At 50.7% G+C, this 120,342-nt stretch overlaps 4 protein-coding genes across 6 annotated transcripts; 3 read left to right on the top strand and 1 right to left on the bottom strand.

Annotated features, from left to right (window-relative positions):
• The first annotated feature begins 3,689 nt into the window (after positions 1 to 3,689).
• Positions 3,690 to 12,128, top strand: TOR4A (torsin family 4 member A). Its single transcript, XM_059486656.1, has 2 exons — positions 3,690 to 3,773; positions 8,696 to 12,128. Exon 2 carries the CDS (start codon positions 8,735 to 8,737, stop codon positions 10,949 to 10,951), a length of 2,217 nt encoding a protein of 738 aa, XP_059342639.1. The 5' UTR covers positions 3,690 to 3,773; positions 8,696 to 8,734; the 3' UTR covers positions 10,952 to 12,128.
• Positions 12,129 to 27,289: 15,161 nt separating this feature from the next.
• On the top strand, positions 27,290 to 91,602 carry LOC132082312 (discoidin domain-containing receptor 2-like). 3 transcript variants are annotated; one of them, XM_059486537.1, is made up of 18 exons: positions 27,290 to 27,339; positions 54,550 to 54,681; positions 59,685 to 59,787; positions 62,201 to 62,429; positions 67,276 to 67,423; positions 68,016 to 68,121; positions 69,657 to 69,843; positions 73,520 to 73,766; positions 75,013 to 75,105; positions 75,562 to 75,719; positions 75,958 to 76,153; positions 78,139 to 78,383; positions 81,137 to 81,258; positions 81,601 to 81,798; positions 84,819 to 85,053; positions 88,102 to 88,251; positions 89,167 to 89,204; positions 89,535 to 91,602. In XM_059486537.1, the coding sequence occupies exons 2-18, from the start codon at positions 54,618 to 54,620 to the stop codon at positions 89,581 to 89,583; spliced, it is 2,568 nt and encodes an 855-aa protein (XP_059342520.1). In that variant the 5' UTR covers positions 27,290 to 27,339; positions 54,550 to 54,617; the 3' UTR covers positions 89,584 to 91,602. The 3 variants fall into 3 exon arrangements, with proteins under 3 accessions (XP_059342520.1, XP_059342518.1, XP_059342519.1); XM_059486535.1 differs by lacking the exon at positions 89,167 to 89,204; XM_059486536.1 differs by lacking the exons at positions 27,290 to 27,339; positions 89,167 to 89,204 and adding an exon at positions 42,693 to 42,833.
• Positions 91,603 to 94,920: 3,318 nt separating this feature from the next.
• CIMIP2A (ciliary microtubule inner protein 2A) lies at positions 94,921 to 110,900 on the top strand. The gene is made up of 8 exons (XM_059486666.1): positions 94,921 to 94,976; positions 98,593 to 98,762; positions 102,957 to 103,055; positions 103,209 to 103,306; positions 105,042 to 105,144; positions 106,535 to 106,629; positions 109,055 to 109,172; positions 110,812 to 110,900. The coding sequence occupies exons 1-8, from the start codon at positions 94,921 to 94,923 to the stop codon at positions 110,898 to 110,900; spliced, it is 828 nt and encodes a 275-aa protein (XP_059342649.1).
• On the bottom strand, positions 110,890 to 113,012 carry TUBB4B (tubulin beta 4B class IVb). The gene is made up of 4 exons (XM_059486145.1): positions 112,888 to 113,012; positions 112,693 to 112,801; positions 112,506 to 112,616; positions 110,890 to 112,098 (listed from the first exon to the last, which is right to left on the bottom strand). Exons 1-4 carry the CDS (start codon positions 112,942 to 112,944, stop codon positions 111,038 to 111,040), a joined length of 1,338 nt encoding a protein of 445 aa, XP_059342128.1. The 5' UTR covers positions 112,945 to 113,012; the 3' UTR covers positions 110,890 to 111,037.
• Between the last annotated feature and the right edge of the window lie 7,330 nt (positions 113,013 to 120,342).

The raw sequence follows: 120,342 nt of genomic DNA on the forward strand, positions 1-120,342 counted from the left end.
CTGCTCGCAGAGGCTGGAAAGTTTTGCTAAGAATGAGATTTAAAAGAGTGAGGGGTCTGGTTTGATGGCCCCAAGAATGTATGCAAGGAATTTACACTGGATTTAGGAGGGGTGATGTTTCAGGGGGAGCCCAGGGATCAGCAGCAGCAACTCAGGGCAGATCAGCACAAGGTGGGCGATGTAAAAGGGAAAAAATCCACCCACCAGCCCAATGCAGAGCTGATGTGGCCATGGAGCTGGGGGATCACACTGCAAAAGGGCAAATCTATGCTTGGAAAAAAGATCTTTGGGTCTGGGAATGACCCTCCAGGGCTGAATTCTGCACCCCTGCCAGGGGCTGCTGAACCGCCCTGTGGGGATCCTGCCCACCATGGAGCAGATTACTTTATGATATTCTGTTATTCTTCCCTGTCTGGGGCTGCAGGAGGGGCTGGCTCCAAGGTCAGGGTCAATGGGGGTCCTGCTGTGTCCCAACCCCAGCCCCATTTCCCCTTCTCCACTTGCAGCCTCTCAATTTCAGTTCCAGGGCTCCCTGCCCACAACAAGTTTTATATCCTTGAGCCATATTTCTGATCTCTACATCCATTTTCCTGCTGCCTCCAAGCCCGTGACCTCTTCTGCTGCTTTCATTTTCTTTTTTACTGGTTTTCCTCTTTTTGCAGAGTTTCTGTGGGCAAGGCCAATGCTGCAAGTGTGGTGCACTCCATCCTGGAGCTGCTGAGTCTCACTCTGGTCCCATTCTGAGCTTTGAAAACCTCACGGCTTCCTCAAAGGGACCCTGGGTGCTTCATTCACCTAATTCTGGTTTCCCAGGGCACACAGGGGGGATTTGGGATGCAGCTGCTGCTCCTCAGCCCTAGAAATATTCTGGCTAAACAGGCAATGCGCAAAACCTTGAAGGAAAACCCTAAAACTGTCACATAAGCTGGTGCCACCCGAGCTCCGGCAATGCCTCCTGATGGGTGCCAAACCCAGGGGTGCCCAAAAAAAGCACTTTTGGTACCAGTGAGAGTCTGGCACCAAAATCTCAGCTCAGGGCACGTCCCCCTCTCCGTGGGCCATTGTGTGGCCTCTCTCCGTGAGGGAGAGGCTGCGTTTGTGCAGGATTTGCATCCGCGGCCGCAGGAGGGGCTGTGGCACCTCTCGGCCCCATCCTGGCCCCGCCGCCGTTTCCTCCCCGCGGGGCCCGGCCAGGGGGGCCCCAAGGCCTCGGAAACCCGCAGGGACACCGGGGACAGGGCAGGGGGGCCCAGGGCCTGAGGGACAGGGCTGGTGGCTCCAAATCCCTGAGGGACAGGGCTGGGGGCCCCAGGGCCTGAGGGACAGGGCTGGTGGCTCCAAATCCTTGAGGGACAGGGCTGGGGGCCCCAGGGCCTGAGGGACAGGGCTGGTGGCTCCAAGGCCCCGGGGGACAGGGCAGGTGGTCCCAAGGTCCTGAGGGATAGGGCTGGGGGCCCCAATTTTCTCCCACATGGCCTCCCTGTGCACCGCCCCCCACTGCACTGCCCTGGTGCCCCCTGTGGCCCCCAAGGCACAGCTTCCCCAAGTACACAGCCCACACACCCCTCACCTGCAGCCCCCACCCCATGGCAGTGCCCTCCATGAAAAACCCCATTAAAAACACCCCCCCCAACCCCTCCGCCCCCATTACCTCTGTGCCTGCATGTCCCCCCAGTGTGTCCCTTCCCCACAGGACACAGCAGCTTGTCTCCTCCAATTTGGGGTGCTGGAGGTCCCCAAAGCCCCGTGGGGAGGGGGGACACAGCCCCCACCCACACCAGGGCCAGGAGCAGCTCAAGGGGATGTTTGGGCTGGGAACATAAGCAGGTTTTCCATTGTCCTGTCCTCCCTGTCCCCACATGGGACAGACACCTCCTGGTGCCATCGATGCCCCTGCCCTCCCCAGGTGCTCCCCAGCATTTTTTGGTGGCCACTCCAGACCCAACCTGTGATTTTGGTGCTGGCAGCAACACCAGGACAGTGTCCCTAGCCCTGCATCACCTTGTCCCCTGTGTGGTCACTGCATGGCTGGCAGTGGCCCCTCCAGATCCTCGTCCCCACGTGCCATCCAGCCCCACCAGCACCATTGGGTGCCACGCAGGTCAGTGTCATGTCCCCACTGTCACCAGGATCTTGTCACCCTCTGTCACCAGCTCAGGAGGGGTTTAGAATCCCCCTTTCCAGGGCAGGCTGTACCATCTTCCACCCTCCCTGGGTTTCCTGCTCTGTTCCAAGGGTTTTCTGTCCCCCCATTATCCCCAGCAGCCCATGGAGTGCTGAAATGGCTCAAACTCCTTCCCAGTTAGAGCAGAAGAGTTTTTGTTGGGCTGTTGATGTTCACTGGCAGCCGTTGAGGGGAGTGGCAGCTCCTTGCTTCTCTAATGTTGCATCTTTCAGAACTTTGGGGAGCACTGTGTTTGGGGGGGGGTTTAATGGTCACCAACCACTCTGCCTAGGGGAAGCTCTTCCTTCTCAAAAACCTGAATTAGCCAGAATATCTTCCTTCATGACTGCTCCCAAACCACCTGCCAAGCCCCTCTTAATGGGATTTCTGCTTGAGGTCAGCCCTGCACAACTTCCTGACCCCGAGGGCAGCTCCCAGGTGCCGAGTGTCAGCTCCAGCTGGGCCCCTGTGCCTTCCTGCCACAGAAATCCCCACATTTGCAAGGATTTGTTAGGCAAATCCTGCTGGCCACAGCAGAGGCACATGCAGCTGCCTGGCATGGAGCTGGGGAGACTTGCTCAGAGAGTCTCCTTCCCTGAAGTGAGGGAAATCGAGAGCATCACAGCCAGGGTGGGATCTGCACTGTGATGCACCAAAATCCCTCAGGTTTGGGGGATTTTCCCCCTTATTTTTGGTCCTGTGCAGCTGGGCTTGCAGGGTACAGGTTCCATCAAAAAACAGGAGCTTGAAATACCAGCAAAAGCTCACTATGGGCTTCTCTGGCTTTACCAAACAGGCTTGATTTGAGGGAAAAAGCCTTGGCCAGGTTGTGCGAGTGCAGGTGAGAGCTGGGACGTGCCAGGGCGTTCATTCACCAGGATTGAAGAAAGGGGAATGAGGTGAGGAGGAGCCCAGTGATGAACTTTTGCACTGCTGGGTGAGGAAAGAGGAAAACCCTGCTGCTTCCTGCTCTGGAGGCACGAAGTGGTTTTCCCCGGGGATTTTTTGTGCCCACAGCAAACCCTGGTCCCACGGCTGTCCCCATGTCCCCAAGCTGCTTGGGGCCAAGAGCTGCAGCAGGGCCGGGGCAGCAGAGCCAGGACCTGCCCAGGGTCCAACCAGCCACTCTGGACTTGCTGCTTTTCCAGACTCGTTATTTTTTATGCCCTCACTCCTTCCCCGCAGTCTGACTCCCTGTTTGTGCTGTCGGCCAGGGTGAGCACCCAGGCACCGCGTCAGCCCCAATTAACCGGGCTGGCAGCGTCACCGCAGTGACCTTTGGGGTGAGGGTTCCTGATGGTGACTCAGTGCAGACAGAGCCGGGGGTGGCGATGCTGTGCCGGGCTCGGGGCTGTCCGGGCGGTGAGCTCAGCCCGCTGCCCGTGCTCGCTCGCACGGTGCCGCCGTGACGGGGAGGGCCTGCCCGGGAGGGGGACACGGAACCGGCCGGCAGCGGCCATCCCATGGCAGGCGAGAAGGAAGTGCCGCCCAGGGCCACTCCTCCTCACCATTTCCTCTCCGGGCTGCTTTCTGTACGGATGAGAGCGGCCACACAGGAGCTGCCGGCCCGTCCGAGGCCGGAGGGGAGAGCCCGTGACCGACACCGCGGGTAACTGCGCTGCCATCGCTCCCTGTCCTGCCCCCAGCCCTCAGGGGCCACCGAGGCACCCCAGGGCTCCTTCCAGCTCCATCCCTGCCACCGCTTTCTGCTCGTCCCCAGTCGCTGCTTTCCACCAAAAGCCGCCTCGGTTTTCCAGGGATGGTTTGGGATGCTCCAGGCACTTCCCCTGCGCTTGCTGTCCTTCCCTTCGCACTTGGCTTCGGGGTCTGGCAACACCTGGGGCTGGGCTGGTGGGTTTGGTGGCGGACAGGCTGTCTGAGGGGAGCTGCTGGCTGTCACCGCTGTCACCCTGTGCCGTGCTCGGCAGGGTGGCCGTGACTCGAACCGCCCTGCTTGGCTTGTTCGCAGCCGGGGCCGCTGCGGTTCGGGATGCCGGGGCCGTGCTGGCCTCTGCCGACATTCCGGGATCCTCCTCCCAGCCTTTGACCTCTTTATCTACAGCTCCCACAGCCAGGGGATGCTTTGTGCCACCTTCCCCACGGAGATGCTCCCTTTGGGATGGAGGGTTTGGCTCCAGCTGGGGATGGGAGATACCAATCTTTAGAATTTCCCGGCCGTTCCCTTTCCCCAGCACCTTTGCTGGGATATCAATCTGTAGAATTTCCCAGCTGTTCCCTTTCCCCAGCACCTTTGCTCGTCCCCAGAGGCTGGGTTTGGTGCAGCCTGCCCAGCCGGGGATGCTTTAACCCGGACCGCGGTTCCCGCTGGCCTCTCCTGCCCCCAGGGCCGTGCCGGGGCTGTCCCCATCCTGCTCCCCTCTCCCAGGCTGCCTCCAGCTGCCCACACAGGCTCCTCTGTTGTGGAAACGCTGTTGTGGTGCTTGCTGCAGTGCAAACACTGCAAGAGCTACAGCAGGAAAGCTGGAGGCTTCCCAGGAGAGCTTCCAAGTGCAAGTTTTCCTGCGGTGTCCAGGCTCAGGACAGAGATCCGCAGTGTTTACACGAGCACTGGGATGCTGCACTCTGAATTCCTGCCTTCTCTTTCCTGTTGTTTTCACCAGATATTAAATTAAGCTGTCAAATTGCACCATTGCTGGCTGGCACAGCCTCCTGCCCAGCCCTGACCCGACCCTGAATGTGCTCTTAGAAACTTCCAGTGCTGTGAAAATACCAGCAGGTATTAGGGACTGAGTCATGGCATTAACAGGGTTATTATATTCATGACTGGACAGATTCCTTGCTCAGGATGGGGTTTTGTCCTTCCACCCTGCCTTGCTCAGCTTGTCTGGAGGGTTGGGCATCCCACACTGGTGGGATGGATGTGCTGGTGGGCTTGTGGGAAGAGGATCTTGAACACTTCCCAGCTGATGAGCATCCCTCACCATTCCCCACAGGGCTTGGGGCTTTCTCCATGGGCATGGCAGTGGGAGAGCAGCTCTGGGCTGTGAGCAGCCACATCACTCTGTGTTTCAGCTGCAGCAGCACCTGGCAGTGTCCATGGGGAGTGCTTGGGGTGTCCTGTGTTTCCCTGCCAGGCCTTGAAGGGAGCCAAAGAAAAAGAGAAAATGTTAAGCAGGTCCTGTTATGACAGGACAAGAGGTTTTAAACTAGAAGAGAGTGGCTTTAGATTAGAGATAAGGAAGTTTCTGAGAATGAGGGTGGCGAGGCCCTGGCAGGGGTGCCCAGGGTGGCTGCCCATGGGCCTTGGAGCAGCCTGGGCTGGTGGGAGGTGTCCCTGCCCGTGGCAGGGCTTTGGAATGAGACGGGCTTTGAAGGTTCCATCCAGCCATAACTATTCCATGATTCTGTGATCCTTCTGTTCTCTAAAACTTCTCCTGTACATTTCCATAGCCTCTGCCCTGGCATTTAACCAACCCTCTCTTCACCTGCAAGGGCTCGGGGCTGAGAAATGTCACCCTGTGCTTGTGGAGATGTTTGTGAGTGCCTGGAGGGTTTTCTGATCCCTGGCTGAGCTCTCGGTGTCCCTGATCCCTTGAGCCCAGGCTGGTCTGAGCTGCAGGGACTGCTTTGGGGACAGCTGTCCCTTTGGGGACAGGCACTGTGTGAGCAAGGTGATGCAGGATGGAGAGGAGCAAGGCTGTGACTGCAGGGGGGTGTGGGGACAGCCCAGAGCTCCCGGTGCCATCCTTTGGGTGGCATGGCAGTGATGGTGGCATCCAGCCCTTCTTCCTTGGTGCTGCCTCCTTGCCAGATCCTGTCTGGCTGGTTTGGCTTTGCACACCAAGCCCTGCACAGGGTCAGGAACTGGGTCAGCAATTAGCACTCGGGGTTAATTGCTGCCAGCACTGGCAGCTCCAGGATGATGGCTGAGCTCACTGGCTGCCCTCACTCGGTCCTGGAATCAGCTTGTGCAGGGATGGGAGTGAAGCTTTGCATTTCAGAGCAGCCAGGACGGGTGTGGGGCTTAGCAAGGGGGCAGAGGGGGCATTTCCAGGGCCCGTGGCTCCCCCACAGCCCCCGGGTGCCCTTGGGCTCGGGGTGACGGAGCCGCTTTGCGCAGGGGAAGTAAAACCTGGTCTAGAGCGTGACTTTGTGCAGGTTGGTGCTTCCTGCTGAGCTGCAGGGAGTTAATAACAAACTTCCCGACCTCCCTGCTCCCTCCAGAGTCGCGGTGCCTTTGGCAAGACCCGGTGTTGATGTTTTAAGGATGGCTGATGAAAGTGGCATTTCCTCACGCTGCCTGTGCTGGGTGTGCTTGGGGCTGGCAGTGCCACAGTGTTGGGGAGAATGAAACAGGAAAGCCTTAAAATGTGATTGTCTGGCAAAAGATTTTGAGAATATGGAAACTGTAAGTGAGATTGAAATGAAAGCAGTTTTAAGATACCTCAGTTACTGAACAACTGGAAAACAATGGTGTGGCCAGCTGAAGGTCATCCCCTTTTGATGGAACAACACCCTCTGCTTGCAGACAGGCCCAAGGGTCAGAGCAGACCCTACAGCTTGGCAGAAGGGGCCCAAAGAGGAGTTTTTAGGGTTTAAAATGTAACACAGTGTGGTAATGTAATGATTCTTATAGGCTGTATGTAAATGCCATAGGATTTGTATCTTGTACTAGATTGGTTAGTGAGAATCAGAATATTCAACACAGAAGAAGATTTATTGTATTGTAATGGGAACCTTGCTCTCTTACCCTTTTATGCTCTTATCCTCTCATCCTCTCTCTCTTTCATCCTCTGTACCACTCTCTTTACTAATCTTTGGGGCCTGCTCCCAGCAGGGCTCTGCACCCAGGCCCTTTGCAATGAACCCCAAGTTCCAAGCCCTGGCTGCAGAGAACTCTTGTCTCTGTCTGTCCTGGCTGTCCTACCCCCCGACACTCCCACACCACAGCAGCAAAGTGTCCCTTGTGTCAGCGCTGTGCAGCCCAGAGGTGTCAGAAAAGTGCCCTCCCACCATGGCACAGCTTCTGCCACCTCCAGCCTGGTGCCAGGCAGGGCCAGGGCAGCACATGGGGCTGCATCCAGCCCTGCAGAGCTGTGCTCTCCCAGGGGTTCCCTGCTGGCTCTGTGCCTCTTGTCACGTCCCTCTGGCCTCTCCTTGTTTGCCAGCTGAGGTTTGTCCATTCAGGTGGTTATCCCAGGATAACCATCCCTGAGCTCTCCTGGGCAGCGCCAGGGTCTCATGTGGCAGCCCCTGGGTCCCTCCTTCATGTCCAGGGGTGTGTGTGGGCACAGAGGGCATGGAGGGACCATGGGGGTGGCAGGGTTGGGGTTCTCTGGGGCTTCTCCTCATCCTTCTCCTTCTCCTTCTCCTTCTCCTTCTCCTTCTCCTTCTCCTTCTCCTTCTCCTTCTCCTTCTCCTTCTCCTTCTCCTTCTCCTTCTCCTTCTCCTTCTCCTTCTCCTTCTCCTTCTCCTTCTCCTTCTCTTCCTCCTCCTCCCTGTCCCTGTCCCTCTCCCACAGCCAGGTGCTGCTGGCAGCTCAGGCACAGCCACACTGGCTCTGTGCAGCCCCTCTGAGCCCTCCCAGCAGGGCAGCTCTCATCTCAGCTCCCTGCCAGGCACATCCATCAGCACAGCCAGGAAAATCCTCCCTGGGAGGTGCCCCCACAGCCACGATGGCAACCACAGCAAGTGACTCCCCCAGCCCCAGAGGTGTCTGTGGGTGGACAGTGACCTCCCACGGGGTGTGTACGTGCCTGGGTGCATGTGCTGGCACAGAGCTGGGGCTCTGTGTCTTCCTTGAGTTTAGCAGTGTAGGGAAAGCTGTGGGCAGCTGTGGTTCAGAGCATGGGTCAGTCTGTCCCGCTGTCCTGTGTCCTTCTTACAGCCGAGCCTTTGGCTTTGGCCCCAGCCAGCTCTGACCTTCCCTTCTGCATCTGAGGCAGGGTTGGGTTTGTGTTTTAATATCAATTTGCATTAATTGACACTGAGGAACCCCTGAGGGAGCTGGGGGTGCTCAGCCTGGAGAAAAGGAGACTCAGGGCTGCCCCCATCACTGCACAGCTCCTGAAAGGTGCCTGTGCTCAGCTGGGGCTGGGCTCTGTCTGCAGCAGCACTGACACAGCCAGAGCACACAGCCTCCAGCTGTGCCAAGGGAAATTCAGGTTGGATAGCAGGGAGAAGTTTTTTACAGAAAGAGTGATAAAGTTGTGGAATGGCTGCCCAGGGAGGTGGTGGAGTCCCCATCCCTGGGTGTGTTTAACAAAGCCTGGATGTGGCACTGGGGGCCCGGGTTGAGTTGAGGGGTTGGGGCTGGGTTGGACTCCATGATCCTGAAGGTCTCTCCCAACCCAGTGATTCTGTGAATTCTGTGAATTCCATCTGTAGTTTTGCACAACTGTCCCATCTTCCAGAAAGTCAGCTTAGATCTGAAAGTCTCTGCCACCTTGCCATTGCTGATTGCTGCAGGTTTCTACCCATTAGAAAGGGGGATATCTGTCTAATTCCACTGTTTTTGGTCCCTTCCTGATATTAGGACAGTTGATTTTACAGAATTCCTTTTCTTTTTAGAAAGAAGATAATGTGATTGGGCTGTAAGAACCAGAAGAGATGGAGGAAGAGCTGCCCTGCTCTGAGGTGGATGAAAAAAGTGTCCTGAGGGATCTGGGGGTGGAGATGCCCTGCATGGAGAGCAATCCCACAGGAGACACATCTGGAGCAGAGGAGGATGCAGGAGAGGTGCCCTGTGCTGAGAGCAGCACAAAAGAGGAGGCTGCAACTGAAGGAATTGTCTTCACTGAGGGCAGCGTGGAAGGAGAGACACAGGGCAGTGCCAGTGATGGGGTAGGGGACATTCCTGGCAGTGCCAGTGATGGGGTAGGGGACATTCCTGGCAGTGCCAGTGACAGGGAAGAGGAGATTCTTGGCAGTGCCAGTGGCAGTGACAGGGAAGGGAACATTCCTGGCAGTGCCAGTGACAGGGAAGGGGACATTCCTGGCAGTGCCAGTGCCAGTGACAGGGAAGAGGACATTCCTGGCAGTGGCAGTGACAGGGAAGGGGACATTCCTGGCAGTGCCAGTGACAGGGAAGAGGAGATTCCTGGCAGTGGCAATGATGGGGTAGGGGACATTCCTGGCAGTGGCTGTGATGGGGTAGGGGACATTCCTGGCAGTGCCAGTGACAGGGAAGGGGACATTTCTGGCAGTGGCAGTGACAGGGAAGAGGAGATTCTTGGCAGTGCCAGTGGCAGTGACAGGGAAGGGAACATTCCTGCCAGTGCCAGTGACAGGGAAGGGGACATTCCTGCCAGTGCCAGTGCCAGTGACAGGGAAGGGGACATTCCTGGAAGCGGCAGTGACAGGGAAGGGGACATTCCTGGCAGTGGCAGTGATGGGGTAGGGGACATTCCTGGCAGTGGCAGTGACAGGGAAGGGGACATTGCCGTCACGGACAGCGATGGGGAAGGGGACATTGCCATCACAGATAGTGACAGGGAAGGGGAAATGCCCTGTGATGCAAAAGAAGAGGCCTCTTGCTGTGAGAGTGACGCAGAGGAAGTGCCAGACGCTGTGATCCCTGCTGCTCCCAAGAAAATCACTTCCATTTCCTCTCCCCTGCGCGCCTTCGTCCGCCTGCGCCGGCGCTACCAGGGCCTGAAGAAAAGCCGGCTGCACTTGGAGCTGCCTCGGGAAAAGTCTGCAGAGTTTGTCCACACCAGGCTGCTCCAGAAGCAGCTGTCCCTGAGCAGAACTTCCCTGTACAGCCCTTCCATGGCCTTCTTTAATCAGTCTGGCTTTGAGAGCTCCCAGTACTTCACCTTTGACACGTCTGTGGAACATTACTCGGTGAAAAAGTGCAGGCGGAAAAAGAGCCGGAGGAAATCCAGGATGGTTCTGTACCCAGATAAAACAAAAAAATACCTCCCAGCAGAGGAGAAGAGCAAGGCAAAGCGCTGCCTCCTCTTGCTCATTGCCATTATGTTCTTCCAGATTCTCAATGCAATAGAGAACCTGGATGATAACCTCCAAAAATACGACCTGGACGGTTTGGAGAAAACCATGCACCGGGAAGTGTTTGGGCAGAAGGTTGCTGTGGAAAGTATTGTGGAATTACTGAAGGACTACCTGGCCACCCATGTCCACAACAAGCCTCTGGTGATCTCTCTGAACGGCCCCACGGGGGTTGGGAAGAGCCACATTGGCTGGGTGCTGGCCAAGCACTTCCGCTCGGTCATGGACAATGACTTTGTGCTGCAGTACTTTGTGATGCACCACTGCCCCAGCGGGGTGGCTCCCCTCACCTGTGCAATAGACCTGTCCAAGAAGATTGCTGACATGGTTACCAGAGCTGAAATAGAGGAGAAGACTCCGCTGTTTATTCTGGATGAGGTGGAGCTCATGTCCCCCGTCCTGCTGGACACTCTCAGCCGATTCTTTGAACCCAATCAAACCAACGAGTTCCTCAATGCCATCTACATTTTAATCAGCAATCTGGGAGGTGATGAAATCACAAAGTTCATTACCCAGAATGCATCCACTGAGCTCCTGCACCAGCAAAGGGGAGCTGAAGAGCTGCTGAGCATCATCCAGCCAGTGCTGGCCAGGGTGCACCCTCTGTGGAAGGCTGCAGACATCATCCCCTTCGTCCTCCTGGAGAAGGCTCACGTCATAAACTGCTTCCTGGAGCAGATGAGGAGAGAGGGGCTCTATCCCGACCAGAAACACATTGAAAATTTGGCAAATCAGCTCAGTTACTACACTACAGGGGACAAGCAGTACTCCAGCATGGGCTGCAAGCAGGTTGTGGCCAAAGTCAACCTCCTGTAGGGATTTACTGCGGAGACCAAGCCCTGCTCTGGGGGTTTGCAGAGTTCTGTGCTCATGAGGAGTTTGTCTCACCAGGCTGGGCTCAAGGTGTCCTTCCTCAGCCCTGGTCCAGGCAAAGGGGTGGCAGCCTGGACAAGCTGGTCCCTGTTCTCCTCCAGAGCTTCAATTTTTTCTGATGTTCTGTGGAAAAGGAAGGGCAAAGAAGCCGGAGCCACCTCCCAGTCAGTGCAAGACTCTTCATTCCTCATTCTCATTTGGGATTCTTGTCATTAAGGAGTTTTGAGGTGGCATCAAAAACTGCAGGACATAAATAGGGTGGAACAGTCCCTGGGCCACTGCCCCTGCAGAATTTGTCACCTCCTGTGTCTCACTCTCTCCAGGCTCACAGCTCTTTGCTTCCCTTGGTCCTGGCTGGGGTGTGCAGGGCAGGGGCAGGGCTGGAGCCCTGGCCTGGGACAGTTTGTGGCTCCTGCCCCCAGATGTGCAGGCTGCCCTCCCCAGCTCCTGCATGACCACATCCTCAGAACACTTCTTGGACCTGTTCCTGAGCTGTTGCTCTTCTGAGCTCATCCCTGAGCTCACCTTTGGCACCTGCAGTGAGATTTCTGCCCTGCAGGTGTGTTTGGGCTCGCCTCAAAGGCCGCTCAGCTGTGCCAGATGGTGCAGAAATAACTCTGGATTGTTTCAGGTCTGCTGGTGACACCTCATCCTCAGAGCTCTTCTGCTTTTTGCCTCTGGGGACACTGTGGGCAGGCATTGTCTGGAAAGCCCAAAGCAGCAATGGATGGATACTGAGCAACACACACTGGAAAAGACAGTTTGGGCTGATGGAGTGGGGATCAGGGCTTGTTCCCAGTCCTGAGAGGCCAAGGAGAGGCTTTGCCATTGAACCCCAGGTGAGCTGTGGCCTGGGAGCAGCTTGGGAAGAGCACACAGCCATGTTTTGAGCAAAACTGAGCAGATATTTATGGCATTGTTTTCTCAGGTTGTGGTTTTGTACAAGATTTCTACAGCTTGCTGTGAATTCCCAGACAAGAAACCCTGTGGATGTTTGCACTGGGGTTTTGATTCACCTCTCTGTAATTGTTGGTCTCCAAAGACTCTGTCACATATTCCAGCTTCCAGAGCTATTGTCAGGAATAAACCCAAACTATCCTGAATAAAAGAATTGAAAATACATTTCTTTCATTTGACTGAAATTTGGATTTCCTCCAGAATTTCCTTTCTGGAGCCATGTACCCCTGGTAAACCCAATCCCAACCTTACACAGTGCAGCAGTGCCACAAGCTGGGAGCTGCACAGCTCCTCCATCCAAGCCACCTCCTAAATCCATGTGTCCTCAAAAACCAACGTGTGGGAGCTGGGTTCCACAGCTCAGAGAGCTTAACTTAAGCAGTAAGCTGAGCTTGCTGCTAAGGCATTTGGGATGCTTTTATCCTGGATGAGAAACAGCTCAGGGACCAGGATTCCCCTCCTCCTCCAGCTGGGAGAGGGGCAGATGTTGGTTCTGATTGTCTCAACAATGTTTTGTTTATAAAAGGGAGTTTGGTTGTGCCAGAAGTCCCTGGGTTTTCCTCCACCCCAGCCATCACCTTGTGCAAAAGGGGAGGGTGGCTTTAAGTGGAGCTGAGCACCTCAGAGTTTGTTTCCACCCCTCTGAATCAGGGCTCCTGGCCATTCCCTGAGCCTGAGTTTTCCTGGGTGCTCTGAGCACCTTGAAGCCCTGCTGGAGCCTTTGTGTCTCGCAAATTCCTCTCAGTGCACAGAGCTGGGGCTCAGGTTCCTCATCCCTCATCCCTCAGCTCTGCAGGCTCTGGTCAGACAGCACAGGAGTCCCCAGGCTGTGGAGAGGACTTTTCCTGCCAGAAGATAAAATGCAGGACTCAAATCCCAGCTCAAATGGCTCTCTAGGTTGTCCCAAAGGCTTCCTCAGGTGGCAAAAGCTCTCCCTGAGTCAGGACACATCTGTGTGGTGCTGGAGCAGTGGTTTGGGGCAGGCTGCTCCCTCCCTGCTGCACACCCTGGGTCTGATCCCAGTTCAGCAGCACTGGGGTGGCTGTCACTGCTGCCTGGGACACTGCAGGTGCTCTGCGCCCCAGAGCCACACTGGGCTTTGGCCAAGTTGCCTTTTGCGTTTGCCCTGGGGAAGGTGCAGGGTGATTCCAACAGCTCTGTAGTGGGGAGGGAGCTGTCACTGCCCAGGAGAGCAGGGATGAGGGAGAGGGGTAGGAGGGGATAGGAAATAATTCATGTTTTGAGAGCTCAGACTGTGACCCACTGGCCACTCTGGGCTGCAGCTTTCCCAGGGCAGGTTCAGGACAGGGGTTCTGTGGGCAGGAGCTCCAAGTGCCCTGGTGTGTGAGTTTGGGAGGGTTTGTTTTGTCTCATACAGTGGTTATGGACTGCTCTCACCGGGCAGGAGCTGGGCTGGGGTTCCCAGGACTCCCCTGGGAATGGATGTGCCCTGTGCCTCTCCATGGATGTGGCCCAGCTCCAGCCACAGGAAGGTGGGTGGGTGCATGTTCTGCAGGAGCTCTGGAGAACTTCAGCTGCCTCAGAGAAAAGAGCTTTGGATTGAAATATTCCTTAAAAGGACCTAATCTCCAGTAGCCTCCCTTCATCAAAGCCTGTCTGAGGCTGCCTCCAGAGGTGGGTGCACCTGGTGGGGCCAGCCTGGCTGCCAGGCTGAGTCCTGCAGGATTTCCCTCCCCTTGGGAAGGTGTGATGGCCCAGGAGCAGAGATCTGTCACACAGCATCACTCCAGCCCTGCTGGGCCTGCCTGTCCCTGAGCTCCCTGGGTGCTGCCAGGGCTGTGTGCCCACCCTGCAGGACCTTGTCCTCTCTCCTGAGGCCTCTGCCCATCCCTGAGCATCTCTGATGTTGGCCCAGGGCACCTGAACCGTGTTTGCACACAGAGGGGTGCAGAGGGATCCCATCTCCACGTGCAGCAGTGATTTGTCCCTGTGTTAGGGCAAGGAAAAGCTGCTGCCAGTCCCTGCAAGGGATTTGTTGCTTTTCCAGCTCCCGTGGTTGTCACTGAACAGGTGAGGTGCCACCAGGAAAGCAGATTTTGGTCCCAGGGATGGCGGGCTGCAGCAGAGGAGACAAGAGCAAGCACAGCCCAGGCAGGTCAGGCTGCAGCTCCTGCCAGCGTGCAGAGGGAATTTCTGCAGTGGCTTCTGAGACCTTGCAGGCCTGGAGTGAGCCCTAGAAAGGTGCAAGGAGGACAAGCACCCCCTCTTCTTGGGAAGGAGGAGGAGGGACAGGGAAATGCAGGAGTGAATGCATTACCTGTGAGCATCCTGGAGAGATGGGAGGAATTACATCCAAGGTTTTTCAAAAACAGATGTAACCATAGAATGTGGTTTCTTCTTCTCACGGGATATTCAGAGAGTAGCTGTTAATAGTTACTGGGATGAACTGGAAAGAGTTTTCCAGAGCTGGGGAAATGGAATATTCCATAAATGGTGGGAGAGCAGAGTCAGACAGAGACAGACATGGTTTGTCTGCCCATGGAATTTGGAGGGGAAGGGGAGCTGAGAGGCACCCAAACACTGCAGGAGACAAGCCTGGGATGGAAATCATAAACTGGGGGAAAGGTCTGAAAGAAGGTGCTGCAGAGGAGGGTGTGAGTGAGCAAATGCACGTTCCAGGGTGGGGAGGGTGAAGGGCTGGAAGGAAAACAAGCCTGGGGGCATCGCAGCACTCACCCTCCACAGGAGGGATAACACCCCGGGGCCAGAACGGCAAACATCCCATTCAAATGTATAAATAGGTGTGCTGCATATGCAAGGGGTGAAGTAATGCCGGGCCACGCTGCAGCAGTGTGGCACCATATTTGGGCACCTCTGGGCAGGAGGGAGGGAGGGAGAGCTGGGTGCTGTGCCCCCCCAGCATCCTACCGGGAACCAGAGAGCAGGTTGGGGAGAAGTTCCAGGTTGTCCTGGTCTAGGGCAAACTAGGGAGAAAACCTCCAAAGGGGCCCCTCCAGAAAGCAAACCCACATGGCTTCTCCCCCCAAACGGTTTGGGAAGGATTCCTTGGAGACAAGTGGAAAGAACCTGTTTGTTTAACAGGCACAGCACCCCCAGCACACAGAATGAACAATACCAGCTGACACCACTCTGTCACTGCTCTAAAAAAGATGACAAATTCAGAAAGTCTCTCTTGGGGGTGGTCGCTCTGTTCTCAGTCCCTCCTGTGCTGGGGCAGCTGCTGCAGCCACAAGGTGCAAACTCTCGGTGTTCCCAGGGCCCAGTCCAAAGCAGGTCTGAGTGATTTCAAAAGAGGGAAAGGAGAAACAGTCCAGGGAAAATTCAGATTGCTTAGCTAAACTAACTAATGAGCAGAAGCAAAAAGCAAGAGCAAAGCAAAAAGCAAAAGCAGCACCATGCACTGCCCTGTCTGTGTGTCCCGCCAGCCATGGGGGAGTGGCTGATAAGAAACCAGAACAAAACATTCACTCTTCAGAGCCAGTCTTGAAGGCACAGAACAGATATCCAGCATACACAGAACACATGGATGGGGATACAAGCATCATAATGCCACCCTAGGACACAGGTGAAGCGCGATAAAAGCTTTCAAACATGCAAAACACGGACAGAAAAGAGACAGTGGTGCTCGGTTCTCCCAGCCCTCCCTGGGCAGGGTGTGGAGCTGGCCCTGGAGAGAGAGGTTTATGTAAAACTTTGGGGAAATTGCTGCAGCTGTGGAAGTGCAGCTAATTTTCCTAACACTTACAACTACCCTTTTAACCCCTTTTACAATATAATAACCAAACTAACACTACAGGTTTAATGATCTATCAACTATTTTACAACAGTTTTTAACTTATTTTTAACAGTGGCACTGAGGGTGGTTTGGGCAGAGACAGAGCTCTGCTCAGGGCTCTCAGGAGCTCCCACTCTGCCTGTTCTGTGTCTCCCCTCCAGCTGGAGCTCCCCCCTGCCCAGCCCTGAGCTGCACCAGTGTAACATCATTCCTCTGTAAGAGATGTGCTCAGCTCCTAAAACATCTGCATTGGGTGCAAAGTTTCGGGCAGCTGCATCTGAGAGCTGCCAGGGTGGTGAGATCAGTGCTCAGATGGGTTGGTTCCAGGTGGGATGGGTGGGAGGGAAAGCAGCCAGCACTGAAACCTGAGTGTGCAGATTCATGATGTCATGAACTAATCTGGAAAGTCCTTTGCTTCCCCTTGACACTTTCTCCTCATCAATTCAGTTTATTGGTGTATATTAGGTGTTATTTCAGGGTCTTTATGCAGAGCTGCCTCAGGGGGCTTGGAGCCACCCCCAGATGTGCCTGCAGGAGGAGCAGCCCTGCCCAGCTCAGTTTGTGCTCTCCAGTTGCAGATGTGGAGCTGGTGGTCCCTCCCTGGGCAGGGTGGGATGTGACATCAGCTCTGGAGGTCACAGCAGAGCCCTCACAGCTCCCTGCAGGACACAAACAGTCCAGGATCTCCCGTGGATGCTAATTTGAGTTTTGTGCTTCCTGTGATGTCTTATCAGTTGATCCCTCAGGCTGGAATTCAGCTGCTCTAATTTTGGTAACCTGAGGAAGCCTGAGTAAGTCTGCCTGGGATTTCCCCATCCCTGCCTGCTGCAAAAAGCCTGTCCAGGAACCCAGGCCTGGGAAAAGATCACCTGGAAAACCTCCCCTGAGGTGAGTGGACATTTTTGTGGCCAGCAAGAGATATGTGAAAGAATGTAAAGCATTAATTGCAGCCAAACTTTTTGTTTTCACCTCTACCTTGCTCCTATCGAATGTTCCTCACTGTCCAAAAGCTCTCCCTCAAACCAGACCCATGTGGTATCTTCCCTGTTCTGAGTGAAAAAAAAAAAAAAGTTAAAAAAAATTCCAAATCCTGCAAAAAGACATTCCCAGAACTCATGGTTTCCAGGCTGAAACCAGGGGCTCCTGTGTTGCACTCCCACCCAGCCATGTCCAGCTGCCAGGCTCTCCAAGGCTGGGGCTGCAGGGGTTTGTGCCCTCTCAGCTGGCACCACCTGGTGTTTTTATCTGTGCTTTTCCTCACACATCAAACCAACTGCCCAGCTCTTCCTGAGGTGATTTCATGTGGAATCAAAGTCCCTGAGCCTTGCTCTGCCTTCTCTGAGGGCCTGCACCTCCCTGGGTGCCTTGGAAAGTCACCTCTGCGCTTCTCTTTCCAGGCTAAGCTGCTCCTTGTCTTCAAGGTTGTTGCTGCTCTGCCCAAGTGAAGAAGTGCCTTGGGTGACCTCCAGCTGTTGTGGATGATGGAATGAGCATTTCTGCCCCTTCCTGCAGATCCTGCAGCTCAGACAGCACAAACAGCTCTGCATTCCTGGGAGCCTCGAGGTCAGAACACGATGCTGAGCGCTGCAGAACTCCCTGGCCTGACGTGACCTGGTGTCCTCAGCTCCATCTGTGCGTGGCCTCTGTCACTTCCAGCACTCCTTGGTGCTTCCTTCTGCCAAACACCCAGCACTCCCAGCTCTGAGTGCTGCTCCCAATGCAGCCACAGCTCTGTTTTTGTCTTTGGTGAAAAGCACTGAGGTCTCTGGGTGAGAAAGGGTGGATGAAATTCAAAGCTTTCCATCCAGCTCAACGGGTGTTTCTGTTTCTCCTTGCTCCTGGTGGGCAGATCTGCTGCCTGCAGGGCTGATTCATCTCCTCACCTGAGGAGGATGCAGTGACCTGCATGGACAAGCTCAGCTGGGAGTTATAAATACATCCCTGAGTTACACTGGCATGGCAGGAGTGGGTAACGGGGTGGAAATAGGAACAGGATTTGTCCCTGCAGGTCACCCCCCTCTTCCTGGGGCTGCCTCTGAGGCTGGGTCTGTACTTGCCTCCCTCCAGCTGGGAGTTGGGCAATGCTGGGAGATGGATTAGGGAGAGAGGGGTGGAACTTCACTGGAAACCTCTACGTGATGATCAGCAGTGATGCCACTGGTGCCAGAGCTGGAGGCACCCCCTGGTGCCAAACCAAACCAAACCAAACCTGGGTGCTGCAGGAGCTGTCTGGTGACTGCACCAGGGTGACACAGCCCAGGGGATGGGACAGCTGGAACAAGCTGATTTGATCTGTCTTCCTCCTTGGATATGATCCTGATTGAAATAAAGAGAGATGAGTGTAAGAGCAAATCTTAGGGTTTCATCTTTAACATCCACCCAACGCCCAGGTGATATTTGGGGCAGTGCCTGTGGCACTTTCTCCTGGCCTGAAGCCCCATGGTGGGAGGATGTGACCAATCCCCAGCCTGAGTCACTCAGTGCAGGGCCCAGGCTGGGTCTGCGGGCTCAGACACCACAGGCACAGAAGCAGCAATGCACATGAGTTATTCCTTCATTGTGAGCTTCTTTTAAACCACTTTTAATGTGCCCTGGTGCTGCCTGACAATGCTTCACCTGTCCAGACAGGGGTGGGCAGTGCCATGGTCACTGAGAGCAGTGCTTGTCACCAGGGCTGAGGGATGGGATGAGCCACTGCACCCCACTCCAAGCAGACTGTGACCTCTGAGGCTGCCTGGGCCGATTCTTTACATCTTAGGAGCTGCCTTACCATGAGTGGGGGATTTTGGAAGCAGCAGTTGTTTTCTCCCAGCCCTCTGGACTTTGCCTTGTAGAGGAAAGGGAGAAAAAGATTACAAAAAACCACTAAAGTGTTGTCTGTGAGCCCTGGCTGTGCCTCAGGTTTGAGCACTCACCTGGGCAGCACCAGGCAGAGCCCTGAGGAAGGATTTTTCAGCAATTGCCTTGAGGGGAGCCCCAGGCTCCAGCTCCAGGACTGGATGGGGATTGGGGGTGATGGCAAAAGCCACCAGCAGTACTGCCATGTGGAATTAATGTCCTGGGTGGCACATTCCTACAAAAGGGGTCCCATGTACTGCAGTCACAGTGTCAGTTATTTTATTTTGGCCTGAGTTTCCATGAAATAAGCCTGAAGAGTGAGAGTTCTGCTGCAGGTGACACAGGGGTGATTTACAGGGAGCGCAGGGTTTGTGCCTTGTGACCCAAAGCCAGCATCATTTTGGTCTTCCCAGAAGCAGAAAGCAAGAAATGTTAGGGAGCCCAAAGGGCAAGAGGAGATGTCAAAGAATAGTTGTTAAATTGTCAAAAGATAGTTTTAAAATTGGAATTTTTGCCCTTTGCTGCTTTGTGATGGCTTAAGGCTGCCTAAAAAGACCTGGGAATGATCAAGCTCTATTTATCTGATCTGGTGGAAGGTGTCTCTGCCCACAGCAGTGAGGTTGGAACCAGATCTTTAGGGCCCATTCCAACCCATACCATTCCAGGATTTTATGATTCTGTTGTTTGATTTTGCAGTAGCCATCCAGAGATGATTGCCCAGGGTCTTTTTACAGAAATCCATCATTCCCTCCTCTCAAGGTGGCCCACAATGACCAGGACACAGGAAGTTTGCAGCTGAGTCTTCCAAACTCATGACAAAGACCTGAGAGATCTTTTGCCCTTTCCAGCAGGTTTGTGGGCACTCAGCCCTTTCAGGCTCTGTTTAGTCATTACAAGGCACAAAGAATCTGAATGTGAGTGCTGGTTTTTTCCTTTTCTGGGCATATCTGAGCTGGAGCTTGCCAGAGCAAGTGCTGAGGTTGCTCATTTTTCTGGGGCAGAGTGCTGAGATCGCACAGGGTCAGGACAGAAGCTGCAGTCTCCCCTCTCCATCCCTCCAGCTCAAGGCTGGGGTTGCTGCTGGATGGGGTGGGAAGGCAGGGACAGCACAGCCACCCTCAGATTCTGTTCTTTACAGCAAATACATGCATTTCAATGAAGGACACACTCCCAAAAGCACTGAAACGTCTCGAGGCAAAGCCTTGTGGTAGACAGCGGTAATAGAGGAGGAGAAAACTTGGATGTGCCCTCAGAGTGCTGTGAGCAGAGTGCCCCTGGGCAGATGCTGGGCTGATAGGGGCTGCTGGGGTACGCACATTCCTGAGCGATTTCCGAGCCCGCTGAGCTCCTCCCATCACACTTCACTCATCAAAGTGAGTATTTATAGCACAGGTAGAGCAGGGGAGAGTCAAACAGGAGCTCCCTAGAAAGATGCATAAATCACTCCAAGAGTTCAGCTCTGGGGCTCTGCATTTTTTGCTTTAATGAGAGTGAATAAAAACTCTGATGGTATTATTAATATTTCTTAATATTATTTCAGCAATCTGGTTTTTGCATTTAGAAACTCTTTGAGTTATTTCCACAGAGTTCTCCCAGCTCTCAGATCTACACCTGCAGACTGCTAAGGACATGCTGCCTTACACCAGAGAAAACATTTTCTCCAGCACAGATCTGCTGAAAAACAATTCAGAAAATCTGTCTGGGCCAGTCTTTGCTGCCCAGGCTGTCAGGAGACCTTCAGGCATCTCCACAAAGCGCAGGAAAGCCAGGAAGGTGCTGTACCCAGCCCACGTGAGGAAATACTTGCCACGTGAAAAGAAAGATCCAGTCAAGCGGTGGCTGCTCCTCTGTGCTGGCATCATCCTCATCCAGGTGTTAATTGAGGCTCCTGAGCAGGAGAGGCCGCCTGGGGGGCAGAGCCCTGCTGAGAAACTGCCCTGGGCAGCAGCAGCATCACCTCAGAGAGCTGCTGGGCTGGCACAGAACTGCTCCAGAGAGCATCCAGGTACTGCAGGAACCATCTCAGAGAGCATCAAGCTACTGCAGAACACCCAGCTCCTGCAGAACCAACTCAGAGAGGACTGAGCTACTGCAGAACCATCTCAGAGAGCATTGAGCTACTGCAGAACACCCAGCTCCTGCAGGAACCATCTCAGAGAGCACCCAGCTGCTGCAGGAACCATCTCAGAGAGCACTGAGCTCCTGCAGGAACCATCTCAGAGAGCACCCAGATACTGCAGAACACCCAGCTCCTGCAGGAACTATCTCAGCACTCAGCTGTTGCAGGAACCATCTCAGAGAGCACCCAAATTCTGCAGGAACCATCTCAGAGAGCACTGAGCTCCTGCAGAACCATCTCAGAGAGCACTGAGCTCCTGCAGGAACCATCTCAGCACTGAGCTCCTGCAGGAACCATCTCAGAGAGCACCCAAATTCTGCAGGAACCATCTCAGAGAGCACCCAGCTACTGCAGAAACCCATCTCCCCTGCAGCTCCAGGGCACCAGGCACAGCTGCTGTGCCACAGTGAGCCTGGAGCCATCCCAATGCTGCCTGCAGGGCCAGCTCCTCCTGGGCACAGCTGCCCTGGCCCTGTACACTGGCTGTGAGCTCCTGAACATCATCTCTGGGCTCCTGCACATGGGCTGGTGGCTCCTGCAGCCCTCCCAGGGACACTGTGACTCTGCTCGGTGCCACAGGCCAGCAGTGGCCACCAGAGGTGTTGATGAAAGCCCAGCAGCAAGAGCTGGGCAGTTTTTCCTGCTGATTTGGTGGTGACTGTGATTAGAGACTGTGGTTTCCACCAGCTGCAGGAATTAGAGTTACCCTCCTAGCTGTGTTTGGGCTGTGCTGACCTGCCTGTCACTGCTGCATGACCTGTATTTTCATGTTGTAATTTGGTGTCAGCTGTCAGGAGTTAAAACAGAGTAGCTGAGCTCTCAAACAGAGAGCAAAGCTCCCCTGCACTGTTCTGCCTCGGTAACACTAAGAATAAACTGCTAAATTCTGATTTTAAGAGTGTTTTTTACAATGTAGATTTTAAAATTAAGATTTTCTGGCCATCCTAGGGAAATAAATCTGTCCAAGCAGGAAGGACAGTGGGGTGGGAGCCATGGCATGGCCTGGACTGAGGCACTGGGAGAGATCCATCAGCCTGGGGTGGATGTTATGGCTCTAGTTGGGGAGATGGGGCAGCACATGAGCCCAACACTGGGAGAAACCTGGGAGATCCCTAAAACCCTGGACATGCTGAGAAAAAGGGTTGATGGAGGGGTGGTTGAACTAGAAATGACCAGTGGTTCCCTTCTCACCCAGTTCCACCATTTATTCCTGTGTTGGGCAGGGGGTTCTGGGTGGTTCTATGCACAAAACACGGGATTGTCCCAGTTCCAGGGCAGTGCAGGTGTGGGGTTTTGGGGAGACAGGGATGATCTGTGGGAGCTGCACAGCAAGGGCAGCTCAGGCTGGGGCAGCTGCCTCAGGAGTGAAGAAATCTGGGAAAAGAGAGGGAGCCAGGAGTGAAGCAATCTGGCTCAGGAGCTGCTCCTCGGGGCTCCTTGCAGGAAATGCAGAGGGCAGGATTTCCAGGGGATGGTAATTTCAGCTGGGCTGTGTTATCAGACAGCCCCTGGGGCTGGGATTCAGCTGCCTTAATTTGGGCATCCTGAGCAAAGGCTGAGTGAGGCCTCCTGGGATTTCCCCAGCCCAGGCTCTGGGAAGAGGCTGCCTGGGGAAAGGCCCATGAAACCCCTTCTCCCAGCCATGCCAGACTCATGTCTGCCATGTATCAGGGCTTCCCCATGAAATTCATCCCCAAACACACCAGGTTATGTCTGTGCAGCCCAAGCTTTGCCCTCCAGCTCTCCAGCCCAACCATCCACTCTGCAGAACAGCTCCAAACCTCTGCCAGGTTGCTCAGAGCTGTGTCCAGCCCAGCTCTTAAAATCCCCAAGCATGGAATCTCACCACCTCCCTGGCCAATCTCTTACACTTGCCTGGGATTCAATTCCAATTGATTCCACACCACATGGTGACAGAGCTGGTGGGCCTCACCCAGCTGTTCACTGAGCAGTGTCCCAGAGAGCAGGTGTTTTCTTGGGAACAAGCAGTTATTTCCTCAGGTCTGGATAAAACCTCAGGACTCAGAGGTTTTGTGGTGCCCCACAGCAGGCAGGTGTGAGCCAGGGATGGAGGAAAATGGTGGCACAGGCAGTGATTGCACAGGAGGGGTGGCAAAGCTGAATGCAGCACTGCAAGGAGAGCAGGGGGCTGCAGCAGCCCATGGTGAACAAAGAGACCTGTTTGCCTAAAAAAACCCCCAAACAAACAAAAACAAACAAACAGAAACACTCACCAAACCCCCCAAAAATAACCCCCCAAAACCCCCCCAAAAAACCAAACCAAACCAAAAAAAAAAAAAACCAAAACCCCACCCCAAAAAACCAACCAAACAAAAAAAGAACACAACAACAAAAAACAAAAAACAAAAAACAAAAAAAAAAAAAAAAAAAAACAAAAAACAAAAAAAAAAAAAAAACCAAAAAAACCCGAAAACCTCCCAAAAAATTCTACTGGGGAAAAAAAATAAAAGCCAAGGCACTATCTGGATTAAGGAGCAGCTGGTACACAACTTTTGCAAGTGGTGATTCAGGATAAGCCCTTTAGAGGATCTCCTTTGTGTAATGAGGGGAGAACGCACAAACACAAGGAAGGATTGTGAAGTTTTGTAAAATTCAGAATATATAAATGATGTTGGAAATAGGAAGAACTTTTAGCAATGGCGCTGGTGTTGAGGTCTCTCAAAGGCAAGGTCTTTCCCCAAGCCTAGCACATGCAGAAGCATCACGAGAGGGCAGCAGAGACAGAGCTGAGCAGGACAGGCAGGCAGTGCCGGCAGGGCTCCAGACACCCAATCTGAACTGCCATGGCTCAGGTACAAAGCATTGCTGAGGATGCTGCAGAGGAAACCAGAATCTGTCAAAATAAATGAGTGTGCTGGGGCATAACTCAGCAGAATAGACACAGATCCCTTAAACAGAACATCCCCCATCCCTGGGTTCCATAGGTGGGAGGTTTTATTGTTCAAACATGGTGAGATGGTGAGCTGGGGTAAAGCACAGGCTGCCTTCACCAGCTGCCAGACACTGAGAGCTGAACAAAACCTCCAAAAATATATTTCAGACCTGGGAACTTGGATGAGCTCCACAGAATGGCACTGACTGAAATTACAGTCAGTCTACTGCATGAAGTCTGGTGGTTCCTGTCATGGCCAGCCCCTCCTGGCTGTTACATCTCTGTTTGCCACAAGATTTGCTTTGGGCAGGGTGCAGCAGGGCCAGGACAGCTCGGGTGAGGGCAGGAGTGAAGGAGCTGCTAGGGACTCACATCCCTGTCCACAGCTCCGTGCTGGCAGTGAGCCCAGCCCAGCCCAGCCCAGCCCGGCCCTGCCGCAGCTTCTCCCAGGCCTGTGCATAACCAAGGCCATTCAGAGACATTTCCCAGCTCCAGCTGAGTGCACATCCAAAGCCAGGAGGCTTTGGGATCCATGGGATGCCCTGGAAGGATGAGGCACCTGTGCTGCGCCCCGCACGGCAAAGCCCTGTATCCAAACAGGCTCTGTGGCAGGGACATGCCAGGACTCATTCCCAGCCCTGCTCAAGGCTTTGGCTCCTGTCCCTTCTCTGTGGGGGAAGCCCTTTGTACCCCAGTGGCCTCCACTCCCACATGGGCTCAAAACTTGTTTCCCTCCTTCCTCCTCTCCAGAGCTCCCAGTTCCCTGTTCTGTGCTCCAGAGCGTTTCCAATCGGTGCCACAGCCCCTTCTTTCCTCACACATCCCCTCCCTCCAACCTTTTTCCTGGTCTCCTTAGGCCATCTCAGACCCCTCATCCTGCTGCCAGAGCCCCCCAGTCCTGGGCACAGAGATCTTGGCTCCAGCACATGTCCCTGCTGGTAAAACCCCTTGGCCTTTAAGCAAACGGCATCCAGATGTGTGCTGGGAGCAGCCCTGGGACATTCCCACCTGGAGCCACCCCTGGGGAGGGTGAGGGAAGCAATACCCCAAAGCCAGGCCAGGGACCATTCTGGGAGATTGCCATTACATGTGATCACCTTTGTGACCCAGCAGTGTCCCCACGAGTGGCTTAATTTAGAACTAAAGATGTGTCCTACGCTGGAGATCCTAATATTGGCTTAGATTTGATATAAAGAAAAATTTGTTCTTCTCTGAAAGGATGGTCAGGGATTCAGACTTGCTGCCCAGAGCTGATGTCACCATCCTTGTTCAAAAAATGTGTAGGTGTGGTACTTGGGGACATAGTTTAGTGGTGAGCACAGTGGTGCTGGGTTAATGGTTGATTTTGGAGGGGTTTTCCACCCTTGATGTTTGTATGATTCTGTGCAGCAGCCCAGAGTTGCTCCTAAAGGGGCACCTTGCTCCATATCTCACTAATACTACAACAGGAACCCCTGAATGCCCCCATGCCCATCCAGACTGGACCTGGAGCTGCTCAGCAGTTTTTCCCAGGGAGATGTGAGAAGATTTTTCACACCCTCATTAGCAGAGGAAGCTCTGAGGCAGCTTCTTGACTCTCCATCAAACATAGGAGCCAGTTCCCTTCCCCTCCTGCCACACAAGGGCACCAGAGCTGCTCCCTGTGGGTGTGTGCCATGGGAATTACAAACACAGCTGCTTTCCTCAGGGGTGTGTTTCACACCCTGGCTCACTCCCAGCTGCACTGCTGATGTCTCAGGAGCATCATGGAGAACATATTAAAGTTTTTCTTCATTGCTTTGCCTCACCTAGATATTACATGCTGCTCTACTCCCTTGCACAGCTGGCTGTCTGAAAGGGGAGGCTGAAAATGCTGCTGTAAATAAGGCTTAGAGAGGAGACAACAGCCAGGGGAAATGATAAGAATGCAATAAATCAATGAGCAACCCAGTGAAGCCATTGCAGGGTCTGTGCCTCTCTTTGCCTCGTAGCAGCAAAGAGCTACTTGACAAACTTAAAAGCTATAGTATTGAAAACTGGTTTGTGTACACATATATAGCAAAAAAGGAGTTTAAATTCTTTATGGGAGACAGAAAGTTTGGTTGTTATGACCACAAGATTACCTGAAAACCCAGGGTTTCTGCTTCCAGGAGCAAAACAATGTTCTTTAATGTTATTTGCTATCAAATAGTACCCTCAAAAAGTCCACCTACTCTACACCCAGAAGGTGTGTAGCTCCATCCAGCTGTTTGCTGGCCTAATGCTTTGGCTCTGTTTTCACCTGGTGTACTGGAAACCTCTGAGCACACCTATTCCCCAGTAACTGGAATTTCCTTCCTTCCCCTTCTCCTGCTTGGGAGAATTTCCCTCTGCTTCTGCTCGCTTTGGTTTGTTCTTGGCCACATGTCTGGACAGCTCCAGGGAAGGGCCCATCTCCCCTGGCAGCAGCACAGAAAGAGGATGGCACCCCAAAATTTGATGAGAGGCTGCTGTAATGGAGGCCCTGGTCATCCTCAGGGGCGACCACCAGCATGTGCCAGTGCTGGCCAACAACACCAAGAGCCACCATGGCTTTGGTGATGGGACCCTTGTGGGTGTGGTGGTCACCTGGGCTGGGTGGCAGGGACTGGGCACCAAAGGGGACTCAGGGACAGAGCAGTGACCTGAGGTATAGGGGGAAGAGGGAGACATGGCAGGGCTGAAAATAAAGGAAATAACCTGGGAATGTGACAGGGGACACAGCACAGCCCTGGGGCAGGGGTGGTGACCTGGGAACATGGAGGCACACAGGGGCCACAGATCAGCCCTGAGACACCTGGGATGCAGCAGGGCCCTGGGAAATGTGGGGACACAGAGTGACAGTGAGGCACATGGAGGCACACATGGAGGGGGACATGAAGGAGCCGTGAGGCACAAGGGGGGCAGTGAGGCACACGGGGGGACAGTGAGGCATATGAGGGGACAGTGAGGCGCATGGGGGGACAGTAAGGCACATGAGGGGACAGTGATGCACACGGGGGGACAGTGATGTACATGAGGGGACAGTGATGCACATAAGGGGATAGTGAGGCACATGAGGGGACAGTGAGGGGGGACAGCCATCCCACAGGGTGCACAGGGGCGTGAGCGCACAGCCGTGATGCACAGGGCACATGGAGGGACTGCGATGCACAAGGACCATGGATGCACAACCCCAGTGCTTGGGGGACCTGAAAGGACTCTGATGGACAGGGGATATGGCTGCACAGCCCTGGGACACAGGGGACATGGAAGGACTCCAACACACAGGGGACATGGGCGCTCAGCCATGGAGCACAGGGGACGTGGAAGGACTCTGGGGCACAGGGGACGTATGGGTGCTCAGCCCTGAGACACAGGGGACATTGAAGGACTTTGATGCACAGGGGACGTGGTTGCTCAGTCCTTCAGCACAGGGCACATGGGTGGCAGTGCTGGTAGTTCACAGTCCTGGCACTCGGGGGACCTGGAGGGACGCTGATGCACAAGGGAGATGAAAGGACTGTGATGCATAAGGCACACACGGGGGCCCAGCCCGGCGCTCGGGGGACACGGAAGGGCTCCAAGGCCCAAGGCACCGGCGGCTGCCCGGCCCGGCCCCGCCACGCTCCCGCCCCGCTGTCCCGTTGCCGTAGCGACGCCTCCCGGCGGCCCCGGCCCGGCGCGGCCGCTTTAAGAGCGCGGCGCCCGCGGCCGCCCCCGCCTGCCCGCCCGCCCGCCGGAAGGGGCCGCGAGCCCGCGCCGCCACCGCCCGGCCTGCCCTGCCCCAGGTAAGCGCCGGGGCCGCCCCGCCCTGCCCGGCTCCCAGCCCGGCTCCCGGCCCGGCTCCCCGCGGGACCGAGCGGGGGCGGCGCGGCCGCTGCGGTCCCGCCGCGGTCGGAGCGCGGGGCCGCCCCCGGGGCGCCGCTCTCTGGCGCCCCGCGGGGCTCCCGGTGTGCCGAGGGTGCCGCGGAGCCGCTGCGGGGCTCGGTGGGTGCCGGGCGGTGTCCCCGCTGGGCCGGGAGAGGCCGGGCCGGGCTCCCGGGGTGCCCCGGGCTGTGGGCGGCCGCGCCGGGCTCGGTCCCCGCGGAGCCCCCGAGGCTGTGGGGGCGCTGCCCGGGACCGCGCGGGGCTCGGGCGGGGATGTGCCCGGGAGCCCCGCGAAGAAAAGCGAGTGCTGGGCTTTGTTCGGCCTCTCCGCCCCGGCCGGGGGCTCCCGGCGGGGTGCGGGTCCCCCGGGCCGCTCCGGCCCTTCCCGCCCGGGCCGGTGCCGCTGCCCCGCCGGCGGTGCTGGGCTGTGCGCGGTGCGATGGAACCGCGGTGCGGGCGGGTTTGTTCGGCTCGGCTCCCGCGATCTGGCTCTGCCTCGCAACTTTGGGAGTTGGGCACTCGTGCTGCCTCATGGCTCGTTTGCCTGGGGTTTTTCTCCCTGTGAAAAAAGAGCTTTCCATATTTCTTTTCCTTAAGCAGACCTCTGTGTGAAAACTTTGGTTTAAAAATTTTATTGTAGCCTTTGTTGGTTTATGCCACTGCTTGTTCGTTGGTGTGTTTCCCCATCCATTTTTTTTGTGTTGGATGTGCTGCTCCTTTGGCTCCTCTGCCTTCTAAATACTCTTTAATGGAGCGGTAAGATGGGGAAAAGATAAAATATGAGAATCCGGTACTGTTTTGTGTCAGCTTCTCTAATTGAAATGTTGTAAGCCAAAGGGGGAAGAAAAGAAAAAGTGATCAAGTGGAGATCAGGGCACTTTGCTTTGTTGGAGGCAGAGAGGAAAAACTTAAGAGGGAATGACTGAGATTTTGTTTCACTTTATTTCTCTTCTTTTGAGGCTGAAAGATAAACAAGCATTTTGAAATGCTTTGGTTTAAAATGCCGAGCTCTTCATTTTCTCTTCAGCTGACTCCATTAAAAAAAAAAATCTTTAAAAAAAAAGTAGAAGCAGCTCTGTAGTTGTGGAGCCAGCAGCAGTGGTGTGTGTGGGCAGAGGCCTTGCTGCTCTTCCATCAGCCGTCCCTGCCTTGTCTCTGAGGACTATAAAATTAGAAAGGCTCCGATGTCCATTCAGTCTGATGTCTGGGTAATGTGGGCTGTGGAAATCAAGAGGAGTTCTCTGTGAATTAACTGCTGTGCTGCCCGTGGCTTGCTCAGCCTGTGGGTTCTGGCCTCTGGTGTATAATTAGGAAAGTAATTGTATTTTAAGAAGCCCTAAATCTATTATCCAGGTGTGTGCTTCTCCCCTGGGCAGGTATCAGGTGGTGTGAGCTTTCTTTTGCTGCGAGCAAATGATCTCTATCCTTCTGATGGTCACAAGCTGCAGTCTGACATTTGCAGTGTCTTAGAACCACTGAGTTTGAGTTGGAAAGGATCTTTGAATCTTTTCTAGTCCAACCCTCCTGCAGTGAGTAGGAATATATTCAACAGTCCCAGGTTGCTCCAAGCCCCATCCAGCCTGGCCTTGGACAATTCCAGGGGTGGGGCAGCCACAGCTTCTCTGGGCACTCTGTGCCAGGGCCTCCCCACCCTCATTTCAAAAAACCTGCTTTCTCATATCTAATGTACATTAGAAGCTTTACCCCTTATCCCACTTAACTTAAAAACTTTAAAACTTCCAAGAGCGAGACTTGAGGCTTCCTGTGCTCTTCCTCCCCTGGAAATGGCCCAGGTCATCTCCTCCTTGCCCAGAGCTGTCTCCTTACCTGTCCTAGGAGTTCTTGCCTTTCCAATTCCAGTCAGTGTCCAGGAAAGCTTTTATTTGCTGCATCTTTCCTGAATTTGCTTTATGTGCACACTGAGAAGCCTGGCCCTGGAGAGCACAGGTCTGTGGTGAGGGATGGAGAGCCAAGAACAACTCCAACTGGCTGTAATTGAAAACTGTCAGCTCTGCAGCGAAGGAGGATGTTCAGAGCATGTGGCTCCTCGGATAACACCGAGTGGAGAATTGGATCACCAGTTCTAAAGAAAGCCAGAATGCCCAAATCCTGGGGAGTTCTGTTGGGGAGCTCAAAGGTGAGATGTCAGAGGGCTCTGGATGGATTTCCTTCAGAGTGTTGTCCTTCTGCACCATCTGCTGTGGTTGCTGTTCTGGAGATGTCCTAAAGTGACTTAAAACATCCAAGCCATGGTGTCTTGGAGAAGTCTGCTCGTTCTAGGTGTCTTGCCCTTCCTTCCCTTCAAGGTGCTGTTTCCTGGGGAGGTTGGGTGCACTGGGGATCTGTGCCCTGGAGTGGCCAGCAGAAGGTTTTTGGGTTTCTAGCAGAAGGTTTTTGGGGTGACAGGACAACAGTGTCCCTGCCCAGGTGTCAGGTGCATTGGGAAACTCCTGGCTGGGCTGAGGCGGCATGGGGGAGAGGAGGAGGAGGTTGGAATTTGGGAGAGGGGCAGTTCTAACAGCTCACCATGGCCGTAAACAGCACAGAATAGCTGCTTCTGCCCAGTGTGGGTGAACTTCATGCAGTGCCTCAGTAAGCTTGTGGGTGAAATTCCCTATTTCATTCCCCAGTGTGCTGCCATCCTCCTGGGCTGTTGTATCTGCTGGTGTTTGCCAGACATTGCCTAAACTGCTCTTAAACTGCAGCTGTTTTTGCAGGTTCCCAGTTACTGCACAGTTGTTCTTACTGTGTTTATTTTAGTGGTTATAAACTGATTTTTAAAAAGGACTTGGAACTTGAGCTGGAAAGTCTCCTTTTTCTCCTTCTTTCATGATTTGGTTGAAGAGCTGCACCAGAGGAGCCAGCAGCTGAGCCCTTCAGTATTACCCCCCTCCCTTTATACTTTGAATTTTCTGAGCTGTGGTTTTCTAGGAATTGGGGGCAGTTGTCCTGTACCTTGATTTTAGTAGTGGACATCAGTTTGGGGTTGGGGTGAGGGGGGTGTCTGCTCTTAATTTGGTAAAATTAGAAATTTGGCTGGAGAGTAAAAAGCTTGAAGGAGACTTTTTTTCCCCTCATAACATTTTGTTTAGCCTCAATGTTTGCAGTCAGAGCGATGCATTTCTTAAAGACACAGAAAGCACAAAGCTTTTTCAAGACAGTTATTTCAAATTGCTGTGAGCTTCACGGTGTCATTTGGAGCTAGAAGGTGCCACCATTGACCAAAAAAGTTGCAGCATCACTGTGATCCTGCATTGTCTGGGGCTAAGTGCCTCACCCTGATTTGCACAGCAGCTTCAACAGCTATGGGCTGAGGTGTTTCTAGTTCTTGTATAAAGTAAATTCTTTGCAGAAGTTACTTTATGTATATAAAGTAGCTTTTGTAAGGATGCAAAGTGAGGGAGAACCCAGTGTAATTGACTTTTCTCTCTGCTCTCATGTTAATAAATGTGTTGCCTGATCTTTGTTGCCTTCTGTTTGTTTCAGAGCAGTTACTTCTGCAAGTTGAATTGAAAATGGGTGCTGGAAGTACAGAATAATCACTTCACTTGGAATAATCCACAGCTGCAAAGAGCCAGGGGCTCAGTCCTGCAGATCTCCTTTGTTAGAGACAGCCTGCCTTTCCCCCCTGCCTCCTGTGTTCGTGCTGAACATTAAACAGTGATTTCTATGCAAGAATTCTAAGGAAAGTCTTTGAAAGCGCTTGAATGGCCAGCGAGGAGCAGCTGGGACGGGGTTGCCTGGGAGATGCTGCTGGGAGCAGCTGAGCAGGGTGTGACAGCCTGGGAGGAAGTGAGGGAGGCAGGATGCTGCTCTGATCTTCCCTCCCTCCCTGCTGAGTGTGAGAGAATGGTGGTCCTGCTTCTGGGAACTCAGGGGATGCAAATGTGACTGAATGTGTGGCACAGGGCTCACTCTGCTCACCACAGGGCCCTGGAGAGCCAAACTGGGAGTGCAGCTGGGAATCTGATGCTGTGCTTTGTCCTGCACTCTGCAGTGCTGCTTCCTCAGGGCTTTCACTGGGCAGGAAAAGGTGTTGAGCATATTGTAGCACAGGGAGCATGTAGGGCTCCTGAAGCATCTGCAGACACTCTGGTAAAATTCTGTCACATCACTTTGAGCAATCTCAGGACAAAGCTGGCATTCCAGGGAGTTTATTGCTTGTTCCTTACTCTTCTGCAGAGCTCACACTGTACTGGTTATTCCTGTCTTCTGGTGCATGTCTTGGGTCCCAGGGAGGACTGTGAGGAAATGCTGAAATACACATCCAGAAATTCAGAGGATATTCTGGTTTACACATTGAGATGATCACTGTTGCATGTTTAATGAATTGCTTTTCTGGATGCTGCTCAGCTTGCAGCTCTGAGTTTCTCCTTGCACTCTTTCAGTGCCTGCTTGAGATGAGTTTTGCTTGAAAATGTGAGTGTTTTCAGGCTGTGGACAATGCAAATAGGATGCTGCAGTTAGGTGTTGGCAAACTGTCCTGTCTGGAGTTGTGTGGGAGGAGAAATGGTTTCTTGGTTGTGTGACCCCAATGGGGAGAAGAGCAGCTGGGGTTTAACAAAGTGGTTAAAATCATATAGGCCCCCAAATCCTCCAGAGGCTTCTCTCCTTTCCTAGAAGCTTCCTTTAACAAGCTGATTTCTCAGGCTGATTGCTTGCAGATGAGATCATGCAGTGTGTTTTGCAGGGAAAGAATCTGAACTTCGACTGGTGAGCCAGAAAGTTTTAACACGCGAGTCACATGCCCGTGTCCTCATGGCACACACGGAGCCCCAGGGGCTGTGACAGGGCCACCTCAGGGTGGCTTTGTGCTCCAGCAGAGCTTTCTGAGCACACACAATACCCAGGGATGCTCCAAGTGCTGGGGCTTGCTGCTTGGACAGCAACGGGAGATGATGGCAAGGAAGTATTTCATCTTTCCTGAGCTCTGTTTCTCTCTTTAGTGTGTGTGGGGTTGGGATTAGCCCAAGTGAGGGGAGGCTCTCATCTGCCTTAATTCCACAGACGTTTTGCTGCTGGCTTCAGCAAAGGAATTTATGTAGAATTGATGGTGTTTTTTCTGTTAATGCATGAGAACATTCTGAACAGGGAAGACTTGGTGGTGTTCTGCTGCAGAGGATCCCAGCAATCCCTGCTCTCACTCTCAGAAGGGACACTGGTTTCCATTCCTCTTGATGGCAACTGGGCTACTCTTCCAAAATAATCACAGCCATCATTTGAGAGTGTTGAAAATTAAGCAAAGCTGTTCTGAGGTGATGCTGGGTGGTGTTCCCAGCATAGGGAACTTTTGTTGCCAGCAGCTTTAAAGTACAACCTGTTCTCACAGGCAAGGTAGGAAGGTGCCTTTCTGATGCCAGTGCCTCTTTGTGCCTAAAATCACTTCTTGCCAATCACAAAGTTATTAATTATGCAATGGATTTAGGGTGGGTGGAGTTTTTATTGGCTGCAGAAGTAGAGCCAAAGAGCCACTTGATCCCAATCTCTAAAAAAAATTAACAATGGAGTCAGACTGGGAGGGGAAAGCTTCAAATCCCAAACTTTAAATCTCTCAGCGTTTTATGCAACTTGAAGACAGGAATGCATAAGGCAAGATGTGTTAAAACCTCTCACTACTCCATAGCCATGTTCTGCTTGTAGTCTCCTCTCAGTCACTCCTGTGAGCTTTCTTTTTGAAACAAATAATTGAAAGTAGAATTTACAGATCAACACGGGCTTAATGGTATTTTTTTTCCCTGTCACCTAAGCATGTTTGTCCCATGGGAGTTTATCAGGAGCTTCTTCTAATATTTAATTTCACACAGGTAGAAAGTCAAGCATGTGAAAGTGGAAAACTGTATGTAGATTATCAAGCTTCATCTGGTTTCCTTGAGAGTGTGTACTAATGCACATACTACATACACTAAATATCTGCTTTTTATGTGGTATTATTTTAGTCTTTAGGTTAAATGGTTGTGAACATAAGTTGCTTTGGTTCCATGCCCTTACTGGCTATTAATCCCTTTTATTGATGGAAAGGACTGGTAGAGCATTTGTTGCTCTGATGGATGGCAGTGAGGCTGTATATTTTTTGTAGCAGCTCAACCATTTCACCCTTCACTCTGCTCCTGGATGGGATCCTGCTGGGTCTGTCCTCCTGGAGCCTGGCTGATGGTCGTCACTGGCAGGGTACATGTGGGAGGTGATGATCTGTGCTCTGAAAAGTGCTGCCTAAACCTTGTTTTGTCCGTGAAGCTTTGAGTGTGGAGCTGTTAGAACCCCAGCCCACTCAGAGCTAATGCCTGCAGAATGCATGACCAAGGAATTAAACTGGGTGGAGTCATTCCAAAGTTTGGATTTGGGGCCTGTCTTCTCCTAATGCAGCAGCTTTGGGTGTTTGCTTGGATGTGCTCCCAGCATGGATGATGCTCTCCTGACCTGATGTGACTTTTCTGTCTTGATGTTTGGGTGCTGTGCCCAAAGCTGTCTGCAGAGCTCTGCAGAGCAGAACTGTGGTGAGACATGAACCTGGAACAAGTCAGCTCCTGTCAGGAGATGGCACGGGGCTGATCAGCTTCTGTGTGCCCGGGGGGAGGGAGGAGGCACAGACAAACACAGTCAAGAGTTGTGTTCCTTCCCCAGCACTGTCCTGTGTCCTGAGGCTGCCAGCTGCACTTTGGAGGCCAGAGGAATAGGGCGGGCTATTTTCTTCCAACCAGATGAATTTGTGCTGTGCAAATGAGGAGTTAGTTCGGTTTCTCTGGGAATAGCATTTAAGGTGTTAAAACGTCCCACCCATCAGTAACGAAGAGCTGCTCAAGAACAAGCAAATACAGAGATAGAGCCTGCAGAGCACACTGCCTTTGCAGCTCTTATTTTCCCTTGAAGAAAGGGAGTCTGGGCATGTTTTTGTTGCATTTATCATTTGGTTGTAGTGTCCCTCATTTGTGTTACCCTCCTATGGAGGAGGCTTAACTAGCCAAGTGTCAGGTTTTGTTGTCCATCTCGATTACTGTTATGTTATTTCACTTGTGCTTGTTTGTTTCTGCCTGTCAAAATTAAATAATTAAATACTGTAGCAGAAATAGCTGGAGTATCAGGATTCTCCAATAGGAAGATGTCAGTTTATGATGACTCCTTCCACTGAGCTCAGCCTGTTTCTGCTGCTCCTGACAAGCTGTCATCTCTTCATGCTGGGTAATGTGATCTTCCAGGAATGTTTATCTTTCATTTCTGCATTTGTAGTGGAGATGAGCTGGGCGTGCTGGGAATGTGCCTCCAATGCCCTGTTGTTGTTTTGGGCTGAGCTGCTGCCCCTGTGCTGCTGAGGGGAACAAATCAGACCAGCAGAGCTGCCATACAGAGCTCCCTCACTTTCCCTGAGTGAGGGACCCAATGCTGTGAATTCATCCTGTGGAATTTTTGTTTTTGAGTGTATGTGTTTTGCATTTCTCTGGATTGTGATGGAGATTATTCTAATAACTTCACAAAGTGTCCTTTCTCTTTCCATGGGTTTGATGCCTTCTGTCTGCATACTTGGCTAGCAGCATTCTTATGTTTCTTTTGTGTTCTGGGACAACCTGGACAGGGCTTTACTCTGAGAAGATGAGCTTTGCTGGCCAGTGTCATGTGTGGATAGCATGGGTGGACATGTGGAAGGAGCAGCACTGATGGCAGTTCCTCTGCTGACCAGCAACCCTGTTTCATCTCAGTGCCAGCAGCTGCTTCCCCATCACCCTCCAGACTTACTCCATGTAGACACTCTGCTTTCTTCCCAAGGACTGAACCCACCCATTAGTGTGGTTCAGTCTCTGCTACAGCATATTTGGCCTTCTCCCAGCACTGGAAGGACACCAAATAGCAGCGGTACTGTTGAGACCTCCCTAGAGTAAAGACTTATAGTGGGAAATGAATTTTCTAGTCGCTTCTAATGTCTCGAGAGCTATTGGCTGTCTGACTTTTAATCTGTATTCTTGGGTTATTGCAGACTGTTATGTTTGAATGCATGGCTGAAGTTACATTTCCAAAAAGGCCTCTCTTGTGGTGGGTGTTAATTTGTGCAAGGGCAGTGACGCAGTGTGCTGACCCTGTTTGGGACCCGTGCAGTACATCAGGGCTCAGATCCTGGCACTCAATGCTCCTGCCAGGACAGAATTAGCCCTCATTGTGTCAGTGCTGACATCTCTGCTAACCAAGCTTTTAATATTACCTAGAAGGATTACTCCAGAGAAACTCGATGCAAGCCTTCCTTGCTGGCAGTGATTTCTCTGCCTCTTCTCATTTGCTGCCACAGAATGATGGGAGCACAGGGTGAAAGGATATCTGGGGGGCTCTGGCCTGACCTCCTGCTTGAAGTGGGACTGGCTCCAGCATGTGAGTGATCAGCTCAGCCATGGCTTTGTCTGGCCAAGTCTTGAACATGTTGGGGATGGAGCAGGGTGTCACACCAGATCAGCTTTTGTTTGCTTTTGCTTGGAAGTTATACCTAGTGAGCCACCTTGGAGAGTGGGTTATGCATTTAGGTTGGAATGACCTCATCCTGCAGGTTTGAAAACATTTGAGTGAGCTGTGGGAAATGTCCCAGTAGGGTTAATGTAATGTGTAATGGATCTGAATCCTGTTCTGTGCTAACATGGGAAACATGAGCAGACCCTTGTGCTGTTTCTGAGCAAAAGGCAGGGATGCTGTCAGGTGGTTTTCCTGTGCTTGCATGGGGAATTGCAGGTGGAACAGTGCCTGTAGGACATGTCCTGTAGCTGCAATGAGCTCATGAGTGTTTTCCCATTGGAATTCTGTCTGTCAGGAGGCACAGGATGAGCACCCCTGAGCATCCGTTGCCCCAAGGCAGAGTGTGGGATCAGTGCTGCCCAGACTGAGACCACACATGCACAAGGAACGCAGTTGCCTTTTATCCTCCCTCCTCAGCCCCTTGCCATGGGAGGGAGAGGATTTTCCCCAGAGTCTGAAAAGCTCCCATGAGCTGAGTGTGTGCACATCTGAGTTACCCCTTGTGGTCCTGCATGTTAAAGGGAGCAGAGCAGCCATCTACATCCAAGGAGCAACTTGCCTTCCAACGTGGCACGGGCTTCTGGACCCAGTGGGTGTCCAGGGATGGCACAGACCAGGCCTGCTGCTGTGGCTGGGCTGGATTTCCTCAGACAGAACTGTGGATTGCAACACCCCTTGTGCTTGCTCAGGCCAGGAAGCCTTGCTTGGAAGGGAAGTGGCTGAGATGGAAAGAGCTGCTGAGGAGGTGGAAGCTTCCCTAGCCAAGGCCTCTTTGCTAGGCTCAGACCTGGATCCCTGGGCTGTGCATCCCCTTTTGCAACAGGAATTATATGAATGCTTCATGTGCACTGAAAAGGAGAGCTCCTGTGGTCTGGTCCTGGTGTTGGCACTGCCATCTGCCCTGCAGATTTGTGTTGTGTTGGTGTGCAAACCAGTCCTTGTGTAGGATGAATCTGGTGTTGTGGAGTGAGCAGCAGTGTCCTTGGGTGGGTTACAAATCCTCACTTGCTATGGGGCCCTTTGGTATCTTGCACATCTGAACTGCTCCTGCCTTTTGTTTCCATGCCAGAAAGGGCAGCCAGAAGGGCTGGGAGCATGGCCTTGTGCATGCTCTGGTTATTTGAAGATGAGGGTCCTTGCTGAGGAATCACAGAAATGTGGGGATCACTGTTGTCAGCTGCTCTCCATGTGCTCACTCTGTCCAAAGTGCAGAGGTCAGGTTTGGGGTTGTGTGGCCAGAGGGTCCTGCAGCAGCAGCTGTAAAGGGCTGCAGGGGGGTCAGTGACAGGCTGACAGCTCTTTTGTTACCACCAGTTTTTCCATGCACCACTTGTTTTTGCAGAGCTCTCTCTTTCTGTGCTGCAGGGGAGGAGCTGTAGTGGTATTGCTGCCCTGAGCTGAGCTCTGCCCATTCCATGGCTCAGTTGGGTTGGTGTCCCTTGCTGGGAAATCACATGGCTGGTGCTGAACCTCCCTTCCCTTGTGCTGTTCCTCCTTGATGAAGCTTACAACCAGTGCTTATGGTTTGCTTTGGTTTTTCTGCTGTTGTTTTCCATGTGTCTGCAATCAAACCTCTGGTGAAGGATGCTGATTAGCTTTTCTCTGAGCTGGATCTGGAATCACTACTCAGACATTGGTCTCCTCAGATCCCCACCGCTTGTAGTTTTGAGATGTGATATGACACACAGATTTATCTGGGAAGCTTCTGGGAGAGAGGAAGAGATGTGGGGAAGTGAACTGTAAGAGGGACAGCAGAACTTTGTCCCCAGCTCTGCTTGTCAGAACACCTTACACCATGTCCTGGCTCCAAACTCCTGACAGGGATGATGGGCAGCAAGAGCTGCCTGCTGCTGTGGTGGGGAGGAATGTGTGAAGGATAACACTCAGGATGTTAGATACTAGTGCTTCGAGAAGAAGGGCCAGCTTTGAAAGAAGCCGTGTGCTTGCTGAATATACCAACTGCTTCCAGGGATTATGGGTCAAAACCCCAGAGCTTTTTTTCTGGTTTATGGGAGTTGAGCCCTTTTTGATGTGGCAGTGATCCTCATCTGCAGCAGCACGCCAGAGGGTTTTTGGCTCAACAGGCAGACAAGAGAAAGGCTGGAGATGTCCTGCTTGGGCTGGTCCTGGTGTCCAGGGATAGGGAGGGATGTCTGTTTGCACAGAAGGGTTTTCTCTGCCCCTTTCCCGTGGTTGCATCAGCGGTGATGGCCAGGGAGTGTTTACAGGAGCTGAGCACTGCTCTGTGCCAGCAGCTCCGTGCTCTGGGCCCTGGTCACTGCAGCAAGTGAGGCTGAGCTGAGCTCACTGCCCTGCTTCTGACCTGGGCTTACCCCTCCTCACCCTCGCCTTTGGGGCAGCCCTCGATGGGGACCCTGTTGTTTAAACAGGGCAATTGGGAGGCTGCTCCTGTTTGGAACTTTCCTGGTAATTAAAGCTCTGAGAGAGATTTTTGGAGCTGGGGAAGAGTTGTTGTTCCTCTGTTGCTACCTCCCCAGCCATTCTGGCTCCTGGGAGAGGGAGCTGTGGTGGCATGAGGCCTCTGCTTCAGGACAGGGCTTTTTTGAGCAGCTGCCTATGTGCCCAGAAAGAGAGAGCTTGGCACAGCTGCAAAACTTTATCACATGGGGGACATGAGGAGGTATCTGTGCCATGGCTGGGCCAGAGGCTGTCCTGGTGATTTGGGAAGTGACTGAGAGGTAAAGAAGTTCTGCTCTGGTACTTGCCCTCTTGAGGACTCTGATCATCTCCCTTCAGAGCAGGAAATCTGCTTTGGCACGAGGTGGGTGGAATGTGGTAAATACTCCATTGGAGCCCTTGTTTTGCACCCCTTGGGAAGGGTGTGTCCCACATCAGGTGTCTGTAATGTCACCACAAGCTCTGTCTTCTCAGCTCTGAGCCTTCTGGTACCCTGCAGAGCAGCTCTAGTCAGCACCTGGTGTGTGGAGGTGGTTTGTCAGGATTTCTTGGAAGATGTCATGTCTCAGACCTGCCCTCCTCATCATGCCAGGCTCTGCCCCACTCCCCTCTTTTACCAGGTTTAGGGCTGGAATGGGTTTTTTGCAGTGCTAGGGTGATTCCAGCAGAGCTGGGCTGAGCAGATGTTTCATGGGGTAGTGGGAGTGAACACACTCACTCTGGGTAAGGACAGGACAGGGCTGCAGGGTGTAAACAGACACTTCCACAGCAGGCTTCTGTGTTCCATCAAGAGTTCCTGGAAAGGTGAAGGCTGGAGTTGGCTTTCACCACCTCACACTGAAAGAATAAAAACCTTTAACACTGTGCAGGTCCAGCCTCCGTAGTGGGGCTGTCCTGTGTTCCTCAGCTGTGTCTGTGTTTATCCCAAGGCCACTTGGGTGCTGTCCTGGTCCTGTGTGACAGGAGCTGTTGGTGCTCACAGGATCACCAGCTCCTGCTGGAGCCCTCTAGGGATAAGGCAGGTGGAGATCCTGCCACAGCTGGGCTGGGTGGGAGGCAGGCAGTGTAAGGCCATGGGGCAGAGCCCCTGGGCAGGGACAGGAGGTTTTGTGGACCTGTTGTGCTGCTGCTGCAGGAGAGTCCTGCCAGAAGGAGCTCTTGGGTGCTGTTTGATGATGTTCCTTATTCTTGCTTGGATGTGTGTTCCCATATCACTGTTGGTAACTGGGAAGTTGTCTGGTGCAGGTCTCCTGACATCTCCACAGTGGGATTTTGTCACTTTTCCTCTTGTGCTGGGAGCAGAGGAGGGATCTCCTCAGGTGTTCAAGGCCATCAGTCTGGCTTGAGCTCTTGGTGTAGTTGCCTTCACCTCAGTGTTAACTTAATTACAGTTGTTCACTCATTTATTTCTCCCAGTGCCACCTGACTAGGGGTGGCTTGGGGTCAGCAAAAGGCGACTTCCCCATCCCAATGTGATCAGCTCACCAGTTCATCACCCACAAATTCCTAATTCCTGCTTTGCTGCTCAGCATAGCGGGTTATTTTTAAGCACTGGGAGAAAAAAAAAATTGGAAACCCTTTCAAGTCATTATTTCATGTTTTGTGAGTTCACCTCTTATCTCTTGGAATGTGTTTGGAATTCTTCTGGGATTTACATTATCATATAGATGCCTTAGACCCAACGAATTTGGCCTGCATTGGGATAAACAAGCTTTTGTGTCTAAATTTGTATGTGGAATTTAGTATGTGCTAATGGTTCCTCATCTGTTAATTGGATGGATCTTTTCCAAGGCCAAACAGAATCTGTTGGAGAAACAATCACCATGCCAGCTCTGGCCTGAGCTGGGTCCTGCTCCTTTCTGCTCCCTCACTGTTCAGGAACCTGCTTGTGCTGAGGAAAGCTGTCCTGTGCACAACCAAAACAGGGTCTGTTGATGTTATTGCTGGTCCTTTGAGAAGATGACTTAGTGGTCACATGTGCTGCTATGAGGTCATTAGGAAGTCTCTCAAATACCCAATTTGAGAAGCAATGATGCTATTGCAGAAATATGCTCCCTCTGCGATGTGAGATGCAAAACTCTCCCAAGCACTTGAGTTTGCAATAGCTCTGAGTGGGATCTGTTATTGTGCATATTTGGGCTCATTCCAGTAAAAAAAAAAACGACTGTTTTCTGCTTTGCTTTATCCCTCGATTGATTAGTGGATGTGTACTGTGGGATCAAGTTACATCTCAGAGGGCATCCAGCAGAGAGCCTTTTTCTGTGCTGAACTGCTCAAGTGAGTCTGACTGCAAGCTCAGCAGTTTTCCAGCAGTGTTTTGTGCCTCCACAGCAATGTCCTTCCCCAGGGAAAGGAGCTCCTCAGATCTGTTTGTGAGTTGAGCCATTGCTCTTCCCAGCACCACAGGGAAATCGGGAGCTTTTTCTAACCTCTTGATGTTGTTTGTGTGATATGCATCTGCTTTGATGCTTTTATTGATGCCACTCCTGGACTCCCTGTTCCTGGATGTCCTGTTTCCTGCTGCCACAATCTGTCTTGCAAAGGGAATTGTTTGGTCCCAGTTTACCCCAGGGGCCTGTATCCAGCTTGATTCCCATGTACCACTGTGTCCTCAGGGCAGGCATCCTTGTTTTGGGAGGAGAGTGCCATTATCAGAATGAGTAACACCCCTTTGGAGCAGGCAGAAAGGGATCTGATGTCTTCCCACACCCACCCTACTGCTGCTCATGTCCCAGCCATCAGGAGCCTTAGGGACTGTCCCATCCCTCTGTGCTAGTTAACTCACTGATGCATGGAAAAATTATCATGGGGGAAAAAAAATACAGAGTTTTGTTTTCAGACCAGAGGTGGGTTATGGGGTAGGGAGGCAGGGAGGAAAATGGGAGCAGGGTGGCACCTGACTGCATCTTCCAGTTGGGACTTAGTGTGGGCACAGTGTGCTTTGTGTCTGCTTCCTTTCTTGCTTTGGGATACCCAAAATACCTGCTGCTCCGTTGAGGCTTTGCTGGGATTCCTGCTGGAAACTGATCTAGCCTGTGGGGTTCTGCAGGATGGGCTGGATGGCTGCTGTCCCATCTTCCTGCTGTGGAGTCCCTGTGAGTCCTGTACAGTGCTGGCATCACTTCCCAGCCCTGCTCTGCTGGCCCTGGAAGGAGTCCTGGCCCTGCCAGGTGTGTGAGAGAGACATTGCAGCCCTTCCCTTGCTGAGCAGCTCCCTCTCAGCAGGCAGGCTGGCACCTGCATTTCCCAGCAGGCAGGGTCAGCACATTCCTGCTGCTCTCTGCTCTCCCTCTGCTGCCATGGCTCCTGCTGGGGTTGTAGCACAGTGCCCTCAGAAGTTCCTCTCGAGCCCCAGTGCCCTTCTCACCCACCTGAGCATGTCCCCATCCTGCTGTGTGGCCAGGGCAGCAGAGCCCCTGTGGGCAAGGATGGCTGGGGGTGGAAGGGCTGTGCAGCCCAAAAGCAGCTCTGTAACCCAAAACCAGCTCTGTAGCTGCTGTGCTGGGTCTGGGTGGTCTCACAGAGACCTGCTGACCCTGTTCCCAGCTGCAGTCCTGCTTGCCCTGTCACCACAGAGCCACCTGCTCATGACATTCCCACTGTCACCCTTGGTAATTATCTCCCCTGAAATGCCACAGCCTGGTTTGAGTTCTTTATTTTCCCTCAATTTCTGTATTTTTAGAGAAGGGTACTGAATGTGATGTGCTGTCTCAGACAGCTGCATTGGTGACCTCCACTGCTGTGGGGCCCTGACCTGAGGACAGCAATGGGTGAGCAGTTGTGATGAGCACACAGAGAGCCCTGGTGTCACAGCTGGGCTCTCCCTCTTCCAGGAAAGGCTTTGCAAGCAGAAGTCCAAATGTCTGAGAAGTGCCTGAGGTGACAATAATTCTGTTGGTTGGACTTGCTAATAAATGACTAGTTCTGTCTTACCTTTCCTCGTGGATGGGTGAGGATGAGGATGAGCAGAGATGTTCCTGCCTGGATCCTCCTGCCCAGCATGGGCAGCTGTGCTCGACCAGAAGGTGCAGGCTGGCTCTGCAGCCTGGCCTGCCCCTGGGACTACACGGGCCCTGCTTCCTGAGCAGGAGAGCTGCTTTATGTTGTGGTTTTACTAAATGAATTCAAAGCTTGGCCTTCCTCCAGGCAAAGTCTGGGCCAGGTGCCAGCGGAGCAGCCCCCAGGGAGAGCACTGGAGCAAGGAGGGGCCAACAGCAGGGAAGAGCAGAGGAATCCAAGAAGGCAGATTTGCCTAGAAAACAGCTCTGTTTCCATCTGCTGGGTCAGGAGTTGCTATAGGAACTGGGATGATAGAGGCAGGGCCATCTCCTGGGCCTGTCTGTGTGTGCGGAGGGAGGGAGGAGGGAGGAGTCACTCAAGTTTGAACATATCATGTGTGTGCTGGTGGAAAGTTGCAAGGAATGTCGAAACTACAGCCTGGCTCAACCTGTGGAGCTCCAAAGAGCCATAGCAGTTGTTCCCTGTGCTCAGCAGGCCCTGGCAGAGGCAGGTAGGGTCCTTGCAGCTTAACCTGGCTCTCAGCTTGGTATCAGCTCTCTCTGTTCTCTCCCCTCCTGTTTCTGTCCTTGGATAAAGCCTTCGGAGGCTTGCTGGAAGTGGTGGAGGGGGTTTGTGCTGGGAGGTGAAGGATTTTCGGCCTGGGAGGGAGAGGGTGGCTCTTTGCAGTCTGTTTTCCCTCCCACAGCTCCAGCAGGGTTCCCAAATCGTGGCCATTCCCTCAGGGATGTGTTCCTGGGCACCCCTGGGGCACTCAGGCTGTTCTGTGGGCATGAAGTACTGCTGGCTGGCTTCTGGGCAGGAGTGGGCTCTGGGGGGGTTCCCAAATCATGGCCATTCCCTCATGGATGTGTTCTTGGGCACTCAGGCTGTTCTGTGGGCACAAAGTGCTGCTGGCTGGGTTCTGGGCAGCATTTCTGGGGCTCTGGGGGGTGTGGGCAGTGTGCCAGCTCTGAGAGCTGCCAGGGCTGAGGCTGGGACAGATGTACAAAGCTGGAGCTGGCAGCGAGTTCTTGTGGGCAGTGGGAAAGTGAGGGAACGTGTTCCTGTGCTCTGAGCCCAGCAGCTCCTGCCCCAGCAGGTTCTGTGGGGGAGCATTGCTGTGTTCTCACCTCTTCTCCCACAGAGAGGCAGACCCTGTCCCCTCCTGAAGCACCTACTGCAGTTTTAAACTTTCTCAGGCTCCCATTTACCCTGAAACACGGGAGTATGAATATGCAGGAAGGTGGTCCTGAAAATCCTCATTGTTAGGGCTAACCATGGGGCTCTCTGGTAGCCGCCCCTCCAGATAAAATCTTATTTATTTCCTCAGTAAACCCATTTTTTCAGGTGCTGAGAACTTTCAAAATAGTTTTGTTTCCACACAGAGTGTTCAGGGTTGCTCGCTGCTCCACAGGTATTTCTTTAATAGGTTTGGCTGAAATTTCATCTGCTCTTTTTGTGTCACAGTGGATAATCTCTTAAGAAAAGGTGGGTAGTGTTGTTTCTCTTTTTGAGAAGCTGCACAATAAGCTGCTGAAAACTGAAATGTGATCTCTATGCAGAGAGGCAGAGCTTGCCAAACTGGCTGGGACACAGCCCACCTACTCAGGCACCCATCTTATCACAGGCCCAGGAAAGCCCCAGAGTGCAGCCAGCTGTGAATAACCTGCCTGTGCAGGAGATAACTCCTGCTCACACCAGTTACTGCTTTGCTTATGCCTGGCTAGAGCAAAATTCATCTCCAGTGTGCTCTCTTTCACTCTCTTAATGGAATTGCAGATGTTCTTATTATGGAGATCTACTTCCAATATTTTATTGAATTACTCCCACATTGCTCTGTGGCAATATATCCCAGAGGCTCAATGCACATGGTATGCTGTGGAATTTCATTTCCTCTGTTTTAATTTGTTGTTTTTTAATTTCAGTTCATTTTCAATATGGAAAAGAGGTAAATGGGGACCTTTTTTTTGGTTTTAGGCATCATTGTTTTACAAATTTCTTTATTCCCTTCTCATGTCTCCTGTTTCTCTTGCCTTTGCCTCAAACAATACCATGATTTTCCTGCTGCTACCTGCCTTATACATAATTGCTAAATCTTATTACATCTCTGTGGGCTTCTGTTTTTTGTCGTCTCAAGAAAATTTAATCAGAATTGGTCATGCTGCCTTGCCAAAGCTGTGAAATACTGCTCAAGATTTTTTCTGTGTTCTTGGCTTTTCCTTTGTTTATAAGCAGAGCATCTGCCTTGATTGCTTGAAATACATTGTGGTAAGCAAAGATCTTCTCTGAACTGTCTCTAATCATGGCAAATATTTTGCTGGAATGCTTAATTAATGGTACCTTCATCTCTGTACATGGGAAGTTAAATTTTATCTTGCAGAGCTGTACCAGTAAACAGCAAACCCAGTGCAACGTGGTCGGAGCTGCCTGGAAATCCTCCCTGGAGTCTCCAGGCTTGGTGCTGTGTTTCAGGTGCTGTGTGAGTGTTGCCACTCACTGCTCCCATCTCTGCCAGGCACTTCATAAATTAAACTTTAAAACCACTTTGGGTCGTAAACAAAGTTTGCCGAGGCCAAATGCAACAGCTGTGTGTACCCAGGCAGGGCTGCCTTGGCTGGAGGCTGTGCTCAGCCTCTGGAGGAATGGGACCCACTGAGGTCACAGCCAGAACTGTCCCCTCTGGCTCCTGGGGTGCTGTGGGGGGCCTGGAGCCCTTCCCACTCTGCATTTTGGTATTTGGGGCTATTGCCGTCTGTGGAATGCAGGGAAGGATGGTAAGTTATGCTTCTTTCTGAGACTGGAAAAGCTTCTGCAAGTCTGGTATCTTCCTGTGGCTGTAGGGCATGGCTCTCCATTTTTATTAACATTTTTTGGTGCCGTTGGAGCAGAGCCCACAGTGCTCCTCAGGCAAAGGGCAGGGGCTTTTTGCCAGCTACAGGTGCTCTGAGTTTTGTTTTTACAAATATGAAGAGAAATTGCAAAACTCATAAAATGTAGCTTTTGATAATATTTTCAACATTTGTGGTGGTTTGAGGGAGACTTGAAGGGCAGCTCAATTAGTAGATGTTCCAAAATCCTGTTTCTGGTTTGATTTTCACTGAATTGTCTCAGAATTTGGCTTCCACCCTTGCAAAAATCAGCAGTTCTCAGGTACTGTGTGCAGCTCTGTGCAAGGGTTTGCTTCTCTTCTGGTTTTGCAAAGAGCTTCCCCCAGTAATCATGTTTTAGCTTTTAAATAGGCTCAACTATGAGCAATTTGCAAAACAAAGGCTGTAGATAAGGACCTGTTACTGGTGTTTTTGAAGGTAGGCAGTTGATAAGGAAAGCTAAAATGACTGAAAAAGCACAGCAAATATATCATGGGGCAGTGAGAAATATTTTAATATCTGTAAAACAAAATAAATTTCATCAGCGGTGCTTATATTGTTGGGAAATGTTAAACCCAGCTGATTGCTGATAACAATGCAGAGAATTAAAACATTTCTTTTCCATTTTTGTGGAGAAGCTGCATGATATTCTCTCAGAATACCTCCCATTGCACTGGTAACCAGGGAGGGTGTTAAACCCAAGATAACATTTCAGAGTATTTTGAAACTTGAGCAACACTGGAACCTGTTTGTTTAAAACAAATTGCCAAAGCAGCTTTCTGAATCCTGGCTGCCAATTTGTAATAAATCTGGGAAGACCAAAGGAGTTCCAGAAGTTTGGGAAAACATAAATGTTGTAGCAGTGTTTTAAGATGGAGAAGGGAGCAGGTAACCAGCGGGCAGTGCAGACTCACCTCTACCACGTTAAAGAAGGAGCATGCTCAGCAATCCCTGGGCTCTGATGGAAAGCAGATCATGTCCAAAAAAAACCACCTCAAATTTAATGGGTTTAATGAGATTTTTGCACTGGTTGCCAAGAGTAGCTGCACTGGCACCATAAATCCGGATCCTGAGGGATGCAGCCCTGCTGTGGACCAAAGGCTGCTGCTCCCAGGGGGCAGAGGAGGCTTTGCCGTGGGAGCAGGGCTGTGTTGGATCCCCTGGCTGATCCCTGGCATGTCCTTCATGCTTTCCTGCTTGCCCCAGCACTGCTGGTGGGCTCTGAGCTGAGAAGCACCCACTGGGCACTGTGGGGGCTCTGATCCTTATGCCAGCCCTGTGCCAGGCTGGCAGAGCCTCCCTGTCCCTGTTGCTGCTCAGTGCTGTGTTCAAGGAGCTGATTTAGAAAGTGCCACCTGATACCCCTCAAAAATAGTCACCAGTGGGAATGTGATCCCTGCACTCTGCAAGCAGAGGGTGAGGAGCTGTGCTCTGACATCAGTGTGGGACAAATCTGCTATTCCCTGGTTTCCCTGGAACAAGCCAGTGGGAGTCAGGGCAAAATCTGACTGGAGGGAGCCTCTGTCTCACCGGGGAGAAGCTTGGGAGAAGCTATTAATAAATTAATGCTGATTCTTGGTTCCCTGAGCAGGCTGGTGGAGTCAGCAGGGTTCAGCTGGGAAAAGAAGCAGCTCTGGAATACCCAAGAGCAGATTATCAAGGCAGTGCATAACAGGAGGATTGACAGTGATTGTCAATAAGATAATAGGAGTTTCTGCCTTGGGATAACGAGGGATAAAGTTTTTCTTCTTCACACAGCTGAGCAGTGGGAGAGGTGGTCCACAGAGGTGGGGGGAGCCTCCATCCTTGGGGGATTTTAAGGCACAGCTGGATAAAGCCCCGTACAGGCTGCTCTGAAATTGGTGCTAACCCTGCTTGGAGTAGGAGCTGGGATTAGATGCTCTCCTGGGGATCTCCTCCAGCCCAAATAATTCTGCAGCTGAGCAACTTGATCTCCTTCTGAGTGCAAGTTAGAGCACAGTTAAGTAAAAGGTTATGGTGGAGCCCCCTGAGAGCAGGGAGGGAGGAAGGTGGTTTAGATTGAGTGCTCTTAATACCCCATCTGTCATCTCTGTGGTTAACATGTCCTGGGGATGGTTGCTATGTGAGACTTTGCAGTGGGAGATTGCAGGTCTTGAGAGAACTATTGCAGACTTTTAGATGATGTATTTTAAGGATTGTTTAAAAAAATAAAAGCTAGAGAGAGATGCCAGTGTTTAGGAACAGTGAAAATGTCATTGTGCTGAGTGTTCTTTGGGCCTGTCAGGGTGGGAAGGAAGCTCTGGAAAGCGACAGTAAGGGACACTGCTGCTTGGGCAGGGACAAGGGAGGAACTTGGAGCTGCTGGTTTGTGCACAATCTTGTTTTCCTGCCACTTCTGTCCTACAGAAACAGTGATGCTGGAGCTGGGAACTGGATCTGCAGCTGAGGGATGTGTATTTTGGAGGGTGTGCTGGAGGCTGCCCTGCCCCTGCTGCTGGGGAATGGCCCTGTCCTGAGCAGGGCCCTGGCAGGTCTGGCTGGGTCATGGCAAGCACTTCCAGGTTCCTTGGTTGAGATGGGCACAGAGTTCCTGTGCCCTGGGTTGGGGGGAAAGCTTTGGTTTGGTTTAGCTGAGCTAAAACCCACCTTGTGGTGCAGTGAATTTGCATTTCCTTATCTTTGGTTTTATCTTGCTAATGGTTTATAATTTTAGTCTTGTTACTTGGATGGATTAAATTACATTTAATGCATGTTCATTTATCCCCAAGTCTGGTTTTGTGACAGAAGTGCTCTGGGCAGTTTCACAAACTGAGGACACCGCACTCCTGTAGGACTGGCTGACAGGCAGTGGGAAAAAGCTGGAGGATTTACTGGCCTTGTGCAGAAGCACCAGCATCTCTCCGGGCTGTGGGTGAGGCAGTGCCTCGTGTTTGAGTCCATGGGCAGAAGCTCCTCCCAGTGTCACATGCTGTGGTGTGGGTGACTGAAATGCTGCTTTTCTCCTAGAATCTAGCTTCACTAGGAGTGAGGTGTCACTTTCTTCATAACCCCATTAAGAAGTTTGGCTACAGCATGGAAAACAAGGCTCAGACTCTCCTCAGCCTCAGGGCAGGCCTGTCCCCACCTCTCAAGGGGGTGACCATGGAGTACACTCAGTCCTTGGTGTTCCCATTCCTCTGCCACTGCCTCAGACTCAGCTCTGTGGTGTCCCTGTCCCACCCCAAGTGCCACTCCTCAATGTTGTCCTTTTGGTCCCACATTCATGTCTCTTGTGACAGGACTCCAATGCCTCCTCAAAGATGATGCTGGAGCCTCTTCCTGTCTCAGTTTCCCTGTTCCTGTGACTTACTTCTCACATGCATCTTGATTAACAACAACCCTTTCACCTAAAATCTGTTTGCTCTTATCTGTCCAGCCTTGTTGCTGCTCTGGACATCACTTAGGGGTGTCGCTATTTCTGCCCAATGTCCCCCACCGTGTTCCAAACATTGTAATGGATTTCTCCTCTTTCTGACCACCTCTGCTGGTGCCTAAATCTCCTCTCCAAGTTGCAGCCCTGCACTTCATGCCAGGATCTTGCTGGCCCTGCCCAGCTGCCCTGTCACTCTGACACAGTGAATTTTGGTGTCACTGTTGGCACTTGGTTTGTCCAGGTGCCATCCACGTGTCACATAGAGACCTCCCCACTGCTGCCTGGCTGATTGAATCCAGGGGGAGAGACACCACACTCAGAGCTCACCTGAGGGGAAATTTGTTGCCTTATTTTCATGGGGCTCCTGCACAAGCAGCATGGCTTGGTCCATCCTTCACCCTCCAGGCTCTGCTGGAGGGGCTGGCCATGTTCTCTGGCCAGCAGCCCTGCTCTGTTTTGTCACTCTTGTGTCAGTATTTGAATTGTAAACTAAGCAGAACATTTTTAAAAGTGAACAGAATTCTTTCTGCTGAGCGTTTTCATTACCAGATTCTGTTTGGTCCAAACCAGAGCTGCATGTGCTCCTGGGGAAGGCTGCTGGGGCTGAGGTCTCTCAGATTAACTCTGAGGCAAAGAGAAATGCTCTACCATTGTTTTGGAGCCAGAAAAATGGAAATCACACTTCCCAGGCTCTTATTTTTTCAAGCATCCGATACTGCCCCAATTATTTGCTTTGCTTCTTCCCCATGGAATTCCTTTCAGAATGGTAGGAGATGCCATCCAGTCCTCATGCTTGTTCCTGGACCTCTTCTGAGGATGCTGTGATTCAGGATAGCCTCTCCTATTGTACACAGAACTGTGTGTGTGATACTCTCTGTGTCTTGTGGAGTTTCTTGGTGTGGCTCTGGGCATCTGGAGTGGGATTCCTGCAGCAAACCCTCAGGTCCCACTCCGGGATAATGATCTGCAAAGGAACCAGTTAAAACAAATGCCTGTTTCAGTTGGGATCTAGAGAGGCTTGCAAACATGCCAGACCTCTGTAATGGATCTCTGGAGGGAGAGCAGGGCCTGGAGGAGCTCCAAGTCCCACCTTCCTCATGCACATCACTGAGGAACAGCTCCCTCCTGTGCTTGCTGAGCCTTTGCTGTGCCCTGGGTCTCAGCCAGCTGCTCCTCTGTGGAGGCATGGGCTGGCTTTTCAGGCATGCTATCTGCTGGGTTTATTGGGGAAAAGTGCCCTCTTTTGCATTTCTTGGTGAGTTTTTCAACAAGTAGATTTTTTTTTTTCCCCACTCTCCCAATGATTGTACCAGGATTTTATTCTCCTGCAGCCAGCTGTTAGCAATTAGCAACTTGATCCAGTCGGGCCTGGGAACAGAGTTTAACACTTTCTTGCCTCTCAGAGGATGTTGCTAATCCTGTTTTTACTGGTTTCAGGCTTGTGCTGTAGTTTTGGCACTTGGTGTGTATGTGTGGGCGGGGTGGGAAGATAGGCATGAGTACAGCAAAGGATTAATGGAGCTGAAAGAAAAGTATTGAGCCATTTACACAGGACAAGTCCTTAGTAAGATGATTCCCAAGTGGTCTGTACAGAGGGCTGTATTTAGTAGCAATTTCAGTGTGTCCTAGCTCTGGGAAGTGTGCAGCTTGGGAATCCAGTCTAGTCCTGGATGAGATTGAGACTCAGCACCAACCAACATCAGTAATTCTTCAAACAGTGATTTCTGCAGCTCCTGAGTGGGGCTGACCCTCCTCCAAAATGTTTCACCCTCTGGAGGGTGAAAACCACTCTTGCTGACCTTGCTTGGCACTGCAGCAGCTGTGAGAGAGCTGAGGAATGGCAATGTTTGCTCCCTGTGTCCATCACCTCTCCCAGGGCTCACTGACAGGCACTTTGGTGATCCAGCACTGGGAACCAAATGTGGTGGGAAAAACAAACACAGCAGAACCTGCACCAGCTGCTGAGGTGCCTGGGCAGGGCTGCACTGCTGGAAATGTTCACCTCTGCCACACACAAAGGTGAGAATTCATGGTACCAAACTGGGGGAGACAGGGCTAGTCCAGACCAGCCTTTCCTTCTGTCAGCAGTTGGAGACATCCCGAGAGGATTCACCCTGCTTGTCTTGGATACCCTTTAGGCAAGGGCCCTGTTCAAAGCCAGCTTTGTAGGCACAGAGCTGCTGACAGGTGAGCTCTGGATCAGCTCTGGAGCTTTCCTTTCCTCTCCTGGAGGCCAGACTGGCCTCTATGGCTGCATATTCCAGTTCTGGTTTGCAGTTCCCCCAAGCCATGCTATTTCTGTGTTCCTGCAGAGGTCCATGTGCCCATCAAGTCCTGAGAAGCCCCTGGTTCTCAGGTGGCACCTACACCTGTCTATGCCCCCCAGTTTGTACCTTTTCTCCAGTGCTGGCTGGGTGGCAGGAGTTGAAATGGTGCTTGGGCATTTCTGTGTGACTTCCCTTGTCCTCACACCTCATCCCTTCCTTCCTCCTGATATTTTACATCCTTATTTAACCACCTGAATGTGGTGCTGATGTGACTGGCTCTGTGGCAGTACAAAAGGTACCATAAAACAAATGGGTTCTTACCTTATGGTGCTTGTTCATATGAGATAATGGAGCTGTTTGTGTTGTGTTTATTCAGTTGCTGTGACACTGGTGGCTGTTGTCATTTTGAGAGGACAAGGGGGCACAGCACAACTATTGTTATCAAAGGAAAGTGCTCATGTTAAGTGTCAGGGTGAGCCCCAGCTGGGCTGTGGGTGCTGTGCTGATGCAGAGGGTGGATGCTGCCCTGCTCTTGATCCTTCTTTGCTGGGCTTTTGGACCAGGTGGGAAACAGAGGCATTTGAACATTTACTGCTGTCTGGGGCTGCTCTCATTTCTTGTTGCAGCAGTGGGGCTTGGGCCCTCAGCCTACCCACAGTCCCTGTTTCAGTGCTTTCCAGCCATCCTTCCCCTTATTCCTGGGCAGGTCAGAGAGAAATCCCTGTGTGCTTTGGTGGAGCCAGCCTGAATCTTGAAGCTCACACAGTTTGCCAGGCTCTGGAGGGAGCATGGGGGTGTGAAGTCTGTGTGGTGTCATTGCCCATTTGAGGGCTCCTTGTTGGGAAGTTTTAAACAAAAGGTGAACAAAAGTCACCTGGGACACATCTCCAAGCTGCTCTTCTCCTTCCAGGCCCTCCTCAACAAGCTCTGGTCACTGGCTGTGGGAAATGAATTAGTAGAAAATTCTTAAAACCTGATAGAAAGTTTACATAGTATGTAAGCTTTGAGATAGGAAATTATTAATATAAATACTATAGGCTAAGATACTGTTGAGAGAGAAATGGAACTAGAAACAAGTTTCAAAGGGTGGCTTTGTAAATAAGACTGATACTTTAGAGAAATAGAATTATGAAAGATGTATTGTAGTAGGACTCACTAGTAAGGGTAATTTTAGATGATTGGCTTTAAGGTATTTATAGCATAGTGTGATTAAAACGGATAGGTTAAGAAATGTTTATAATATAATTACAAAATAATTAATTTCTGATTGTTATAGCGTGACTTATAACATCTGTATTGTATCACCCTTCACTTGAGACTAAAAATAGAATAAAAGTTTTTAAAACACCTCTCAGTTGCCCCTTCTCTAGGCCAAAAAACCCCTTAATCCAACAAGTGGCTGGTTCAGCTTGGGCACCCACAGGAGGGATCTGTGCCAGACTTCTCCCCCATGGTGCAGCTGATCTGGGGCATGGCCAGGGCACCACCACAGGTCTCTGCTGAGCTCCCATCACCTGCTGCAGGAAGGTGGCTCAAGTTAAAGCCTTGGTGTTGGTGACAGGTCCCTTTCTCAGGTCCTGCCACAGGACTGTCTCCCCCAGGGCTGAATTCTCTGCAGTTCCCTTTGCAGGTGCTGCTTTGGGAGCTCCCAGCACACCTTAGCAAATCACCTGCATAAATCAACACCCACCAGGCCTGTCTTCAAACTCTGCCCCAAAACTTCTCTACAAAGTCTCCCTCCAGCTGAGCACACAAAGTCTCCTCTCTGTGGGGGTTGCAGTCTTCCCTGGCATGGTGGGAATCTGTGTTTTCAGCAGCAATTCTTTCTGCTAAGTGTTTTCATCACTAAATTCTGTTTGGTCCAAACCAGAGCTGCATAGGCTGCTGGGGCTGAGATCTCTCAGATTAACTCTGAGGCAAAGAGAAAAGCTCTACCATTGTTTTGGAGCCAGAAAAATGGAAATCACACCTCCCAGCTTCTTATTTCTTTCAAGCATCCGATATTGCCCCAATTATTTGCTTTGCTTCTTCCCCATGGAATTCCTTTCGGAATGGTAGGAGATGCCATCCACTCGTCCTGCTTGTTCCTGGACCTCTTCTGAGGATGCTGTGATTCACTTTGATTCACCTCCTTCCATTCCAGGAGGAAAGGATGGCCTGGCATGCACAAACAGCTGCAGAGTGCTTGGTCAAAGCCTCTTCTGTGGTCACCAGACCCTCCTGCTGAGCTCTGGGCTTGTCTTTGCTTTTGCAGGCTCACCACAGGGATATCACAGCCCCTTCCCAGCCCTGGCCAGGGTGCTCATGCAGGGAGCCAGCAGGAGGCTGGGGCAGGAGGGACCCGGTGATTTTAAGGAGATTTTTGGTTGCCTGGCTGGGCACAGGCACCCAGCATGAGCTCCCCCTCCTGCCTGCGTGTTTGGCTCCCTTCCCAAGAGGGCCCTCAGTTGTTTTTCAGGCTCAGAGCCATCTTTTCTGATGGAATCCAGCAGGGACAGTGGCCAGTAGCATATCCTTAGGAAAGAGAATAAAAACAGGGCAGGCTCCAGTGATTCTAACCCTGATTTAGCTTCTGGGTGTCCAGCAATCTGCAGCTGGGGGGTTTCCCAAGCCAAAAGTTTTACCTTTGAGTTTAAGGAGCTGTGTTCCGTGGGTATCCAGGGCAGCTCAGGGCTGTGACTTGTACAGTTTAATTATGTTGGGTGGAAAAAAAGAGCCTTTTGTTACCAGTCTCTGAGCTAATGGCATCTGATGCTCCTGAATGTATGCATGCACTGCCACAGTGGTGGAACCTTTTATAGCCTCTCCTCCTTCACTAACAAATCCCAACATTCAATGTTGCCTTTTTACTAAAACTCCAAGGATTCTTGAGCAAACAGCTTCGGGTCCTGGCAACTTTACATTTATTGATTTGTTCTGTTTTCTTTTCTCCTGGCATTCCATTATGAGGCAGAGCCTCTAATCTGCCTTCTGTAAAATTATCCTTCAGGATGGAGCCTGCCAAGGCTCTTTGTAGTGAATGTGGGCACACAGAATTCACATAACTGCTGATCTGACCTCCTGTTCCTTTAGGTGTTATCATGGCTTTTCAATTAAATTGCCATTGTTTAGGCCTTTGCTGTTTTCCTTGTTTCCAAACAGGAAATGAAGTGTGCTCACCTGGGTGAGTGCACATGCACTTTTGGCAGCAGTGTGGACGTGCAGGGAGAGATTATTTTCACCCTGCTTTGGACCTTTATCTTAAAACTGTGTGGCAAGCTCCAAGGTGCCTGCTTGGCTACTTGGTGCCAAGGTTTAGGTGGATAAAGCCTGCTTGGACTGCCCGGCTTCATTTGTAGCTGCAGTTTCACTATTTGTTAATTTAGTAAGGAAAATGAAGTGTTGATGAGGGAGAGATTATTTTGAGGGAGAGATTACTTTGCACTGGACTTGTTTAATTGCAGTTAAAAGGGTGCATCCACCCACCCAGTGGCAGCCAAGGGCCTGGCAGATGGATTGCACTGGGAGCTTTAGGGGTGGTGTGGACAGTCAGTGATCACTGGTTCCTCTCTAAGCCTCTGGTCTGGTGATGAGCAGAGCAGGGCTGAGGTCAAAGGCACTCTTGAAGGCAGGGAAGATTGCCCAGCCCATCACGAGGCAATGACACAGAGCAGCCCTGTCCCTGCAGGACTCATCCTCTCTCTTTGCTTTGTCTTTCAGAGATGTAGATGGCAGCTGCTGCCTTTGAAGGACTCGTCTGACCCTGTGCAGCACCTCCAGTTGCTACCATGATCTTCTGCATGCTGCTGCTGGCCTCCCTGCCTGAGCCCTCTGGTGCCGAAGTCAACCCTGGTAGGAGCTGCCAGGCTGGGAGGGGACTCCTCTCCCACCTTCTGTGTGCTCCTTCTCTCCTTTCTTTGCCTCTCCTGGGGATTGAGGGTGAGGGCTGCTTGTAGAGATAATCACTGATGCAGTTCCCAAATGTCCTCTGGGCTGAGATATTCCTGGGCAGCTGTGCTGGGGTGGGACACTCCTGCCAGTCCAAGGAAGGGCCAGGCACATGGATATTGTCCTTTCTGTGCCACCCAGGCCTGTCTTGGGCTCTGAACCTTCCACCTCTCTCACCTTCTGGCTCTCCCACCTTCTGTGTGCTCCTTCTCTCCTTTCTTTGCTTCTTGTGGGATTGAGTGTGGGGGCTGCATGTAGAGATAATCACTGACATATTTCCCAAATGTCCTCTGGACTGAGATATTCCTGGGCAGCTGTGCTGGGGTGGGACACTCCTGCCAGTCCCAGGAAGGCACAGGGACATGGACATTGTCTTTCTCTGCCCACCCAGGCCTGTGTTGGGCTCTGAATTTCCCTCCATGACTTTGGCTGTGTGTCCTGCAGAGCAAATCTCACTCCAGAGTGGCTCAGAGGTTCTGTGCTCGCTGTGGAAACAAACTTCCAGTTAGCAAAGCATCAGCCCCAGCTGTCCTGCCAGCAAGGGGCATTCTGGAGAGAGAAGTGTGGAAGGACAGATTTAAACCTTGCCTGGCACAAAGATAGGATGAAGATAGGGATATGAGCCTGAGTCCCTGTGGAGGACCATTTATCCTACAGCATTTGGCAGGAGACAGTCATGATGGTGATAAGTAAGATAATGGTCTGCAGTGTGTTGCAGAAATTCCTGTAATGAGGTGTTTTGAGTCTGTGAAACAAATGAGTTTAATCCTTTTGCAGCTTGGCTGAAGGTGTGGTGAGGCAGCAGTGCTACCCTGAGGGCCTGGGCTGGCTCTGTTTGTCTGGAGCCCTTTGTGGCTGGCTCTGACCCTGCTCTGGCCTGTGGATGTTTGCAGAGGTTTGAGATTGTGCTGCAAGCAGCCAGAAGTGAAGTGAGGGTTGTGTGGGAGCTCAGCAGCATTCCTGTGCTCCCTGCTGCACAGCATTCCCTGCACCACACACCCCCAGCCTGGGCCTGGGGCTGCCATCTGCTCCTGGTGTCAAACCTCACAGAGGAGAGGGAGGGCAGCAGGGCCAGCCCTGTGCAGGTTCCTTTGGATGGGGGTTGGTGCAGGAGCAGCTCTTCCACACCAGCTCCAGGGAGGCTGGGCTCTGAGCACAGCTCTGTGATCCTGCAGGAATCTTCTGTTGCAGACATCTTCTATGAAAAATCCTTTCCTTAGGATTTTTCCTCCTGAGAAGCTGAGAGGCCTCAGGAACAAAATGTAAACAATGATTATCTGCTGCTGTGGAATGCAACAGGTGCAGCTGTGATTGGCCCATGTTGGTTGTTTCTAATTAATGGCCAATCACAGTCAGCTGGCTCAGACTCTCTGTCCGAGACAGAAGCTTTTGTTATCATTTTTTGCTATGCTATTCTTAGCCAGCCTTCTGATTAAACCTTTTCTTCTATTCTTTTAGTATAGTTTTAATGTAATATATATAATAAAATAATAAATCAAGCCTTCTGAAACATGGAGTCAGATCCTCATCTCTTCCCTCATCCAAGAACCCCTGTGAACACTGTCACAATTTTCCATCCAGAAATAGCCCCCCACACCTCTGAGCTCTGCCTGTGCCATCCTCAGGCAGCTTTGCTTCCTCAGCTCCCCCAGCTGCTCTGGTGCCTCTGCCTGGGGCTGGCCCTGCTCTTCCCACACAGATTCCAGCACCTTGGCCCAGCTGCTGCTCCTGGCTCTGATGCCACAGGCTCAATGGCTTATCCTGCCCTCCTGGTGTGCCCCAGGAGCAGCCTGAAGCACATCCTGCATTGCCTTATAACCCACAGGGGCTGCTTTGGGGCTGGTTTCAGGCCTGTGCATCAGGGTCCTGCTGAGTCTCTTGTCTGCTTCCCTGACAGATGGGCTGGGCCACCTCTGTGAGCCCCAGGCTCTCCTGAGTGCCCAGTGAAGGGTCCTGGTGCCACCTGAACAGAACCCAAGGATGGTTTTGCTCAAGATAGGTGCATTTGGTGAGAGCCTCATGCTGCTGGTTTTGGTGAGAGCTGTGTCCACCTTCAGAGTGCATCCCTCAATGCCAAGGACACTCTGGGTTCTGCTGCCAGCCCTGGGGTTGTGACCAAGTGGGTTTTGTGCAGGCTTGCACAAAGACTCAGTCCCCCAGAGTCCTCCCCAAGCAGCTCTCCATCTGGTACTGCTGGCCAGTGTGTGTCTGACCTTTAAACAAGGTGTGAGCACACAGGACTGCCTCTGCAGCAGCACAAAAAGCACTTTCTGCTCTCACATGCTGACCCCACCCTTTTGGAACATCTCTGTGCACTTACCCACAGCTCAGCAGCAGGTCAGGCTGTGCTGGGCGGTGCTGGGACAGGTGAGATGAAGACAGACGGGGCTGGTTTGGCTCCCAGATAACCTGGATGTGCAGGGTGGGAGCTGTGACTGGGGCTCTGCTCTGGATCCCAGCAGACACCGTTGCTCTGGATCCCAGCAGACACCATTGCTCTGGATGCCAGCACCCCACCATTGCTCTGGATGCCAGCACCCCACCATTGCTCTGGATCCCAGCACCCCACCATTGCTCTGGATGCCAGCACCCCACCATTGCTCTGGATGCCAGCACCCCACCATTGCTCTGGATCCCAGCAGGCACCAATTCCCTCCAGGGAATTCAGGCCCCCTGACCAACCCCAGCTGAATGTTGGTTTGTCCAGGTGCCATCCATGTGTCACATAGAGGCCTCACCACTGCTGCCTGGCTGATTGAATCCAGGGAGAGAGACACCACACACTGAGTTCACCTGAGGGGAAGCTGCTGTCACCCTGTGGGTGATTCCAGGGCCCCCCATCCCTTTGGCTGGGCTGGCACTCAGCAGAGCTTTACCCCAGGGATACCCTCAGCTCACTGCAGCCTCCAGAGCCACTGCTTGGGTATTTATTTGCTTGTGGTGGCCGTGAGTTTCTTCAGCTGGTTTGTTGAACTCATGGGAAGCTGTGGCACTGGAGTGTTTAATAGGTTAAGGATTTATATTCTGTATTTGAACTCTTCTGCCTGACCTTTTGATTCATCCTGGTTCTGGTGTTCTTGGAGACAGCAGGATATCTATTGTTCAATATAAATTATCTTTGTCATATTTCAGTGATCCCTTTTGTAAAGATGAGGCTGCAGATCCTTCCTTCATCATCTGTGCTGCCTTCTCTGCCTTTCGATGGAAGGAAAGAGCAAGAGCTCTATTCCTTATCTGCCTGGCACCTGGCCATGGATACAGGCAGTGCTGTAATGCTAATTCTAGTTTGTTTTATAGGTATTCCCATGATTAAAAAAATTAATATAAAAGCATTAAAATATATGAATTTTAACATTTATTTTAAATATTAAATTTATTAAATAAATCTTTAATAGTTATTACTATTTAAATATTGAATTTTTAAAAAATTGAATATTTTAAATGTTAAATAACCTGGTTCATTAGTGAATGTTGTCACCTTACCAGCCATCTCCTTTACCCAATAATTTAGGAATGCTTAGCACATCACACATTCACTGATCCAGTGCCTAACAACTGCAGGCAAACCCTGTTGAAGCCCCACCCTCTGTTTGCAAACATTTCTATGTCAGATCTGTCTGGCACTGATTCAGCCTGAGGTGCTTTATTCTGTGTAGCGATAACAGCATTCAGGTTTTCATCCCTCTGTCTTGTAGCTTCTGAGCCTGCTGAATGGATTTCATGGAGTGCCAGAATCTCCTGAGTTGGAAGGGACCCAGGAGGACCCTTGAAGTGCAGCTCCTGTTGAGCTGTGTCCAGGTTTGGTACGAGGGTGGCAGGAGATCATCTCCAGGGTCTCTTCCAACCCAGCCCTTCTGGGATTTTGGGAGCCCAGGAGGGCACCCAGGGCAGCCCTGCCTGAGGGAGAGGCAGCCAGAACTGCTCTAATCTTCAGATTTAGAGTTTTCCCAATCATCTCTAATACTCCAGGGCATGTTTAAAGACCGTCAGGAGAGAGAGAACCTCAAGGCCAGCTGGGATTTGTCAGGGTTCTGACCTGGGCAGCTTTTGGGTCTCCATGGCTTGAGCCAGGTGTGTCTGTGCTCCATGGAGGCACCAGGTGTGAGAGCATTCCCAGGCTGGGTGAAATGCTGGCTCCAGTTGAGGCAGGAGCAGGCTGGGATGAGGCAGGATGGATGGACAGGGACTCAGGGTCAGAGGGAACTGCAGCCTGCAGTGCCAGGACAGAGCAGATGTTTCCATGCCTTGTCATCTCTAACAGATGTTTAACTTCTCCCCTGTATCTGCACTGCTAAAGGTAATAACTGTTCCCGTTTGAGCACAAGTCAAGCATCCACTTTGTTCCAGGGGAAGAAAAATCTTGGACAAAAGCTTCCTTTTTATGTCATATCATTATTGATGAATAATTTCCCATTGTAAAATGGGGCCATTCAACAGTAACTATAATATGATACATGAAATATGATACATGAAATATGGTATATATGATATATATTATATGATATATATGATATTATATATATATTGTAGTATAATTATTAATAATTATATATTATATTGTATGACATATTATAGTATCTAATATAATTATATAATAATAATGTATTTGGGATTTCATGCTCTTAAAATGTTTCTTTGTAAAGTTTTTGCTTTGCTGAGCTCTGAATGATACTGTTAGTCTAATGCATCACTTTTATAATTTCAATTTGTGGTAATTATGATGTATTTTATCCTTTTTTTGCATTCTTTTGCATTCAATTTTTTTTTTTTTTTGCATTCTTCTTGCATTTTAGCATTACCATATTTATTCTCTGGATGTGACAGCCTTTTAATTAAACTTGCCTGGTGATTTTCAAAGGGATGAGTGCTGACCTTTGTTGTTTGCTTGCCTGTGTTGCCCTTTGCAGCCATCTGTCGTTACCCCCTGGGGATGCACGAGGGCACCATCAGGGACGAGGACATCACAGCTTCCAGCCAGTGGTACGACTCCACAGGGCCCCAGTATGCACGGTGGGTTCACCTCTCACTCCTCATTTCATCCTTTGTTGGTACAAGGGTCTCCTCAAGCCAGGTCTTGTAAGCTTTTGGAGATGTATTTCACACTTAAGATAGCTCAGCTACTTTAGAAGGCATCAAATCAGCAGGATGGTTTTTGTGGTAGAGTTTGAAACAGAAAAATTTTATTAAAGGGCAAAATAACAAAACTCTTTACAGAGAAAAACTAAGCTAGGTGCAAGAGGGTTTTGCTCCTAGTAAAACACTTCACAGAAGTGATTGGTTTTATTGTTCTCTTTTTTTTTCTAGTAAATTGCCCAGGCAAAACTTTTTAGCTCCTATCTAATTAGCTATCCTGAAGTTTAAAGTGAAGTCCCTTAAGTCCTATGAGGTGTCTTTTTCACTAATTAAAGAGAAAAACTTTTGAGCTTTTTTCCTTTTTAAGAAGACAAAAGATAGTTTTGTCACTCTGTCAACAAAGAGCACATTCTTACACTTTTTTTCCCCTAGATACCCAAGATGTGGTGGAGGAGGAAGATCCCCCACCCTTAAAACCTTGTTTGCTGCTTTTTGTATTTAATCTGGGTAGTGCACAGTGAAAGGCCAGGGGGCCATGGCAGTGCTCACAGCTGTGATACAGGAAATTCTGGTTAAAGATAAAAGGAAATATTCTGGTTAAATATTAAGGGAAAAAAATCCTTCTCCATGAGGATGAAGTGGTGGGAGGGGGACCCAGAGAGGTGGTGGTGTCTCAGTGTTTGGGGACTTGGCTGTACCAGGCCTTGAGGAACACAGGAACTGCCCTGCTGTGAGCAGGGGATGGGACTGCAGGCTGAGGCTTGCCTCTGAGCCCATCTTTCAGTCACTCTGAATAAATCTCCAAAGGATTTGTGACTTACAGGTCAGCCAGGGACAGGGCCTCTGGGATTCTCATGCAGTGCTTTAAACTAAATCATAGGAAATCCTTTACAAGGATGAACTTTTCAACAGCATCCTATTGAGGAAATGGGCTGTGCTTACCCTGCCTCAAAACCCTTGGAAATGCAGAGTTAAGGAATTGTTAAGCAAGCAGCTAAATTATTTTCTTCACTGTCAAGGAAGCCTACAGTTTTTGTCATAAGCTTTGCTTTTCTTTTTTTTTTGGTCATTTTATTTCTCTCAAAGTTAACTGATGTTTCATAAAAGGATTGTAAATGTGAGTTTGCTTGGAATGGCTTGTAGTGGTGATATCAAACATTCCTACAGCTTTGGTGCAAGTCAGACCGAAATTTCAGATTGGTTATGGTACTTATATTTTTATGATAAATTCAGGCTCTCCAAAATCATAAAATTCTCCTAGTGCTCAAATATTATTTTTTCTTAGTCTGTGGTAGAGCAGTGATGCTGTGTACTGTGTTTTTAATAGTGTTTGAGCAGGCCTGAGGGTCTGAAAGCTGGGAGATTTTTTCCTCTGAGTGTGGCTTATTTCCAGTGCTGCAAACACTTTGGGCATCCCTTTCCATCTCTTACCATCCTGTCCTTGCTGGATGTCCACAGGGTGAAGGCATGAAGCTGATCTCATGTGGTGAGAGGTCAGAGCTGTCCCATGCAGGTGTCTGTCCCTGTCACTCCAGTCACCCTTCCTGCCTTTTTTGGGGCTTTACTTGTTATTCCAGTGTAAGAAAGTCCTGCACCAACAGCTGACCAGCCAGAGATGAAAATCTTCTCTGGCCTGAGCCTTGACCTTCAGTGTCTCCTCCTGGGTACCACCTTCCCTGCTGCCCTCACTGATCCCATCAGCTGGAGATGGGGTGCTGTCTGAAAGCCAAGGGCACTTCAGGGGCTTGTTGTTGGCTAAGAAATCCCTGTGCTAAAAAACCCACACATTTTTGGTGTGCAGATAAATTTGTCACAACTACAGCTCTCACAATGTTCAGCAGAGACCTTCCCCCCACCCTCCTAGCAGCATCCTACACCAGCAGCTCCGATGACTGCAGGAAATGTGAAATATGCATTGGAACGACCCAGAAAAATTCCAAACAGATCTTTTCTTGCTAAAATGTATTTTTAAGATGGCTCATCTTTGAGCTTTGTAGAGCTGCAGGAGGTGGTCAAGCTGAAGTTCAGGCCTTACCATGTGGGGTTTAGGAGCAGTGAGGATGCACTTGAGCAACAAGGTGCTACAGAGCAGCCAGCAGTTCCAGGGTTGTTTCTGATCAATGTGGAAGTCCATGTCTGGGAGAAAAACTGCTCCAAGTAGTAAATGACAGGTATCTGGAACTGAGGAGTTCTGTATAGGGCAAACCTGTAGGATCTGAGTCTCAGCTGACCATTATTCCAAAGGGCAGAGGTATTTGGTAGCCACTGCTGGTTTTGTTGCTTCCTCCCAATCCTCAAAGTTGTGCATGGGAAATCTGACTCCTTTTAACGTGTGCCATTTTCCCCTCAGGTTACAGAGGGAAGAGGGGGATGGAGCCTGGTGCCCAGCTGGTTTGCTGGAGCCTGAAGATGTGCAGTTCCTGCAGATTGACCTGCACAAGCTGTTCTTCATCACCCTGGTGGGCACCCAGGGCCGGCACGCCCGCGCCACGGGCAAGGAGTTTGCGCGCGCGTACCGCATCGACTACAGCCGGAACGGGGAGCGCTGGATCTCCTGGAGGAACCGCCAGGGAGGGAGGGTGAGTGAGCCTGGGGCACCTGGGGCTGCAGGGCACAGCCTCCTCATCCTGTAATTGTCTGCTTTGGAAAGCCAGGTGTCTGCTAAGAAAAGCAGGACCCTCATTTGAAATGGAAAAAGTAAACCGCCTCCCTTGGAATTTTTTGTTATAATTTTGAAATTAAGGGGCTCTCAGGCAAAGATATGGGAGTAAGAATAACAGTTCTTCACTAGGAAAATTAAAATACAAATGTAGTAATACAAAACAGCAGAAAAACCCCCACTGCCAGACTCAGAACAGTCCCTGTCCCCTGTGTGTCAGGGCGGTGTCCCAGCCCCATGCCATGGGGGCTCAGCCCTCCTGCAGTGCCAGCTGTGGCTCTGCTGCAGCAGGGATCCTGCACAAGGGGGGAGTTTTCCTCTGCAGCTCCAGGGCTGCTGCAGATGGGCCTGGGCTCCCTCTGGCCATGCAGGGCAGCAGAAAGCTGCTCCTCTGGCAATGCAGGGGGCAGAGGCTGCTGTGCTGTGCCAGGCTCAGATTGGATCCAGGCAGGAATGCTTGGCTCCTGCCCTGGGCGCAGCATCTCCCCATGGGATGCTGGCATTGGATCAGCCCTGCAGGGACACTCAGTGGCCATGGACAGCAGAGATCTCCTGGAGGGAGGGTTGGCTGTGGGAGAGATAAAGAAACAACTGCCCCATGGACAGCAGAGAGCTGCCCCAGCTCTGACAGATGGGGATAGAATACAGAGCCCCAGCCACACCTTGTAACCTGAGACATCAATGCATTCTACTCCATCCTGGCTCTGCTCAGTTCTGTGCTTGCTGTGCATCATCTGGTCTCATCCAGCAGCCCTGCATTGTTCCTGACATGGGGAGCACTGGGCTCAGCAGTGGCCAGGACTGGAAACTCCTGCTGGGTTTGTCTCTCACACAGTTTGGGTTTTCTGGCCCTGAGTAAGGGCATGCTCAAGAGCAGCAGCTGCAGGATGTGGAGTTGCTACTCAAGGTGCATCACCTCCTTTGCTCCTCAGAAGATGGGCAGGATTCTCAGCTCCTCTACTGTGGAGCTGATGCAAGGGTGCTTTTTTCTGAGGGGGTGTTTGAAGTTTTCTTCTTGTCCATGTCCCCTGACCTGATCCCCCAAATCAGGAGAACTGTGGCTCTTCACTCCCTGTCTGTGCAAGTCCCAAACATCACATGGGTGTCCTTCTCTTAGACACTTGTTTCTAAATTGGCAGCTGCCAAGCAGATGATTGCTTTGGGATTTAAAATTGGAGAGGGTGGCAGGGAATTAAGGAGTTTCTGGGTGTCTGATGGCAGTGTTTGGTGTGTGGATGTTGAGGAGGAAGGAATTTAGAGAGTAGGAAATGTGCTGAGCCCCACTCAGAGGCTTCCCTGCTCACCACAGTTGTCTCATGCTGTCTCCACACCTGCACAGAGCTGGGGCTGTGTTCATAACCTTTGTTAAATTCCCCTGGGACTCTCACCTGCTGCTGTCTGACCTGGTCACTTTGCCTTAGGCTGCCTTGTGGAGCCTGAAGACCTGAGCCAGACTAGAGAGGTACTGGATGCGATGTTTTTTTTGCACTGAGGGTTCTCTGGAAGCCCCAGGAGAATCTGCAGTGCAGTATTTGGTGACAGCTTTTATCTTGTTGATGAGTTATCTGCTCACCCAGACCTTTGATCAGCTGTTTGCCATTACCATTTTATTGCCCATCCCTCACATTTTGGTGCATGCTACAAAAGCTGTTTGTGGGGTGGGAGGGGAAGTCAAAATAAACAGTGGAGAGTTCCCAGGACAATGGTGGCACTGAGGGGAAGGGTGAGGGTCCCTGCCTGTCACTGCCCTGCAGCATGGGGTGGGTGAGGTGATGCTGAACACCTCAGGCCAAGTGCAGCACCAAACACTGCAGCACCTCTGGAATTGTCCTGGCTTGTGCAGAAGGGACATCAGGACCCTCCAGCAGGGGATGAGGGCAAGCTCTGCTCCTGTTGCTGGAACCCATGGACCCCTTGAGGGAAGGGGTTTCATCCAGTAACTGGAACTGTCTGCAGCATCCACTCACACCTTCAGTCCCAGCTGCCTGGGGGAGTCTGCAGTGGGCAGTGGTGAAATGGCAGCACCCCTCACACCCCTCACACCCCAGCAGCCACGGGAGGAGCAGCAGCTCCCACCTGGGAACTCCCAGTCCCAAACAAGGGGGCGCAGGAGCACCACTCTGCTGCCCAGCACCACAACAGGGAGTGTGGGAAATGGAGAGATAGAAACTTCCACAGGCAGGGAAGGGTTTGATCTGCAGCCTTGGAAGAAGCTTGGATTGATGTAAAAATAAAGTACAAAGATATTAAGTAGAAAAATCATAAACTTATATTTTTAAAATTATGACTACATAGTTATAGTAAGTAAGAATATGCCTGAAGTAAGTGAGAAACTATTGATAAGATGGTGAAGGGTTTATAATGTAGGCAACTGTATTGATAAGATGGTGAAGGGTTTATAATGTAGGAAACTGTATTGATAAGATGGTGAAGGGTTTATAATGTAGGGATGTAATTGTACAGAGCAAGCTAAGAATTTAGATGTTATAATCAAATTATTGTGTGTGATAATTATCTGTGTGATAATAGCCTACTGGATAAAAGTATCCACAGTGCAGTAGAAGTAAGTAAAGGTGATAGGTTAGAAAAGCAAAATAAGCTTTGTGGCAGCTGTCCATTGGGTTAGAAAGTTACATATTGTCTTGTAATGAAGAACTTGTGACCACATTGAGCTATGGCCAACTGCTTGCTCTTGTAAGTCTCGCAGCCTCTGAGACAGGTTTATCTGAGCAATAAATCATTATTAGCCTGACTGTGGAGCCATCCCTTCAATAATAAAAGGGAGAGGTCTCAAAGTCTCTGGTGTTGAGATGACCATGAGGTGTTGGAAAGTCTCTTTTTCCCAGCCCCACAATCTAAGAAGGAGTCAGGATTCCTCGGCTGTGCTTTTCAAGGTTGTGTATTTTCTGTTATCTATACAGGAAATAAACAGAATAAAATAAATATTCTTTTTCTAACCTGCTGAGGTCTGTCTAGCAAGTTGGTCCATGGCACACTGACTGCCTTCAGGGCAGTGTTAGCTTTTTATACTAAGAACTATGTGTACTTTATTAACAATAATTTTCCAATACCTATCACCTGTGTTAGACAGTCTGTTTCTACTCTAAACCAATCCAAAAGTGCCACCATCACAGCAGAAGATGAAGGCTAAGAAGAAAGAGGAAGGACAAGGCATGCCCAAATCCCTCCATCTTGGCTTCTGAACCCTCATTCTAAAAACCCCAAAATTCTACTTTTCCATCCTGTGACAAACTAACTATTATTGTAATAATTACCAATATAGCCAGATGGGACGTGTCTGAGCTTGTCTGGCCCTTGCTGCTTGACCAAAAAGTGGCAACTGTGGCGTTTCACCCCACAGACCCTTTTGGCTGGCTGGGTGTGTGGTGTTTCACCCCACAGACCCTTTTGGCTGGCTGTGTGTGTGGTGTTTCACCCCACAGACCCTTTTGGCTGGCTGTGTGTGTGGTGTTTCACCCCACAGACCCTTTTAGCTGGCTGGGTGTGTGGTGTTTCACCCCACAGACCCTTTTCGCTGGCTGGGTGCTGCAGCTGGGCCCATGGAGACAAGTCCAGGCCTGCAGGAGCTCTGGTGGTGCTGGGATGGAGCTTCCCCCCATAACAGGGGCTGCTCCTCAGGTTTCCCTCTGTGGAGAAGCTTTAAGGTGATGGTGAAGGAAAGGAGTTGGTTCTGATGGAGGGTTTGGATCCAGAGCTTTATTCTGGCCCACAGGCCTCTGAACCCAGCACCAGCTCCAACAGAACTCCCTGAGCCCGTGGTTGCTGCTCCTTTGAACCCTGAGAGAGGGGCAGGGAACCACCAAGCACGGACAGGAGGGGAGGGACAAAGGGACAAAGGACACCTGGATAGCCCAATGTCCCTCCAGGGGTGGAAGGCATCTTTTGAATTCTGCCAATCACTCGATGCCCTTCTGGAATGCCTGGATTGACAGACGGTGCTCAGCAAGGGTCAGGATGGGGAAAGGACAGGTGACTGACACACCTGGGGAAGAAATCTAGAGGGAGAAACCCGAGTGTCATTGTTTGAGAGGAAGTGAGTTTTTTGGGATGCTGTGGAGACATGGTACCCCTGAGAGGATTGAGTCAGACAATGGGACTCATTTCAAGAGCAGCTTTATCAACACCTGGAGTGGGTGTACCATATTCCCTACCATGCACCAGCTGCAGGCAGAGTGGAGAGGTCTCAACTGTGTTTCCAGGGGAAGCCTATGGCACAAGAGGGACTCCTCACTCCTGATGAACTGAGAACTGATTATCCAAAGGGTGGTGATGGACTAAGAGTTGGTGATCTGAGGGATGGATGTATTGGAAATTTGGTGGGGGGAGGAGGAGTGTTTTTGGAAGGTTTTCATTCTTTCTGTGTCTTTCTTTTTTCATATAGTTGTAGGTTAATAAAGTTTTCTCTTCTGTATTCCTAAGTTGGAGCCTGTTTTGCTCTATTCCTGGTCACATCTCACAGCAGACACCAGAGAGAATGTATTTTCATGGGGGCACTGGCATTGTGCCAGCGTCAAACCATGACATCACACTGCAACAAACTATCATTCTACTTAAACTCTCATGGCTTGTAAATCTTCACACAAAGTTGGTGATTTTCTCCACGGGTTAAAATTGAAGACACAGGTGTTTTTGTCTCCATGCCAAGGTCTCTGAGCCCCCTGACAGGGGCTTGAGCCATCCAGGGCAGCCAGAAGGATGTCCTGGGCTCCAGCAGAGAGGTTCAGCTGAGGCTCTGTGTCCTGCAGGTGATCGAAGGGAACACCGACACCTACGACGTGGTGCTGAAGGACCTGCGGCCGCCCATCATCGCGCGCTTCGTGCGCCTCATCCCCGTCACCAAGGCGCCCATGACCGTGTGCATGAGGGTGGAGCTCTACGGCTGCGTCTGGCACGGTGAGCCCTCCCTGCTGCCACCTTCCTCTCCACAGGGAAAAGCAAGGCACAGTTCTTCCCAGGGATTTCTGAGATTCACGTTCTCTGAACCTCAGAGAAAGGGAAAACACAATTCTTATCGCTTGCTGTGCCTGTGTTGTGCCAAAGCAGAATGAAATGTGGAGATTGTTTATCCAAAATGAGGATGCTTTGTTTCCTTGGCCTGTCAGGGCCAAGAGAGAGAGTGTCTGTGTGTGTGTTGGACTGTTGGGTGACAGCCACGAGATTCAGTGCAGTGTGAGCAGGTGTGTGTAGAGTGAGTGCTTGGCAGATTCAGTTTAGATGAAATGTATATAGTATAGTATAATAAAGTAATTAATTAGCCTTCTGATATCCATAGAGTCCTCTTCATTGTTCTCTCCCCTTTGTCAGAGTTGCCTTTGATTTACAATGCCTCCCCAGCAGCCCCTGCCTGGGGCTCCCCTGCCCCCCAGGTGTGCAGAGGGGACCCCTGGCACTGCTGCTGTTGGTCTGTGTCACATACAGAAATGTCACACACACAGGTGTTGAGAGGCTGCTGCTGCATTTCTGAGTGCGTGGCCTTCTTTTTCAGATGGTTTGGCATCCTACAGCATCCCTGAAGGAGGGACAATAGCAGCTCCTGGCTTCCCCATTGTTTATCTGAATGACTCGACCTACGATGGCTACCAGGAACGCAGGTGGGAGAAGCTGTCCTGTTGTCTCTCTATCATTGTGCAAATTCTCTCCTACTCACCCTGTCACTGGTACCTTGTGTCCCATATATTGGAATAAATCACATGGGACTCCGTTTTTTTCATGGTGGAAAAAGCCCATTCTTTATTCACAGAACTCCTTGGTTTTACAGACCTCATGTGTGAGTCCCATTGGTCAGGAGCTTTCTTGCCAATTACTTTATTGGTTATTAACAAGTTGCTATTCTGTATTAATTGGTCACTCAAACCCTCAGTGTGTACGTGCAGGAAAAGTTCTTTGTGAGAGATAGTTTTATTTTTTCTAACAGTGTAAAAACAATTTATACAGGTACTAGTTGTTTTTCACCCAGGAATAAACTGTTATGCTAATGAACTGCTCTCACTAAGATTGCTTTCACATAGGGAATTAGAAAGGGCTAGCCTGACAAGGAGAGCAGGTTTGATTTTATGAAGCCTTTCTGTATGATTTTCCTACCTTATGGCAACACCAAACAGTTCTTCATGCTTGCTGGACGTTGGAAAATGCTGTGTAACAATGTCTTGATGTATAAACATCTGTTGGTTTCAAGCTGGGCTGACACAGTAGAGCTTGGATGTTTTTAAATAAAGGTTTTTATGTACAGAATAGGTGTTGCATGTTCAGCACTAACTTAGGAACCTGGGCCTGCTGGTCCCTGGGGCTGTCAGGGAGCTGCAGATGTAAGCACAAACCCCAACCTGCTAAGCCAGGACTCCTTGAAACTACTTAACCTCTATTCATGTGCCTGACTGGTAGGAATCTGCCTCTTCCAGCTGTTAATCCTTGCTTGCAGTTCAAAGGCACCTGTACCTGTGCTCTAGTGACAGGAGGGCTCAGCTGGGGTGGACTGTAGAGCCAAGGACTTGCAGAGGGGTCAGAATTGTGCCACACTGGCATCTTCTACTCTGGAACAGAGCTGGGAAACTCTGAGGGGCTCTGCACACTCACATAGGAGTGGGGTGAGGCAGGGTCCTGGCAAAGAGTCCAGTCAGCCTTGGAAGGAGCCAGCAACACTCTTCTCTTAGGAACAGTGCCAGAAATGATCCTGGTTAGGCCTGGCTGTGGCTCATGAGCTGCCCATGGTCTCACTTCCCACTTCCCTGCCTTTCTGTGCCTGCCTGCCTGCAGGATGTTCCCCCAGCAGAGGATGGAGCAGTGTTCCTGCCATGCCTGGTGAGATGCTGCAGCTCCAGCTCTGTTGGCAGAACACACAGTGTCATTTTCCACAGTCTCTGTTTTTGTTCTCTAAGGCTCTGCCTGTAGCTCAGCTTTGCTGTTGGTCCTTCACAGCAGTGCAAAAACTTCTGCATTTTCCCAAGCTGGGAATGATACTAAAATCCCAGCTCAAACAACATCCAGGTGGTGCTGCATGAGAGCAGTGAGGGAGTTCTTGCCCAGGATGGGTTAAGAGCAGGAAAACAGAAGTTTTGCTGGTACCAGTTGAAAGATGCACGTGGTTTCCCACTGGAGCTCTGGCTGACTGTTGGTTCTCCCTGGCCAGGCACCTGTATGGAGGGCTGGGCCAGCTCACAGATGGAGTTCTGGGGCTGGATGACTTCACCCAGAGCCACCAGTACCGCGTGTGGCCGGGCTATGACTACGTGGGCTGGAGGAACGAGAGCTTCAGCACGGGCGCCGTGCAGATGGAGTTCCAGTTTGACCGCCCAAGGAACTTCACCTCCATGAAGGTAACTCAGCCTGATCCCTCTGCAGGGGACAGCCTGTGGGGCTGGGGGCTCCCAGCTTGCCCCCTTGCAGCATTGAGTGGGTTGGAAGGGACTTTGAAGCTTCACCCTCTTCCACAGGCAGGGACACTTTCCACTAGACCAGGTTGCTCCAAGCCCCATCCAACCTGGCCCTGAGAACTCTTCCCAAAACTCTTCCCAACTCTTCCCATCCAACCTGGCCTTGTGAACTCTTCCAAAGCAGAAGAGGACTTTGAAGCTCTGCCCTCTTCCACAGGCAGGGACACCTTCCCCTAGACCAGGTTGCTCCAAGCCCCATCCAACCTGGCCTTGAGAACTCCTCCCAAAGCAGAGTTCTCTCCCAAGAGAGCTCTTCCCAATTGGGAAGAGTTTTGAGTTCCACAAACTCTTCCCAATTCAAGTGCCTCCTGTATCCAGAATCTGAGCAGGAGATATCCCAAGTTTTCCAGCGTAGACAGGTGAAGCAGGTGAGCACTTGCTTCTTCAGAGCTCAGGTTCTCCTCCCTGTAGGTTCTCCTCCCTCAGGTTCTCCTCTCAAGTATTTGGCTTGAAGGAATAAAAAGCGGACACCTGAAGCAGTTTTTAGGCAGCTGAGATGGATTTAGGATGTAGGATTTACTGACCCTTGAGGTAAAGGAACGTGGCTGTGCTTCCATTTTGACCAAACATTTCCCTGGATGCCTCAGCCTGTGCTTGTGCTGTGGGAAATTATTTAAGGGCACAGGAAAAGCACGAGTTGAACTTTGAGTCTGTAGTAAACAGCAGGATCTTTTAAAAAGGATTGGTGGCTTTTCTTGTAGAGATTTCAAATGAAGGAGAACCCACCACATCCTTAAGTAAATTGTTTTGGTGGTTACTTACTCTGGTTTTATTTTGTCTATTTTTAGCTTGCAACCCTTGGCTGTTTGCCTGCTTTTGCTGGCAAAAAAAGAGCCCTGCCTTCTCAGGAACCTTCTGCTTCTAAACCATGATTAAACCACTCTTTTAATCTTTGCTTCAGTAAACTAAGCTGGCAGATATCTCAATGCCTTCCTGGTGAGACCAAGGGTCATTTTTGGAGCAGTCACCCAATTCTTTCTTTCTTTGCTGATTACTCTTTTTGGTACAGAATTTGGATCTGGATGCAGGCTTTCCATCAAATTGCATAAAAGAATGGTACCAATTTCCTGCTTTTGGACGATTCCTCTTTGTTTGTGAATCTTGTGATGATATTAATCCTCCAAGCCAAGAGAGAGGGAGCCAGTGGTCATTAAGGCTTTGGGATCGTGCTAAAAATCAGTTCCAAGTTATTAGTGTCCAGGATAAAGGTCCAGTGTGGAAAGCATCACTTAGATTTTGTCCCTGAGTTCACTGCCCTGACATGAGTCAGTCCTTGAGATTATTTTAGGAAACTCCCTCCCTCCTATTTAGTTTATTTTATTGCTGGTGATTCTGCTGTCTCCCTCAGGCCATTGAAAAAAGCAGCAAATAATTTTGGTTTAGGAATGCATTCCTCTTAGAAAAACAGAGAAGAATTTCTGCCTTAAATTTTGTAAGACTTACTAGTTGATAATGTTTAATCAAATTAATATAATACACAAGCCCACACTATGCTAACTGGGGACAGATGCCTTCCAAAAATCTGTCTCATAAACACAACCATCCTGATAAACCAAACATATCAGATCATAAGAAGAGCTATTTCATCTAGCATCTAATTAAAAAGCTGTTCTGATTAGCATAAATTAATCTTCATTATTTATTGAGTGTTGCTCCTTCAGCTTTGCATTTCTGTTGTACAGGCCAAGTGGTCTGTAGATAATTTTTGCATCTTCTTATCTGATAGCTTTATCCCAGTCCTCTGAGCTTTCCCAGTATTCAATAAACTATTAAAAATTAATGTCAGTAACATTGCAACTGCATTGCATAGGCTTGCAGGCTGTAAAATTGGACTTTAGTAGGAGATGTTTGCAATAGAAAATGTCTCTGTGTCAGTCCAGGATGGAAACAAATCCAACTCCTGTCCAAATAAGGCACAAATTGTATATTCCAGGCATCAGGCTTTCCTGCCTGCTTATGAATGACTGCTTCTCCTTATTGAATAACGTTGTCTCAGCTTCATCTGGTCTTAATTACATGCAAATACCCTCCTTTTGTCTTTTTGCTGCCCATCAGGCCTGTTGTCCTCATTAGTGCTTCACTGCAGGACCTTGCAGAGGCCAAGCAATTAATGGGGCTCAGGGCTGTAGGGGATTTGGGAACTGCTGCTGTCACAGTGACAAATACTCCACAGTCACCAGGAAATCATTCCTGGGGTCTCTGGGAGGGGCTGGGCCACTGTGGCTGTGGGAATGGAGCAGGCTGAGGGATGCTGAAGGCTTTGAGTCACCTTATTTCTGCTGGTTGTTGGTCAGTGGCCACAGAGCTGAGATATTGTGGTCCTGAGCTTAACAGAACTGCAGATTCTGAGCATAACAGAGCTCAGCCTGGTGCTGAGCCACTAGGAGAATGGGATAGATGATGATTTCCCTAAAACTCAGACCCTTGGCTGTCTTCAAGGTGTGCAGCCAGAGCAGGGGTATGTCAGGGGGTTTGTCACACTGCTTGGGTTTGTCCTGGTTTGTGGCTTTTGGAAGGAATTAGCTTAGGCTGCAGCTGCTAAAAGTTTCTAAATGCAGAGAAATTTGGGACACAATTCTCATCTAACAGCAGAGATCAATTGTGATGTCATAGCTCGAGCTGGTACCTCAAAAGAGGGACCAAAGACAAAGAAATCCCTGGGACCCCTCATGCCAGGAGGGACAGAAGAAGAATCCAAGAGCAGTATCAGGGTCTGGATTCTCCATGCTCTTCTCTGTTTCATCACCAAATGGCTGCTGTGCCATTGTTTCCACACTAGCCTCTCAGACTGGTTTCTGTGGGGGATGTGGTGGGTTCAGTAGTTCATTTTTTAACATGCTTGTTCCAGTTCACAGACCAGGATCTATGGGCTGTTCACCCCAGCTATTGATCTTTGAGTAATATTTAAGCTGTAGCTTTGTTATTCTATTATTAATGATCAGATTGTTACATACAAGTTTCGCTACAATCCATCTTTACTTTTATTCATGATCAGATTATTAGCTCCAGGGCTCATTCAAATCCATCTTTGACTTGAAGAACAGAGCCATGTAGTTCAGATAAAGTTCAGCTTGTGGCCTAACAATTCCAGCTACTTATGTCAAGCAATTCAAATAGTACCAAATTTTTAACACTAAGAGTTTAGGTGTGTTTTTTCTTTCCCTTGTTATGTTAAAGGTTCAAAGAAAATTGGTCTGCAAGACTTTAGATTAGTATGATTAATCAACTTTGGGTAACCCTTGATTAAGGGGTGAAAGGTACCCAAAATTGATTAATTGTACTAATCTAAAGTTAACCATTCATTAATCAGTCGAGGGTTTGCTTGATTGATTTTTATATGGGCCTTTTGAAGAGCCTGCCAGGATCTGACCATTAATGTAGCTTTTGCAGGTAAAATTCAGAGCTGTTTCAGAGCAGCTTTTTGCCCAGAGTTCTCATTGCACACTGGAAGAAGTCACTCATTCTGTATTCATAGTGGGAATGGAAAATTTTCCTGAGTGGAACACCCTGGGGGCTTGATTTAGGTGCCTCTCTGATGGATCCTTTTTCCTCTCCCCAGGTGCACTGCAACAACATGTTCTCCAAGGGGGTGAAGATCTTCCAGAGGGTGGAGTGTCTGTTCAAGCCCAGGCTGATCGCAGACTGGGAGCCCGAGCCCGTGGGGGTGGCCACGGTGCTGGATGACAAAAACCCCAGTGCCAGGTTTGTCACCGTGCCCCTGCAGCAGCGCGTGGGCAAGGCCATCCTGTGCCGCTTCTACTTCGCTGACACCTGGATGATGATGAGCGAGATTTCCTTCCAGTCAGGTGAGGCTCCCACAGCCAGGCACTCCTGGGGAGCACAGGGAGCACAGGAGCTGCTGTGGCAGTGCAGGGTGTGTGGGGTTGGTGGGACAGTGGCTGCACAGGGGCAGGAGGAGGTTGTATCTCAGTCTCTGGTTGCTGTTGATAATTGCTGCCCCAGATGTGCAGGGTGTCTCTGCTTCAGCCCACGCAGCTGAAGAACGAGTCTGGACTCTTCACTTTTCAGTCTTGAGGTAGTTTATTAATCCTTATCTATAAAATTTTCTTTCTGCCCAGTGAGATCTGCTCAGCAGGGCAGCCACAGGCACTCTGTGCTGTCCTTTTATACTACAAACTACATATAACATATTTACATTTAATTCCCAATACCTATCATCTATGTTAGACAGTGCACTTCTACTCCAAACCAATCCCAAAGTGCCAACATCACTGCAGAAAATGGAGAACAAGAAGAAGAAAGAAGGACTAGATACACCCAGATTCCTCCATCTTGTCCCCATAACCCCCATACCAAAAATCCTAAAATCTACATTTTCACCCTGTGAATATTTTATTATTACACCACTCAAACTTGTGTGACTTTCATGTCCTCATACAAAGCTGGTAACTTGCTCCAGGGGTCATAATCAAATCTCCAGGTGTTCTGGGCTGTGTGCCAGGGTCTCTGAGCCCCCCGACGAGGTTCTCAGCAACTCTGGACATCCAAAGGGATGTGCTGAGTTCTGACATCTCGGGGTCTGTAGCCATCTTGCCTCCTGAACCCCCCTTCTAAAAACCCCAAAATCTACTTTTTCACCCTGCGTTAAATCACTATCACTATTCACTATCATTCTACTTAAACTTTCGTGGCTTGTAATCCTTCATATAAAGGTTGGTAATTGTTTTTGCCAAGGGCTAAATCAAAGGCACAGGGGTCTTGGGCTCTGTGCCAAGACCTGACAGGGTCTCCAGTCCTCCAGGGCAGCCAGAGGAATTTTCTGGGTTCCCACAGTTGTACAACCACCAGGACTGACAGGGAAAGGTGTGGCTGTAGCTTTCTACTCCAAAGTCTTTAATCAGCTGTAGTGAGAGGACATTCCTGAGGGAGGAATTCCATGGGTGCTGCTTGCTGATTACCTTGCAGACAGCAGCCCCTCCTGTTCCTGATGTGCTGCCTGAACAGCAGCCCCATCCTGGGCTGGGATTGCAGGGAATGCTGGCAGGAGCAGAGAGGGTTTGTTGGGCTGACACTCTGCCCTTCCTTCCACAGACATGGAGAGTGTGAATCCCAGTTTTGTCACAGCAGCCACAAGCACCACGGAGCTCCTGGAAACAGAGCACAACGCTACTGAGGGCACCTGGGGTAAGGACTTTGCCCCTTGGCCATGCCAAGGGCTCAGGTGTTGGGGAATTTCACAGGAACATCCATTCCTGGAGGTCTGGGGATGGCCTGATCAGTGCCTGGTGCACAGGGCAGCATGTGACAGTCCCTGAGCCTCAGCTGGCCAGGGCTGCCCCAGAACATGGGCTGGGGACTTGTGTGGAGCCAGTGAAACTCTGAGCACTGTCTGCTCTAGGATGGATCCACTGCAGGAATGTTCTGCTCACAGCAGTCTTTGATTTTAGAAATTCTCTGCACAGTTCTTAGCTCTTTGAGCCTCCAAAATGAGAATTTCTGCTAAGAGCAAAATGTGAACGCAGCTGGTGTTAATGTTCAGGGAGCTGCCCAAGATCTTTTCTCTACCAGGCTGTAGGGAGTTGGCTGGCACAGAAAACCTCTGGTGCTTTAACCCCAGATTCTCTTTCTCTGTGATTACAGGAACCACATCTTCTGTAACCAGCACCTGGATAGGGGAGAAGGCAGATGACTCCAACACCTCCATCCTGGTGGGCTGCCTTGTGGCTATTATTCTGCTGCTCCTGATGATTATAATCATCATTCTTTGGAAGCAATATGTTCAGAAAAGGTTGGAAAAGGTAAGACAATGGGGCTATTTTGTAGACACAAGCTCAGAACTAATCATTAACCCTAATGAGCTCAGAACAATGTGAAAAGCACAGCTCCATGGAGTGGCTAAAGCTGCTGTCACAGCAGGGGAGGATGCCAGCCCTGTCCAAGATATTACTGGAAGTTGCTGTGGTTGCAGCCAAGGCATTACTTAACAGCTGAGCATTGCCTCAGTGTTTTGGTTTGGTTTTCCCCTCTCCTCTGCAGGCCCCACGCCGAATCCTGGAGGAGGATGCCACCGTTCGCCTCTCCTTCTACAGCTACACCATTGCCAACAACCAGACCCAGATCCACCAGTCAAACCCCACCTATGAACGTGCTTTCCCTCTGGATTTGGAGTACCACCAGCCAGCTACACTGCTCCAGAAGCTTCCAGAGCTCTCCCAAAGTGCAGAGGATTCAGGTAACATCATCAGTCTCTGAAAGTTGCATGTTTCTTCTTTTATTATTTCTGTCAGATTGTAAAATGTGCCACTTGTCAGTGTCCATTTGGCTCCTGTGCAATGCAATAACCCAGGGAGCTCAGGCAGGGTTGTGGAACACTGGCACTTCTTGGCATGGAGCTGTGACAGCTGGAGCAGCAGTCCCACTAGAGAGTCTGGCCTTTTATTGTTTTATTTGAAAACTGTTTATTTATTACCCAGGTCATCTTTGAGCAGCTGGTTTGGGCAGTCAGAGCAATCACACATTTGTGGAGATGCTGCCTACAGCACTCTTGGGAGAAGACCTTTAACCCCTTTTCCTGCAACCAGGGCTCTGAAATTCCTGCAGAAACACCAGAAGGAAATAGGGCAGGGAATTGTCTGTGGTGTCCTGGCTTCCAGCCCTTGGGGAGCTTTTGGACCCCCACAGAAAGGAATGTTTCCAACAGTGTTTGGTACTCAGTGAATGGAAGGGCAGTGCTGCATTCCTCACACTGACAAGTTGCTAAGATCCAGCATTATTCTACCCAGGGAGGCTGATTGGATTGAGCCAGGGTGTGAATTTGAAACAGAACAAATGTTGTGTGTAATATTAACCCTGCAGGGAGTTAATTCTAAAGCATTGCCCCATATTTGTGTGAATAAGCTGTAAGAGGGAGGGCAGTTTGCTACCAGGGACATGGGAAATGGAAACCTCCATCAGTTCTTGTTGCAGGAGGGAACCCAGAGCAAGTTTGACATTGCAAACAACATCCCTGCACCAGGTAATGGGAACTGATTGTACTCAGGATAAATCAGAAACAGAAAATCACTTCAGACTTGCCTCCCTGTCTGGGCAGGACCTGTAGCTCCCATGGCTGGCTACAACAGGCTGTGATGAGCAGGAATTTGCTGGCAGCTCACAGGTATTGTTCTGGGTAAAAGAGAGCAGTGTGTCCCTGTTGGATTAAGGCCTTTTTTGACCTAGAGATGGGACCTAGAGAGGTGTTTTAAAAACTCTTATTTTATTTTTAGTTTTATGTGAAGGGTGAGACAATATAGAGGTTATAATTATAATTAGAAGTTAACTATTTCCTAATTACAATACATTAGAAGTGAGTTTTTTGTTTATTAGCTTTTGCTATACTTTGTTGTGAATGCTTTAAAGCTAATAATGTAAAATAACTCTTGGTGGGTCTTAGTACAATGTATTTTTTAATGTTTTTTAAGTAACTAGTTTTATTTCTTTATTATATATTTCTTTATTATTTTTATTATATTTCTTTTATTTTTCTATATTATATTTCTTTACTATATTTCTTTTTTATTTCTTTATTATATATTTCTTTATTATTTTTATTTCTTTATTATATTTCTTTTCTTTTTCTTTATTATATTTCTTTTTCTATATTATATTTCTTTATTATATTTCTTTTTTTTATTTCTTTGTTATATATTTCTTTATTTATTATTTTATTATATTTATTTTATTTTTCTATATTATATTTCTTTATTATATTTTTATTTTTTTATTATATATTTATTTCTATATTCTGAAACTCATTTCTAGTTCTATTTCTCTTTTAATAATAACTGTTTTATTTTATGGTATTTTTAATTAGTATTTTTTTATTTCAAAGTTTGCATACAGATGCATAGTATGTGAGATACTATGCATACTATATATGTATATATATGTGTTTGTGTATATATGTGTGTGTATATATGTGTGTGTATATATATGTGTGTGTGTGTGTGTGTGTGTATATGTGTGTATATATATGTGTGTATATATATATATATATATATATATATATATATGAGGCTTTGAGAATTCTCCACAAATTTATTTCCCACATGTCCCGTGTAGGTGTCCCTCAGCACAAGGCAGCAAATTCTCCGAGCTGTGGGGTTGGGAGGAGTGGGAGCTGGGCCACACTGGTTCTGAGGGAGGGAATTGTGACTCTCCTGACTCTGCTCCCCTCAGTGTGCAGCGGGGACTACGCTGAGCCCGACCTGACCAAGTCCACCCCTCACCAAGGCTTCCAGAACAACGTGCCCCACTATGCCGAGACCGACATCGTGCACCTGCAGGGCGTCACTGGCAACAACATGTACGCGGTGCCCGCCCTCACCGTGGACTCCCTGACCAAGAAGGACATCTCTGTGGGGGAGTTCCCCCGGCAGCAGCTGCGCCTCAAGGAGAAGCTGGGGGAAGGACAGTTTGGAGAGGTACAGCCACTCTGCTGCTGGTTCTCCTGCAGGGAGGAGGTGCCTGGCACAGAGGTGTTGCTCAGCGGGACTGAGGGTTCTGCAGTCCAGTGTTTAGTTAAAATTAACATGTGTGTTTGCCTGTTGTTGTCTTATTGTAGGGGTTCTATACTGTTGTCTCCTTATTGCAAAAGTTTCATACCTTCTTGGTGTTTCTCATGGGAATCTCCTCAGAGCACTGACTCTTCTTGACAAAGCAGCCAGCTGACTCCAGCCCCCTTCTCACCCAGCCACCCCACTCTTTTATAGCACTCTTCTCATTGGTTACACAGAGAACACTCTTCTCTGTTAAAGTCAGGCCTATTCCTAATTTTTGATAATTGGCCCAGCTGCAACTCCTTAGGGGTGAGATTACTTTCTGCGCTATCTTTATTTCCTTATATTCTATCCCCCTACACACAGCCACTCTGCTGCTCACCCTCCAGCAGGTAGGAGGTGCCTGGCACAGATGAGTCTTCTGTGGGACCCAGGGTTTTGCATTCCAGTGTTTTAGTTAAAATTAAAATGTGTGTTTGCCCTTTTAGTTAAAATTACAATTGCCCTTGGGGAAAGCTGATATCCCCCAGGCCAAGCCACTGAGCAGCTGTGAGGCTCTGCTTGGTACCACTGGGGTCTTCATCAATAGAGGAACTTGCAAACTTTTTCTGTTTTCTATCTATATCTCTGTAAATTCCCACCTAGGGTTGGGAATTCACACTTTCACATCTTTTATGGACATCTGATGGTTGCCACCCACCTTTAGACATGTGGGTTTGGAAACTCTCCACAGTCCAGCTAACCCTGATCCTGGCTGCTAGAACAGCTCTCCCAGTCAGATGGAGGTTCTGGGGTGCTCTGCACACTGACCCAAGCAGAGACAGACATTTCCCAAGCACTGTGGCACCCTCATATTTTCTGGCATTGCTGCTTGTCAAGCCCAGTTTGTCAGCAGCCTCAGGCAGGATGATGCACACATCTGTCATCTGCCAAACTTTCCCGTGGCTCCTTGAGCTCCTTTCAAGCTGTTAACATTTTCACCTTGCTTTTTCTTCTCTCTCTGCTTCATTTTCACACCATCTGTAGCTCCATCCTGAGCAGGTCTTTCCCTCTCCTGCTCTCACTTTTCCACTGTCTTTTTTCTTCCCAGCTTTTGTTCACTCACATTCTAGATTCTGCTTCTCTGTTACATTTTGGCAAGCACAGCCCTTCTCTGACTGCCTCCTGCTCTGTGATGTGCCCATCTTTGTGGTTCCTCCATTTTGACACCCCAGCCACTTTCCTGTCCCCTCACTTCTTCCTGCCTCACTGTTTTCTGGGGAGGTGCTGACATCTTCATCCTCCTCACCTGGCTGTCAGTGCAGCCTTTTCTGTTGTTGCCTGCTCTGTGCTCCAAAAGTGGGACAGAGAGGATTTTTCATTGGTTTGTTTCTGGTTTCTCCTTCCCACTCATGCTGTTCTTCTAATAACTGATAACTCCTCCTCTGTAGTGACTGGACATGGCTCTCCCATCTCCATTTTCCTTGAGGATGGATTCAGAGCCTTTTCCTTTCCATGTATCACAGGCTCTTTTGCAAATGTGCTGCACCACATTTTCCTGTCTCTCCTTCTCCGTAGTCTTTCCCAAACTGGCCATCACTTGCTCTGCTCTGCTGCTCTGGCTCTGTGTGCTCCTAAAACAGGGCTCACTGCTTCTTTCAGTCTCCACTTTTCCTTCCTCTCAGTCTTTTGTTTTCCCTGCTCCCAAGGAAGCAGCAGCACCCCTCCCTGGTGACACATCACCTTGGAATTACCTGTGCTTAGTCCTGTGGCTCTGACCTGTCCCAGCTCTCGTGGTTGTGCTTTCCCACAGCAGATTCATTCTCTGTGGGACTGCAGCAGCATCTTTGTACCCTCATTCCTGTTCTGCAGGTTTGTCCCATTTTCTCTGCTGTCTCATTTTCCCCCTCACCATGCTTGTGACATCAGTTCTTGCTGCTCTCTTCATACAAAATTCATCATGCTCCCATTACATTCCCTCACTGCTGCAAGTCTCTGACTGACACATCCAGTCCTTTTTCCTATCCACACCCTCAGGTCTGTCTGCTTTCCCCACCCAGCTCTCCATTTGGATGCACATTCTGGTAACTTCTTAAGAAAGTGTCTTGTCACCCCTTCTTGTTCAACCCTGGCAGTGATATAATATTACTTAATTTATTGGAAGAAATTTGGAATTGTGTGTAGTCATTAGAGTATTTATCTATTTATCTTTGAGTATACCTACAGATGAAGTGCTCATATCAGGGACACATATGCACGCACTTTCCTCCTTTTTTCCCCCTCTGGAATTTGAGGATTTTGGATAACTGGCTGTAGTTCTTGGATGCTCCTCAATGAAGTCTGAGCAATCCCTTGAGCCAGGCCATGGTTTGATGGTTCTGGGGTTGTGTGAGGTGCTTTAGTGCAGAGCAGACACATCCAGGCTCATCCCCAGTGGGTGCTGGGTGAGCTGGGCTGGCCCAGGCTGCTGCAGCAGTGCAGTAAATTCAGTGTGTGGGGACTCACCTGGCTTTGGTCCCTGTGTGCTCCTAGGCCATGGGCTGTGCTATGTCAGGTTCTAGGGCCAGCCCTTGGGTCATTCCTGATCACTGCTGTGTCACCATCCCCTGCTTCATTCTGCCAGCAGTGACCTGGCTGTGATGTTGTTTTCCTCTGCATTTCTGCCTGTGTGTGCTCTTACAGCTGCCTCTGCCCTGCAGGTGCACCTCTGTGAAGCTGATGGCCTGCTGGAATTCCTGGGAGTCTCATCCTCAGAATTCACTCACCAGCCTGTTCTTGTGGCAGTGAAAATGCTGAGATCAGATGTCAACAAAACAGCCAGGTGAGTGCAGCTGCAGTGCCAACAGCTGGGGAGGAAACAAACAAACAAACAGCCCCCAGGCACAGGGCAGCCCTGGGGACTGCTGTGGGTCTGGGGTGTGTATTCTGTGTGTTCCTGGAAGGAGCAGGACACAGAAGGGAGTGGGGGTAAGGGAAGCTGCAATGTCAGCCTGAAATGCTGCATTAATTCTGTTTGCTGGGGGAGCTCAGAACCAGTTTCACACTTGTGCATGCAAAGTGTAAATTACTCTGAACTCAGAGCACAGCCCTTGTGCTGTCCTCAGAAAAAGGAACAGCTTCAAGTGTTTTTGAGGTGATTCAGAGGTGTTTTCTGTTTCACAAGGAATGATTTCCTGAAGGAGATCAAGATCATGTCCAGGCTGAAGAACCCCAACATCATCCGGCTGCTGGGCGTGTGCGTGCGGGAGGACCCGCTGTGCATGATCACAGAGTACATGGAGAACGGGGACCTCAACCAGTTCCTGTCCCACAGGGAGATCTACAGCAAGTTTGCCATTTCCAACAACATCCCCTGTGTCACGTAAGAGAAGCTGCTTGGCTTGTTGGATGAATCAGTTTTATCTGCTGTGCCTTGCCAGAGGGACCCTCCTGCAGCCTGGCCCTTGCCATGGTGTGGGGTTGTTCCTGAGGCCTCTGGAGGTCTGTGTTCCCCTGAAGTGCCCCTGACAGAGCTGTTCTGGTCACAGAGACCATCTTAGATGTATTTATTGAGGTGACCATTTCTATGTTAGTGGATATTTCATTGATATGAAAATCAGTTGCATTACAACAAGAATTTTAGGATGAAAATCAAGAATTTTTCTTAGGCTTTGAAGAAGGTTCATATATTTTCTGGTGTCCAAAAAATATTGCATGAAAAGAGCTGAGTGTGGAGCTTCAGTAAGGAGAAGATTTCACCAGCCAACAGAAGGAGAATATTTGGCAAAGAAAATCACTTTTTGTCAGCAGTGGCACTTGTCTCCCTCCTCAATGGAAGGCTTAAACCTGCCATAAAAGCATCTCTGCTGTTGCAGAAGTGCTTTCCCCAGAGGAGACTCATGCAGACTGATATATTCTGCTTGATGAGGAGCCCTGCACTGAGCAGGAGCTGCAGCATTGCTGAGCCTTGGTGTGCTCCTCCCCAAAGGAGGTTCAGGCACAAGGCAGGCAGAGCCAGCTCTCACGGGCTGGGTTTTACCCTGGCCAGACAGCAACAGCCTTGCTGCCAGGACCTGTCAGTGGTCCTGTCAGGAGTGTTAACCTGGTGTCCTGCAGGCAGGACATGCAGGAGCTGTAGGAGGAGAGAGGATTTGTGTCTGAGAAGAAATAGATTCCAGCTCTCTCCAGTTTCCTGCCCCTTCTGCCCATCTGAAACCTCATTCACCTTTACACTTGTGGCTTTTTTTCCTGGTCAAAGCCTCAAAATGTTCTTTATCTCCTCTTTGCTTCTCATTTAACTTCAGCACTGTCACATTGCTCTTCCCTGCTTGCCATTACCTGGCTCTACCTCGAGTTTTTCATTATCTCCCACTGATCCTTCAGCCTCTCCTTTTGTCCCTGCCAGTGTCACAGAGGCAGCTCTGAAGGGGTTGTGTCCTGGCAGTGACAGTAATGCCCCTGCCCCTTTCTGAGCTTGGCTCTGCTGGTGCCTGGGGGCATCTCATGGATGTGACAAGGTGCAGCCACCCCAGCCAGCTGCAGACCCAGGCTTTGGTGCATCAGAGGTGGGAGCAGCCCTGTCATGCACAGGGATCACACATTCTCTAGTCCTCATGGCTCTCTGGTGTTTGAAATGCATCTCCCTGCTGTCCCTGGCTGTCAGGGCACAGAATCATTTAGGCTGGAAAGATCATTGATGTTCTAAGATCATGAGATACACTCTAAGATCATTGATGTTCTCCCAGCACTGCCAAGGCCACCATGTCCCAAAAGTGCCACATCTACATGGCTTCTAAATGGTGAATGGTGAGTCCAGCACTGCCTGGGCAGTCTGTGCTAAGACCTGACAACATTTGGGTGAAGAAATTTTCCCCAGTATCCAACCCAAACCTCCTCTGGCCCAGCCTAAGCCGTTCCTCTCCTCCTGTCCCTGTTCCCTGGAGCACAGCCTGACCCCCCTGGCTGTCCCCTCCTGTCAGGAACTGTGCAGAGCCACAAGGGCCCCCTGAGCCTCCTTTGCTCCAGGCTGAGCCCCCCCCAGGTTCTTCTCCATCAGCTTTGCTGCTCTTGCAAAGGCAGCTCTGCCCCTCTGCCACCATGATACTGCTGAGGGGTTTGTCCCATCCAGCCCCATCCCCTCCTGGCTCTCTGCTCATGGAGCTGCCTGTGTGGAGCTTTGGGAACTGCAGGAGCCAGGAGGAAGCTGCTGATGGGACCCTGCCAGGGCTCAGGTGGGACAGGGAGGATGGGGAGAGCAGCCCCAGGGAGGGAGGGAACCACAGAAAGGGAAGGGAAAACCTGAGGCCTTGGAGGCTGTGCCATTGCTGTGGCACAGGGCAGTAACCAGGTTATCAAGGGAGTGGGAGAGTTACTGCTCTGCAGCCTATAAAAAGTAGGAAAAATGACTTTTTATACAGACAGATAGTGACAGGGTAGGGAGAATGAGTTTACACTGCCAGAGGACAGGGTTGGATTAGATTTTAGGAGGAAAGTCTTTGCTCAGAGGATGGTGAGGCCCTGGCACAGGGTGCCCAGAGAAGCTGTGGCTGTCCCAACCCTGGAAGTGTCCAAAGCCAGGCTGGGAAGGTCTTGGAGTAACCTGGGATAGTGGAAGGTGTCCCTGTCCATGGGAGGGGGTGGAACAGAATGATCTTTAAAGTCCCTTCCAACTCAAACCATTCCATGGTTCTGTGACAGTCTCCTTCTTCTTTGTGTTCTGGTGGCAAAGATCTCTTTTTCTGACCTTTAGTGAAAAAACACAAACTGTGAGCAGTTATCAGGTATGTTCTTGGTTGTGTGAAGCATTTGAGCATCAGCAGTGGGAAACAGGCTCAGCAGCACAGAGCAATAGTGCGGGAAGAATGGTCCAAACTCTGTCTGTGTGTCCTGCAGCTTTATTAATCCTATCTTCATTTAGCTAGTGGAGGAATTAAAATTAAATTAGAATAAAAATGCATCTGTTTCTATTTTCAGTAATGTTTAGCATATTTAAAACCAAGTCAACTCTCTTTAATGTGAAGTGACACACTTATGTTAATATAAGCATTCAAGAGTGGTGTTGTTTGAAATACCAGGCTAAGTGGTTTTTAAGATATGAGATTCTGAGCTCAATTTTTCATGTCTCTCTGCAAAAAATTGGTGCTTTGATGCACAAACTCTTTGAAAATCTTGAGATTAATGTTTGATATTGAAAAAAAACCAAAATCTGAAGGATGTCAGGTTGTGAAGGCCTGAATTTCATGGAGAGCCTGTCTGTTCCTGCTTACTCAGGGATGAGACAGTTTGGTTCCACTGTTATGGCAGAAAATAAAACAACAGGTCACCAACACATCAAATACAGTGAAATCCTGAGTGTGGGGGGACTGCAGTGATTTTTCTTGGTTGTGTTTCCCTTTGCTGCAGCCACTCCAACCTGCTGTACATGGCCACCCAGATTGCCTCGGGCATGAAGTACCTGGCATCGCTGAACTTCGTGCACAGGGACCTGGCCACCCGCAACTGCCTGGTGGGCAACAACCACACCATCAAGATTGCAGACTTTGGCATGAGCAGGAACCTCTACAGTGGGGATTACTACAGGATCCAGGGCAGGGCTGTGCTGCCCATCCGTTGGATGGCCTGGGAGAGCATCCTGCTGGTAGGCACTGCACAGAGCTTATTTTCCTTTCCCCTTTTTTCCCCTCCTTTTTCCCCCTTTCCCCTCCCTTTTCCCCCCTTTTCCCCCATTTCTCCCCCATTTCCCCCCCTTTTCCTCCCTTTTCTCCTCTTTTTTCCCCCTTTTCTCCCGTTTCCCCTTTTTTCCCCCTTATTCCTCCTTTTTTCCTCCTCTTCCCCCCCCTTTCCCCCCTTTTCTCCCTCCCCCCCGTTTTTCCCCCTTTTTCCTCCCTTTTCCCCCTTTTCCCACTTTTCCCCCCCTTTTCCCCCCTTTTTCCCTTTTTTCCCTCTTTTTTCCCACTTTTGCCCCCTTCCCCCCCTTCCACCCCTTCCCCCCCTTTCCCTTCCCTTCCTTTCCCTTTCCCTTTCCCTTTCCCTTTCCCTTTCCCTTTCCCTTTCCCTTTCCCTTTCCCTTTCCCTTTCCCTTTCCCTTTCCCTTTCCCTTTCCCTTTCCCTTTCCCTTTCCCTTTCCCTTCCCTGACACAGCCATGCCAGGCAATCACCAATATCTGGGAACATCAGTATCTGTGCTGCACATTGTGAGAAATCCATGGGGTTGTGTTGGACATAACTCAGATCCTGGGAAAGGAGCCTGCCCTTGGCAATACAGAATGTCATGGAATGGTTTGGGCTGGAAGGAGCTTAAAGCCCACCCAGTGCCACCCCTGCCATGGCAGGGACACCTCCCACTGTCCCAGGTGCTCCCAGCCCTGCCCAGCCTGGCCTTGGGCACTGCCAGGGATCCAGGGGCAGCCACAGCTGCTCTGGGCACCCTGTGCCAGGGCCTGCCCACCCTCACAGGGAACAATTCCCAATTCCCAATATCCCATCCATCCCTGCCCTCTGGCAGTGGGAGCCATTCCCTGTGTCCTGTCCCTCCATCCCCTGTCCCCAGTCCCTCTCCAGCTCTCCTGGAGCCCCTCCAGGCCCTGCAAGGCCACCCTGAGGCCCCCCCAAAGCTTCTCCTCTCCAGGTGCACAATCCCAGCTGTCCCAGCCTCTCCTCCCAGCAGAGCTGCTCCATCCTCTGATCCCCCTGGAGCCTCCTCTGGATCTCTGCAGCAGCTCCAGCTCCTCCCTGTGCTGGGCCAGGGCTGGGGCAGCTCTGCAGGTGGGGTCTCACCTGGGCACAGGCACAGGGGCACAATCCCCCTGCCCTGCTGCCCACGCTGGGCTCAGCCCAGGGCTCAGGGGGGCTCAGGGCTGGGGCAGCTCCAGCTCTCACCCCCAGCACCCCCAGCTCCCTCTCAGGGCTGCTCCAGCTGCTCAGCCCAGCCTGGGTTGGTCCTGGGGGTTCTCCTGATCCAGGGGCAGCTCCAGCACTGCTGGAACCTCCTGAGGCTCCTGTGGGTCACTGCTCCCTCTGGATGGCATCACATCCCTCAGGCTTCATCTGGGCATGAGTGCCTGGCATTACTGCTGGAATTTTGAGGAAATTGCCTTGCTCTGCTTATCCCCTCAGCTGGGAAGCTGAGAGGGGCAAGGACAAAACGTCCTGGGTTTCAAGTGTCTGGTTTGAGGATATGGGGGTTATTTTTGGTTTTTTTTCACATCTAAGGGTCCTGCTGTCTCCCCTCAGGAGATTGTTCCACATCCCAAACACATTCAGTCTGGAGAATATTAAACTTTTTTTCCTTGTAGTAGTTGCTGAGTTACTTTCTTACAACAACTACCCAGAAAAATTGCAGTTACCTCTGCTGTACAGGCTGCCAGGCCAAGCTCTCTGAAATCCACCCTCTTTTCCTGCATCTAAAGCTTAAATCACTGCCATCCTCCCCGTGTGAACATCCTCCAAACTCAGCAGACTGCAGGGGCTGCCAGATAAGCCAGGCTGAAGTGGGGCTGGGATGTTTTCTGCCCAAACAGGCCCTCCAGCCCCTCAAGTGTTTTGTGTTATTTTCTGAGCAATCTTCTTTTTACTTCTCCAGAAACACATTGTTCCAAACACAGCCAGTTTGGGCACATTTTTTGGAGACAGAAAACAGGGACAGCAAGAATATTGTCACTGGCTTCTTACATGTGCAAAAATTAAAATTATCTTGGGCCTTTCTCTAAGAGTCTGGAGTCTGCTCTGACTCTGCTTTCACCCTGAGGGCTTTGCTTCCCTTTCAAAGGCTTTTCTGTGAGCTCTGCTGTTTTGGGTGGAGGTAGCAGTGACTATCCCCCTCCCTCAGGTTATTTTATCCTGCTGCAAACAGATTATCTCAGGGGGGACAGGAGTCCCTGTCCTTCTCTGGGACTGTTCCCTGTTGCAGAGCTTTGCCCCTGTGAAAGCTGCACCTGCTTGGGGCTTGTGGGGCCCCCAGGTGCTGCTGCTGCCCTACAAACAGCCCTGTTATCCCTGTGGTGTGGCTGGGGCAGCTCAGCTGCTGTGCTGGCTCTGCTTGGAGCATCCCCCCAGGTATTGGGCTGCAGTGAGTGCAGGCTGGGAGGGTTTTATAAAATGGGTTTTGCTGGGCTGAGCAGATCCTCTCTGGCCAGCAGGAGCAGGGAGGTCATCCTGCTCCTGTACTCAGTGCTGGTGAGGCCAAACCCTGAGTGCTGTGTCCAGCTCTGGGCCCTCAGTTTGGGAAGGACGTTGAGATGCTCAAACACAAGGCTGGTGAGGGGCTGGGAACACAAGCCCTGTGAGGAACATTTGAAGGAGTGGGGCTGTTTAGCCTGGACAAGAGGAGGTTTAGAGGTGATCTTATTGCTCTCTACACCTTCCTGCAGGGATGTTGGAGCCAGGTGGGTTTGGTCTCTTCCACAGGGCAGCACTGACAGAACCAGAGGACACAGTCTCCAGCTATGTCAGTGAAGGTACAGGTTGGATATTAGGAAGAAATTTTTCACTGAAAGAATAATAAAGCACTGGAATGCTCTTCCCAGAGAGGTGCTAGAATCACCAAATCACCATCCCTGCATGTGTTTAAAAAAAGCCTGGACATGGCACTTGGTGCTATAGTCTAGTTGAGGTGTTAGGGCACAGGCTGGACTTGATGATCTTAGAGGTCTCTTCTAACCTCATTTTTCTGTGATTCTGTCCCCAGGGCAAGTTCACCACAGCCAGTGACGTGTGGGCCTTCGGGGTGACCCTGTGGGAGATGTTTGTGCTGTGCAAGGAGCAGCCCTACAGCCTGCTGACAGACGAGCAGGTCATCGAGAACACGGGCGAGTTCTTCCGCAGCCAGGGCAGGCAGGTGAGCAACAAACAGCACAAACAGCACAAACAAACAGCCCTTCCTTCCTTCCTTCCTTCCTTCCTTCCTTCCTTCCTTCCTTCCTTCCTTCCCTCCCTCCCTCCCTCCCTCCCTCCCTCCCTCAGCCTCTCCCTTCCTGCTGGATGTTCCTCCCTGCTGCCCTCACCTCAGCTGCAGCAGTCTCTGCTTCTTCTCACCTGTGCCCTGTGTTTTGTTCAGCTTCTCACCTCTGTCCTTGTTCCACTCAGCTTCTCACCTGTGTCCTACTCAGTTTCTCACCTGTGTCCTACTCAGCTTCTCACTTATCTTCCCTCTCCTCTCCCTTTTCTGGGCTCACTGCACCAGTTTTCCTCTCTTCCCACTGGAAGAATCCCTTGTCCCTGTCCTGTTTATTTCCTGTTCTAAACCACCTCACCCTGCCCTGCCTTCAGCTTTTCCAGGCTCTCCCACACAGTCCTGTTGCTCCTTTCCTCTGCCAGCACTGTCCCACCAGCATTGCCTCTGCAAGATGAGGGAGCAGGAGGGATTTGTGGTGGGGAGGAGCAGTTGGTGGTTCCCAAAGATTGGATTCTCCTTGAAGTATCTCCAAGAAGCCAAGAAGCCTTTGGCCATCTCCAGCTGCTGAAGGGCTTTTGTGTCATTTTGTCCCCACTGCTGCTGCCCTCAGTAGGTACCAGTGGTGGTGCAGGACATTCCATCTCCTTAGTACACAAAGCTGTGGAGAACAGATCTCCCCAAAATTCACCTTTAGCACCAGAGAATTAAGGGAAAAAATGATATGGGATTTACTCACCATCTCCCAAATACTAATGATTAGCCAAGAGCCTAAAAAATGAGAGGGAGAAATAAAATGGTTCTGCCAAGCTGTGCTGTAGATAAGCTCTAAAAGGTGTTTTTTCTGTCTCTGCTACCAAGCTGTCACGATGCTTAGAAAGCCTCATGGGCTGGCTACGGTGAGTTGCAAGTGCTTGGATTTTATTGTGGTAAATTTGGTTTTGGTTTGTGTTTTGCTGTCTCTTGGAGGACAAATGCCTCAGAAGCATTCATGTTTCCTGGGGGACAAAGGCCTGTTTTGTGAGCAGCTCATCAGACAAGTTGGCAGAGTGTCCGTGGTGCTGTTTGAGAGGCTCTGTCCAGACTCCAGTCTGGAGCTGGAGGGATTCCAAACTCTGCATGGTGGCTGTGTCTTGTAAGCCTGGAATGAAACTGTCCTTTGGTGTTACTTGATAAAGGTTCAGTTCTTTTGTGAGAACCCCCTGAAACACTGTGACTCTTCTTTTCAGATCTATCTGTCCCAGACTCCTCTGTGCCCTAACCCTGTGTTTGACCTGATGCTGAAATGTTGGAGCAGGGACATCAAAGATCGTCCCACTTTTGACACGATCCACCAGTTCCTGCTAGAGCAAATGGAATCAAACATTTGACTCCAGGAAGAGGCAAGCTCAGCACAGAGTGACTTTGGGGTCTCTTTGCCTGTCCCTGTCAGTCAGGCTCCCCTCCCTGGCTGCTGCAGTTGGGACGTCCATGGCAGCTGCTCATTCTCTTGGCCATGGTCTGAGACACAGGACCAGAGGATCTCATTTGGTTTGAAAAATCATCTCCTCTTCTGAATCATTTCCTGGGAATACTGTGAGAGGGGTTTTATTGGATACCCACAGAGCTTTGGGCAGAAGGAATGAGTAGAACTTGGAGGGACTTGGAGCTCTCTCCTGGCTGGAAGAGAAGGTGAGAGTGCTGCCACTCGAGAACAGGCTTCTGGAAGGAAAGGCTGCAGCCTTCCAGAGCTCTTCCATGGAATCTGATGGAAGTCTTGTGCACATGAGCAAGTGTTTCTGTGTGCTCTTGCTACAGACAATGGTGAGAGGCCAGAAATATCTGGAGCTGGGAAATGGTTTAATGGACTTGGGAACTGACGGAGCATTGAGGATCCCTTTGGGAGCGACACTCCAGGGTCCACAGAAGATGCTGAAACAAGAGTCCAAGATGATGTTCTGTTTTCCTGTGGTTGTTAAGCACTGCTTTGGTTATATATGTGCGTTTTCCCCACACTGGATTTTTTGTTTTGTTTTGTTTTCTAGAAAAAATGATTTTAAAATGAATGTTAAAGGTTATTGGGAGGTCACTGTGTTAGAAGGTCTTCCTCTGACCTACAAATTAAGGTTAGGGTAGGGAGTTTGTATTGAGAAGTAGCTGATACTGTACTACTGTCACTATGTAGAGTTATTAACCTAATGAACTTGTAGCCACAATGGACTGATGTGCAATTAATCCTGTATAATTACCCATCAATATGAGATCTCTAGATCAATGCTGTTACGTGTGAGAGGGAACTGACATGGGCTGGGGGTGGATGGCTGAGAGCAGAGCCCTCTCTGTCCCTTGTCACAGCTCCCAGGAGGGCCAGGAGGAGCCCCCAGCTCCCACCTGTGTGTGCTGGAGCCAGGTGTGCAGCAGGTGGGGCCGTGGCCAGGCTGTCACTGCCCTGTCACCTCCCCTGTCCTTTTCCTCAGTCACTCGTTGAACTTGGGGTTGCTTTTTGTGTGTCCTGTCACAAACAGCTCATTCTGGGCTCTGAAACCCATTTGGAGCGAGTTAGAGAGTTTAGTGTGTTTCTACAATAAATCCATTGTGGATTTACCAGGTGCCTGGGGAATACTCTGCTATTCCCTCTCTAATCATTTAGCAAGAAACTTAGGACCAAACCAAATATTTCATAAGCTGGGAGAAGATGAAAGCTCAGCACTTGCCTTTTTTTTTTTTTTTAAGTAGAATCCAGCATAAAATGTATTTCCAGTAAAGATTCTAAAGATAATTTTCATCATAGCCACAAGCATGGATGACAGGCTGGCTGTGCTGTGAGAGGGGAATGTCTGAGTGGTTACAACACAGGGATGGTTGTGCTAAAAGAAAAACCCTGATGGGCAGATGGGCTTCTGAATGGGGAGATGCCAGGCTGGAGCATGGCATGGCTGTGCTGCCCCTTGGCAAGGCTCCAGCCCAGGGTGGATGTGCCCCCACCCAGCTGAGGAGCCAGAGGGCCCAAGAGCTTCATCTCCCTGCAGGGATTCCTGCAAGCTCACCCCTAATTAGGTTTTTTTTTATTAGGTTTTCTTGGGGTGAGCTGCCCTTCCCTGCTGGGTGCTGCACTCTGCCAAAATACCAAGATATCCAAGGGATTTCTGGAGCATTTCCTGCCCCAGGAATGTCCCCAGTGCCACCCAGCTGGGTGTGTGTGGTCTCCTGTGCTCCCAAGGCAGGGACAGTCCCTGCATGGGCTCTGTGACATCTGGACATGCTGTTCCTCCATTGACATGGTGACATACAAAGTTTGTCTCATATCAATAAATTCTAATGATAACCTTGACAAAAGTGAATTCCCACTTCTTTTTTTTGTACCCAGGTGTGTGCCCTGAGAGCTGACTCTGTGGTGGGGTTCAGTGGCTCTTTGGGGAGAATGTGACCCCTGGGGTTGGAGGGAGCAGCCACAGACCATTAAATGAAGAGTTTGGGAGGGAGTTTCTGGAAATGCTGGAAAGGTGCTGGCCCAAATCCCCTTGTGCTGGTGGGACCTGCATTTCAATAAACAGTTTCTTCATCCCAGTGTTAAAATCTGATGCTTTAAGCTGAGAGGAGCCTTTAAAGGTCCCTTACCAGCCTGAGCACTTAAAGCTGAGCTGATTTCAAAGTTCCCTTGGGGTGCTCTGGGCTTTAAAAATTTCCAGTGTTGGAAATGCCATCCCTCACCCTGTCCCAGAGCTGTTCTGTGCCCAGGAAGAACTTTTTCCTTGTGCCTGGTGGGCCCTTCCCTTATATCCTGTGCCTTTGAAAGCCTCTTGGTCTGTCACTGTGCCCCTGGCAGAGCCACCCACCCTGCAGCCCTGGCATTGCTGGGCAGGGCTGCCCCTGCTCAGAGCTCGGGTATTTGGGCAAAGTCAAATACATTTTAGGCTGAAAATACCAGATCTCTCAGTTTAGGCACCAAGGGCAGGAGCCAAAGCAGCATTTTGATCTTCTCAGACCTAAGTTTGAGGGAAATTAGGCACCTTAACAGGTAAGAACAACCCTCAAATATTCAACAGGTGACCCAGAGATTCTGTGGAAGTGTCCCCAGGGCCAGGTTGGACGGGGCTTGGAGCAATCTGGGATGATCTTAAAGGTCCTTTTCAACTCAAACCAGTCTGGGATTATGGGGTATTTAATCAATTCCATACAGAAGTTAGATATTAATTGATTTATTACTGCCTTCACTGACTGCAAATATTTTTCAAAGAGGAAAGGTGTGGCCAGAAAGAGAAGCTGCTGCTGCTGCACCAGCAATGCAGTCAGTGCTGCAGGAGAGCTGGAACAGCCACAACATCCCAGTGACATTTACAGGCTGAAGCCCTGGGCCAGGCTCAGCCAGTCAAATGCTGCAAACTTTACACCTCTCAGCTTTACACTGGATTTCAGCAGGTGCCCTCACCTTCCTCATGATCTTCCTCCCGTAGAACATCACTTTGTCCCTCTTGCGGAACCTGTACTGAGGCACGTGGGGCTGGAGTTGTTCTGCAACAGAAGCAGCACATCAGAAACCCCCTGCACAGCTGGGAGAACACCTGAGCACAGCCTGGGCACTTTGCTGCCTCCAGAACAGCTCCTGTGGGCAGGGTTTGGGATTTAACCACCCTGGGATCCCTCATTGCCCGGCCCTGGCCAGGCCAGGCCCAGGCAGGGCTGCCCTGAGGCGCCACCTCAGCCCCAGAGCAGATAAAGGGCTCCCTAAACACACTGAAGGCTTGGGCAGCTTGAATCTCCTCAAGGAAACCTCTGATTCAATTATTTCTCCATCTGTGACACTGAAATCACAGCAGGGTTGAATTCCTCTGCAGAATTCACAACTGCTCACAGCCCAGAGAAATAAAACCTGCAGGTGCTGCCTGTGACAGCTCTGGGCTCACACCTGGGACAGGGAACCCACACAAGTTCTCCATCCTTTAAAGCTGCTGTCCTGCAAGAACCACACCTCTGCAGCAAACAACTACCACAGAAAATTACTAAAAGACTCAAGATTGATGAAAAAATTGAGTTTAAAACTTACATGGTTATCAAGTACTTACTAGACTGTCTCACTCTTCTGTACACCACAAACACAACAACTGCTATAAGCAACAGTGCAACTGCAGCTCCAATTGCAATTCCAGTCAGCTAGGGAATTTAGGGAGAAAGAGGTTAATAATGTTCAACTTCAGAAGTTACTACATACTTTTTGAAGGGCTGAGGAACACTCAGCTCAGTGAGATGTCTAAAAGCCAAGCACACTCATAAATACTGAATTTATAATTCAAACATCGCATATGCAAGAAGCTTAAACTGCATCAGTGACCAGTCCTATGATCAGATGGAAAATATTCCATGTTTTCTTCCCAAAGATCTGGGAGCTGATCAACTCAATGTACAGGGTGTGTGTGAGAGCATGGAGGGACAGGACAAGGGGGAATGGCCTCAAGATGGAGGAGGACAGGGAAGGATGGGATATAGGGAAATAGGAATTGTTCCCTGTGAGGGTGGGCAGGCCCTGGCACAGGGTGCCCAGAGCAGCTGTGGCTGCCCCTGGATCCCTGGCAGTGCCCAAGGCCAGGCTGGGCAGGGCTGGGAGCACCTGGGACAGTGGGAGGTGTCCCTGCCATGGCAGGGGTGGAACAAGGTGATTGTTATGGTCCCTTTCAGCCCAAACCACCCCTGGGCTGTTCAGCAAACAGGATCCCCTGTTCTGGACCTGCCTCCAGCTGGGCAGGGAGAGACCCAGCAAGGCACCAGGGCCACGAGGTGCTGGGACTGGGAACAACCTTCACCCTGCAGGATCCAACAGGGAATCCCCAAACAGCCAGGGCAGAGGGGAGCAGGCACAGGAGGGGGGACTGAGCCTCCACTGCAGCCCAGGGAGCCCTGAGCCCCTGCACGGGTGTCCCTGATGGCCTGGACAGGGGAGAGACAGCCAGGCCCTGGGGGGGGTGTGAACAGGGAGCTGTGAGTGTGAGCGTGGAACTGTGAGTGTGAACAGGGAGTTGTGAGTGTGAGTGTGGAACTGTGTGTGTGACCATGGAGCTGTGAGTGTGACCATGGAGCTGTGTGTGTGAACAGGGAGTTGTGTTTGTGAACATGGAGCTGTAAGTGTGAATATGGATCTGTGAGTGTGATGGTGGAGCTGTGAGTGTGACCATGGAGCTGTGAGTGTGAACAGGGAGCTGTGTGTGTGAACATGGATCCTGTTTGTGACCATGGAGCTGTGTGTGAACAGGGAGCTGTGTGTGAACAGGGAGCTGTGAGTGTGACCATGGAGCTGTGAGTGTGAACAGGGACCTGTGTGTGAACATGGACCCTTGTCTGTGAACATGACCCTGTGAGTGTGAACATGGCCCTGTGAGTGTGAACATAGACCTGTGTTTGTGCTGGGGCCACTCCCAGGGAGCCCTGGGTCCAGGGCTGGGGCCCTCAGGAATCCTGACAAACACTGTAGAACTCCTGTGCTCCTCCAAAACAAGGTGGGGAAGGACAGAGCTGTGTCCAGGAGGAGCTGAGGGGTTTGTGCTGCAGGTGGAACCTGTTGGGGCTGACATCACAGAGCTCCCCTGGTGATTGCATTGAGCTGTGTCTCCTTCCCCCCCGCCCAGCACGGGCTTTAACATCATCATGGCAGGCTCCGGGGGAAAGAGCATCTTCCCTGAAAACCCCTACCATATCCCTGGGTGAGTCCATCCAAAACATCCATTTCCAATGCACAAGGCTCTGCTTGGGGTCAGGGAGTGTTTATGGCTCAGGATGTTTTGGGGTTTTTTTAAGACACTATTCCATATTCTATGTATCCATTTTCTGAAGGAGACAGAGATTCGGGGAAAACAGCACCTTACACAGGGGTAGAACTGCAGACACATATGTACATGTCCAGATACATGGCACATGGACAGCAAAGCCAACATGGTTCTTTTTCCCCATTTCTTTTAAGCTGCCAAATGCCAGCAGAGCTCCTGTGCAGGGCTTGGCTTCCAAACTGTCTTAAAATCTGCATGGATTTTTGGAAGTCTCCTTTGACTAAGGGGGTGTAGAGATGTGACACCCTCTGGTCACTGGGCTAGAGCTGGAGCCCTGTCCTGCTGCTGGGGCAGACACTGGGAACTTTTGTCACCTCCTCCATAAATTGGATTTCTTCCCAAAGCTCTTTGGGACACTCTCCTCTAAAGGCTTGGAAGGAAGAAAGCCTGGAAATGAGGCAGGGGGAGAAGGTAAGATGTGAATGGGAGGAATTTGGGATTTGCTGTGAATTAGGACTTTGTGTGGGGGTCCTTGGTGAGACCTGGGCTCGAATGTGCAAAGAGGGTGGCCCCAGGGGAAAAGCAGGTGAATCCCTGGGATTAGCCCAGGCTGAGGGGAGCCCTGGCACAGGGAATGCCAGGCAGGGCTGGGGAGGCAGAGCCTGGGCACAAGGAGAGGATGGAGCTCTTTCCTTGGGGCTGCTGCTCCTGGTGACCCAGCCAGCCCTTCCCCTTGCAGTGACAGGCAGGATTTTCCATTTCTGATCTCTCCACCTTCCCACTTACATAAGCTCTGAGCCTGGGGGGTTTTTTACTCATTTTTGCATTGCTGTGCCCATCTGATGTGACATTCCCTGTGTGCCATCAGAGCTGTGCTGGGGACAGACCAGGGACAGCAAGGAGGGAGCTGTGGCTGGAATGGCAGCCCCAAAATCCCCAATTCCTTTCTTTGCTCAGCCCTGCCTGCCTGCAGCTCCCTCAGGAGCAGCTCCAAGCCCTGGGATGGACACAGCAGCTGGGGCTGCTCCTCTCTGGAGCTGGAGGAGGAGAAGGAAAAGGAGGAGGAGGAGGAGGCAAACCTGCTGCTGTTCGTGTTGGTGCTGTGCTGTGCTCAGCACCCCTGGGTGCTGAGGATGCTGCTTTGCATCTGCTTTGGGTGCTGAGGATGAGGAGGAGCTGCCTGGAGGGCATCCCCAGCAGAACCTGCACTGGGCTGTCACAGGAGCAGGGTTTGTGTCCAGATGTCCCCAGGTGTCCCATGTGCTGCACCCCCTGTGCCAGCAAAGCTACAAACACCCCAAAGAGCCCCAGAGCCAGGCAATGGTCACAGCAGGAGTCTGGAAAGGCACCACAGAGCTCCAGGGACTGGGAAGCCACAGCAGGGATTTGGAAAAGCCACCACAGTGCTCCAGGGACTGGGAGCCTAAACCCAGTGAGTGGGATGGCTTGGGAGGGTCTGGGTGGGCAGGGAAGGGCTCAGTCCATGGATCCTGGGCACAGCCTGGCTCTGCAGAGCTGGGAGGGTTTGGAGACAAGAGAGGATGGCCCAGGGCCAGGGCTGTGCTTGGCAGGGAGGCAGAGCAGGTTTGGGAGTGGTGATGGAGGAGATAGGGCTGAGCAAGGGGGGTGAGAGGGCTCAGCCTCGGGCCAGAGAGGCTTCACTGCTCACAGCCTGAGCCCCAACAGGGCTCCCCAAAAGGGGATCCTCCATCAGCCCCAGCACGGGGCACAACCAGCCCTGCTGAGGCTGATCCTGCCCCAAATTTCACCTGTGCCTCCCTCATGGCAGATCCCCCCTGGCTCAGGTGATCTCTGTTTAATTGCAGGGGAGCAGAGCCCTTTCTCAGCCCAGCCATTATTTTGTCCAGGATCAAAATCCCTCCAGCCATCCTGTAATTATTTGGGCTGTGTCATTTGTGCCCTTGCTCAGTTTATCACTGAGAACCCCTGGGGATGAGGCACCAGGAGGAATCCTGCATGCAGAGTGGGTAAACCTGCCCAGAGTAAATGCACAGCTCTGCTGGCTGCTGTTTAAACTATTTGGAAGGGAAAGGACTTACTCATCATCTTATGATCCTCATGCATCATCTGGCTTTAGCCCCGGATCCACGCTGGGCTCATTGATGGAACATTTCTGTCCATTGCAACTGGCTGCTCTTCCTTCCTTCAGTGCTGGAATAGCATCAGCATTAGGAAATGTGAGACTGGAGCAGCTCGAGTGTCTGATGGTGGCTCAGAGCTCCAGCACCTGCCCTGCCCTTGGCCACAAGTGACAGTGCCCAGCCCAGGGATTGGGCACTGGAGAGATCCCAAAAACTGAGCTGTGTTTGTTCCTGGGACTGACAACCTTCCCTGTGCCCCCTGTGCCTGGGTGGGCTCATCAGCCTGGGCCCCCTCCTTGCTGTGAGCAGAGAGAGGAGGGTGCAAGAGAGGAATTATCCTTATTTCTGAGTTTCAATACTGAACAACAGACAATGGGATTTTCTCAGTAACTCACAGTGTGTCAGAGCAGAGAGACCCTGCTAAGTTTAAACTGGGGCACGTTGAACTGGAAATGGTGTTTTAACTGGGGGACTGTGGATGTTGGTGCTGCCAAAGCCCAGGCTGGGCTGGGAGTGTTCCCATCCACATCCACAGGTGCTGCTCCCTGACCTCACCCATGTTTCTGCATGAACCAGGGACCTGTGCCTGTACATGCCTGAGAGCTGATGAGCAATGTGTGCTGCCAGAGGAGAACATGCATGTGAAACACAGACACTCCCTGCTGGCTCCTGTCACCACACCTGGGCTCTCAGTTCTCCCCCTGTGCTCATCCCATCCTCCCTCCCCTGGGCTCTGCACAGGGCCTGCCCTGGGCACAGACCCTGCAGCAGATCTGCACTGCCAGAGGGCAGGGCTGGATGGGATATTGGGAATTGGGAATTGTTCCCTGTGAGGGTGGGCAGGCCCTGGCACAGGGTGCCCAGAGCAGCTGTGGCTGCCCCTGGATCCCTGGCAGTGCCCAAGGCCAGGCTGGGCAGGGCTGGGAGCACCTGGGACAGTGGGAGGTGTCCCTGCCATGGCAGGGGTGGCACTGGATGGGCTTTAAGGTCCCTCCCAGCCCAGACCAGTCTGGCATTCTCTGAACACCCTGGGCCTGCTCAGATCCTCCATTACCCCAGCACCCCCTGATTTCATTTTATGGCATCTTCTCACTCTCTGTGCATGTTCTGCATTGATTTCTCTTTGTGGGGTTTCCATCATCCAGGTGATCTGTCACCTTGCTCAGTCCTCACCAGGGGCATCCAAACCCCCCCTCCCCTGTGTGAGCCAGACCCTCCCTTTGTGTCCCTGAGCAAACAGCCCGAGGGGCCTGGGCAGCTCCTGGCAGCAGCTGGACAGGGCTGGGAGCACCTGGGACAGTGGGAGGTGTCCCTGCCATGGCAGGGGTGGCACTGGATGGGATTTAAGGTCCCTTCCAACCCAAACCAGTCTGGGATTCCACAATTAACCCCACCAGTGCACATCCCCCACTGCCATCATGCTCATGGCTCCTTTCTGGTTTCCTCCCCAGCTATGGGGGCTATGTTCCCCAGTTCACCTTCACCTTTGGGGACACCTATGGCAGGACCACCCACGAGCTGCTGACAGATCCCAGTGTCAGGAAGAGCCCTCGCTCCCTGCTGGCACCACTGGACTCCAAGGAAAACCTCCTCCAGTACCATTACCACATTGACCACCCAGGTGAGAAAATGGGCCCTGCTAATGAGCACTAATTAATTAATTACCAACGGTGGGCTCTGTCCTTGGATGAAATGGGATTTTTTCCTTGAGGAATCACAGTTCTGACAGCTGGGGAGGAGCAGAGTGAGGTGCTGCAGCTCTTGGCCTCAGCTCATGAGGATGGGGATTCTGGTGTTGTGGAGAGTTTCAGTTCCCAGGTTATCTTCAGTTCAATGAAGATAAGTGATTTTATGGCATATCATTAATTCACTCCCTAATTCTTCCAGAATTCCTGCTGTGGTTTAACCCTGGCTGGCAACCAAACCCCATACAGCTGCCTGCTCACAAATCCAAACCATGGCCTTTATATTCTATAAAGAAAATTACCTCTATCCCAGTCAAACCCAGCACAATTCCACAGGCTGAAATCCATCTTTCTGGGGAAGGTCTGGTCTCCTAAATCAGATTCTTTTCTGTCTCACGTGCCTGGTGCACAGCTCACTCTGCTCCAGCTCTGACAGCTTGGCCTTGATTCTGCCTCTTGCTGCTCCTCCTCAGCTCAGCAGAAGCCTCCTGTGTTTTCCCTTTCCCTCTTTTCCCTATTTTTTCCCTCCTTTTTTTCCTCTTCTTTTCTCTCTTTTTTCCCCCTCTTTTCCCTCTTTTTCCTCTTTTCTTTTTTTCCCTCCTAATTTCCCTCTTTTTCCCTCCTCTTTTCCCTTTTCCCCCCCTCTTTTCCCTTTTCCCCCCCTCTTTTCCCTTTTCCCCCCCTCTTTTCCCTTTTCCCCCCCTCTTTTCCCTTTTCCCCCCCTCTTTTCCCTTTTCCCCCCCTCTTTTCCCTTTCCCCCCCTCTTTTCCCTTTTCCCCCCCTCTTTTCCCTTTTCCCCCCCTCTTTCCCCTCTTTTTTCCCCCTCTTTCCCCTCTTTTCCCTTTCCACTTTGCTAACAGGCCCCACCTCCTCCATCAAGCACAGACAGGCTCATGTGGATTCCCAGCACTGGGAATTTGCAGGAATTTCCTTCCAAGTCCCAGCCCTTTGTGCAGGGTGCTGTGTCCCTCTGAGCAGCCCCAGGCAGGCACTCAGGTCTGCCCTGGGGATGTGCCACCCTTTGGGGACACATGTGCCATCCTTTGGGGACATATTTGCCACATCCCATGGCTGTTTGGATGGCCTGGACAGTGGGAATGAGTTTCCTGCATGCTGAACACAGGGATAAGGTGCCCCTGTGGGATCTGGGTCTTTATTTCCCTACGGATGGCCACATCCAAGTGTTCCTCTCTCATTTCTCACTGGGAATTTGTGTCGTGCAGCTTCTTGGGGCCTCTCTGTTGCTCTGGCCCTGCTCTCCAGGATCAGGCCTGCACTGCACAGCTGGTGTTTACAGGCCTCATTCCTGGAGGTCTGGATTTGCATTTCCTTGGTCTAAAACACAGCTTGGACAGACCCAACTAACCAGTTGACCCAGTTGCTCTCTCATTATTTTGGTTCCCTCCTGGTTGCCAGTGCTGGTGCTCGTGTTTGCTGCTCCTCAGGGAGGTCCTGAAGAACCAGCCCTGGCTGTGCTGACAAGGTCACCCCAGCCCTGCTGCCCAGCTGGGCCTGAGCAATCCCTCCAACCCTGCCAGGTGCTCCTGGTGTCCTCCTGGGTGTTTTGTGGGATTGTTTTATGGGATGGTGATCAAAGAGCTCATGGCAGTGTGGGGCCTGTGGCTCCTTTAGAAAACTCGGTCTCAAGATTTTTTCTCAAGGCCTGGCTTTGATAAAGCCTCACTGATGGGCACCAATACTTTGATAGTTTCTATCAGTTGAATCCCATTTGTTTCCTTGCTGGAAGTACAATCAGGCTCTGCTGTTGGGGATCTCTTCCTTCTGGTGACCAGGGAATGGGCTGGAACTGTGTCACCTCAGGCTGGAGCTCAGGGCAAGGCTCTGCCCCCAGAGGGTGCTGGCACTGCCCAGGCTGCCCAGGGAATGGGCACGGCCCCGAGGCTGCCAGAGCTCCAGGTGATCCCTGTGGGTCCCTCCAGCTCAGGACATTCTGTGATTCCATGAGATCAGCCAGGGATGAGCTGAATTATCCATCATCCATGCTGCAACTGGAACCTGAGCTGAAAATGTGGATATTTCCTCAAATCAGAAGCACTGTGCTCTCCTGGCTTTTCGTTTCGTGCTTCACTGTGCAGCCTTTCAGAATCAATCAGTTTGCAAACCCCAGGGGGATAAAAAGGAGCTCACATGGATTTCTCAAGTACAGAACAGTCTTAAGTTTCCTTCTCCTTTGGTTTGAGGGAGAAAGAGAGTAGATTCAACATTCTTCTTAATAATGAAGTAAAAAATAAACCTGGTTTAAAATTTGCACATTAGATTGAAAAATCATTTTAATCAAGGATATTTCCTTATTTTGGTGCCAGCCTGGATACTTGATAATTCAGTTGCATAGAGCATATTATATATGTTTTCCAAAGTTGTATACAGAATATATATTATTTCTATATATTTATATATATTATATAACATGTATATATGTATATATAACATATATAATAATAATATAAAATGTATATATATATTGGTTTATATATATAACAATGGTTTATATATATAACAATATACTTATATAAAAATAAAGTTGTATACAGAATATATATTATATATATTATTTCTATATATATAATATATATTTATATATAAATATATGTTATATATATTATATCTATTATATCTTACACATATAATAATATATAATGTGTGTATATATAGAATGTGTATATATGTATATATATATAATGTATATATGTGTACATAAATATAAATATGTATAAATATATAAAAATATACACATACATACATACATACACACATTATTATATAATTGTGGGCAGATTACACACCTAAATGCCCACCAGAAATTTATACTCATGCAGAAAAGGGCAGATTTTGCTGATTTCTGTAGATTTTCAGAAATCATGGAATCATTCAGCTTGGACAAAACCTCTAAGAGTATTCCAGCCCTGCAGAGGAATGGGCTGTCTGCAGATGGAGCCTCTGCTGGAAGGGAGCTCCTCATTCCCTCCCCAGGCTCAGCCCTGGGATGCAGATGTGCTCCCAAGGGGAGCTCTCAGGAAGGCTGTAATGATCTGGGAAAAGATGGTCTGTGAGCACAAAAATGGAAGGAATTTGGTTTGTTTTGAAAAAACCAGGCTGACACAGGAACAGTTTTCCAAGAAGGCTGTGGGGTGGAGGATTCTCCTCTGGAGATACAGAGGAGGGGAAAATGAGTTTCACTGCTGGTACAGAGAAAGTGCCTGAGCCAGGGAGGTCACACGGGGCTGGGGAGCCACGTCAGGGGGATTTTTAAGGGGAAATCAGAGAAAAGCTGCCCAGCTCAGCTGTTCCTGCAGAATCTCAAATGACTGGGCTCTGTCCCTGGTTCACAGTGGGGATATTTGGATGTGAGATAATGTTTTTCCAGCCAGTGTTAGAGCAGATCCTTTCCTCGATGAGCAGCAACAGTGCCAGAGCAAGAATTCCTTGGAGGGGGCTCTGTTTGGGGTGGGCTGACACAGCCACGTGGAGTTAAGGATTGAGGCTTTTTCCCCCTTTTAGCTTGGCTGGTGATATTTTACTGTTTCAGTGACAGCTGGAATAAATGTTATTTAACTGGGATTTGTGCTGGATTTCTGTGCAGGCTGGATTATTGATGGGGCTGATGAGGATCAGAGGAAAAATGGAAACAAAACTTGTGAAAAAAGAACTCAGCAGGCATAAGTGTACTGCTCCCAGGATTTGGAAATTGGAGAACCAAGATGGCTACAAGGAATAATGATGCATCCAAAACCCTTGTAGGAATAATATGGAAGCCTGTATGAAGCAGAAATTCCATATCTCATTGTTTCCTGCAGTACATTCTTTATGTATTGCAGCTTCCCTTTGGTTTTTAGTAATTTACATTTAATTTAAATGGAGTTCCTAGTGCGTAGCTATTCTGGGATGTGCATGGAGTGGATCCCTGTGGTCTCTTCCAAGTTGATTTGGTTTTAGTTATTTACATTTAATTTAAATGGAGTTCATAGTGTGTAGCTATTCTGGGATGTGCATGGAGTGGATCCTTGTGGTCTCTTCCAAGTTGATCTGTTCTGGTTCTACCTCCAAGCTCCTCCCCATGGCACGGGGATAACGGGAATGCCTCATCCTCTAACTCAGTGTCTGTCCCTCAGGTTATGTCACCTACCAGACCATCACGAGCCCTCCCGAGATCCCCCTGGGGCCTCAGCCCGTGCCCACAGTGCTGGAGGAGCCGGTGCAGCCCCCCATGGGTGCCCAGGCTGGGCCGTGCCCCCCGGCCGTGCCCGGTGCCCAGCAGGGCTGGCAGAGCCCCCCGGCCGTGCCCGGTGCCCAGCAGGGCTGGCAGAGCCCCCCGGGTGCCCAGCAGGGCTGGCAGCCCCCAGGGCTGGCCCCACACCCTGCAGTCGAGCAGCTGAACAGGGAGCTGGCCATGGCACCCCTGGCACGGCTGCTGGGCAAAGGGACAGGGCCCTGCCAGTGCCAATGTGAAGGGACAAAAACGGTGAGTGGGGCTGGGGGTGAGGGGTGAGGAGGGGATTTCACATGGCTGGGAGTGCCTGTTGGATCATGCCCTTTTCTGACCCACATTATACCCTTTTCTGACCCACAGAATGCTTTTTTCTGACCCAGATTAAGCCCTTTTCTGACCCACATTATGCCCTTTTCTGACCCAGATTAAGCCCTATTCTGACCCACAAAATGCTCTTTTCTGACCCACATTATGCCCTTTTCTGACCCAGAGATGGGGTAACTCAGAGGTCTCTCAAAAGCTTTTATTCCATTTGCAGTCTCATGTGAAGGGTGAGATAATAGGGTTGTTATAATTGATGCTGTTACAATTAGAAGCTAACTATTTGTTAATTACAATACATATAGGTGTATATGTGTATTAAAATATTTAACTAAAGTAGATATAAATGTACATAAACACTATAAGTGTTTTTTGGCTTATTAGCTTTAGCCACACTATGCTGTAAATGCTTTAAAGCTTCTGATTTATGCTATTACAATTAGAAGCTAACTATTCCTTAATTACAATACACTATGAGTGTTTTTTTTGGCTTATAAGCTTTAATAATATTAGCTTTAATTAGCTTTTTACACTATGCTGTGAATGCTTTAAAGCTTCTGATTGTGATGGTGTGAATTATAACATCTGTGTTGTCTCACCCTTCACATGAGACTGAAAATAGAATAAAAGTTTTTAAAATGCCACTCAGTTGCTACATCTCTGAGTCAGAAAAGGGGTTAATCCAGCAAATGGCAAGGGCACAAAAAGTTAGGAGTTTGTGTAGGAAAAGATCAGACACACAAATATTTCCAGCAGCAGCCAATCTACTCCATCTTCAGGAAATAGTTTTGATCATTAATTACACTTCCCAATCAAAAAGGCTTAATTTCTCCTTTGGGTGGGTTTGGTTTTAATCTCAGTCCCTAAACTTGTGTTATGCTGTGTTGGGCAGCCAGGCTTGTGCTTCCTTAGGGTGTCCTTGGATGCTGCCCTCCTCCTCCTCCTCCTCCTCCTCCTCCAACCAGAGCAGTCCCAGCACCTTTGGTTGGGTTCCTGCCCTCACCTGAATTTCCCACCATCATTGCCTCTCCTTTGAACACCAGTACCGGGGTTTGCCTGTTGAACTGGGGGCTGTTGAGCACAGCACAGCCAAATATCCCTCCAGACCAACAAGTTTCATGCTGCTCTTTTTGTTTGATTGGAGGGTTTTTCTGTTTTGGTGGGGTTTTTTGTTTGTTTGTTTTGGGGTCTGTTTGTTTGTTGGTTTGGTTTGGTTTAATTTTTATTTTATTTATTATTTTTTAATAAACCATTTCTTGTCTCTGGAGCCAGTGGCAGCCTCTGTCACGTTCTTGCAGAAATCCCAGGATTTCTGCAAATCCTCTGAAGGCAGAGATTAGAGGTTTGACGTATGGAGTCAAAAGCTGGCTTGGATGTAAATCCCAAGAAGGGGCATTCCTGCTCCTTGCCCTCAGAAACAGATTTACCCAGGAGCTCACTGCCAAAGCTCCCCCTGGATTTTGCAAACCCCTTCTAGGTCTGCTACTTGCTCCTCTCGTAATTTGGCTTTCCCAGAAATGGCTGGGGAGGCTCTTGGGGTGAAGCTGGGAAGAACTGGAAATGGGAGCTGCCATTCCCAGCCCTGGCAGTGATTTCAGCAGTGCAGCCGAGGGCAGAAGCAGGTTTTACTGGTGTTTGATTTGATTTCTCTCTTTGTTTTGAGCAGCTGGAAACCGGAGGTGTGGCACTGCCAGGAGGGGTTGCAGCAGCAGATTACACCTTGCCAGTGCTGCCAGTGCCCAATGCCATCCGACAGAAAGCCACCTTAGGTAAAGCACAGCCAGGGCACCTGCAGCTCTCTGAGGACATGGTGTGACCCTTCTGCCCAGGGGAAACCTCAGTGGCATTGCCCAGTGGCTCCAGCTTGTTTGGGATGGAAAATATAAAAATATCCCTGCTGCTCTCCCTGCAAGGGTGTTCCTTTGGGATGGTGTCACCTTTGGGATGCTGTCACCCTGTGGATGCTGTCACCCTTTAGGATACTCTGTCACCCTGGGGATGCTGTCACCCTTTGGGATGTTGTCACCCTTTGGGATTCTGTCATCCCTGTGGATGCTGTCACCCTTTGGGATGCTGTCACTCCTTGGGATGTTGTCACTCTGTAGATGTGGTCACCCTTTGGGTTGCTGTCACCCTGTGGAAGCTGTCACCCCTTGGGATGCTGTCACCCTGGGGATGCTGTCACCCTTTGGGATGCTCTGTCACCCTTTAGGATGCTGTCACCCCTTGGGATACTGTCACCCCTTGGGATGCTGTCACCCTTTGCCCATGGGCAGTGGAAGGGATTCAGGAACCAACTCATTTCCCTGCAGGTGGTGAGGAGAGCTGTCCTTGGGCTCTGCCCCACCCTGCTGGGGTGGTTTCCATCTCCTAGAAATGAGATGTTTTCCTGAACCACCAAATCCACACACAGGGGAGCATGGCACCACCACAAAGGTGTAAAATGTGTCCCACAAAGGGTGTTCTACATCTTCCCCCCTGCTCCGGGAGAACATTCCTGTGCAGCAGGAGGGATAAGATGGTGATGGGCTGATCCCCTTCACAGATCCCACTGCAGCAGGTGGCATCCTTCACTCTGCACTACAGGGATCACAATATCCCAGTTAAAATGAGACACTGTCCAGCCTTTAGGGTGCAGAAGGCAAATTTCCCTCTCCAAAGCATTCCTTTGGAAAGAGGGAGTTTGGGCTGCTTTCAGGTTCTACCTCGCTAGGTTTTGTGTAGTTTTAGACTTTATAAAGTTTCTCTTGTGGGAATTTGTTGGATGGGCAGAGGAGATGAGGAAAAAAGGTTGGACATGCCATTGTTAGCCCCTGAGTGTGTATTAAACTGGGAGAAAACATGGAAGAGCTGTAGATGTTAAAAAAAAAAAAAAAAGGACTAAGAAAATGAAATTCTTCTTCCATACCATGTGCAGACTAACAAAAATGAGTTCAGGTCATTGTGTTCTCCTTGGGAATCATAAGGCAAAAAATCTCTTTCAGAGAAGATACCTCACATGTGAGAGTTAATTTTACAGTTTCAACAGGTTCATTTTTCCTTCCTATACTTTAAGGTTTTATATTCATCCCAGGCTCCTCTACTCTCAGAGTGCTTGATCTTTAAATGAGCTCTGTATGTTCTCAAGCAGAAAATGTTCTCTTTTGCCTCCTCCCAAAGGGTACACTGGCTACATCCCCTGCTCCCTGGACAACGTTGGCATGACCTACCTGCTGGGTGTGAAGAAAGCCATGCAGGAATTTGACCGTCGCCAGGTAAATTATGGATTATTGGAATGAGGATGTGCATAATGCTGGTGCTGAATTTTCCGGAGCAGGATTAGAACTGGGGTACAAGCACAAGCAAAATCAAATGCTGTTAGTTAACATTGAAAAAAAACACCAGCAATTAAATTCTGTAACTTGTTTCCTTGGGACATTAAGGAATGGTAAATGAGTTCATAAAAGGATTAAGGAAATGTAGTGAGGGCTGGGTCAAGAGTAGCTGTTAAAAACGTTGCTCTGGGTGCAGAAATACAGGATGCAACTGTGTGCACTTCCTTTATAGAAAATACCTCTCCTCTGTCTGGTTGGCAGTGCTGGTGACTTCCTGTGATATGTCATTTATTTGGTTGTAAGGCTTTCTCCTTTCCTAACACAATTTGTCTTAAAGGGATCTTGACCTTCTTCCTCCTCCTTTTGGGAAGGATGCAGAAATATCCCTCCTGAAAAGCTGTTGTCCCCTTGCCGTAAGAGCTCCCACACGGTGACACACAATCCTCGGCACGGAAAGGGAGATCCCTCCTGCAGCAGCTGAGTTTGCATTCAGAGCTGCACAGCCCTCCCTGCCCCCAGCATGGCGTGACATCCTGGGATGCAGAGAGAACCTGGGATGCAGCGGGATCTCTGGGGTGCAATGTGATTCCCGGGGTGCAGCAGGATCCTTGGATGCAGTGAGATCCTGGGGTGCAGCGTGATCTCTGGGATGCAGTGTGATTCCCAGGATGCACAGAGATCCCTGGGGTGCAGGGGGATGCCCGGGGCGCAGTGTGATTCCTGGGGTGCAGTGAGATCCCCGGGATGCAGATTCCCGGGGTGCAGAGGGATCTCTGGGGTGCAGCAGGATTCCCGGGGTGCAGTGTCATTCCCAGGATGCGGTGTGATCCCTGGGATGCAGAGGGATCCCTGAGGTGCAGAGGGATCCCTGGGATACAGTGAGATTCCTGGGGTGCAGAGAGATCCCCGTGGTGCAGTGTAATTCCCGGGGTGCAGTGAGATCCTTGGATGCAGTGATACCCCTGGGGTGCAGAGGGATTCCCGGGGTGCAGTGAGACCTATGGGATGCAGCGGGATCTCTGGGGTGCAGTGTGATCCTGGGGGTACAGTGTCATTCCCGGGGTGCAGAGGGATCCCTGGGATGCAGTGTGATCCCTGGGATGCAGTGTGATTCCTGGGGTGCAGTGTCATTCCCAGGATTCAGCAGCCTCTCAGGTCCAGCTGATCAGCGCATTAACCCCAGGCTGAGCCCCCCAAGTCCCTGCTGCTCCCCGGGCCCCACGGCCGTGCCTCCATCCCCTCCATCCCTGAGCACAGGGGGCTGATGTAGGAAAAGCATCCCGGGCTGAGGGTTCCCAGCTCGGAGGAATCATCCGGGCAGAACTGAGCGGGGAGAGCAGCGCCGAGCTCTGCATGAGCTGCATTCCCTGCGCTGCTGCTGTCTGCTTCCCTGCTGCCGTGAATAGGAATTGAAATGGAGCAAACGGAACAAAACCCGGGCATTTATCCCTGAGTGTGCTGCGTGCCACCCTTCCTGCCCCGCTGCCCTCGGACACGCCTGCCGTGCCCTGGATCAGCCGGGGAGGGTCCGTCTGTCCATCCGTCCGTCCGTGCGGGATGCAGCGCTCCGGGCTGCGGGGCTCGGCAGACGCGCTGAAGGGAGGAGAATCACACCACAATTCCAGCTAAGATGGCTTCTGACTTCAAGCCACTAATCTGCTGCCCTAAATCTTCGTTGTCCTCGGTTACAGATGTGCCATGGATCGCTGCTCACTGCCTGCAGCGGGCACGGCAGAAACCCCCGAGGAGCCGCAGCCTGGGCTCCATCCCAGCACAAAGGGCTCGGTGTGCTGGGTCCGTGACCCACATCCCTGCTCCACACCCCAAACACAGCTCCAGGGCCACCTTTAGGGCTTCTGTGACACCCAGCTGTGACACCCATCCTGCTGGCCAGCCTCAGAGGGCAGGAGATGATTTGCACTCTTCCTTCAGTTAATGCTCCCTAGGCTGTTCCTGTTGGTGGGACTCATGGAAACACAAAGGGGGTGAAGCCCAAACACAGCCACAGCACAGGAACACCAGGGACAGCAGAGCAGGAGCTTTGGAACTTGGGGATGATCCCCAAGGGAATAAATCAGGATCAGGATCCCAAGGACAGCACCTGGGCCATGCTGTGGCCATGGGGGACGAGCTGGCAGGGACTGCTGCCAACACCTGCCAGGAGAAAAATTTATGGAGTGCAAAAAGGGACAATGCAATGTAGCTCTTAATTAGAAAAAAAGCAGGACTGGAAGGAGAATTGCTTTATGTTGGCTTAAATATTTTATATAATGCAGAGTCAAAGCACATGACTTTGGTAAAAATAGTGTGTTTTAAAATAAACCATTCCATGCTGTTGTGGGCTCTTTTTTGTTTTGTTTTCCAGCTTTTGGAGAGAAATCCACCTTACACGTTGGGTAGGAGATTCCCTCTGACACACTGGCCAGACACCAAAATTTACACCCGCGCTGGACTCATCCCCAACTACATGGGCTTTGTACCACGTAAGTTCATCAGCTGAGTGAAAATAAAAGTCACTAATGCTAATTACTGGGTTAAGTGGTGCTGTTACTGGCTGGAGTTTCATAGCAGTGAACAATCACTGAGGTGTTCCATGTGGGTTTTTTCTGGTCTGTGCTGAGCTGCTGGGGACTCTGCCATGCCCTGGCTGCAGGAGAGCCCAGCATTCCCACTGCCAGCCTCTCCCAGGCTTCACATTTCCAGCCACCATTCCCCACCCAGGCTCAGTGACATCCCACCTGTCACGTGCCAGGAAAGGGGTTTGCTCTAAAAACTTGAAGTCTGATAAAAAGGAAAAAGTAGATGGTGTGAAGGGGTCGAGAAAGCACAGAAAGTGGAGGGAAATGGTTTTTGCCATCAGGACAGGTCCCTGCCTGAGCTCTGTCCTGGGCTGCCTGAAAGGAGAGCTCTGGAGGAATTTTGTGTGTAAGGGGAAGGTGTGTCCATGCACCTGGAAGCATTAATGTACCAGGTTAAAAAATCTCAACAAATCAGCAATTAATGCTTTGCTGTGTTTGGTCACAGCTCAATAATGTGGGTGGGAAATCATGTTCAGCTGGGAAGAAATGGACTCACTGCTCATCCTTGCTGCAGTGCAGAGGGGAAAATGGGAGAAGATATGAAATGTGGCAGGATTGAAAGCAGTGGGAAAACAACTCTGCAGGCAGGGCTGGGCTGTGGCTGCTGGGGAGGCTGAGCCCAGAGAGGAGAATGTTGAGTGCAGGTGTGACACTGGGCCCTGCTCTGCAGACATTCTCACTTCCCTGCTCTGGAGCCACCAGTCAGCACAGTTTTAACTGCTCCAACCAGTCCGGCTCTGGGTGGAGAAAATTAATTAAGGCAGAAAACCTTCAAACAAAAGCAGTTATAATTTAGAACACTGAACAGAATTTTTTCAGCAGGGAAGGAGCCTTTTCCCTCCCTCCTGTCCAGCTCCTTGGTGACAGCTTTGTCACTTGAAGCAGCACCAAACATTGATTCCATTAATTATAAAAACCTGCTGTTAGTACAGGGTTTTCATGAGACATATCAGTCCCGAACACCTGTCAGGTGTTCAGCTCACCCAAACAGCAGAGGCTGCACAAACACCTCATTATCCAAACCTCAGCTGTGGTTTCTGAAATCACTGCAGCAGGGCTGTGCGCACAGGACAGCTTTGGTGTCACTTGTGACAGTGCACCCAGCACCCTTGGGCCAGGCCAGGGCTGCCTGCTGGGGTTGCAGTGCTGAGGAGCTGCAGTGGAGCAGCTCAGCTGCTGCAGGAACACCAAACACCCAGTGCTGGGTGCAGCTCTGTGGCACCATTTTGTGCCCAGGCAGCTCAAAGCTCCTGTGACCCCTGCTCAGCTCCTGCCAGGCCCAGCTGCACCAGGCCACAGGCAGGTACCTAAATTTAGACACAGCCTGAGTTAATCCCACCCTCCCTGCTAAATGTGCCCCCCTCCAGCAGTACCTGAATGTAAGAGAACACCAGGGAACATCTTTAGTCCCCACACCAGACTGACACCATGGCAGTGACACAGCAGAGGCACCTGGCTGAGGGCAGGGACAGAAGGGGGGGGGACATGGACAGGGTGACAGTGCTAGTGCTAAGCCCCATGTTTTATTGATTTTGTGTTCCAGATCTGCAGGACATCTGTGGGCTCACCTATGGGGACGGCACGCGGGAGTCGTACCGCTGGGAACAGAGGAGACGGGGACTTGCACTGTGAAAACTGCTTTAATGGTGCCTGTACAGCATTGGGAGTGACTCGGAAACAGCAATAATAACACAACACAAACAGAACTTTTTGAATGAGAGAGTTCATACAACTTTAAACAAAATTTACAGGTGTTCAACTGCATAGCTTTACTCTGCCTCCTCCTCAGCCTCCTCCTCGAACTCTCCCTCCTCCTCAGCTGTGGCGTCCTGGTACTGCTGGTACTCAGACACCAGGTCGTTCATGTTGCTCTCAGCCTCTGTGAACTCCATCTCGTCCATGCCCTCGCCCGTGTACCAGTGCAGGAAAGCCTTTCTGCGGAACATCGCAGTGAACTGCTCAGAAATGCGTTTGAACAGCTCCTGGATGGCCGTGCTGTTGCCAATGAAGGTGGCAGACATTTTGAGGCCGCGAGGTGGAATGTCACAGACTGCTGTCTTAACGTTATTAGGGATCCATTCAACAAAATAGCTGCTATTTTTGTTCTGAACGTTCAGCATCTGCTCATCCACCTCTTTCATGGACATGCGGCCCCTAAAGACAGCGGCCACCGTCAGATAGCGGCCGTGACGAGGGTCACACGCCGCCATCATGTTCTTGGCATCGAACATCTGCTGGGTGAGCTCTGGCACGGTTAGAGCCCGGTACTGCTGGCTGCCACGGCTGGTGAGCGGGGCAAAACCGGGCATGAAAAAGTGCAGACGTGGGAAGGGAACCATGTTCACTGCCAGCTTCCGCAGGTCAGCGTTGAGCTGGCCCGGGAACCGCAGGCAGGTGGTGACACCGCTCATGGTGGCTGACACGAGGTGGTTCAGATCACCGTAGGTGGGGGTCGTTAACTTCAGTGTTCTGAAGCAAATGTCGTACAGCGCCTCGTTATCGATACAGTACGTCTCATCCGTGTTCTCCACCAGCTGGTGCACCGACAGCGTGGCGTTGTAGGGCTCTACTACAGTATCTGACACTTTAGGGGAGGGCACCACACTGAAAGTATTCATAATTCGGTCTGGGTACTCCTCACGGATTTTGCTGATGAGAAGGGTACCCATGCCAGAGCCTGTGCCACCACCCAGAGAGTGAGTAAGCTGAAAGCCCTGGAGACAATCACAGCTTTCTGCCTCCTTCCTTACAACATCTAACACCGAATCGACTAATTCAGCACCTTCCGTATAATGGCCCTTTGCCCAGTTGTTTCCTGCTCCGCTCTGACCTGGAAAAGAGCCATTTTCGTATTAGATTACGGTCACTGCTTCCTGCTTATTGCTTGCAAGCAAAGCCTAAGAGCATCAGGCTCGATGAAAGCTTTCATCTTATCGAGCGCAGGGCTGTGGTTTCACACAGGCACCTCTGCAGTGGCTCGCCAGACACAAGCAAACATTAATTATCAATGATACAGCAGCCACTCCATTTCTCCCGGTGGCACGCACGGAGGCGGTAACGAAAAACCGAAAAGCAATGACCTCTGGTGCCACCTGGAAGCTGCTCCCAGCCGCAATCCCGGTATTCCACGCCAGGATTAGCCCCGTCCGGGCCGGTCCCTCAGAGCATGTGCGGCGGGGCAGCCCCGCAGTGCCCTGCCCGCCCCACCCGCCGTTCCTCCCGCCCCCGCGCACTCACCGAACACGAAGTTGTCTGGCCTGAATATCTGCCCGAAAGGCCCGGAGCGCACCGAGTCCATGGTACCGGGCTCCAGGTCCACCAGCACGGCGCGGGGCACGTACTTGCCGCCTGCAACACAGGGAGAGCCATGACTGCCGCGCCGGGGGGGCCGGGGGGAGCACGGTGGGGCGCGTCCGGGCCCTACCTGTGGCCTCATTGTAGTAGACATTGATGCGCTCCAGCTGCAGGTCGCTGTCCCCGTGGTAGGTGCCGGTGGGGTCGATACCATGTTCGTCGCTGATCACCTCCCAGAACTGCCGAAGAGAAGCGCGTCAGCGGCGGCCACGCCGGACCGGGCACGCTCCCCTCCCGCCCCCGCGCCCTCCTTCCCCGCCCGGACCTTGGCTCCGATCTGGTTTCCGCATTGCCCGGCCTGCAGGTGCACAATCTCTCTCATGATGGCGGCAGCTCCGAGCGTTCACCACAACCCCAGATTTTCCCCAACCGACTCTGGCTGCGTGAGGCAACCGCCAGCCCTTATATAGCAGCGGAATGCGCGCGCAGCCTTCTTCTCCCCGCCCAGGCGGGCACTCGCAACAACGATTGGATGCCTATAGCGAGGCTCTACAAATGAGAGAATCTAATTGGCTGCGCCGCTGTCACTCAAACCGACGGCTCCTATTCGCCCCGCCCACCTGTCTGTTGGCTTTACAGTTAGGCAACCGGGAGCCGCGAGTGCCCGCCTCAGCTCGCTCACGGCGTTTCTGATTGGCTCAATTGAATGATTGATGTCGAAGCCGATTGGCTGCCGCCCGTGGGGGATGAGCTAACGCCGTTTGATTGGCGGAGAACGAAGTGCCCTGGTAACCGTCGCAGTGACTCCGCAGCGAGCTCTGGGCGGTGGCCGCCGCAGCCGCCCATTCACGGAGCCGAGTGCGCGCTTTGCGCAGCGGAGGCGCGGCTCCTCCTCACTGCGGGACAGGGCGGGTTCCCCGCGGGTCCCTAGCGCTTCACCCCCGCCCCTCCAGCCAGGTCTCCCTCCTTCCTTCCCCGTCCGTCCCCCCGTCCCGCTCCAGCCGCCGCCGCAGCGCGGGTGGGGGAAGGACCCCGCGTGCGCACGCGCGGGCTGCAGCGACATTCCAGCACTTTCTGGCGCGCGGCCCCGGCCCAAGGGTGGCGGGGCCGCGCGCGGGCGTTGTCATGGTGACAGCGCGCGCGGGTGGCGGGAAGGGGCTGGGGCGGACGGTGTGAGGGCAGCGTGAGGCTGAGAGGGGCTCTGAGGGCTCAGCCTGGCTCCTGTGAGGGCTCGGGAGACCCTAAAGGCTCAGGGGGTCTGGCAGTTGTGAGAAGACTGTGGGGCCCGAGGATCTGTGAGGGCTTGGGGGCTCTGTAAGGGCTGTGAGGGAATTGTGAGGGCTTGAGGGGCTGTGGGAGCCTGGGGAGCAGTGAGAGAGCTGTGAGGGCAGAGGGGGGTCCTGGCAGCTGTGAGGGGAATGTGGAGGTTTGGGGATTCTAGGGGCTGTGAGGGCTTAGGGCTGCTCTGAGCCCTGCAGTGGCAGCTCTGTAGAGGCCCCTATGCTCTGGGGGGAAGGCCCCAGAGAGGGCCTGCTGCCTGTGAGGGGATCTGAGGTGGACATTGCTTACTTATCAAGGCTTCCCCACATGGGCACCTCCATCCTGGGCTGTGTGTGGGTGCTGCAGCTCTGTCATGAGGCAGCCAGACACCCCGTGCTGGATAAATACCACCTTCGCCTTTCCTTGTCCCTTATTCTACCTCCCAGCTTTGTGAGCACATTCTTGCCCAGACGTGTGCATCCATTGGTCACAGTTTTATTAAGCATATTTGATTATTGTTTCAGCAGAATCTTTTTATGGTTGTATATATTCATTGTGATGCCGGCTTGGTCTACAAGTCCCAGCATCTCTTCTTGTTTCATACTGGAACAAAAAGTTGAAAGAGGCTCCTAATGGAGCTGCCAAGGCAGGGAGTCTGGTCCTGCTGCCTTGCTGTGGGGTGGGCTGAGGCAAACGCAGCCATGACCTCGATTCTGCTGACACAGGCCAGCTCTGTGTGACACACAAACAGCTCGAACACATCCTGGAATCTGTGCCTGGATAACAATAATCCAATCCTGTGCCTGGGTCAGGTGAGGAGGAGGTGGCAGGATATAGAAGCCCCGTGAAGGCTTTGGCTGGAGGCTGAATGGCCTCTGGTAGTCGGCTTAATACAAAGATTATGATGGTTGATATTTCTGGCATATAAACAACATATTCCTGCACAGGTGCTGGGGGGAGTCCAGGAACACTTGGAGCAGCCCCCAGGGCATCAGGAGTGTCTGAGAGGGTCCTGGGACAGGCCTGTGTCTGCCTCTGAGGTGTCTGTGAGACACACACAGCTCATCCCTCACATCCACAGCCAGAATGCAGGAGGTTCATGCAGCAGCCTTTGAGACAGCTGAGTAATGCAGAGCCATTAGGGTCCAGATTTATCCTGCTAACTACAGGCATTGATTAAATAGTGTTCACACTGGAATCAGTGGAAAGGGATGGCTCAGCTCACTCTAGCTCAGAGCAGTCCTCATCACCTTTCTGTTGTCTGTGATGATGTCTGAGGTGACCAATTCCAAAAACTGCAGCATCATTTAGGTACTAAAGGCAGCCAGGATGAATCTGTACAAGACTTGCTCAAGATTTCACACAAGGCTGTGCTAATCTGTCAAGACAGCTTTTCCTGCAGGATGTGATGCCTCTCTTCAGAGTAATGTACAAAAAGAATCCAGGCTTCTTTTTGATTAAACCAGGGAATGTGGAGCGTGCTGCCTGTGTGGTGCTGTCTGGGGAGGCACATTCAGCATCAATTCTCTTCAGGTGTGCTCAGCACAGCGTTCAGAGGCACGTGTGCTCGGGAAACCCTGGAAAACCTGCCCTGAGATGGAGTGGGGGAGCCTCTGCAGGGCTTGGGGGAGGTGTTCTGCCACAAGTGCTGCTGTATTTAATGCAGGCACAGCTTTGGGGGTTTTTTCAGTCAGGGCCAGAAAGCAAAGGCCTGTGCATTAGTGCCATCCATGTCCTCACTGTGTGAGCAATCCCGAGCTGTATTTAATGCTGCTGTATTTAATGCAGGCACAGCTTTGGGGTTTTTTCAGTCAGGGCCAGAAAGCAAAGGCCTGTGCATTAGTGCCATCCATGTCCTCACTGTGTGAGCAATCCCGAGCCTTTGTGCTTCCCACAGCCTCCAGTCCTGCCTGCACTGCCTTTCATGTTTGGGAAGCTGCTCTGTAATGTGTGCAGTGAGCAATTGTTGCCACCCCCAGCATTCCCAGAGGGAGTGTGAGAGTGGAAATGCTCTGCTTGGTTAAGGCTCCCATACCTGTCTGCAGAACCCAGTGGAGCAGGGCTAGGACCCTATGGAGCAGCTCAGCTTTGCTCTCTGAGCTTCTGGAACTTTCCCCAGGAGATTCAGCCACCTGAATATCTAAGGAGGAGGCATTTCAAATTATTTGTGCAACGTTAATTTTTGCCAATTTTAGCCCAGTCAGTGAATATTTCTGTTCTTAGCTACCTGCACATCCACGGGAAAGGACAATTCAATCTTAAATATTTTTCCATTTTTAAATTGAAGTAAAATGCCAGTCCTTTTCTCTGAGAAGGAGCACAGTCAGGAATTTCCATGGAGAGCTGCTGGAGCTGCTGACCATGGCAGCCCTGGTGTTTCTAAGGCTGTGGCATTAATTATTGTGTGCCAGGGGGTGAGCTGGCAAGTGCCAGGGCAGGTCTGTGCCAGAACCCGGCCTCACATGGAGCATTCCTCACAGGGTGGGAGCATGGAATACTGAGTGTGAGGCAAATTCTGGGACAAAAAGCTGCACATTCCATGGTCCTGCCTGAACCAATGCTGAAGTGAATTTCTTGGTTCAGTGGAGAGTTTGCAGCTTGCCAGAGTGGGGAATGCTGGGAGGCAGCTGGGAGGGCAGAGATAGGAGCAGCACTGAGGTGGGATGTTTGTGGCTCCCACGTTGTGTTTCCATTGCAGACATCTGTCTCGGCTGGTATTTGATTACTCTGAAAGCTCTCCTCAAACTCTGCTGCAAGGGACAAGCAGGGAGGTCTCCCCTCATTTAGGGGCAGATCCCATCTGTAAGTGCTGCATAAATTAATGCTGTAAGAGGGGTCCTAGAAAACATCAGGGAAGTGTTACATGGCCAAAGACTCTGGGTATAACCCAAAGAGAGGCACAGAGAAGTTAAAACAAGTTAGAAATCACATTTCTGTTTTGCTGAATTAGATATTAGGGTTTAAATAAACCTTTTTATTGCAATTGTTTTGGTTTTGTAACTACCTGTATTGCCTTTTGCTTGGAAACAGATTTTACTGTAAACACAACTGGTTTGGACAGGGTGGGGAGGGACTTTCTTTTCACTTTTGCATGTTACCTTCCCTTTTACTGAGCAAGTGTTTGTGTGTGTACAGAGCCGATCCCTCCCCTCAGCAGGCAGGCACACACAACTGTCATTCCTCCCTTGGTGTTTAACCAGTGAGATTGCAGCCTGTGTGTGAAACAGGATCTGAACTGAGCCTCTACCTGGGGCTGGCAGGAGCCCAGACAGGAATCACAGATTCTGTTTCTGTAGGTAAAATCCCAAAGCCCTGAGTTAAGGGAGGGATGCTGGAGGATGAGTGTGGGTGGGAACTGCCTCCAGAACCAGAAGGGTTTTGGTGTTAGGGTTGTTCCAGGTTTATGGTAACACTGGAGTGAGATGTGGGTATGTGCAGGTGTTTTCTTATTCTGATTATTACTTCTAAGGATAAACAGTCTTGTTTTCCAGAAATTACTGCTCCTGTGCTATTGAAGTTATGGTGGTGAGAGGCTGCTTCCAGAGACCAGTGAGTGAGAGGTGCAGCTGTGGGATTTGTGCCTAAGGGAAAACAGAATAACTGAATGGGATCAAGCCACAGACCCACCCAGGCCAGTATCTTGTCTCTAATGCTCTGCAGCAGTTACCAAAAGGGAACAGGGCAAACAGATATGGATGTGGCAGGTGGTTGGGGCAATTCTTTAGCTACAAGCAAGTAACTTTCTGTTTAATAGCCCAAATGGATTATTATGAATTTATCTAATCACCTTTTGCAGCCATATAAACTTATGCCATAAACAGCCTCCTGTCCTGGTGAGTGCAGTGGTTTAACTATGATTGGTGTGGAAGAAGAGCTCCTTCCATTTGGTTTGATGATTCCCACTGAGTAACTCCATTCTGAGTCTGTCCCTTCAGAACTTTCACTCCAGCACTGTTTCACATTTTCTGTCATACTGTGAGACAAGGTAATGCTAAACCAGCTTTTACTTTGTGTGATGTTCGGCATTAATTGGCAATTTACATCTCCTTCATGTTTCAAACCTGTGAACTTTGAACATTGTTCCCATGAAGGTTCCACGGCTCTGCTGCTGTTCCTTGTCCACTGATAAGCCTGATAGCTGTTACCTTCTTCCACGTGGAGGATCTGTTTCTCCTGAGACTTTGCACCAAGAAGTGGTGACTAATTTGGTCATGAGGTGCACATATGGTGACACCCCTGCTGTGAACAAAAATAAGCTTTCCTTCACACAAAAGTTGATTTTTGTCTCTCTCAAACCTCCTCTTCATTCCCAGGGCATTTCTCTTCCTGGTAGGGATTATTCTTTCTCTCTCTTGTTTCCAAAAGAGCCTTCTTCCATATTCCATGCTAGTGCCTGTCTCCCTGCATAGAGGACTTCTCCCAGTGCCATGGCTCCTTGAATCCCTGGTCAGAGTGGCTTTCACACCCCACACAGAGAGTTTCATACTGCAGTGTCTATCCTCTGCATCCATGAGGTGTTCCCAGAGAAGCCTCCTTGCTAAGTGATGTCATTTGTGGTGGGAGCAGCTGCTGGCTGTGCCAGAGATTCCCTCAGGCTTTAAGGGGTGCTGTGCCAGCCTCCCTCTCGTGCCTGATCCCTGGCATTGCACACTTGTACTGCAGCAATTCCTGTTCTGTGTTTGTGTGACCTGAACAGGGATCTGACAGCATCCCCCTGCAGGAGGGCTGTGAGTGTCTCACATGGGGGGAACCTGGGCACCTCAGTGTGCACTGATGTCTGCACTTAGAAAACACCAAAACACTGGGACTTGCCTGGGTTTGATGGCATTGTGAGAGGACTTTTATATTAAGAAAGCTGTGGTAAAAATTGCAGGTTTTCTGATCCCAGTATTCCTTCAGACCTGTTTTTCTTCAGTGTGTTCAGAATTAGCTCTTGAAGTAGGAGTGACAGTCCATGAGGTAGGATATAAACATCATATGGCTGCCTGCTTCCCTGGAAAGACACTCAGATACAGGATCAGAGGCGAGGTAAAAGAAAAGATGAAAATATATTAAATCCAGCATCCATGAAAGGCATTCCTCTCATCTTCTGCTGGGTTTTCTCCACAAGAGCTGTGGATTCCAAGGCCTCAGCTTGGGTCTCTCCTACCACAGGGAGCCTGGGTATGTCAGAGTGGGAAGAAAGAAACAACTCAGGCCCTGTGGGTGCTGCAGAAGGGAACTGCAGGCAGCAAACTATTTCCCTTGATATTCATGAGAATTCATTGGGACAACTCAGATACTGGTGAGAATCCATGGTGCTTTGGGATGCCTAAATGACAGCCCTAATAGCCAGGGGCAGATCAGTCACCCTGTTGTGTGTCTGAAGCCAAAATAGAGAAATTCTTTTCTGGTGTCAATTTTTTAATACTTTTATTTCCTTCCTATTGGTAATTGCTGACAGCAGCAGAACTGCAGTTGCACATGAGCAGATTTTATTATCTGCCATGGTTCAGCCTGAGTGAGAAGCGAGGGTCCTGTATATAAAATATAGAATTTACAGACAGTTAGAAAATCCTCATTATTTATCATTTCCACAGTTGAATTGTAACTAAAGACCTGCAAGCATCTTTGTTTCAAAGTGAGTGAGTTCATCTAGAATCTCCTTTTAAGTAGATTTTGCCTGTCCAGGCAGTCTGGAGATTTATTCTGCAAAGGTGTTGTGGGGCTGACATGAACAAGCTGCTGTACAGAGAGCTGGGAGGAAGGAATATGTTACCAGGATTAGTCTCCTTTCTTCTCATGGGTCCCCATTTTGTTATTTTATGCCTTTTTTTATTACCAAAACACCAGTTTAAAAATCTCAATCTATCTTATCGTCTAGTAAAAACATTTATAAATGTTTTTATCTGTCAGAAAAAGAAGTGGTTGTGGTTTTCTTCATGGCAGAGCAGTGTTCATTGTCAGGGTGGCTCAAGGGGCAGGGATTTAATTCAGTGGCATGTGCAAGGCAAAAGTGAAGTGTCAGGAGGCCATGCTGAGCTCATTGCCTAATTACTCACTTATTATCTGTGTGGAAGACCGAAAGCTTCTAAACAAGAGCTTGGGGAAGGTCTGGCTGACATCCTTTTCTCTTGGACCCTGTGATCTATTCCAGTTCAAGAAGGTGCAGTGACTGACAGGCCAGAGCACCTGGAGTCCAGGAGTTCCTGGCATCTCACTGCCTTCTTTCCATTTCTGACAGTGCTGGGATTCTTCCTTGGCATGTTCCAAATCTGAGCCAGGAATCCCAGAGCTCACCCCTGTGCTGTCAGGTCACTGTTAAAGGATTGCATTTCCAGGTGCAGGATGAATGAAGTCTCAGGAATTTCCCTGATATTGCTGACTCCATGATAACCTCTTTATTTTTTCTCTGCCACCTTGCCTGGATGCCTCCTACCTTCTTCAGATGGTTTGAGCAGAGAACACATCAAAAGGTGTAGGCATGTCTCTCATCAACTAAATCCCAGCAGTCAGGTTATCTGAAATCTTTTTCTTTCAC

Source organism: Ammospiza nelsoni, chromosome 20 (genome assembly GCF_027579445.1).
Source record: "Ammospiza nelsoni isolate bAmmNel1 chromosome 20, bAmmNel1.pri, whole genome shotgun sequence".
NCBI lineage: Eukaryota > Metazoa > Chordata > Aves > Passeriformes > Passerellidae > Ammospiza > Ammospiza nelsoni.

What these genes read in the sequence shown, in the direction of transcription:
- TOR4A (XM_059486656.1), top strand. Translation starts at nt 8,735, where the DNA reads ATGGAGGAAGAGCTGCCCTGCTCTGAGGTGGATGAAAAAAGTGTCCTG.
- LOC132082312 (XM_059486535.1), top strand. Translation starts at nt 54,618, where the DNA reads ATGATCTTCTGCATGCTGCTGCTGGCCTCCCTGCCTGAGCCCTCTGGT. An exon ending in TGGTGCCGAAGTCAACCCTG is followed by an intron (nt 54,682 to 59,684) that starts GTAGGAGCTGCC and finishes TGCCCTTTGCAG; the next exon opens with CCATCTGTCGTTACCCCCTG. An exon ending in ACAGGGCCCCAGTATGCACG is followed by an intron (nt 59,788 to 62,200) that starts GTGGGTTCACCT and finishes TTTTCCCCTCAG; the next exon opens with GTTACAGAGGGAAGAGGGGG.
- CIMIP2A (XM_059486666.1), top strand. Translation starts at nt 94,921, where the DNA reads ATGGCAGGCTCCGGGGGAAAGAGCATCTTCCCTGAAAACCCCTACCAT. An exon ending in AGGAATTTGACCGTCGCCAG is followed by an intron (nt 106,630 to 109,054) that starts GTAAATTATGGA and finishes TTTGTTTTCCAG; the next exon opens with CTTTTGGAGAGAAATCCACC. An exon ending in CTACATGGGCTTTGTACCAC is followed by an intron (nt 109,173 to 110,811) that starts GTAAGTTCATCA and finishes TTTGTGTTCCAG; the next exon opens with ATCTGCAGGACATCTGTGGG.
- TUBB4B (XM_059486145.1), bottom strand. Translation starts at nt 112,944, where the DNA reads ATGAGAGAGATTGTGCACCTGCAGGCCGGGCAATGCGGAAACCAGATC. An exon ending in CTACTACAATGAGGCCACAG is followed by an intron (nt 112,617 to 112,692) that starts GTAGGGCCCGGA and finishes CCTGTGTTGCAG; the next exon opens with GCGGCAAGTACGTGCCCCGC. An exon ending in GCCAGACAACTTCGTGTTCG is followed by an intron (nt 112,099 to 112,505) that starts GTGAGTGCGCGG and finishes GCTCTTTTCCAG; the next exon opens with GTCAGAGCGGAGCAGGAAAC.